The sequence below is a fragment of the Trachypithecus francoisi genome, unplaced genomic scaffold, assembly GCF_009764315.1.
Source record: "Trachypithecus francoisi isolate TF-2019V2 unplaced genomic scaffold, Tfra_2.0 Lachesis_group1, whole genome shotgun sequence".
Taxonomy (NCBI): Eukaryota; Metazoa; Chordata; class Mammalia; order Primates; family Cercopithecidae; genus Trachypithecus; species Trachypithecus francoisi.
In genome coordinates, this window is record NW_022681454.1 from 62,411,004 (window position 1) to 62,555,182 (window position 144,179).

At 41.4% G+C, this 144,179-nt stretch overlaps 1 protein-coding gene across 3 annotated transcripts; it reads right to left on the bottom strand.

Annotated features, from left to right (window-relative positions):
- Window positions 1–4,643: 4,643 nt before the first annotated feature.
- On the bottom strand, window positions 4,644–95,197 carry MOB1B (MOB kinase activator 1B). Of its 3 annotated transcripts, XM_033214489.1 has the most exons (7): window positions 94,931–95,191; window positions 46,166–46,277; window positions 38,739–38,905; window positions 22,926–23,019; window positions 17,975–18,108; window positions 13,450–13,613; window positions 4,644–10,771 (listed from the first exon to the last, which is right to left on the bottom strand). In XM_033214489.1, exons 2-7 carry the CDS (start codon window positions 46,192–46,194, stop codon window positions 10,694–10,696), a joined length of 666 nt encoding a protein of 221 aa, XP_033070380.1. In that variant the 5' UTR covers window positions 46,195–46,277; window positions 94,931–95,191; the 3' UTR covers window positions 4,644–10,693. The 3 variants fall into 3 exon arrangements, with proteins under 3 accessions (XP_033070380.1, XP_033070381.1, XP_033070382.1); XM_033214490.1 differs by lacking the exon at window positions 46,166–46,277 and having other exon boundaries at window positions 94,931–95,187; XM_033214491.1 differs by lacking the exon at window positions 13,450–13,613 and having other exon boundaries at window positions 10,611–10,771; window positions 94,931–95,197.
- Window positions 95,198–144,179: the final 48,982 nt, after the last annotated feature.

Sequence of the window (144,179 nt, forward strand, 5' to 3'; positions counted from 1 at the left end):
AGGCGGGTGGATCACGAGGTCAGGAGATCGACACCACCCTGGCTAACATCGGTGAAACCCCATCTCTACCGAAAATATAAAAAAATTAGCCAGGCGTGGTGGCGGGCGCCTGTAGTCCCAGCTACTCGGGAGCCTGAGGCAGGAGAATGGCGTGAACCCGGGAGGCGGAGCTTGCAGTGAGCCGAGATTGCGCCACTGCACTTCAGCCTGCGCGACTGAGCGAGACTCTGTCTCAAAAAAAAAAAAAAGACCAGTTTCCGCATCAGCCTGATTTTCTCAGCCATCTCCATTTCAGCCTCTGACTGATCGCAGGCCAATCTTTCATAGGGGGTAACCAATTGCCTAGGGGTCTATCAAATTCTTTTAGCCTAGTAAACCTTAAGAACACTGCAGTTGGGACTCTTGAAGCACTTCCTAAGCTTCAATAAATTTTGTGCTTTTGTTACTCCGTTCTTTTGTTGCTTTGTCTTTCGTTGCTTCCTTCTTTTGTTGCTTTGTTTCTACGTTTTGTTCAATTCTTCAACACGCCAAGAACCCAGACAACTCAGTCAAGACTTCCCATCCAGTAACACTAATAAACTGGATATTACCCAGTCTAGAAGTTATCTGGTCCAAATTGCCCACAGAAACCAAAGGCCTTGCTATTCTTTTTTTTACATTGCAACTACCATGAGACCTGAAAAGGATCTAAATGTGTAGCCAGAAGGGGAAAATGGTGACTCCATCCTCAGAAATAAAGAGCAGAAATTAAATTTGAATCCTTGGCGATCACATTTTCCAGGATTAAACAGCAAGAATCATTCTATGTAACTGCCCTATATTACTGTTATGCAATTATTTTGTATGTATTACTTTTACTTATCCCCATAGTGATTAATAGCAAGATTCTAGGAATCGAAAGGCCTGAATAGTTGTCATCAGGTATAGCATGGAAGTTGGGAGAAAGGTACTGGGGAAGCTACTAGGTATCACATTCCACCGCCAAGCTTGGGGGAAAACTCATAAAATGGGAAGAGTACTGGCAGCTACCGAGAGAAGGAAGGCAAGTCTCTGAGACCTTCAACAGGAAAGCAGAGCTGGTCCTGGATGCATGTCATAAACAGGCTTGGGGTTCCAAGGAGTAGAAATCTCCAAGTGTGGTTTCCACAAAAAAGACCCACACAGGAAGTATCTTACAATGATGAAGAGTTTAAGCACTGGAAAATGAAAGATGTCAAACACCAGTTCTACCAGTTTCTGGCTGTGAAAACTTGAATTCATCTAAGTTTAAGAGTATACTTCGAAAAATACAAATGTGGGAGGCCAAGGCGGGTGAATCGCTTGAGCCCAGGAGTTTGAGACTAGCCTGGGCAACATGGCAAAACTGTCTCTACAAAAACTATAAAAATTAGCTGGGCGCCTGTAGTCCCGACTATCTGGGAGGCTGAGGTGGGAGAATTACCGCAGCCAGGGAGTCAAGGCTGCAGTAAGCCAAGATCATGCCACTGTACTCCAGTGAGACCCTGTCTCAAGTAACAACAAAGCAAACGGGGGAAGCAAAGAATCTAGCTTTTTTTGGCATTAAGTCCAGCATAATTTCCCATTTTCCTACATGACCTAGGGGTACACAAGGAGAGACAGGGAAAAGCACTTTTCAAAACACCTTCTTGATTTTTGGTCCACAATCTCTTATCTAAAACCCTGGCAGCCAGATGTTTCAGAATTTAAAACTTCTAGAAAAGATTTTTAGAAAAGAAATTCAGAACTTTGGAACTGGCTGGGTGCAGTGGCTCATCCCTGTAATCCCAGCACTTTGGGAGGCTGCGGCAGGTGTATTGCTTGAGCTCAGGAATTCGAGACCAACCAGGGAAACATGGCGAAACTAACAGAAAAAATACAAAAATCAGCTGGTTGTGGTGGCACGCACCTGTGGTCCCAGCTACTCGGAAGGCTGAGGTGGGAGGATGGCTTGGGCCTGCAAAGTTTTAGCTTTAGTGAGCTATGATCACACCACTGCATGCCAGCCTGAGTGACACAGCAGCAAGACCCCATCTCAAAAATAAAATTTGGAATCCAAAATTAAGAAATACAGTGCATATACTGTATATATTAAGTAAGCACCCCCACTCCCCCTGCAGAGGTGTTAAATCAAATGCACGAATATTTTGCAGTGAAACATAGAGTGTTAACATTAAGTGGGATAAAGACTATTAACATCTGGTCAGATTATGATTACACTGAATTCAAAAAAAAAAAAAAACTTTTGGGGCCAAGCACAGTGGCTCATGCCTGTAATCCCAACACTGTGGGAGGCCAAGATAGACAGATTACCTGAGGTGAGGAGTTCAAGACCAGCCTGGCCAACATGGCACAACCCTGTCTCTACTAAAGATACAAAAACTAGCCGGGCGTGGGGGCGTGTGCCTGTAGTCCCAGCTACTCAGGAGGCTGAGGCTGGAGAATGGCTTGAACCCAGGAGGCGGAAGTTGCAGTAAGCCAAGATCACGCCACTGCACTCCAGCCTGGGTGAGAGAGTGAGACCCCGTCTCAAAACAAAAACAAACAAAAAAAACTTTGGTTTTCTGAGCTTTTCAGGTTTTGAAACTGCAGATAAGAGACAGGACACAGAGCACCCAGCCAGTCATGAGTGTGCTGCCACCTTAATCCTTTCTTGCCAGAAATTTTACTACTCCTTCAATTTGGCAATTCTTTTTCTCCTATGGGAATTCTAGTCTAAAGAATGAGACAGGGTCCTGACTGACAACATACAGGTTTATTAGGAAAACTAAATCAAATCAGAAAATAATAAAAAGAAAAAATAAGAGACCCTGAACATTGATAGTAAGTAGCGGTTACACAGCCCATGAGTTTGTCTACACAAATGCAACTACTTCTGTAAAATGATTTTTATCAACTTAATAAGTTGGTTATAAATTTCCCCTTGTAATCTTCATTAGTGCCTAGAAAACAGGGGGTACAGAAGCAATCATAAATGCAAGAGTGGGAGTCAGGGTGCTTCCTGCAAATCTGAAATCTGAAAGCAAAATAACATACTAGAAGAGCACAAAAGTCATCAGATGTATATAGCTTAGCAAAGAAAACTGTTTTGCTACATGCTTGTAAAGTGGATTGAGGTGAACAAGAAAATGTGACACTGTATTCACCATGCTATAACAGGAGCATGTACAAGTTCTTAGTAAAACTTCTACTAAACATGGTTGTTTAAACCTTAGAGGAATAATTAGAATCTTTGTGTTGCAAAATGCTCATTGCAGATGTTTTGAGGGATTAACAACATATTATACATTTAGTACAATAGAGGTAAATGAACCTAATTATCAAAATGTAGATAATTTTACAATACATATTTCTTTACACACAATAAATGAATAACAGGGTATTTTTATTTTTTGAGACGGAGTCTCACGCTGTCACCCAGGCTGGAGTACACTGGTGCAATCTCAGCTCACTGCAACCTCCGCCTCCTGGGTTCAAGATTCTCCTGACTCAGCCTCCTGAGTAACTGGGACAACAGGCACACACCACTGTGCCTGGCTAATTTTTTAATATATTTTTTAGTAGAGACGGGGTTTCCCTACATTGGCCAGGCTGGTCTCAAACTCCTGACCTCATGATCCACCCGCCTCGGCCTCCCAAAGTGCTGGGATTACAGGTGTGAGCCACCATGCCCGGCCCACAGGGTGTTTTTATAGCATGCAGACACAGTCCACAACAGCATTGGCTAGCATTTCAACTAGTCTTTCTCCCAAATATCATTAGTGACTTTGAGCAACTGTGGCTACTACCACTAAATATTCTTAACCTAAAGATTCAAACACAAATGCCTCTAACATAAATACTTCTGATACTCTGAGAAGACTTCTAAAATACACATTTTGGCCGGGCATGATGGCTCATGTCTGTAACCCCAGCACTTTGGGAGGCCTAAATAAGACCAGCCTGGCCAACATGGTGAAACCCTGTCTCTACTAAAAATACAAAAAAATAGCCAGACATGGTGGCATATGCCTGTAATCCCAGCAACTTGGGAGGCTGAGGCATGAGAATCACTTGAACCCAGGAGGTGGAGGTTGCAGTGAGCTGAGATCGTGCCATTGCACTCCAGCCTGGGCAACAGAGCAAGATTCCATCTCTAAAATAAAAAATAAAGTAAAATAAAATACACATTTCCTTTTTGGAACTTTGTAAATGATTCACCAATATTGTTTATTAATATTCCTTAATGAACTATAATGAAGACAAAATATTAAATAATAGCTTGATGAAAAGGTCAACAAATGATTATTACTGTGCTAACTGTTCTCACCGTAATAATAGTATATATTACAGAAAACATACACCTGCACACTGCAGAATAAAGAAAAAAGTGAAAAAAGGAAAACAAAAACACTGGTTTCAAGTTCAGGCATAGTACGGTTTTAAAACCCTAATCCAAATCAGTGATTTGTACAATTTCTGAGCTTTAGTTTTCTAAGGTGTTAAGACACTGAGATACTAATTTCCAAGGTTGTTGTGAACATTACAGAAAGAATGCCTAACATTTTAAATGTTCAACATATTCCATATACCCTCAATATTTCCCTTGGAATGTGTTTGGTGTGGGAAAGCCTATAGCAAAAATAAACAGTAATGCAAAGTTAGGATTCATGGCCAAACATAACTATTTATTCATTTTTTTCTTATAAACATTGAGTTACTTCTTTAAAAAAAAAACAAACATCTAGAATTTAAATATTTCCCATCCCATCACATACAAGTCTGTATACATTATTTACATCTTTTGAATAAAACATATTACAGATTTTCTGACATTCAGTATCCCTTTTTAAACAAAAATGAAGCGATTAAACTTTGATCAGTGACAATCACAATTTGCATAATCTGGCACAGTTTGTAATATAGCGCCTATGTTGAATTTCATAACTTAGATGATTTTTCCCCTTCTACTTCATTATGAGAAAAACTGTCTCCATAAGAGCAGTTCCGTGTCTTTATGTACTCTCCTCAATACTTGTACAGTGTAAATGCTGCCCTTATTCTTACATTACTTGGTACTGACATATTCCTGTTTTTGTCTTCAGAAATGATTTCTATTTGAACTTTAAGTGTTCTCATATATACTGTTTTCTCTTTCAACCTAGATTTCATGATATTGTTCCTAGTGGTAATTCTAAGTAGTAACTTAAACTTATAGGAAAAGTTCAAATAAAACATCAAGTAAGTGTTTCCTACAAGATTAGTGCCCTCACCACCCTGGTTATGCATGTACAATAATAACAAATACAGAGTTAGTGGCTGCAAAAAAAACTGTTTTCCCTAAAAACAGTCATTTCTGTCAAACAATTTAAGGAGCAAAGCATCCTTAAAATGAAAATGCACTAATCTTTTTTATAACCTGCACAATTAAGTATTTCAGAAAAATAAAAACTTGTGCAAAATGGTAAGAAACACCCACCTATATAAATTTAATATTAAATCAGATAAGAACATGAATTTACAAATAAAAACAATATTAATATATGGAGAAATTAAATATTGAAATTTTGACTTTATATCACTAATAATCTCAGCTTCAGTGAAATAATTTAAAGAAAGCTGTCAAACACTAATTTCCTAAACAAACTGAAACCTATGAATTGACAGTAAATACTTCAGAATCTCTAACAATGAAGACCTGCAAAATCAGCCTCATTATTTTCCAGTGTGTGTGTTACACTCACAGTGGAAAAACATACTGCTGGAAAAAGCCAGTGATTTTACTATCTACCTTTGAGAACTGTAGCCCAAAATTTTCAATTATTTAGTTCTATATGCAGAAAAAGTTGTATTACATTTGCAAAACTGATTTTTGTATTTTCTCTCTTTTGTCTAAATGTCAATCAGTTCAGCTACAAGTGACAGACATATACAGCAGTTTTATACCTTCAAACTGAATTATTCTCTGTGATTAGCCTATTAGGAAAGCCTTAAAAATTCAAAATCATCTCTGGTCAGAATTTTTGTTACATTTTCAAATTAAACTTTTCCATTAAATCTTAAGATAGCTTTACTGCTAAACATTTGTATCATACACAATTAAGCTGATAGCTGAACAACAGTGATTTCCATGGTAAATTTTAGTATTACAACAAAACTCTGATATTTAAATTATTTAAGAGTAGTCCTTAAAGTGTTTCTAAGAATTGGTATATATTCTTTAATTTAAAAATAAGCTTAAAGTATAAATCTGTGTTTTTAAGAATTGGTAGATTCTTTAATATCCCAGATAAATTTCAAAATAAAGTAAGTTTTCTTATTGGTATGCAGTCACATTTCCAAATTATAAATATACTTTTGGTCCCACATCTTTTAAAAAGACATAAAAAATTATAAATGTATGAAAAGGTTACACAATTCTAAATATTTTGTGATATGTAGGCTTAAAACTCAGTATAATTAGTATATGAAACTTATTCCAATTTCTTTGTACAATAATCACCAGTCTTTCATTAAAGTCAAATTGTTCATCTGAGTAAAAACATTTTTTTAAAAAATGGCAGTAAAGGCTGTTGTTTCCTTAAACTACTTCTATCTTAAACATTGGATCCATTTTTCCATAGTATCCATTCAATCAATACTATCCTACAGTAGTCAAAATTAAATTGAAAAGTTTTCACAAAAAGGAATAAAAATAGAAAACAAGTTCTAGAGAAAGGACTTGTTTTTTTCCATTATTAACATATCTAAGGTAATTAAGGTAAGGTAATTAAGCTGAATTTTTTTAAAAAGTAAAACCTCCACATCCAAGTGATATTTTCCACTTCACAATAGTGGTATCAGGAAACTATTCTTTCATTCAATGATGCTACCAATGCTTAAAACATTCTCTTGTGCAAATTCGGAAATTATGGCACTTTCCTTTGAACTTCCCTAATGGTTTTGCTCTCAGAGAAGAGCCAAGTTTAAATTACAGTTGAGCTGATGATTAAGATAGGTCATACTGGCTGGCTGTAGTGGCTCACACCTGTAATCCCAGCACTTTGGGAGGCTGGGAAGGGCGGATCACTTGAGGTCAGGAGTTTGAGACCAGCCTGGCCAATATGTTGAAACCCCATCTCTACTAAAAATACAAAAATTAGCCAGGTGTGGTGCTGCCTGTAATCCTAGCTACCTGGGAGGCTGAGGCAGGAAAATTGCTTGAACCCAGGAGGTGGAGGTTGCAGTGAGCTGAGATCAGGCCATTGTACTCCAGCCTGGGCAACAGAGCAAGACTCCATGTCAAAAAAAATAATAGGTCATATAAGCTGCCAAAAGTGTTTGGTGCAACTAAAATGATGAAATTGATTTTCCTGCATAATAACAAACTGCTTTTCACGTCATGATCTAGAAGAGTTCCAAAAACATTACACTTTTGCAGTATAGCTGGAATAAACAGTGTTCCCAAAAGAACCACTCTGAAGATCAACTCTCATTTGGATGTTAAAGCATGACTTATTCACCTTAGAAAGAAAGTTCTACAACTCAATATTTGTATCTCACATATTCTACCATTTCAGTGGTTATCAAAACCTCTCTCAGAGAGGGGTAAACAAAAGTATAAATGAAATGTTGTTTTGCTATTTTTCCTTAAGCAAGGAAAATGCTAATACATAAAATGGAGTCTGGTGGTTATATATGTAATATATAAATATCCACATCATCTCTATTTCCTGATAAGAGATTGTAGTGTTTTATCCATACTGATAAGCCAGGCAGTAACTCAGTCTAAGATATATTATACACAAAACATACCATCTCCTACCTAATACATTTTATGGTGACCATTTAGAATTTACAAATGACTAACAGAGGAAAGGTAGAAAGAGACTGCAATTAAAAATCTTCCAATTTAATCTAAATTAACCTCCAAAACCTCTACCAGCAACTAACATGCTGGTTATTTTAATGCAGTCTAATGCCATGGTTTTTAAGGGAAAGGGAATAATCAAGTCAGCAAATGAAAGCCAGTAGCACCATCTACTGCTAATTAAAGTATTTTCACTCTTTTTGTTATTAATTTCTCTCTAGCACCACTACTCCATCAATTGAAGTAATTCTAAAACATTGCTTCATATCAACATTTAACCAAAAAAAGCATTGTGTGTGACAATAATACTATGTTAACTTACTACTTTATATTTTATGGGATACTTTTATCAAAGGATAAGAAAACCAACTGTTGCTTTATAGCTATGTATTAATATAGAGAGCAAGGGGGAAAATAATTATCTTGGTTACTTACAAATTAATTGAAGAAATCCAAAATGAATCCAATAGACATTTATCAGCAAACTCTGCTGCAGAACAAAGTATTGATCCTTATATTTAAAAGGGCATCTTATTAACTTTCATGGGAACCAACCAATCAACCTTTTATTACATCAGTTCTTTCACTTTCTGATTTTTTCCTTACTTGTAGCCATGTAACACCATGTGCAATGCCAGGCCTCTCCCCTAGAGAACTGCTATGCTTTGTTAACATATATACACATATACACATATCCTTACTTCCCAGTGACTGTGATTAAAGAAATATTCTAAGCAGGCACCTGAGATTCTGGCACAGTGAAAACAAACTATGTACATATAGTGGGAAAGTAGGTCTTACTACTAAAAATAAGTACAGTGTACTACTGTATAAGGCTTGAGAGGGCAAGATTAATTTTTCACTATTCTCTCTACACTTGGCTACTGCAACTCCTTTGTTACTAGATGGATATGAAGTCAAATACAATATGGAAGACTCAGTAATTCTGTGCTTCATTTTCCTATTAGACAAGACTCAAAATCACCTCACAAATTTTATTTCTGAATCAACCCATAATGATTCATATTATCTATCTGAAAACAAAAAGATTTAAGGAAATTAACTAGCTCTGACTGCAGTTTATAAATAAGCTTTACCAATAAATGTCCAATATATTTAACTCTGCCAGGCTTTCCTGTTACTTCTACTGTTGGTACTCGGTGAATAATTCCTAGAAATGAAGTGGAGAAAAAGGCAGTTTCTAGTCAACATAATTGTAATGGCATTAAATTGTATCACTGCTCTACTTGTTAATGGCAAAACAAATTGATTTAATTTTAGTTTCTTTTCTACTGTTTTTAATCTATACTATTTAAGGGCAAGCATTTCTTCCTAGATGTGAAAAAGGTGTATATTTCAACTGAAGGAAGGGTATATATTTCTAACTGAAGAAAGAAGAGCTATCGGAAATGACAAAACTAAAACTGGATTTCTAAAATGGGTATTTCTCTAGAATAAAACTGAAAGAAAAAATTAATATTTATTCTAAAAACTAAGTTTCTGAACTTGTTATTTATGGTAATAATTCACTAGAAAGTCATGGCAAATAAAATTTAAAAGTTAGTAACTACTGAATTAGCATTTTTCATTATCTGGCATCACTGCAAAGAAAAACATTTCCTTTCACAGTGGAAAAACCAGAAGTCAGAATGCTTCAAGTGGGGCCTATAATAACCAAAGAAGGTATGGTATCATCTTAAAATGACAGGCAAACATCAGCTCCATTCACTGAATGGAAATGCTAAGAAGTGATCAATTTCCCCCAACAGTCCTTAAATTCCACGTTTAATGTCTGTACCTAAAATTAATAATTTATTTTTAACTTCTCTTGGAAGTTGGTTCCTAAATGGAAGTCTCTAAGACTTTGTTTATAAGTAATTGATTAAAATCTTCACGCCATTCTATTCAAAGGTTTTCAGACAAAACTTTCTAGAACTTGACTCCCCATCCCTAACTCCCCATATAAACATCTCCATGCCCCCAGCCAAATACACATTCCTATGCCCTCCTCTTCAAAGTAGAAGGGAATTCTGCAGACTTATGGCTCATTTGGCAATTGCTAGGAAACCTCACAGTTCAGCATCACCTCTGAAGATGGCAATCCTATAGATAACCTGAATGTTTACATCTACAGTGCAGTTAACATGTAGAAAGAAGCCAAAATGTAATACATTTCAACATCCTCAAGTTTCAATATCACAGATATCAAGAGGTGGGAAAAGACCAAGCATTGTTGAACATAATATATTACCATCAATATAAAAAATAATTAAGAAATATTTTTTATGTTCTACACGCATACCTTTACAAATTCTGTTTCTTCAAAGCAGTAAAGGCTGGAGATCACCATTTTAGGTAAACTATGGCTTTTATCATAGATATTTTACAACATGCACCAGTAAGTGCCCTGGGTAGTAATCCTAATATTGTTTTAAGCCCTGTTCAGTTCTGTATCTATGCTTTGCACCTCAGAAGTGAGCCTGCCAAGGCACTTAAAAACATAAGTCGTTTGGGGACTTCAAAAATGGGCAATTTATACCACACAGAAACCAATCCATCAGCAGTTCAATCAATAAGCACTTTCTTGCAGCACACAATATTATTAAAAAACTCCTCAAGCAACCAAAACCAAGTTTAAAAACACTAAGATAAATTTATCCTTATCAAATGTATAGAGAATGGTTCTTGGCTTCCCCTAGCAATCGAATATGGTTTCATATAATCAGAATAAAGAAAAAGGAACCCAAACAAGCCCCCGCCCCCAAACCTAGGACAAAAACAATCCAGATAAAAACAAAATATAACAAAAACCCCAATACACTCCACACTGCTTCATTTGAGGAACAATGTGCACAGTTCTGCATCCTTTTATCTGTCCTTTGAGGTGAGTTTTTCAATCAGTTCTTGGAGTGGTGCAAGTTCTCTTCTATCAATAAGGTTGAATTCCTACACATGATAAAGAAAGGCAGAATAAATAGCAAAAACATTATTTGCATCTTATTCCAAAGCAAATTACCACGAACATTTGATGGAAATTAGCTTTTGAAGTAAATAAAAGTAGATTATTTTTTTCCTTGTTCACTAGGTCTGTGTCTTGGGTAAATCACTTAACCACTCCTGATGTTATGTTTTTACATCTGTGACATTAGGATAAATCCCCCTACCTCATAAAATTATTGTGGGGGACTAAATGTGATACTGGATGTTAACTACTTCATGTAATGCCTAACATAAAGTAACAATAAATGGGAATTGCTGCTTCCTGTTGAAAGGAATGATCTGGACACCATTTAAGTACAGTCAACTAAGTAGAGACACACACACAAAAAAAACACTAGCATCTCAGGCAAACTCAGCATTATATGAAAAGCCAAAATCTGGTTACAAATTAATGTATCTGCAAGCTATCATAAAATATGGTAGGAAAATAACATGACTATGGTCGGATCCACAAATGACAAATTAAAGTACTGTGAAGAACAAATGAGAAAACCTGAATTTAATTTGTGCTCCTTTAGAAATTCCACCCCTGTCATTCTGAAGTTCACTTCTGAATAGATTCCCCTGAACTATAAACTATAAGGCTAGTAAATAGAGGCTTGTCTACATTTCTGATCTTCTGCTGCCATGGTAAGGCACTCTCAGCTTCCAATTTAATTTGTTTATTAGCATCTATCATGTGCCAAGCACTACAGTTAAATACTGGAGAGAAGCATTAGGGGGTATTTTAATGGCAGGAGCACGCCTAAGATTTGTAGAGTCTGGGCCAAGAATACAAATGGATATATATCATATGACTAAATTACTAAATTTTATATTAAGGTAGGATGTTGTTAAGAAAACATGTTCTATCCTCCTACCTTAACAAACATACTTTCACAGCAACCAGGAGAACAAACTCAAACTTAGAATTCTCCAGACTCCTCAGGATTCTGCACTGGAAAGTAGTGACATGGGGAAAGCCAGCCCCGGGTGCCTGGCCCTTAGAAAACCTCCCTGCTTTTCCAACCGCATCCACCCTGCACCTCAGGAGGTCTCACATATGATTGTGGACACTTTGGGTAATGTTCACATTGCCTCTGAAACAGCTGCCATCAGCTACCCCTCAGGCCTAGAGGTATACATATCAGAGACGGGACCTGCCCTCAAAAGAATGGAGCCCAGGAAAAGATGCATGGAGACCGTGGAAATACATTTTGGACCATGTGGATAAAGAATTCTGAGTTTCAGGTACCCAAGCAAGCAACAGAAGGGATCTAGGTAGTTATATTCTTAGCCCTATGGATTCGTTGCTCTGTGGGGAGGGGTGCAGGCTTCAGAAGGACCACAGCACTCTCTAAATTGTGAGGTCCAAGGCCAGTGCCCCCTTTATTTAATCAAACAATGATACTGTATAACTAATAGACCTACCTTTAAGAAGTTCACAGTGTCCTGATATACAAACAGGATCAGATGTGTAAACGCTATGTATCGATCCCTTGCTACTTGCTAGGAGTTGGGAAACACAGTGTTAAGATCACTGAGTCAAGTAAAATTAACCCTTCTGGAGGGAGAATATACTCTCTTAAACCACCACACCTGAACTTTAGCAATCATGTTCTGCCTAAACCAAACACAGATGCGAACTTTAGGACAACATTTTCTTTGTTCCTTAGTTCTGGACATGGGATACCACAGTAAAGTAACTGTTAAGAGCAACAGTTTTGGCAAGTTACAATCTCCTAAAGTACGTTTATATAGGTTAAATGTATGCCTTCAGTGTGAGGAGTGCGTACAGGGGGAAGATGGATACGTATTTCTTAAGAGAACAGGGGAAGTGGCAATGGCATTTATAAATATATGCCTATAGATATACAAAAACAACACGAATTCAAGATGTTGAATTGTTTATTCTCCTGACGACCATCTCCCCTTCTCAACCTCCAACAACAACAACGACAACAAAACTGGTCAGCTCTTTTATTTCCACCTCTTTTTCATTTTTGCCTGTTATTTCTCTTATTATTACAGCAAGGTGAGAATACTGTCACTGCTTAGTCTACATTTGTAAGGACAGTTCTTTGAAGACTAAAAAAAGAGGAAGTCAACTAGGAAGTCAGACCAAAGACTAATGACCCTCTGGCACAGAAACATTCCTTGTGACATATTTTTCCCTCAGACATGATGGATAGTCCTTAACTTAAAACTTATTTAGAATGTGGTTTTTTAAAAAAAGACAAAAAACGGATGTGATATTCAAAACCCATTCCTGGGCCACAGTCCGCTAATAAAGATCCAGGGCAGACTAGAGTAGAAGTACTAAAATGTCCAGGAGAACCAGTTCATTCACAGATCTGCCAAACTAGTCAGATTCATTATCCAGCCCCTCCATATGGCCAGTTAACTGAAGCAAATCCAAAGCACAACTTTTCAAATCCATTTTAGACTGGCATACCATCAACTTGTAAACTAAAAAAATTTAAAAACCAAAAGCCAGTCCTTATCATCATGGAAAAGTGTAGAAGAGGATGCAGACCAGAGAGATACGGCAAATTCCATCCTGACAGTGTGGATGCAGTATTCACCTTAGAATTATGAAGATAAATGCTTACGTTGAGCACCAAAGGCCTCCTAATCCAACTTACCTGGACAAAAAAAATAAAGTGCTTGAAAGATGTATTTAGATGTGCTTCCTCCTGAAGTTGGATCACAGGGTCAAAATGTTGATGATAAATGTGAGCATAAACCCTAAAGAGGCGTTTGAGTATAGTTTTTGCCACAGACATGAAATTCTTTGGGAATGGGACACCTAGAAAAGAGATAAACAACTCCCTCTAGTAACAAGAGATGACAACAAGACAATATGAGTTTGTCAGCAAAGAGCAAAATAAATCACCAAGACAAGGCTGAAAAGAAGTAGTATTTATGAATGTATACATATACCCATTATACCTTTTCAGAAGTTCTCAACATGTCATGAATGAAAATAAACTTCAAAGTTTTTATGATAAAAGAATTAGTCTTCATTACAGCCTGTTATTTCTCTAACATACTACCACCGCATTTCTAAAACGAAACACACACACACCCAAGATGGTAGTAGAGCTAAAACTCACACTCAGATCATCAGATTTCTTTTTTTTTCTTTTTCTTTTTTTTTTTTTTTTTTTTGAGATGGAGTCTCGCTCTGTTGCCTAGGCTGGAGTGCAGTGGCGCGATCTCCGCTCACTGCAAGCTCCACCACCTCCCAGGTTCACGCCATTCTCCTGCCTCAGCCTCCTGAGTAGCTGGGACTACAGGCACCCACCATGCCTGGCTAATTTTTTTGTATTTTTAGTAGAGATGAGGTTTCACCATGTTAGCTAGGATGGTCTCGATCTCCTGACCTCGTGATCCGCCCGCCTCAGCCTCCCAAAGTGCTGGGATTACAGGCGTGAGCCACCGCGCTCGGCCAGATCATCAGATTTCTTAAGTCTCAATACAAATATGTGCTGAACAGAAATAATGCATTAACCATGTTCAGTTTTGTTTAAAATGCTTGCAGTTTATATTGTACTTTTTTCTGTGGGAATTATTTCATTACTACTCCAGGTCTACATTTGTCCTGAAATTAGCTGCATTCTCTATTTCACTGATTTGTAAATTACAGCACTTTTACAGCACTGAAATAACAAAAGTAGAAAAATACAAAATCCCTGTGGAGAAGAGGGAACTCATATACCGTTGATGGGAACACAGATTGGTATGTTCTACGGAACTAAAAACAGCATGGAGGTTCCTAAAGAATTAAAAATAGAATACCATATGACCCAGCAATTCGTCTTCTAGGTATGTAGGAAATGAAATAACCCAGTCGTAAAGGTATCTCCACTCCTATGTTCACAGCAGCATTGCCCACAATAGCCAAGATATGGAAACAACCCAGGTGTCCATCAACAGATGAATGGATTTTTAAAACTGTGCGCTATATATACAATGAAATACTATTCAGCTACAAAAAGAGGAGATCTTGCAATTTACCACAACATGGATAGACCTGGAGGGCATTACGCTAAGTGAAACAAGTCAGACACAAAAACAAAAATCTTGTATAACCTCACATATGTGGAATTTTTTTTAAGTCAAATATACAGAGATAAACAGTGGCTACCAGGGAGAGTGGTGGAGCTAAGTGAAAGGATAGAAAAGTAGCAGATATGTAAAATGAACAAGACTAAAGATCTAATGTATAACATGAGGACCACAGTTACCAATAGTGTACTTAGTGTACTGAGGCTGGGCGGTGACTCACACCTGTAATCCCAACACTTGGGAGGATAAGGTGGGAGGATCACTTGAGCCAGGAGTTCAAGACCAGCCTGGGCAACATAGTGGCCCCTTGCCTCTACAGAAAATTAGAAATTAGCTGGGTATGGTGGTGTATACCTGTGGCCCCAATTACTTAGGAGGCTGAAGCAGTAGGATTGCTTAAGTCCATGAGATTGAGGCTGCAGTAAGATGTGACTGTGCTACTGAACTCCAGCTTTGGCAACAGAGTGAGATCTTGTCTCAAAAAAAAAATTTTAAAGAAGAATAGTATATTGTATTCAGGATTTTTGCTAAATGAGTAGATTACAGCCGCTCTTACCACAGGGGGGAAAAAGGGTAACTATGTAAGATGATGGATATCTTAATCTGTTTCACTATAATAACCATTTTATTATGTACAGTCTCATAACATCGTGTTGTATATCTTAAATATACACAATAAAATTTATTTTTAAAAATGTATAAAATCCCATATTCTTTGTTAAACTTACTAAATGACGCAGCCTGGCAAAACAGCCAAAATTGGTACTACTGGGTTCAATGTCATCATATTGCCATCACATTGCTACTGCTCATTTAAAATTACTAGAGTTCACAAAGACACATAAGACAAACCAAAGTGAAAGGACATCTATAAAATAATATGTACTCTTCAACAATATCGATGTCATGAAAAACCAAAAATGACTAAAGTGCACATTTCCAGACCAAAGGAGGCTAAAGAGACAACAAATAAATGAAAACAAATATAAAAGATTTCCTTTGCTATGAAGTACATTAAGAAAACCTGAAAAGCTCAAATAAGATCTATATAGTATAGCATCAATATAAATTTCCTAATTTTGATATCTGTACTGTGATTTTTTTAAGGAAATACATATTAAAGTTTTTAAAGGCATCATATATGCAACTTACTCTCAAACAGTTTAAGAAAAGGAATGAATGAATATATGTGTATGTGTGACAGAGGTTGGGAAAGGGAGAGGGAAGGAGGAAGATGTTAACAACAAAGAATCTAGATATAGGATTTGTATGATTGTTTTTACATTTCCTTGCATAAGTCTTGCAAATTTTCTAAAAGTTTGAAATTGGATCAAAATAAAAATTTTAAAACTGTATTATGAGAAAGGAGAGATAAGGTGGGGACACTCATCCAACCCTTATGATACATATATACATATAAGTAATTGTCTTTAAAAATTGCTCTTTTATTAAAGAAGTTCCAAGTGGTTAATGCATTCAATAAATATGTTTAAAATACTCCATAATAACAACTATTTATATTGTTGTCTTCAACACATTTTTTTTCAAAAAAAATCATAAAATGTCAAAAAGTTCTAACATTACAAGAGCAGATTCTTAGCTTTTTGAGACAATCAGTTGTAAGTTGTAAGAAGTTTGAGAAGGCAAAAACATGACTGTCTAAATGTAAACAATTTCTAGTCTAAATGTAAACAATTTCTACTTACTCGGTAGAAACTGTAAGTAGAAATTATTTACATTTCGACAGTCATGTTTTTAAATATAAAATATTTATCTTTTTCACACCAAATTTATCATGAACGTTAAGGTAAACCCTTTATTTTATTTTATTTATTTTAATCTAATTTTTTTAGACAGAGTCTCTATCACCCAGACTGGAGTTCAGAGGCCCTTAAAAGTAAATACAAAAAACAAAAGTAACTCAGCTGATGATACGGCAACCCCTCAAATCTTGTTTTCTTCTCGCACAGCTTAATATTTGAATTTGTAAGATTCATATTGTGGGTCATAAATTCAAACTCCCTTTTGATCGCAAATATATTACTAAATAACACTGGATAGAAGCCATATGAACTTCCCTAAATAAGCAGATAAGACTGTGGCAGATGTTATTAGCTATCTACTCAATATCCATTCTCTTTGTTCTAAAACATGGGCCAGATTTTGTTACTATCCTAGATAGACTGATCTCATCATTTAAAATTATAGAGAGAGTTCCCAGCACTTTGGGAGGTCGAGGTGGGCATATCACTTGAGGTCAGGAGTTCGAGACCAGCCTGGTCAACATGGTGAAACCCTGTCTCTACTAAAAATACAAAAAAATTAGTTGGGTGTGGTGGTGGACGTCTGTAGTCCCAGTTACTTGGGAGGCTGAGGCAGGAGAATCACTTGAACCTGGGAGGTGGGGGTTGCAGTGAGCCGAGATCATGCCACTGAACTCCAGTCTGGGTGATAGAGACTCTGTCTAAATACATTAGATTAAAATAAATAAAATAAAATAAAATAAAATAGAAGGTTTACCTTAATGTTCATGATAAATTTGGTTCGAAAAAGATAAACACCTTTAAGTGCATAAGATTAGAAATGTATGTTACGTATGGTACTTTACCATTGTTCCTGGAATAGGAATAACCCTCCAGCTAGAACTTTCTACTAAAAGGGCTTTTTAAGCCTTTCCTTTACTTCAGGGAAGTAAGTTTATTCTCAACGATGATCATAATTGTTTTTTAAAGTATTTAAAAAAACTATCATTGTCTGAAAATAAACTCAGTGATACTTTAATCTAGAATATCATCAAAAAATAATTACCTTAAGAGAGGGAGATCATTTATTTTCTAATATACCTATCCTTTCAGCTAATTATGCATTTAAAAGCGCTAAGTTAAAGGGGGAAAGCTCAATTCACATAGGATCACTTGCTTATTTTACCACTGTGTTAACAAACTTTTGTGCCTCTTCTTGGGAGGTGCATAACATATACATACATCAAAACAGCCATAAAGAACTCTCCAACTAGATATAGTGGAAAAAGGGAGGAAAATTCTATAAACATATAAAAGATAAATCATGATGGATCCCAATTACAAAAAATAATTATACCAATTTTTGATGGAAATAACGTCTCATCATCCAACTGGTCCTGAACCCAAGTCATCAAGTAATCAATATACTTTGGTGCAGAGCACTTTATAGGTTTCTTTATGTTCGTTCCATCTGCCCAATGATACTCATACCTGCATTGGAGAGATAAAAAGCACACAGAAGATTAGTATATACCTATACACAGTGTATATATTTTATGTATCTATATTACTAATGTACACACAGACATGTTTTCAACACTCTGCTCCTCCAAATAAAGATATATTTTTAAATATCCAGTGGACTACTTTGCATTTATCACAATTCAAACTAAGTAGATCCCAACAAACTCATGTTTTGTGTTTCTATGCTCTCCTCACATGTCTGAATTTTTCTGCATAGCTGTCATAAACAGCATTTATATTTTAGAACCACACATTATTGTAGTAGAAAAACTAGCTTACTTCCTAGTTCTATGATGACTACTTTTGTACTTTATGGTTGTTTTTCTTCCTTAAAAACCACTTCTCCTTACGCAGTACAATACTTTTTAACTTGGGGCTTTAAATTTTTGGTTAAGGATAGAGAATGACACAGAAGCACCAAAATACGATTAATGAAGATGAGAATGATTTCATATTTGAGTACATTTGGCTGAAGAGCTAAACATGTCTTTAAAGAAGGTCCAAAGAAAATCTGCAACCCAAATAAAGGCTTTTTGTATTAGCAGAACACCACCATCCTTTGATTCAATAAATATCTAATATGCACCTTCCATGTAAAAGATACTAAGAACAAGAAACACTAAAATGAAAGACACTTTCCCTACTTTCAAGGAAAACAGGCTAGTAGAAAGGACAGCCTCAAAAGTGAAGATGTAAAAACAGTATGATAAGTACCCTAAAAGAGGCCAGGCGTGGTGGATCACACCTGTAATCCTAGCACTTCAGAAGGCTGAGGCGGGCGATCACTTGAGGTCAGGAGTTCAAGACCAGCCTGGCCAATATGGTGAAACCCCATCTCTATTAAAAATACAAAAATTAGCCAGAAATCGCTTGAATCAGGGAGGCAGAGGTTGCAGTGAGCCAAGATGGTGCCCATCCCAGCCTGAGCAACAGAGCGAGACTCCGTCTCAAAAAAAAAAAAACAAAAAAACACAAACCCTAAAAGAGTTACACACAAACACACACACACACACCCTGAATTCTGAGATAAGGAAGATGCATACAGGTGAAATTCCAAAGTGAAAAAATCTCTAAATTCAACTAGCATTTAGTATTTTAGTTTCCAAAAGATTACTTCTGCTGCTTAACTTCTCTCCCTTTGATTCAATTCTACCCTTGTCCCCAGAGTTTGGGCTAAATGATAGGTCAGTTAGCCTGGGAAAGGAGATGACAACATGTAATAGAAAAATACTACAGGATATTTTAAACAATAACAATTATCTTTGAATAGGATAAATGAGGATGCTTTCTATTTAATCAGAACTACTTATACCTGAACAATAATATTAAACAAGATATACCTGAATTAAACATTCTGTAGACAACCTTACTGCCAAAAGTGGGGCAATAGGGATGACTATCAAGTCCATTTTGAAGGTCTCCAAGGAGATACTTTCCAACACCTCTTGATACTCTTGATACTCTCTTTTTACTGTTTAATCACTTTCACAGTCAAAAGATTCTTTCTAATATAATACTAAAGTTCTCAGTGCAATTTAAGCCTATTGTATCTCCTTGTTTGCTCCTCTTAGGAGACAGAGACCATGAATGGTAAGATTTTAGCCATCATTACGCTTTTTTTTTTTTGAGACAGGGTCTTGCTCTGCAGCTTAGGCTGAAGTACAGTGGCACGAGCATAGCTCACTGCACCCTTGAACTCCTGGGCTCAAGCAATCCTCCCACCTTGGCCTCCAAAAGTGCTGAGATTACAGGTGTGAGCCACCATCCCCAGACTGTAATTATTCTTAAGAGACGGGGCACAACCCATGTTTACTACCTTATGTGAAGAAACTTTAACATTTTTAACTTTCCCTCACAATCATGTTTTTCATCTTGTCAATCATTTTCAGATGTTTCACATTCATATTTAAATGTAAAAATCAGAAACAGACAAGGTAAACTAAAGAATCATTTTCAATATTCTGAAGTGTTTTTAAAAAATATTAACTTTCTATATCCTAAGGCTTTTTGAAAAATAAAATAATTGCATATTGCTTAGACCTTTAGAGTTTACAACTATGACTCCCTAATCTCTTCTTTCTCTTTCGTTGTGTTTATACTTAGGATGATTTCCTTCATTTTGTAGCTCTATTTTGCCGCGGTGTCTTTCTCATTCTACCTTTGACAGACTATTCTCTTTGAAATGTATTTCTGTCATCACAGCATGAACTTGTAAACTGCAAACTCCAATGCACAATTTCTTTTTTAATAATAATAAAAATCAGTAACTGAGGGCCAGGCGCAGTGGCTCACCCCTGTAATCCCAGCACTTTGGGAGGCCGAGGAGGGCAGATCACTTGAGGTCAGGAGTTTGAGACCAGCTGGGCCAACATGATGAAATCCTGTCTAGATGAAAAATACAAAAACAGCCGGGTATGGTGACATGCACCTCTAATCCCAGCTACTCAAAGAGGTTGAGGCAGGAAGATCTCTTGAACCAAGGATGCAGAGGTTGCAGTAAACCAAGATCGCACCACTGCACTCTAGCCTGGGCAACAGAGCAAGATTCTGTCTCAAAAAAAAATAAAATTAAAATTAAAAAACTGTATCTGAGAACAAAGTTCTATGAGCCATCATTCAATACTAATTTGCAAGGGGCTTAGCATTTATTAAGTATTAACAAATGCCTCTCCTAGGCACAACCCTGCATCTGCTGGTAAAAATGAAAAACTATGACAACAACTACATCTTCTTAGCACTAATGACTAGGAAATGTCAAGATTCTCCCCCCCCCAAAAAAAAAGGAGAAAGGAAGGGAGGGAGGAAGGGAGAAAAGAAAAGAAGAAAAGGAAGAAGAAAAGGGATGTAGAGAAAGAAGAAACAGGAAGAGGGAGAAAGGAAGGAAAAGAAGGAAGAAAGAAGAGAAAGAGAGGGAAGCAGGCAGGCAGGAGACCACACAGCTTTAACGTTATGTACGCATGCATGCATGCATACAGGAACAGAGACAAACAGCTCTTAAGCCAGAAGTACTGGCTTTCTTAGAAGGCAGTGCTATTTAATTTTTCAAGGTAAAACTGACCATAGAAAAGAAAAACTAAAAACATCTATTTTCACAAGTGAAGCTTAACCAAAGTGAACATCAGTAATATTGACAAGAATTAATACTAATACTAGTTTTCCAAAAGTATTTCATTTCTAAATGCCCCTGTTCCTCTAAGAAATCTTCCCAAAATAACAAGTAACAGAAACTCACACTCTACCTTTGACGATAAAACTAGGAGACACCTATGTCTTTAAATCACTTTTTTGTTGAGACAGAGTCTCACTCTATCAGTCAAGCTGGAGCGCAGTGGCACGATCTCAGCTCACTGCAACCTCACCTCCACCTCCCAGGTTTAAGTGATTCTCGTGCCTCAACCTCCTTAGTAGCTGGGATTACAGATGCGCACCACCATGCCCAGCTAATTTTTATATTTTTAGTAGAGACGAGATTCACCATGTTGCCCAGGTTGCTCTCAACCTCCCGACCTCAGGTGATGATCTGCCAGTCTCAGCCTCCCACAGTGCTGGGATTGTAGGCGTAAGCCACCGTGTCCAGCCTAAACGACATTATTTTTTAAAGGGGCTATCTTGACTAGACTTTTCAAACAGGCGAGGTGGGGAGTACGACAGTTCATACAAGTTCAAATAGGGTGAGGAGAGAACAAAAGACGCACCTGCAACTACAAACCCCATATAAAGTCCACAGAAGACGTTGCTCCAAAGTAAACAGTCCTGTGACGGGTAAAAACCACAAACATACTTCTGCAGGAAGAGGTCTAAATGGAGGAAGGGAATTGACAGACACTAGATTTTGAATAGCTCTGCAGCTATACTCATCTCCACGGGCTAGAAAGAAGTGAAGGTTCAAACACAGCTTTGTGTCTTTGCTAGTGTGATCTTCCTTTCTCTTTACTGAGAACTGCCAACTTATTTTATGTCTTCACATGGTATCTCCATATCTTTCCTGAGCTACAATATTATACTTCTGTTATGGGCTCTTTGATCATTTGACTAAATTCTTTGAGTCTATGGCAATGCATAGAGCAATATTTTTTAAATGAATGTTGACATATGAGGTAAAAAATATGTATGAAAGGCCTTACATTTAGGTACCACTAAATAAATGGTAACTGCCATTGTTATTATTAGTAGAAGTAATAATAAAAGCCAGTTTCCAAAATATACTGATTCAACCCACACTTTTTGGATGTTAAAACAAGGTGGCAAGCTCTGTTCTTGCACCAAAAGGGAATTAAAAAAAGAACAAATCCAACAGGTTAAATAAAACATGTATGAATAGTGTAAGAAATATAACAAACAAATATCATTACAAAGGTAAAAAAGTTAAATAGTCTGATGAAATCAGAAGGCTTTGACAGAGAAGTATTTGAAAAAAGACTTGAAGATCAGTAAGATTTTTTGAAATATTGACAGAAAATGACAGGAGTGAAATGGGAGAGAAGAAAAATGTCCAAGAGAAGAAGAGAATAAGCAAGCTTCCAGAGAATGTAAGTAATGGAGATGGAATAGCAAGGTATTTCCGGTAATCCAGTTAGGATAGACCAGAGAAGACACATAAGCAAACAGAGAAAAGGCAGGATGGAGAGTCACAAAGCCCAAGCTAAGGAATCTAGATTAATAGTCACTGCAAACCTCAGAAAGAGATGCTAAGTAGAAAAAATTACATGGTCAGAAACCCCGTTCTTCTCTAAGAACCGTAAAATAATGTAAAAATAAGAAACTGATCATTAACTATGTCTTACTTTGGGCCAGCTGACATCACTGGACAACTCTCTTCTGTACAGAAGTCTGTGATGGTTCCATAAAGCATGTTGATCTGATTGAAGAAATCCACAGCTGTAAAGCAAATATCAGTTGTAAGTAAAACAAAATGGCTAAATTTAAAATGAAATTTTATTGTACTTGAACAGAATAGGCTTATCAGTGTTCTGTCCCCTACAAAGAACAGGTGAAAACCATACACAGAAGTCTCAACACACTGAAATGAGGAGCTTGTGTTTATCAAACAACTCCCTTGAGAGCAAAAAGGCAAGCACAGAGAGGAAGAAATTATTTGCAACATATACAAACAACAGAAACCTTTTATCCAGAATATATAAAGAACTCATATAGATCAGTAAGAAAAAGACAACACAGCTGAAAAATGTGAGTTTTAAACTGTCACTTCACAAAAGAAATGTCCAGGTGGTCAAATGTCCTATGAAGAGATGTTGGTAATCACGGAACTACAAATTGAAATGAAATGCCATTCCATAGGCCCCCAAAAGGCTAAAATTTATTTGAAAATGCAACAAGGCAAGAATATCCAACACATTCTTAAAGAAGAACCAGGCTGGGCATGATGCATCGCACCTGTAATCCCAACACATTCACAGGCCAAGGCTGGAGAATCGCTTGAGCCCAAGAATTTAAGACCAGCCTGGGAAACACACTGAGACCTCGTCTCTGCCAATAAAAATAAAAATAAAATTAGTTGGGCATGGTGGTGAATGCCTGTGGTTCCAGCTACACAGGAGGCTGAGGTGGGAGGACTCCTTGAGCCCAGGAAGTCAGGCTGCAGTGAGCCATGATCACATTACTGCACTCCAGCCTGCGTGACAGAATATGTCTCAAAACAAAAACTAAGGTATTAAGATTTATAAAGCACAATGAATAAAACAGTATGATTTTAGTAGACCAATGCAACAGAAGAGAGACCTAGGCAATTACAGAAACAGATGCGAACATAGATGAAACATTTGATTTATGGCATAGCCATCACTGCGGAATGAGCAAAGGACAATCTTTTCATAAATATTTCTGAGTCAACTGGTTATTGCTATCGGGAAAAAATAAAACCTGGCCAGGCACAGTTGGCTCACACCTGTAATCCCAGCACTTTGGGAGGCTGGGGCAAGAGAATGGCTAGAGGCCAGGAGTTCAAGACCAGCCTGGGGAACATAGCAAGACCCCACCTCTGCAAAAAAATATTTTAAAAATTAGCCAAGTATGGTGGTGTTCTCCTGCAGTCCAAGCCACACCACTCAGAAGGCTAAGACAGGAGGATTGCCTGAGCCCAGGAGTTCGAGGCTATAGTGAGCTACGATCTCGCCACTGCATTCCAGTCTGAGCCAAAGAATGAGAACTTGTCTCAAAAAAATAAAGTAAAATGAGGCCGGGAGCAGTGGCTCATGCCTGTAATTCCAACACTTTGGGAGGCTGAGGCAGGTGGATCACCTGAGGCTGGGAGTTCAAGACCAGCCATGATCAACATGGAGAAACTTTGTCTCTACTAAAAATACAAAATTAGCTGGGTATGGTGGCACATGCCTGTAATCCCAGCTACTTGGGAGGCTGGGGCAGGAGAATCACTTGAATCTGGGAGGCGGAGGTTGCAGTGAGCTGAGATCGCGTCATCGCACTCCAGCCTGGGCAACAAGAGCGAAACTCCATCTCAAAAAAATAAATAGAAGATGGCCGAATAGGAGCAGCTCCAGTCTCCAACTCCCAGCGCGAGCCACACAGAAGACCGGTGATTTCTGCGTTTTCAACCGAGGTACTGGGGTCATCTCGCTAGGGAGTGCCGGACAATCGGTGCTGGTCAGCTGCTGCAGCCTGACCAGCGTGAGCTGAAGCAGGGCGAGGCATCGCCTCACCTGGAAGCGCAAGGGGGAAAGGAATCCCTTTTTCCTAGCCAGGGGAACTGAGACACACAACACCTGGAAAATCGGGTAACTCCCACCCCAATACTGCGCTTTAAGGAAACAGGCACACCAGGAGAATATATCCCACACCTGGCCGGGAGGGTCCCACGCCCACGGAGCCTCCCTCACTGCTAACACAGCCGTCTGCGGCGATCTATCCGCAAGGCAGCAGCGAGGCTGGGGGAGGGGCGCCCGCCATTGCTGAGGCTTAAGTAGGTAAACAAAGCCGCTGGGAAGCTCGATCTGGGTGGAGCTCACAGCAGCTCAAGGAAGCCTGCCTGTCTCTGTAGACTCTACCTCTGCGGACAGCGCACAGCTGCAGTCCATTAGGGGAAAGAGCGGGGGCGGTGCAGACGCGAACGACTCTGTCTGACAGCTTTGGGGAGAGCCGTGGATCTCCTAACGCGGAGGTTGAGATCCGAAACGGACAGACTGCCTGCTCAGGTGGGTCCCTGACCCCTGAGTAGCCTAGCTGGGAGACATCCCCCACTAGGGGCAGTCTGACACCCCACACCTCACAGGGTGGCGTCACCCCTGAGAGGAAACTTCCAAAGAAAGAATCAGACAGGTACACTCACTGTTCAGCAATATTCTATCTTCGGCAACCTCTGCTGCTGATACCCAGGCAAACAGGGTCTGGAGTGGACCTCAAGCAATCTCCAACAGACCACAGACAGTCCTTCTGACTGTCAGACGGAAAACTATCAAACAGGAAGGACACCTATACCAAAACCCCATCCGTACGTCACCATCATCAAAGACCAGAGACAGATAAAACCACAAAGATGGGGAAGAAGCAGGGCAGAAAAGCTGGAAATTCAAAAAATAAGAGCGCATCTCCCCCTGCAAAGGAGCGCAGCCCATCGCCAGCAACGGATCAAAGCTGGTCAGAGAATGACTTTGACGAGATGAGAGAAGAAGGCTTCAGTCCATCAAACCTCTCAGAGCTAAAGGAGGAATTACGTACCCAGCGCAAAGAAACTAAAAATCTTGAAAAAAAAGTGGAAGAATTGACAGCTAGATTAATTAATGCAGAGAAGATCATAAACGAAATGACAGAGATGAAAACCATGACACGAGAAATACGTGACAAATGCACAAGCTTCAGTAACCGACTCGATCAACTGGAAGAAAGAGTATCAGTGATTGAGGATCAAATGAATGAAATGAAGCGAGAAGAGAAACCAAAAGAAAAAAGAAGAAAAAGAAATGAACAAAGTCTGCAAGAAGTATGGGATTATGTAAAAAGACCAAATCTACGTCTGATTGGGGTGCCTGAAAGTGAGGGGGAAAATGGAACCAAGTTGGAAAACACTCTTCAGGATATCATCCAGGAGAACTTCCCCAACCTAGTAGGGCAGGCCAACATTCAAATTCAGGAAATACAGAGAACGCCACAAAGATACTCCTCCAGAAGAGCAACTCCAAGACACATAATTGCCAGATTCACCAAAGTTGAAATGAAGGAAAAAATCTTAAGGGCAGCCAGAGAGAAAGGTCGGGTTACCCACAAAGGGAAGCCCATCAGAATAACAGCAGACCTCTCGGCAGAAACTCTACAAGCCAGAAGAGAGTGGGGGCCAATATTCAACGTTCTTAAAGAAAAGAATTTTCAACCCAGAATTTCATATCCAGCCAAACTAAGCTTCATCAGTGAAGGAGAAATAAAATCCTTTACAGATAAGCAAATGCTTAGAGATTTTGTCACCACCAGGCCTGCCTTACAAGAGACCCTGAAGGAAGCCCTAAACATGGAAAGGAACAAGCGGTACCAGCCATTGCAAAAACATGCCAAAATGTAAAGACCATCGAGGCTAGGAAGAAACTGCATCAACTAACGAGCAAAATAACCAGTTAATATCATAATGACAGGATCAAGTTCACACATAACATTAACCTTAAATGTCAATGGACTAAATGCTCCAATTAAAAGACACAGACTGGCAAACTGGATCAAGAGTCAAGACCCATCAGTCTGCTGTATTCAGGAGACCCATCTCACATGCAGAGACATACATAGGCTCAAAATAAAGGGATGGAGGAAGATCTACCAAGCAAATGGAGAACAAAAAAAAGCAGGGGTTGCAATCCTAGTCTCTGATAAAACAGACTTTAAACCATCAAAGATCAAAAGAGACAAAGAAGGCCATTACATCATGGTAAAGGGATCAATTCAACAGGAAGAGCTAACTCTCCTAAATATATATGCACCCAATAAAGGAGCACCCAGATTCATAAAGCAAGTCCTTAGAGACCTACAAAGAGACTTAGACTCCCATACAATAATAATGGGAGACTTCAACACTCCACTGTCAACATTAGACAGATCAACGAGACAGAAAGTTAACAAGGATATCCAGGAATTGAACTCATCTCTGCACCAAGCGGACCTAATAGACATCTATAGAACTCTCCACCCCAAATCAACAGAATATACATTCTTCTCAGCACCACATCGCACTTATTCCAAAATTGACCACATAATTGGAAGTAAAGCACTGCTCAGCAAATGTACAAGAACGGAAATTATAACAAACTGTCTCTCAGACCACAGTGCAATCAAACTAGAACTCAGGACTAAGAAACTCAATCCAAACCGCTCAACTACATGGAAACTGAACAACCTGCTCCTGAATGACTACTGGGTACATAACGAAATGAAAGCAGAAATAAAGATGTTCTTTGAAACCAATGAGAACAAAGATACAACATACCAGAATCTCTGGACACACATTGAAAGCAGTGTGTAGAGGGAAATTTATAGCACTAAATGCCCACAAGAGAAAGCAGGAGAGATCTAAAATTGACACTCTAACATCACAATTAAAAGAACTAGAGAGGCAAGAGCAAACACATTCAAAAGCTAGCAGAAGGCAAGAAATAACTAAGATCAGAGCAGAACTGAAGGAGATAGAGACACAAAAAACCCTCCAAAAAATCAATGAATCCAGGAGTTGGTTTTTTGAAAAGATCAACAAAATTGACAGACCGCTAGCTAGACTAATAAAGAAGAAAAGAGAGAGGAATCAAATAGACGCAATAAAAAATGATAAAGGGGATATCACCACTGACCCCACAGAAATACAAACAACCATCAGAGAATACTATAAACGCCTCTACGCAAATCAACTAGAAAATCTAGAAGAAATGGATAATTTCCTGGACACTTACACTCTCCCAAGACTAAACCAGGAAGAAGTTGAATCCCTGAATAGACCAATAGCAGGCTCTGAAATTGAGGCAACAATTAATAGCCTACCCACCAAAAAAAGTCCAGGACCAGATGGATTCACAGCTGAATTCTACCAGAGGTACAAGGAGGAGCTGGTACCATTCCTTCTGAAACTATTTCAATCAATAGAAAAAGAGGGAATCCTCCCTAACTCTTTTTATGAGGCCAACATCATCCTGATACCAAAGCCTGGCAGAGACACAACAAAAACAGACAATTTTAGACCAATATCCCTGATGAACATCGATGCAAAAATCCTCAATAAAATACTGGCAAACCGGATTCAGCAGCACATCAAAAAGCTTATCCACCATGATCAAGTGGGCTTCATCCCTGGGATGCAAGGCTGGTTCAACATTCGCAAATCAATAAATGTAATCCAGCATATAAACAGAACCAAAGACAAGAACCACATGATTATCTCAATAGATGCAGAAAAGGCTTTTGACAAAATTCAACAGCCCTTTATGCTAAAAACGCTCAATAAATTTGGTATTGATGGAACGTACCTCAAAATAATAAGAGCTATTTATGACAAACCCACAGCTAATATCATACTGAATGGGCAAAAACTGGAAAAATTCCCTTTGAAAACTGGCACAAGACAGGGATGCCCTCTCTCACCACTCCTATTCAACATAGTGTTGGAAGTTCTGGCTAGGGCAATCAGGCAAGAGAAAGAAATCAAGGGTATCCAGTTAGGAAAAGAAGAAGTCAAATTGTCCCTGTTTGCAGATGACATGATTGTATATTTAGAAAACCCCATCGTCTCAGCCCAAAATCTCCTTAAGCTGATAAGCAACTTCAGCAAAGTCTCAGGATACAAAATTAATGTGCAAAAATCACAAGCATTCTTATACACCAGTAACAGACAAGCAGAGAGCCAAATCAGGAATGAACTTCCATTCACAATTGCTTCAAAGAGAATAAAATACCTAGGAATCCAGCTTACAAGGGATGTAAAGGACCTCTTCAAGGAGAACTACAAACCACTGCTCAGTGAAATCAAAGAGGACACAAACAAATGGAAGAACATACCATGCTCATGGATAGGAAGAATCAATATCGTGAAAATGGCCATACTGCCCAAGGTGATTTATAGATTCAATGCCATCCCCATCAAGCTACCAATGACTTTCTTCACAGAATTGGAAAAAACGGCTTTAAAGTTCATATGGAACCAAAAAGAGCCCGCATTGCCAAGACAATCCTAAGTCAAAAGGACAAAGCTGGAGGCGTCACGCTACCTGACTTCAAACTATACTACAAGGCTACAGTAACCAAAACAGCATGGTATTGGTACCACAACAGAGATATAGACCAATGGAACAGAACAGAGTCCTCAGAAATAATACCACACATCTACAGCCATCTGATCTTTGACAAACCTGAGAGAAACAAGAAATGGGGAAAGGATTCCCTATTTAATAAATGGTGCTGGGAAAATTGGCTAGCCATAAGTAGAAAGCTGAAACTGGATCCTTTCCTTACCCCTTATACGAAAATTAATTCAAGATGGATTAGAGACTTAAATGTTAGACCTAATACCATAAAAACCCTAGAAGAAAATCTAGGTAGTACCATTCAGGACATAGGCATGGGCAAGGACTTCATGTCTAAAACACCAAAAGCAAGGGCAGCAAAAGCAAAAATTGACACATGGGATCTAATTAAACTAAAGAGCTTTTGCACAGCAAAAGAAACTACCATCAGAGTGAACAGGCAACCTACAGAATGGGAAAAAATTTTTGCAACCTACTCATCTGACAAAGGGCTAATATCCAGAATCTACCAAGAACTCAAACAAATATACAAGAAAAAACAAACAACCCCATCAAAAAGTGGGGAAAGGATATGAACAGACATTTCTCAAAAGAAGACATCCATACAGCCAACAGACACATGAAAAAATGCTCATCATCACTGGCCATCAGAGAAATGCAAATCAAAACCACAATGAGATACCATCTCACACCAGTTAGAATGGCAATCATTAAGAAGTCAGGAAACAACAGGTGTTGGAGAGGATGTGGAGAAATAGGAACACTTTTACACTGTTGGTGGGATTGTAAACTAGTTCAACCATTATGGAAAACAGTATGGCGATTCCTCAAGGATCTAGAACTAGATGTACCATATGACCCAGCCATCCCACTACTGGGTATATACCCAAAGGATTATAAATTACTCTACTACAAAGACACATGCACACGTATGTTTATTGCGGCACTATTCACAATAGCAAAGACTTGGAATCAACCCAAATGTCCATCTGTGACAGACTGGATTAAGAAAATGTGGCACATATACACCATGGAATACTATGCAGCCATCAAAAAGGATGAGTTTGCGTCCTTTGTAGGGACATGGATGCAGCTGGAAACCATCATTCTTAGCAAACTATCACAAGAAGAGAAAACCAAACACCGCATGTTCTCACTCATAGGTGGGAACTGAACAATGAGATCACTTGGACTCGGGAAGGGGAACATCACACACTGGGGCCTATCATGGGGAGGGGGGAGGAGGGAGGGATTGCATTGGGGAGTTATACATGATATAAACGTCATGCACATGTACCCTAGAACTTAAAGTATAATAAAAAAAAAATAATAAATAATAAATAATAAATAAATAAAATAAAATAAATTAGACTCTTCACTCATGTCATACCCAAAAAGCAATTCCAAGTAGACTGTACCTCTAAATGTGAAAGGCAAGACAATTAAGTTTAAAAAGAGCATAGTCCAGGCTCACACCTGTAACCCCAGCACTCGGGGAGACCAAGGCCTGGGGAGGATCACTTGAGCCCCAGAGTTTGGGACCACCCTGGGCAACACAGTAAAATCCCATCACTACAAAAAATTAAATAATAAATAAATTAGCTGGGCACGGTGGTCATGCCTGTAATCCCAGCACTCTGGAATACTCTAGTAGGCTGAGGTGGGAGGGTCACTTGAGCCAGGGAATTTCAAAGCTGCAGTGAGCCATGATCGTGCCACTGCACTCCAACCTGGATGACAGGGCAAAACCCCCTCAAAAACATAAAAATTTAATTTTAAAAAAAGAGAACAAAATGCACTAATCATAAAGGAATAGTTTTCAGGTTTCATTAGATTTGTTCCTAGGTTGATATTTTTGGTGCTACTTTTTTTCCTTTTTGTTCGTTTTTCTTTCTTTTGGCCTCTATTTCCTGGTGATGAGATATTCATAATTTTATATTGACCCAAGAGCTGACCACCTCATTAAATACATCTATTAGTAATAATAATCATGGTCTTTTAGATTTTCAACATATTTTATTTTCCAAAAAGGGATTTTCAGACCAATCAACATATTTACTTTCATTGGCTATAAATGAAAAGAATAATTCTTTCTTCCTTTCCAGTCAGTATATTTTTTATTATTTTTCTTGCCTTACTGAATTGGTTAAGACTCCAGTAACTGGCCAGGCGCGATGGCTCACGCCTGTAATCCCAACACTTTGGGAGGCCAAGGCGGGTGGACCATCTGAGGTCAGGAGTTCGAGACCAGCCTGAACAATATGGTGAAACCACATTGTTCTACTGAAATACCAAAAATTAACCAGACATGGCAGTGTGAAACCACATTGTTCTACCGAAATACCAAAAATTAGCCAGACATAGCAGTGTGAAACCACATTGTTCTACCGAAATACCAAAAATTAGCCAGACATGGCAGTGTGCACCTGTAGTCCCGGCTACTCAGGAGGCTGAGACAGGGGAACTGCTTGAACCCAGAAGGCAGAGGCTGCAGTGAGCCGAGATCACACCACTGTACTCCAGCCTGGGTGACAGAGCAAGACTCCGTCCCAAAAAAAAAAAAAAAAAAAAAAGGACTCTAGTAACATATTGGTGGCGGATATCCTTGACTCTTTCCTAAATTAAGAAAAAATTTCAAAAAAAAGAAAAAATTTCAACATTTACTATTATACTGTTATAGCTATTCTGCAAATAGATATGCTTTATCAGAGGAAAGTTCTCATCTATTACTTGATAACCCTTTTATTACAAATTGATTTTGAATTTTAACAAATGGTTTTTCTGCATGTATTGCTGTGATATGATTTTTTTCCTCCTTGATTTTGGTTAATGCAGTGAATTACAGTGACCAATTTACATTTTTTTTTCTAATTTGTTTTTTTTTTTTTTTTTTTGAGGTAGGATCTCACTCTATTGCCCACGCCTGGGGTGCAGTCAGAGCTCACTGGAGCCTCAAACTCCTGGGTTCAAATAATCCTCCCGCCTCAACCTCTTTGAGTAATTAGGACTACAGGCATGCAACACCACAGCTGGTTAACTTTTAAAATTTTTTATAAATAGTGGGATTTAGCCCGGCGCAGTGGCTCACGCCTGTAATCCCAGTGCTTTGGGAGGCTGATACAGGTGGATCACCTGAGGTCAGGAGTTCAAGACCAGCCTGACCAACATGGAGAAACCCCATCTCTACTAAAATTACAAAATTAGCCGGGCACAGTGGCACATGCCTGTAATCCCAGCTACTCGGGAGGCTAAGGCAGGAGAATCGCTTGAACCTGGGAGGCAGAGGTTGCAGTGAGCCGAGATCATGCCATTGCACTCCAGCCTGGGCAACAAGAGCAAAACTCCACCTCAAAAAAAAAAAAATAGTGGGACTCACTATATTGCCTAGGCTGATCTGAACCCCCTGGCCTCAAGTAATCCTTCCACCTTGGCCTCCCAAAGTATTGGGATTACAGGCGTAAGCCACAACCTGATGCCCCTCAGATGTTAAACTAATCTTTGTATTTCTGGAATAAACTCAATTTAGTCATAATGAATTATATACACTTTTAAAATGTTATTAGATTCAATTCACTAATATTTTTATTAGAATTTTTACATCTACATTCATTTCAAAAGTTAGATGACCTAGTTCCCTTTCTTCTAATGTTCATGTAGAACTCATAAAACTAGTATTTTTTCCATTCTTTATAAGCGTCAAAGACTGGTGTTATTTCTTCCTTAAATGTTTCATGGAAATACTATTGTGGCAAGGTTTTTAAATAGATTACAATTTTTTTAAGTTATAAGATTATTCAGATTTTTTATTCTAGTGTTAACTTTGATAAGTTGAATTTTTATAAGAATTCGGTTATTTCAGTTAAACTTTCAAATTTATTGGGATAAATTTGTAACTTGTTCACAATATTCTCTTACAACTTTTAATGCTATGTAAGATTTGGTGTGTATTTCCTTTTTTATCCCTGATATTGGTTATTTGTCCTTTCAGATATTATTAAATAATATTTTAAATTAATATTTTAAAAATATTAATATTTTTTTCTTGATCAATCTTACCAGGAGTTATAAATTTTTAGACTTTTCAAAGAATTATTACTATTTTTTTTTTCAGATGAAGTCTTGCTCTGCTGCCCAGGCTGGAGTTCAGTGCTGCAATCTTGGCCCACTGCAACCTCTGCCTCCCAGGTTTAAGCAATTCTCTTGCTTCAGCCTTCCAAGCAGGTGGGATTACAGGCATCCGCCACCACACTGGCTAATTTTTGTATTTTTAGTAGAGACGGGGTTTCACCATGTTGGCCAGGCTAGTCTTGAACTTCTGACCTCAAGCGATCCACCCACCTCCGCCTCCCAAAGTGCTGGGATTATAGGCATGAGCCACCACGTCCAGCCTGATTCCATTTTATGTTTATTTTCTATTTTATTAACTTCTGTTCTTTACTGATAACCTCTTTTAACTTTTTTTTTTTTTGAGATGGAGTTTCACTGTTGTTGCCTAAGCTGGAGAGAAATGGCACAATCTCAGCTCACTGCAACCTCCGCCTCCCGGGTTCAAGCAATTCTCCTGCCTCAGCCTCCCAAGCAGCTGGGACTAGAGGCACACCCACCATGCCCAGCTAATTTTTGTATTTTTAGTAGAGATGGGGTTTTGCCATGTTGGCCAGGCTTGTCTCGAACTTCTGATCTCAGGTGATCCACCCACCTCGGCCTCCCAAAGTGCTGGGATTACAGGTATGAACCACTGCACCCGGCCTCATCTCTTTCAACTTTCTTTGCATTTAATTTGCTGTTGTTTTTCCAACCTCTGGAGAATGATGCTTAGTTCATTAACTTTTAATATTTTTTCTATTTTTTTTCTTTTTTTTTTTAGAGACAGAGTCTCACTCTGTCGCCCAGGCTGGAGTGCAGTGGGGAGATCTCCGCTCACTGCAAGCTCCGCCTCTCCGGTTCACACCATTCTCCTGCCTCAGCCTCCCGAGCAGCTGGGACTACAGGTGCCTGCCACCACACCCAGCTAATTTTTTGTATTTTTAGTGCAGACGGGGTTTCACCGTGTTAGCCAGGATGGTCTCCATCTCCTGCCCGCCTGGGCCTCCCAAAGGGCTGAGATTACAGGTGTGAGCCACCGCGCCCAGCCTTTTCTTTTCTAATATATGTATTTATGTAAGGCTCTAAATTTCCTCTAACACAGCTTTAGCTATAATATATCCCACAAGTTTCCATATATAGTATTTTCATCACCAAATTTCAGTTCAAAATATTTTCTAATTTTCATTGAGATTTACTTTTTCCAAACATATAGAGATTTCTGTTTACTACTGCTTTCTAGCAAATTCCACCATGATCAGAGAATGTATTGGTTTCCATTTTTGAAATTGTACATATATATACTCTTAGATGCTTAGGTCATGTGCTCCTAGGTCAAGTCTGTTAATCATGCTGCTCAAATTTTTCTAATTCCTTACTGATTTTTTCTTCTGCATTTTCTATCTGTTACTGAAAGAGGATTGTTAAAATCTCCCATTATGACCATGGATTTTTTTCATGTAGCTGAACTACAGGGATGCACAACCATGCCTGGCTAACATTTTTTTTGTATTTTTAGTAGAGATGGGGTTTCATCATGTTGGCCAGGATGGTCTTGAACTTCTGAGCTCAAGTGATCCGCCCACCGGGGCCTCCCAAAATGCTGGGATTACAGACATGAGCCACTGTTCCTGGCCTCTTAAATTTTCACGAGGTCTAATTTATTTTTTCTTTTAAAAGCACACTTTTGGTTTTGTATGTAGAAACTCATCACCAAATCCAAGGTCATATAGATTTTTCTCTTTTTTTTTTTTTTTCCTAGAAGTTTTATAGTATTGTGTTTTTTTTTAGGTCTATCATTCAATTCATGTTAATTTTTCTGAAAGGTGTAAATCTGTGTCTAGATTTATGTTTCTGCATCTGGATGTCCCAGTGTTCACCACCATTTGTTGAAAAAATAATCCTTTCTCCGCTGAATTGCCTGTTCTTCTTTGTCAGTATCAGCTGATTCTATTTACATGGACCACTGGTCACTTTCATAATTTCAATTATATTTTTCTGTGTTCCTTTTTGAACATGTTCTCTTTGAAATCACATTTAGACATCAAAATAGTGTTATCAGGTACAGTTCTGACTAACTCATGAAGCCTGGGGAGAGATCTCAACTATAGTTATGAATGCAAGAGTCCTTGATGGGTAAATTTTTATTTTATTTGTTTAGAGAAGAGGTCTCCCCATGCTGCCCAGGCTAACCTCGAACTCCTGGGCTCGAGCCATCCTCCCACCTCAGCCTCTGGAGTAGCTAGCACTACAGGTGTGAACCACCACTCGCAGCTAATTTATTTTATTTTATATTTTTGTAAAGACAGGTCTTGCCCAGGCTAGTCTCAAACTCCTGGCCTCAAGTAATCTTCCCACCTCGGCCTCCCAAAATGCTGGAATTATAGCGTGAGCCAATGCACCCAGTCTCTCCTTATATTCTTTAGGATTATTTTTTATTATTCTGTTTTTCTCCTGTATTAGCTAAGTAATTATACTTTCACCTATCATTTGGATATAAATCTTTTCAATAATTCCCTTTACTCCTTTATGAAGCTGAAATGTTTACTGAATCACTGCCAGTGAGTGGAAGTATCTGTCCTGACTCCAATCCTATTCACCTACTTCATCAAGTGTCATTTGGGAAGATTACTATAAATAAGGAAAATTTTACAGTCCAACACTTCAGTTAAATGTTGTATTTTCAAAACAGAGTATATCCTAAGCAGATGTTCTAATGCCTCAGTCCAGAGCAATCTGTGTCCAGCTGTAGTAAAATCATAGAATTACTGTGAAATTTTAAAAGTTCTCAAAGTTCTAGGTGTTTCAGTAGTACAGTAGTCTCCCTTTATCTGTGGCTTCACTATCCATGGTTTCAGTTATCTGTGATCAACCACAGGCTGAAAATATTAAATGGAACATTTTGGAAATAAACAATATGTAAGTTTTAAATTGTGTGCCATTCTGAGTAACGTGAAGAAATTTCACACCATCTCACTCCGTCCACTTGGGATGTGAAACATCCCTTTGTCTAGCTGTATACCTGCCCATTAATCACTTATAGCAGCCACTTTGGTTATCAGAGTGAAGGATTACAAGAAGGGTTAAGTAAAGCACAATAAGATTATTTTGAAAGAGAGAGATCATATTCATATAACTTTTACTACAGTATAATTGTAACTGTTCTATTTTATTATAGTTGTTAATCTCTTGCTGTGCTTAATTTTAAATTAATCTTTAATAAATTTTAAATTAATCTTTATGAATTAAGCTTTATCATAGGTATGTGGTGTATAGGAAAAAACACAGTGTATATAAGGTTCAGTCCTATCACCGGTTTCAGGAATCCACTGGTCATCTTGGAATGTATCCCTAGCAGATAAGGGAGGTACAGACACTTAGTTGTGGCAATTGAGAAAGAGACAGAATACAGACAGAAAATGATTGCTTTTATATTTAAAAGTCAGAATCTACTGTGATACAGAAGCTCTATACAGCCATCCTTACATTTTAAACATGAGTAAATGAACTCTCAAATTTTACAAAAAGGCACAAATTCTTACAAAAAGAACATACACATATATTGGAGATTTGTTCTGAATATTGTCTTGGAGATGACACAGAACCATCTTGGAAATACGACAGGCCTCACCAATAAAGCAAATAAATCACTTTATTTCAAATAACTAGACTCTCTTGGTCCAGGAGGATAATCACATAATAATAACACGGCTCTTGTGTAAATGCTGTCACAGTAAGTTTTAAGACATCATAATAAAATATCCTGGTTCCTAAAAGGTATTAGAGGGGGGCCGCTCAATTTATAAATTCCATGACATAGTTCAAATTATAATAAGAAGCCATCAAATATAAGAAAAATACTGTTTTGCATTTTCTTAAAGCCTAGACATTTTGCATATGCTTTCAATTAAATTTCATTTTATTTTTACTGAATTCAAATCAATTTCCTTCAATTATAAAATTCTAATTTTTTTTTTCCCACTAATGTTGAAAAACCCTGAACCTTTTATTCCTCAACTTCCTCTGGCTTAATTCCCAAGAATATAATTACTATTCATACGTTATTCTCTGTAGGAGTTAAGAACATCTCATAAACATATTTTACTAATTTCATAAGATCACTACTTGATGTCTTTTTTAAAAAATAAGCACAATTGGCCGGGTGTGGTGGCTCACACCTGTAATCCCAGCACTTTGGGAGGTCGAAGCAGGTGGATCACAAGGTCAGGAGTTTGAGATCAGCCTGACCAACATGGTGAAACCCCATCTCTACTAGAAATACAAAAATTAGCCGGACATGGTGGTGCATGCCTATAATCCCAGCTACACAGGAGGCTGAGGCAGAAGAATCGCTTGAACCCAGAAGGCAGAGGTTGCAGTGAGCTGAGATCATGTCACTGCACTCCAGCCTGGGCAACAGAGCAAGACTCCATCTCAAAATAAAAATTAAAAAAAGCACAATTAGACAAATAACTGAGTGTGCCACTGAAAAAGGCAATTTACCATAGTGGTTGACTCCATAGACTCTGAAATTCTATAGCTGTACATTTGAGCCCAGGCTCTGCCATTTAATAGCTATATGACCTAGGCAAGTTACTAATTATCTCAACTTAATCTTTTAAACCGAAATAATAATCATACCTACATCATAAGGTTATAAAGATAAAATAAAATCATCCATGTAGAAAGGAGAGTGACGTGTCTATACAGTGTTTGATAAATGAAAAATTATTATTGTAATGAAGATAGTAAATCTATGCTTTGTATTAAAACAGGAAACAAGATTTCATAAAATTCCATATTCAGAAATAAAATAACAAGGACTGGATGTGGTGACTAGTGCCTGTAATTCTAGCACCATGAAAGGCTGAGACAGAAGGATCACTTGAGGTCAGTTCAAGACCATCCTAGACAACACAGTGAGAGCCCTATCTCTACTAAAACATGTTTGTAAATGAGCCAGGCATGGTGGTATGTGCCTACAGTCCTAGCTATGCTAGAGGCTGAGGGTGGGAGGACTGCTTGAGCCCGGGTGGTCAAGGCTGCAGTGAGCCGTAACTGTGCCACTGTACTCCTGTCTTCCAGCCAGGGTGACTGAGTGAGACCCTGTCTCAAAAAATAATAATAAAGTAACATGAAGGTTAAAGTTAGATTATCACTCTTTTATGGTATTAGCTTGCTAACTAAATCCTAGAATGGATAGCACCAACACTCACCAACAATGAGGCTATTATCCTAATTCATAGTCTACTGAGAAATAGAAAGGCTACTTACTGTTAACTGCAACCCATTCATTTAGATCTTCCCCCTCAGGAAGCATGACAGCCATCCGAAGGTTGCCACTGCCAAGTGTGGCTTCTGCATGTTTTAAGAGCTCATACTGGTGAGAACCCTCTGGAATGTTCTTCTTTGGTTTAAAAGTTTTAGAAGAGCGACTACCACTATGAATAGAAAAGAAAAAAAAAGGAGTTTAATATTTAAGGCATGACATTCAACAGGGTCATTCACCAAGCATTAGACCTAAACTGTATTGGCTTAAATCCCAGCAATATAATTGCTGTCACTACTGTGCTCTCCATCCAAAACTCCTACAAGCTTTCTCTGCTGTCTCCAGTTAACTCACAAAAGAAAAAGTTTTTAAGCTGTAACTAACACCTCTTCTCAATAAATTAATGACTCAGGATTATAAATTGCAATCTAAAAAACAAAAAAAAAACTTCCATGATAAGTTTTAGTTATTTTATTCCTTTCACTCCTATTCTAAGTCTCTCATTCTAATAAAATAAATTTGTTTCCTTCTTAAAATAAATATAAAGATACAGTTTGATATCAATAAAACATAAAAATTCTGGAACAAGAAAAAAAAGCTACATGTTCAGCCAGACACAGTGGCTCATGCCTGTAATCCCAGCACTTTGGGAGGCAGAGGCAGGCGGATCACCTGAGGTCAGGAGTTGGAGACCAGCCTGGCCAACACGGCGAAACCCCATCTCTACTAAAAATGCAAAAAACTTAGCCACGCTTGGTGGCGGGTCCCTGTAATCCCAGCTACTCAGGAGGCTGAGGCAGGAGAATCGCTTGAACTCGGGAGGCAGAGGGTGCAGTGAGCCAAGATTGTGCCACCGCACTCCAGCCTGGGCGGCAGAGTGAGACTCCGTTTCAAAAAAAAAAAGAAAAGAAAAGCTACATGTTTTTCTACCCAATTATAGGAAGTATCAGTAATCAAGTTTAGTCCAGAATTCTGGGTAAGCAGTTAAGTAGCTAGACATTCGTATGGCTGGTTTGCTCAAACTTCTGAATGCTTACACACATACAGAGACACAGACACAAGCACACACAGCAAATGTGTATGTGTATACATACACATAAATTTTTTTAATGGATCAACTGAAACTAGGCTTCAATGTGGTTTTAATAGTTTTTAAGAGAGCTGGGCACCTCTAGTTCCAGCTACTCAAGAGGATGAGGTGGGAGGATCCCTTGAGGTTGTAGTGCACTATGATCACACCTGTGAACAGACATACCACTACCACTTGGGCAACAGAGCAAGACCTCCATCTCTGAGAAAAAAAATAAAAAGGAGGCGCGAAGCTGAGTGTGGTGGCTCACACTGGTAATCCCAGCTACTCGGGAGGCCAGAGGCAGGAGGATTGCATCAGGCCAGGAGTTCGAGACCAGCCTGGGTAACATAGTGAGATCCCCCCCATCTCTAAAAAAATGTTTAAAAATTAAGCCAGGTGTGATGGTGCAGCCTGTAGTCCCAGCTAGGGACTAGGGAGGCTGAAGCCAAAGGATACCTTAAGACCAAGGAGTTCAAGACTGCAGTGAGCAATGATCATGCCACTCTACTCCAGCCTGGGCAACAGAATGAAGCCCGTCTCCTTAAGAAAAAAAAAAAAAGAAAAGAAAAGAAAAGAATCCCAGCACTTTGGGAGGCCGAGACGGGCGGATCACGAGGTCAGGAGATCGAGACCATCCTGGCTAACACGGTGAAACCCCGTCTCTACTAAAAAATACAAAAAACTAGCCGGGCGAGGTGGCGGGCGCCTGTAGTCCCAGCTACTCGGGAGGCTGAGACAGGAGAATGGCGTGAACCCGGGAGGCGGAGCTTGCAGTGAGCTGAGATCCGGCCATTGCACTCCAGCCCGGGCGACAGAGTGAGACTCCGTCTCAAAAAAAAAAAAAAAGAAAAGAAAAGAAAAAAAGAGAGGGGGGATTTTTAAATCTTCTGTTAATGCTAGCAAATTTTTATCAAATTAGGAGTCACCCCCGTCCATTATTCTCCTTCACTTCTTACGAAAAGAAACAGACTGGAAAAAAAGAGGCTAGATAAGTGGGAACTTTAACGTTATTAAATTCACATCATCAAAAACACCTAGGCATTTGAACATATGAATATGAAACAGGAATTCAAAAAAAAAAAAAACCACATAAACGATGATTACACTTCCTAAACTCTGCAAAGCTTTTCACTCTACCTCCTCTCAAGTTTTCACCCCTCACCCCAATCCCTCCCTCTTTCCCTAACATAAACCAGTAGTTCTCAACCCCTGTCTGCATTATTATAATCATCTGAGGAGCTGTCAAAAAGTATTGAGGATCTTGAAATAAAATAAGAATCTACTAGTCAACCCGAATATCCAATTCAAATAACAGGTATTTTTCATTGTAAAGTACTTGCATTCTCATTTAAATGTAGGTCTCTCCACAGATGTTTAATTAGAATTAAACTGATGTTCCTCAACTCTAACACATACCCTCTCCTTAAGGATCACTTTAAAAACACTCATCACAGAGCTGGGCACAGTGGCCCACACCTATAATCCCAGCACTTTGGGAGGCCGAGGTGGACGGATTGCTTGAGCCCAGGCCAATCTGGGCAACACGGCGAAACTGTCTCTACAAAAAATACAGAAATTAACCAAGTCTGGTGGTGCATGCTTGTAACCCCAGCTACTCAGGAGGCTGAGGTGGGAAGATCACTTGAGCCCAGGAAGTCGAAGATACAGTGAACCGAGATCACACCACTGCTTCCCAGCTTGGGTGATACAGCAAAACCCTGTCTAGAAAAACAAAAGTAAAAAATCGACCCAGCACAGTGGCTCTTGCCTGTAATCCCAGCACTTTGGGAGGCCGAGGTGGGAGGATTGCCTGAACCTAGGAGTTCAAGACCAACGTGGGCAACACAGTAGGACTCCCTCTCTAAAAAAATATATTTAATTTTTTTTTCAACCAGAGAATCAGAAGCTAAAAGAAAAAATACTAAAAATAAAAACACTCATTACATTATGATACATCTCTGCTGAGAACCACTCAGTGACTTTCCAGTGCAAAATTGTAAATCCAAAGGTCAAATATTAGGTATATTCAAGCTCTAGACCCATACTAGAGTGCGGAAATTCTTCAGTTTAATGAGACAATGTATTAAACACCAAATTTGCCCCAAGCATCTCTAAAATATAATTATAAAAATACAAATGTTAGGTGTGGCAGTACATGCCTGTAGTCCCAACTACTGGGAAAGCTGAGGCAGGAGCATTGCTAGAGAGCAGGAGTTTGAGACCAGCCTAGGTAATATAGTGAGGCTCTGCCTCCAAAAAATAAAATAAAATGAAATTTAAAAATTTATTTATATAAATATAAATGGTAATAACATAAATAGATGCATGCCCACCAAGCTTGAAACTTACTTCATTTTCCTCTTTCTAACCCTTTAACAAAATTTTGCATAAGACACATACTTCACTGGGTGTAGTGGCTCCTGCCTGTAATCCCAGAACTTTGGGAGGCTGAGGCGGATGGATCACCTGAGGTCGAGAGTTCAACAGTCTGGTCAACATGGCAAAACCCTGTCTCTACTAAAAATACAAAAATTAGCCGGGCGTGGAGGTGAGCAACTATAATCCCAGCTACTCCGGAAGTTGAGGTAGGAGAATCACTTGAACCTGGGAGGTGGAGGTTGCAGTGAACAGAGATCGCACCACTGCACTCCAGCCTGGATGACAGAGCGAGACTCTGTCTCCAAAAAAAGAAAATCTGCCGGGCACAATGGCTCACACCTATAACCCTAGCACTTTGGGAGGCTGAGGTGGGTGGATCACGAGGTCAGGAGATTGAGACCAGCCTGGCCAACATGGTGAAACCCTGTCTACTAAAAACACAATAATTAGCTGGGCATGGTGGCACACACTGTAATCCCAGCTATTTAGGAGGCTGAGGCAGGAGAATTCCTTGAACTCAGGAGGCGGAGGTTGCAGTTAGCCGAGATCACGTCACTGCACTCCAGACGGGGTGACACAGCAAGACTCCGTCTCAACAAAACAAAAAAAAGAAAGGAAAAGAAAAGAAAAAATAAAATCTGAGTTCAGTTTTGTGAAGGCCAACTTTGACACACAATTAGTTATTATCTCGCGCAAATTACCTAACTTTCCAGAGCCTATTTTTTCTTTAGCAGTGAAAGCCTAAAAAAATAACAAAACATGAACACTACCTGTATCATAAGACAGTTGCAAAATGAGAGGATATATGCAACATTTAGTATTTTCATTATCCTTTCTTTTCTTGAACCACAATGACTCACAGAAAGAAATGGTAGTGCAATGCTAAAACCCCAAATCCTACTCTATCCTTCAAGACTGAATGGGGGAAAATATAATTAGTTCAGAAAGAAATAACTGTCATACATCAAGTTTAAAAGAAAAATTTTTTAATTTCTGGGTTTTCTTTTTTGGGGGGCGGGGGGAGGTGCTATGCCCTATGCTGACCACAAGGTTCAAGCGATCTTGGAATAATCTTAGGGTTAGATTGGAAATCAGGAAAACAAGGTTCTACTCCCCATTTTGCAATTTTCTTTTGTTTTCTTATTTAAGTCAGAGTCTTGCTCTATCAACGAGGCCGGAGTGCAGCGGCGTAATCTTGGCTCATTGAAACTTCCGCCTCCCAAGTTCAAGCGATTCTCCTGCCTCAGCCTCCCAAGTAGCTGGGATTATAGACATGTGCCATCATGTCCAGATAATTTTTGTATTTTCAGTAGAGACAGGGTTTCACCATGTTGTTCAGGCTAGTCTCGATCTCCTGAACTCAAGTGATCGGCCCACCTTAGTCTCCCAAAGTGCTGGGATGACAGGCATGAGCCATCATGCCCAGCCTGCAATTTTCTTCTTATGTTACTTAAGAAACCACAAATTATCATCTGGGCTTCCACTTTTTTTTATTTTGTTTTTTAAGAGTCCGGAAAATGACTTTTTACAAAAGTGTATCATTTAGGGATTAGATGTTTGTAAATGTTTTTAGTTCCCTGCAGCCTCTTGACTCTCTTCTCTGTTCCTCATTTCCACATACATTTATACTTTCAAATGCTTTCAAGTCCTGCATCTAATTTTCCTTCTGTCTAACCCGTCTGCTTTATTACTGCAGGATACACTAACCACTTAATACTTTTTAAAAATACTCTTTTAAAAATCTTTGTCAGGTTTTTTCAGCTGCTATCTGAATCTTCTCTTACCCGAGTCCACCCAACCGGGAAATGGTGGTGGTCAATAATGCTCCTCATTCCCAGGTCAAAAGACCTCTGACAGGCCAGGCAAGGTAGCTCATGCCTGTAATCTCAGAACTTTGGGAGGCTGAGGCAGGCAGATCACTTAAGGTCGGGAGTTCAAGACCAGCCTGGCCAACATAGTGAAACCCCATCTCTGCTAAAAACACAAAAATTAGCCGGGCATGGTGGCAGACGCCTGTAATCCCAGCTACTCAGGAGGCTGAGACAGGAGAATCGCTTGATCCCAGGAGGCGGAGGTTACAGTGAGCCGAAATCGCACCACTTCACTCCAGGCTGGGCGACAAGGCAAGACTCCATCTCAAAAAAAAAAAAAAGACCAACTGACAGAGTTTTCAAATTCAAAAGCACAGATACCCAAGCATATACACAGAAGTCCTCATCAGTGAGTACAAGCTCTTGTAGCAACACTGCATGCCCAAATACATATATCTCACATATTTTAAGACATATGAATGCAAATCTTCACAAAAATTTTCAAAAACATAAAGTATGTTGCCCTCTCACCCCACCTACCTCAGAAGAAATTACAGTTTCTAGTATCTGGTTAAAGCATCAGGAAGTTTTGTGCCTGTTTTTGTTTGTTTTTACACAACAGCACCATAATGTAGTGTACTTAATCATGTTTTTCACTTAACATATCCAGAAGACTGTTATATTTAAGATACAGGTAGATCTACTTTATTCTTTCTAAAGACTGAAATAGCATTTTCTTATATAGATTATATCATAATATAGTTTGATCAGTCCTTTATTAAAAACATTTAGGTTGTTTCCTCCAGTCATCTGCTACCACAAACAATACTGCAGTAAGCATCCTTGTGTGTGTGCATATATGAAGGATAAATCCTAGAACTGCTGTTCTAAAGAGCAGTTACATTTTTAAATTTTATATAGTGCCTGTTTTTTCACCAAATAAATTGTACCCTTTTACAATCCCACTAACAATGTATGGGAGCAGCTGTAACATATGAGAGTCTTGAAGGACAGGTATTAGACTACTAATTTCCCTTGTACAGCTTCCAACACAGCATCCTAACTATGGAGAATGTTGTGTTTTGTTTTTTTGTTTGTTTATTTGTTTGTCTGAGATAGGGTCTTGCCCTATTGCCCAGGCAGGAACGCAGGGGCATGATCAATGGTTCAAGTGATCCTCCCACCTCAGCCTCCTGAGTAGCTGTGACTACAGGTATATGCCACCATGCCCAGCTAATTTTTTGTATTTTTATTAGAGATGAGGTCTCACTTCATTGTCCAAGCTGGTCTCGAACTGCTAGGCTCAAGCAATCCTCCCATCTCGGCCTCCCAAAGTGCTGGGAATATAGGCATGAGCCACCATACTCAACCACTATGGAATGCTTTCTAACTAGAATGTGAATGATGTATTACATATTAGAGGTATTATATTAATAATTCATAGCATTACTCCACTGCTTTCCAAATAAACATCCATGATATTCACATTTGTTTTCTCACTCTTACTCGTATTTGAAGGCAAATCAATTTTTAGAGCAGGACAGGGTGATTTGTCTAGTAAACAACTTAGTCCTAGAGATAGCTCTGAATCCGTATCTCTCAGTCTTCCAATTTACCTTTTGCAAATTTCAACATCATTTATTTTCTCTTTGAGACTCTAAAACAGTGGCTCCCAACCTTTTTGGCACCAGCGACCAGTTTCACAGAAGACAATTTTTCCACAGGGGTTAGGGGCGTGCAGAGCTCAGGTGGTAATGCTTGTTTGCTGGCTGCTCACCTCCTGCTGTGAGGCTCAGTTCCCAACAGTTTTTGTTTTTGTTGTATTATCCCTATTTTCTGTACCAGATACCTACATATTGACACTGAAGAATATGTAAATTTATTCAAAATTAAAGGCAAATTATTTGTGACATAAATGATTGTAAAATAAATGATTTGTGTTACAAATCATGTATTTGTGTCAACAGCTCCATCTCTTCAAGGTTAAGTGAGTTATTAATCTAATCACAGCTAGCTAAATGGCAGAACCAGGGTCTGGAAGAAGTTACTGTTACTGAGTCTCAGCTTCCTCATCTATAAAATGGAGATAATAATACCTACCTTACTACTGAAATTTATGGTAAGAACTTCACTACTATTAGTTCTCTTTGCTCCGCCCCTAGGTACTAACCTGTCATTCACATCAGTAGCTCCTTCCATAGGTCTAAGTCCAACACTACAGATCAGGTATTCGATAAATACTTGTTAATTGATAGTTCCAGTCAACTTCAGGCTGAGAACTCCTACATCAGGGTAATAATGATGATTAATATTAACTAACATTTACTGCAAGCTTTGTACTGAGAATATATATGTGCAATACATCTCATTTAATCCCCATAACTCTGATATACATGCTATTATTTTTCTTTATTTTATGGATGACAAATTTCAGGCTTTAAAGTACTTACATACTCTGCTCAAGATTATAAAAGTGGTAAATTAAGAAGCCAAAATTTAAATCCAGGATTTAAATCTCTAAAGTCCATTCCTTTTTTTTTTTTTTTTTTTTTTGAGACAGAGTCTTTCTCTGTCAACCAGGCTGGTAGGCTGTGACTCAACCTTGGCTCATCCGCCTCCTGGGTTTAAGCGATTCTCCTGCCTCAGTCTCCTGAGTAGCTGGGCCTACAGGCACCCGCCACCATGCCCAGCTAATTTTTGTATTTTTAGTAGAGACGGGGTTTCGCCATGTTGGCCAGGCTGGTCTCGAACTCCTGACCTCAGGATATCTGCCCGCCTCAGCCTCCCAAAGTGCTGGGATTATAGGCATGAGCCACAGCGCCTGGCCTAAAACCCATTCTTTTACCCACTACCCAACATTACTCAATGCTTTACCTTTAGCTTCTACTCAATTATTTCTAACAATTTTCTCCCTTTTTCACCGTATTTTACTCAAGTCATTCATGAACAACACAAGGCTAATTTATATCAAGAGTTATTAATAGGCACCTTTTTTTTCTTATTTTTAAAACATTCTTTTTTTTCTTACCCTTGTCTCCACCCCTTTGTAATTTTATTTGTGTATTTTTTTGAAGACAGGGTCTCACTCTGTCACCTAGGCTGGAGTGCAGTGGCACAAACACAGCTCACTGCAGCCTCGACTTCCTGAGCTCAAACGATCTTTCTACCTTACCTTCCACCTCAGCCTCCCAAGTAGTTGGGACCACAGGTTCATGCCACCATGTCCAGCTAATTTTCTTGTTGTTGTATTTTTCTGTAGGGACGAAGTCTCACTTTGTTGCCCTGGCTGGTCTCCAACTCCTGGGCTCAAGTGATCCTCCCACCTTCACCTCCCAAAGTGCTGGGAATAGATACATCTTAATCTTCAAACCACCTAATTCCCCTCCTCATACCTTCTCTAATTTATATGAATACTCAGCACACACTCTTTTTTTTTTTTTTTGATGCGGAGTCTCGCTCTGTCGCCCGGACTGGAGTGCAGTGGCCAGATCCCAGCTCACTGCAAGCTCCGCCTCCCGGGTTTACGCCATTCTCCTGCCTCAGCCTCCTGAGTAGCTGGGACTACAGGCGCCCGCCACCTCGCCCGGCTAGTTTTTGTATTTTTAGTAGAGATGGGGTTTCACCGTGTTAGCCAGGATGGTCTCGATCTCCTGACCTAGTGATCCGCCCGTCTCGGCCTCCCAAAGTGCTGGGATTACAGGCTTGAGCCACCGCGCCCGGCCCACACACTCTGACAGTAAGGAAAATTAAAATTCCACCCTACATCAATTTCCCCCAAATGTTGCCAAACACATCCACGCTTTCAGAAAGGCAGATATCCATCTGCAAAAAAATATTAGAAGTTGTCAAAATAGAATGTGTTCTAGAAATAATAAGACTAAAAGCTAAAGGCTAAAAGCTATGAGTATTGAAAAGATAACCTTGTTTGAAGACAGACAGCCGTGTGAACAGACATCTACTTACATTTCTGCCTATAATCCCTTTTAAATCACTATTATTAGTGGCAGGTGGTATTCCTACTATTGTTACTGTTAGGAGAGTAAGAAATCCTTAACACGGCTAGAAAAAAAGAAAGAATGCTATCTGCTATCCGCAGTTCAGAAATTGAGGGATTCTTACCAGATTAAAAAGTTGATGAGACACAGTGACTGAGAAGTCAGAAAACCTAGCTTAGAATATGCCCAGTAGAGGTCTCTATGAAGGTAACAGTGATTCTACTGTGCTCCAAACTCAGAATCCAGACTACGGGAGAGGACCCTGAGGGGATCTCCAGAAGATTATAGGGGAACTTGACCCAGGGTCTTTGCACAAGTGAATCCCAATACCCTTCTGACTGGCCTTTTTCTGAGAAGTAGGCAAGCACAGCCTAATCTGAAGCTCAGAGCATGGTGGAGGGAGGGATTTTAACCACCTCCCCAGCAGGCAGGGGAGCTTGGCAGTCAAAAGAGAAAACCTACTGGCATACCTCTATACAGTAGGCAGCAGTTCCTACTCCTTCGTGTCACTAGAGGCAAGCTCCCATAATCAGACTATTCACCAAGAAGCAAACCAATATCCTCAAACACTCAAGTTGAGCAGACAATCCCAAATCACTAAATATTCCAGGAAAATCACCACCATGAAAGAACTACTCAACAATATATCTAATGCTAACGAAAACCAAGAATATATTAAATATAATCAGTATCTTTAGAAATAACAGAGACATTTATACTCAAAAACAGGCAATTATGAAAAGAAACAATCAGGGAAGGATGGAGAAGTTGAAGTTCTCCTTAAGCAGGTGGTGTTAAGTCAAGAGATATTAACCGCAGTGAGGGGAAATGAAAAATTAAAGAATTCTGGTAAGATTAAAAAGTTGACTTTTTAATATAATTGCGGAGATGGTTACTTAAAAACTGTGTTAAACAGTGCACTCTAAATGGGCGATTTGTAAGGTATGTGACTATGTCTAATTAAGCATTTTTTAAGGCACAAAGAAAAATATAACTGACGTTATAAAAGTGAACAGTGGACCATACAAATAGAGTCAACTGATACTGACAAAAGAGGAAAGGCAATTCAATGGGGAAAGGATGATCTTTTCAACAAGTGGTAGTTCTCTACTGCTTGGGACACTGGGACATCCAGAGGCAAAAACATAAATCTAGACACAGATCTTATACCTTTCACAAAAATTAACATGAATTAGATGATAGACGTAAAACTACAACACAATACTATAAAACTTCTAGAAGAAAACATAGAAGAAAATCTATGTAACCTTGTATTTGATGATGAGTGTCTAGATACAAAAAAGCATCTTATGAAAGAAAGTATTTATAAATTAGACTTTATTAAAGTTTAAAATTCTCCTCTGTGGCTGGGTACAGTGGTGCACGGCAGTAATCCCAGCACTCTGGGAGGCCAAGGTGGGCAGATCACTTCATCTCAGAAGGTCAAGACCAGCCTGGGCAATATGTCAAAATCCTATCTCTACAGAAAATTAGCTGGGTGTGGTGGCACACACCTGTTGCCCCAGCTACTCAGGAGGCTGAGGTGGGAGTCTGGGGGTGTTGAGGCTGCAGTGAGCCAAGACTGTGCCACTGCACCTGCAGCCTGAGCGACAGAGTGAGACCCTGCCTCAAAATAAACAAACAAACAAACAAACAAACAAAATTCTGCTCTATGAAAGACACTGTAAAGAAGGTCAAATATCAAGCTACCAACTAGCAGAAAATCTTTGCAGATCACATACATAGTTAAGGACTTATATCCAAAATATACAAAGAGCTATTAAAATTCAACAATAAGAGCCTGAGCAACATAGCGAGACTCCATCTCTGGGGTGGGGTGGGGGGGGTGGGGGGCCTGAATCTAGCCAACTAGCCAGGGATGTGATGTCTGTAGTCCTAGCTACTCAGGAGGCTGAGGTGGGAGAATCACCCAGGAGTTCAAGGCTGTATGTAGTAGGCTGTGATCACGCAACTGCTCTCCAACCTGAGTGACAGAGTGAGACCCTGATTCTAAAAACAAAAACAAAAATCAACAATAAGAAGACCCAGTGTCTTGATCCTGCCTTTTCAGAGTCTATGACTCACTTGTCATAACACTCCTGCAAAACTGGTGATATCATCCCCAATTTTTTAGTTGTAAGCTTAGGGAAATTGTGTAATTTGTCTGATATTTCATGGCCAGTTTCAGATCCTGTCTTTCTAACTTACTGGCTAAGAACTTCCTTAAGTTTAAAATGAAAAAACTGAGAATGACATCACCAATTTTGCAGGACTGTTATGATAAATGAGTAAACACATTTGAAGCACCCTAGTTTTGAGGTAGCAGTCACAGAGCAAACGCTCAGTATAATGTGAAAGAAAAATATAATCTTGGAACCCCAAACTAACTAGGCTTAAGAGAAAAGTGGCTGACTAACCAGAGCCTCCCAAGAATGTAACCACTTGCCTCACTGCCTACCCTCCTTCCTTTTTTTTCCTTCCCCTTCTGTTCGCTCTTCCCCCTTTAAATACTGAAGTTCCCAAAACCCTCTTTGGAAAAAGCACAGGTCAAAGATCCTACTGTGACTTGTGTTTCTTTTTCCCAGGCACATCCTCAACCTTGGCAAAATAAACCACTAATTGATTGAGATCTGCCTCAGTCAGTTTTTGGTTTACAATAGGAACTAGCATTTTTTAAATGTACAATAATAAATGACTCTATATATATGCACATTTACATGCACTTATATGTGTATACATAAAATACCCTTTCTGACTTTATCCTCTTGCTATACTTCCACTAATCTATGAACGGTCAGCTTAAAATATGACCTCCTCCTGCTCATTTGTTTATATTTCTTTTTCCCTCTCCCTCTCTTTCACTAGATTGTGGGTTACTCAAGGATATGAGTCTTGTCTTAGATATCTTTGCATTCCCAATTCCTAACACAGAAGCTGAAACGTAACAGAATGCATAATAAATGCTTATTATCTCAAATAATGATGTTGAAGAGGCTGAAAAATCTTCTTCTTATTGAGAGGAGCCATTGTTATCAATATTAAAGAAAAGGATCAATCTGTCATCTTTATTTTATTCACTATGACAAATCTAAAGGATTCCAATTGTGCAAGAAAAGTAACAGATTGAGGAATATTTCCTAGTCCTGACACCAAAATTTCATTTTCAGTATTATGCCCCTTTACAGTACTGCCATACTTAAACTTTGGTCAAAAAAAAAAAAAGAACAAAGAAAAACCAGCTTAGCCAAAGCATTTGCCTGCAAAAGGCGTTCAATGCAATCAGTGACACAGAAGTTGTATGGTCTAAATGCTTTGAAACCAAACTCTTACAATACAGAAGCCAGCCTGATAGGAAAAAAAACACACACACACACACAAAAAGTTAAAATCAGGTAGTGTCTACTTCTCCTTATCTCATACAATTTTAACTGCACTTTCTTTTTTCACCAAATAATGTCTAGTCATCCCTAGATAATCAGTGCAGGGGTAATCTTCCTCAGGAAGCTTCCCTGATATCCTAAGACAGGTTAAGGATGCCTTCTCTGTGTTCAGACAGGATACTATCATTGTCTGTTTTACATAGCACCATGAGATTCTCAAAGATAAGAAATGTTTCTAAGTCATCACTGCATCTCCAGAACCTATCACAAGGCCTAGGTCAGAAAAGAGCTTCAATGTTGAGCTAACTAACGAAGAATTCCAGGACAAAAATTTGAAAATACAGCAAATACCTTAGACATTTGTCAAAATTTATATCTTCAGCTTATACAAATAGGCCTAATCATGATAGGTTCAAGTAGCATAGTACATAGTATGCATGCAGAATAATATATGTCTTGTATTGTAACATTTCAGTAGCACAATGGAACAAACAGAATCCAAGCACAAAATTACAGTACAAGGCTATAGAATTTACTTTACCATGAGAGTTTAACATGCAGGGCCTTGGAAAGGGCCCTAACAAAAATCGCGAAAGCAATCCAACTACAATTGGTTAAAGAATTCTGTTCTGACTTCTGTTTCTGACTCCCTCTCCATCATACTTCCTCCTTGGGTAATCTGATATTCTGGGCATTGAACTAAGGGGAAGTTGAGTTGGGTATATATTTAGGTTTCACAGGATATATGTAGTGTGCAATCACATCCATGTATGACTAAATAATTGCTAGTCTGGGTACAGGAATGACATCCAGGAATATTCCTACCACCCATTGCACTGCCTTATCTGGTATCATTAACACTAAGGCAGAGGGCCAGGGACATCTAGACATGAGCTCCACATGGTATTGGCACAGAAGTATGTAAAAACACTGCACTTCATATAAAACTTACCAACGGTGAGACAGTTTGGATATTTGTCCCCACCTAAATCTCATGTTGAATTGTAATCCCCAATGCTGGAGGTGGGGCCTGGTAGGTGTTTGGATCATGGGGGTGGGTCCATCATGGCTTGGTGCTGTCTATGTGATAGTGACTGAGTTCTCGTGAGATCTGGTCATTTAAAAGTCTGTTGCATGTCATCCCCTACTCTCCCCCTTTCTCTCCTCTCCACTTCCTCTCTCTCACACTGTCTTGCTCCCACTTTTGCCATGTGACGTGCCTGCTCTCCCTTTTGCCTTCTGCCATGATTGTAAGCTTCCTGAGACCTCCCCAGAAGCTGATGGCATGATGCTTCCTGTACAGCCTGCAGAACCTGAGCCAATTAAACCTCTTTTCTTATAAATTACCCAGTCTTAGGTATTTCCTTATAGCAATGCCAGAACAGCCTAACCCTAGGAGCTGCCCCAAATTTGAAAACAATCTTAAAATATTACAGACACTACCAATAAAACAAGTTGTGAATCTCAAACTTTTCTAAGCTATCAATAATAAACACAATTTGATCAGTCATGCTAGAGAAAAAAGTACACTGTTGACATATGAAGAAGTGGTCAAAAAATCTAAATAAAAAAGTATAAGAGGCTGGGCGCAGTGGCTCACGCCTGTAATCCCAGCACTTTGGGAGGCCAAGGCGGGAGGATCACCTGAGGTCAGGAGTTTGAGACCAGCCTGGCCAACATGGTGAAATGAAATTCAGTCTTCACTAAAAATACAAAACTTAGCCAGGCGTGGTGGCATGTGCCTATAATCCCAGCTACTCAGGAGGCTGGGGCAGGAGAATTGCTTGAATCTGGAAGGCGGAAGTTGAAATGAGCCAAGATCACACCTAGGTGACAGAGAAAGACTCCATCTCAAAAAAAAAAAAAACAGTATTAGAGATATCTAGCAGTTGACATAAAAATGTTATTTTTCTATATTTTGTGATGTTAACCTTGTGTTATTAAAATTGTGATGTGATGTTTTCATTCTAAATATTCATTTTGACACCAAATTTTGTATTTATATATTTTTTCATTTTCTCAAAAAGGGAAATGTTTTGATTTTTTTTATTTTGATTGAAAAAGATTTTCGGCCGGGCGCGGTGGCTCAAGCCTGTAATCCCAGCACTTTGGGAGGCCGAGACGGGCGGATCACGAGGTCAGGAGATCGAGATCATCCTGGCTAACACGGTGAAACCCCGTCTCTACTAAAAATACAAAAACTAGCCGGGCGAGGTGGTGGGCGCCTGTAGTCCCAGCTATTCAGGAGGCTGAGGCAGGAGAATGGCGTCAACCCGGGAGGCGGAGCTTGCAGTGAGCTGAGATCTGGCCACTGCACTCCAGTCCGGGCGACAGAGCGAGACTCCGCCTCAAAAAAAAAAAAAAGAAAAAGAAAAAGATTTTCCAAAAATCTAGATCTCTATCCACTTGAAGGCTTATTCATGCTACTCACAGAGGGAAAAACAGAAGTTATAGCTTGATATAACTGATTCCCTCAATTATCAATATATAAACCCATTTATGTACATGTATAGTCTTCTATTACCATATTTACCAAACTATGAGAAGTGTGTGTTAACTCCTGTCTCTTCTATTACCATGTACAATTTAGAAGCAGGTCCCATGTCTTATTCATTTGGGTATTTGTTCAGAAGCTACTTTCTAATGCAGATCAGTAATTGTTGATTTTTAAGTTACTCTACCTTCAACTACTATCTTTAGAAAAGTTTATCAAAGCTCTTTCACTATTTTATGTTAGATGATTATTCATCATTGTGGGGTAAGAGGAAAACATGGCTAACTATAAGAAATGATGTGAGCTAATCTCTCTAAGGATTCAGGTGTTGAGATACTGAATGCCATCCCAGTTCTTTGCTCACCTCAAAGATCATCACAGTTGAAACAGTTGTGCTGTTCAATGGGCAAAACTAGCACCAAGTGCAAAAAGCAGGAACTAGCAAACTACTAGTTCCTCTTCCATAAAATCTGAACCACCCCATTTAGCTAATGGAATCTCTAGAACTATGTGAAATGGGAGTGTATGCTTATATAATATTATGTCAAAAAAAAACATCAGAAATGACCCTATGGTTTTATTTTTAAAAGGTAAAGTACTTTCTAGGGTGACAGAAATGTTTCAAGTTTAAAAGCAGTGTGGTTTACAAAGAGCATACGCTTGTTTAACTACACGCTTAAGATCTGAGCACTTCATGTTTTGTAAATCATATCTCGATAAAATAAAATAACTTAGCGGCCGGGCGCGGTGGCTCACGCCTGTAATCCCAGCACTTTGGGAGGCCGAGGCGGGTGGATCACGAGGTCAGGAGATCGAGACCCTCCTGGCTAACACGGTGAAACCCCGTCTCTACTAAAAATACAAAAAACTAGCCGGGCGAGGTGGCGGGCGCCTGTAGTCCCAGCTACTCGGAGGCTGAGGCGGGAGAATGGCGGGAACCCGGGAGGCGGAGCTTGCGGTGAGCCGAGATCGCGCCACTGCACTCCAGCCTGGGCGACACAGCGAAACTCCGTCTCAAAAAAAATAAATAAATAAATAAATAACTTAGCAATGAACTCCCCGAACCTACTGAGATATATTTCTGAGCTACATAAAATGGAAATACCGCCACAATGCTCTTAAACATTTATCTAATAATTTTTTCTTTGCTGACTTGTTTGCCTCCAGTTCTTTATTTTGAGCCTTTCATAATATGACAATATGAACCTTCTCTCTAGAGACAAAAAACGCAATATTAGGCCAGGCACAGTAGCTCACGCCTGTAATCCCAACACTCTGGGAGGCCGAGACGGGTGGATCACAACGTCAGGAGATCGAGACCATCCTGGCTAACACGGTGAAACCCCGTCTCTACCAAAAAAATACAAAAAAGCTAGCCGGGCGAGGTGGCAGGCGCCTGTAGTCCCAGCTACTCAGGAGGCTGAGGCAGGAGAATGGCCTAATCCTGGGGGGCGGAGCTTGCAGTGAGCTGAGATCCAGCCACTGCACCCTAGCCCGGGCAACAGAGTGAGACTCTGTCTCAAAAAAAAAAAAAAAAACAATATTTTGCATACAGGAATTCAGGGAGGGGGTAAAATCTGTTCATAAATCCAGATACAGAAATCCTATCCTAGTCTGTATCTTTTCTCTGAGGCTATCATAAAAACATCAGTTTCTCTTTAAATTTCTAATTTCTAATTAAATTTCTAATTCACATTTAATTTCTAATTCTACAGACATATCTTTTAGATAAAATACACATACATTCAGGATAGGTACAAGTTTTCTTTCAATTAAAAACTACAGTTTAGGTTTATGCTTTTTCTATTAAACAATGACTCTAGCAGAAAGTTTTAATCATATTTATAAAATAATTTATGTTAAAGTTCAAAATCAATCATGGCATGTATGAGAAATTCAATGCATTAAATTCATTCTTAAAAAAATAAAGAAATCCATGCTAATGCCTATAAAAAACTGATAAAATGTCCTATGAAATAACTTATTAAATGGCAATTCCACTTTAATTACATAGAAGATATTGGTAATACGTACACAAAAGTTATAAACTATTTTCTCCTATAAATCTAACTTCAAATGCAGCTGACTTGAGTGTTTGCTTCTTAGGATTTTTGGTTTTTAATAACATAAGAATCATTACTGATTTGGAGATCAATTTTAACTAATGTGTAATTAAGGTCAAAGACATTGAGGATTTAAATAGGACCTGCCAAAGCATGCTTCTGATGTATAACCTGAATAATCTGAAATACTAGCTAAGACTGATAATAATAATTAAATTATAAAACTTACTAAAGCCTTTTACAACTATTAAAACATTCTTATCAAGAGGTTTAAGAAATTTAGAGACAGACTAGATTAAGAAAATGTGGCACATATACACCATGGAATACTATGCAGCCATAAAAAAGGATGAGTTCGTGTCCTTTGTAGGGACATGGATGCAGCTGGAAACCATCATTCTCAGCAAACTATCGCAAGAACAGAAACCAAACACCGCACGTTCTCACTCATAGGTGGGAATTGAACAATGAGTTCACTTGGACTCTGGAAGGGGAACATCACATACCGGGGCCTATTATGGCGGGGGAGGGGAGACGGATGGCATTGGGAGTTATACCTGATGTAAATGACGAGTTGATGGGTGCTGACGAGTTGATGGGTGCAGCACACCAACATGGCACAAGTATACATATGTAACAAACCTGCACATTGTGTACATGTACTCTAGAACTTAAAGTATAATTAAAAAAAAAAAAACCCAAAGGCAAAAACACACACACACACAAAAAAAAAAAATTAAAATACCAAGTTTGTGATCTCAGTAATTAGCTTTACATTAAAAGATTACATTAGCATTTGAATGTTCAAATGTTCATTTTCTCTGAAAAGAAAGATACCAAAGTCTCTCTGAAAAGAAAGACACCAAAGAGAAATGTCACATGGAAGGATAGAAGAGAAGAAGGGAAAGAAGGAAGAAACTTATTGGCTGTGTGCAGTGGCTCACACCTGTAATCCCAGCACTTTGGGAGGCTGAGGTGGGCAGATCATGAGGTCAGGAGATCAAGACCATCCTGGATAACAGAGTGAAACCCCGTCTCTACTAAAAATACAAAAAATTAGCTGGGCACGGTGGCGGGCGCCTGTAGTCCCAGCTACTCGGGAGGCTGAGGCGGAGAATGGCGTGAACCTGGGAGGCAGAGCTTGCAGTGAGCCGAGATAACGCCACTGCACTCCACCCTAGGCAACAGAGTGAGACTCTGTCTCAAGGAAAATAAAAAAGAAATTTATTAAGTTGCAGCAGATAAAAGTGACAAAGAGGTGAGCAGAAATTAAAGTATAGTACTGAGAACACATTTTATGTCTAAAAGGGCATCTGGAAATTCAAATTAACCTGTTAAGAAACAGCCACTACTACTGTGTCTGTATGGCATAGAAAAGAAAAAAAAAAAAAAGAAATAGTCAAAGTAGTCAAGAGAGATATGATAGCCAGACACAAATAAAGAGAAAATCAGACAATGTACATGTGGCAAGAGATGTCTACTTCTGCAGTTATAGTAAGACAAAATACTATAGTTAAATTTGGTTAATCAAATCCTAAATTCAAAGCTGAGATACATTAAAAGACCAATTAATACGTAATGCCCTAATATTATTTTTATTATTAAACTGAAAACAAAAACAAAAGGAAACTTGTTCACCCATTTAGAATCAGATTTTAAAGACATTTAACTGATAACAATGTTGATACACGGACAGAGATTCATCTTTAATCGTCTAGGACACCTAATACTGGCAAGACATCACCATGTTAAGCACTGTGGGAAGCTAGCAAAACACATAACAAATATTCCTTGCAGTTCAAATCTGGTGGTTTGTTTTGTTTTCTGACATGGGATCTCACTCTGTCCTCACCCAGGCTAGAGTGCAGTGGCATGATTTCAGCTCATTGCAACCGCCATCTCCCAGTGGTATGGAAAGGAGGCAGAAAAGTGCTGGCTAGATAGAGGAAGGTGGGTCCCTGGAGAGGGTTCCATCCCTGGGCCTGTGCCCATGGACCTAGGTGAGGGCAGACACTCCTGCCTTCATGCCCAAATGCTGCATTTCTCAAGACCAGCTTGGCCCACCATGGCCCCATCCTGTGCCTATAAAAATCCCCGAGACCCTAACAGTGAGACACAAGTGGCTAGACGTGGGGGGGGGGGGGGGGGGGGGGGTGGAGGGGGAGGGGGAGGAGAAGAAAGAGAAGAAGAAGAAGAAGAAGAAGGAAGAAGGAAGAAGGAAGAAGGAAGAAGAAGAAGAAGAAGAAGAAGACGAAGACGACGACGACGACGACAACGACGACGACACAAGCGGCTGGGTGTCAAGAGGCCATCGAGTGGAGCACGCCAGCAGAAGAGCAAACCAACAGACGCCGGCACTGGGCAGGCCATAAACCAGCAGAAAGATGCAGAGTCTGGCCAGGGGAGTCAGAGGAAAGACTGGGCCACAGTGTGGCCGGACTCCAGGGGAAAACCATCTCCCCCTGGCTCCTCGATCTTCTGATAGCTACTTCCACTCAATAAAACCTTCCATTCATTCTCCAAGCCCACCTGTGATCCAATTCTTCTGTATACCAAGGCAAGAACTCCAAGATAGAGAAAACTCTCTGTCCTTGTTAGGCAGGGGGTCTCAATGAGCTGATGGCTAAACTAAAAGAGCACCCTGTAACACACGCCCACTGGGGCTTCAGCACTGTATGCTCCACGTAGAGGTTTGAGTAGCAGGGCACCAAAGAAGCGAGCCACACCCCCACCGCGCACCCTTCAAGGGGGACAAGGGAACCTTTCCCATTTTACCAGGTTCAAGAGATCCTCCCGATCCTCCTGCCTCAGCTGGGATTATAGGTGCGTGCCACCATGCCTGGATAATTTTGTATTTTTAGTAGAGATGGGGTTTTGCCATGTTGGCCAGGCTGGTCTCGAACTTCTGACTTCTAGTGATCCACCCACCTCGGCCTCCCAAAGTGCTGGGATAACAGGCATGAGCCACCACGCCTGGCCCCTTGCAGTTCAAATTTGGATAATCTGTTTTCTTGCAAAAATGAGAGTTGCTGAAGAGTCAAATTTGGAAAAAGGAAATATCAAATTCGTTGAAAAAAGGAATTTAAGAATATCTACTAATACACTGCAGTGATTCAACACAATAACACAATTCCCTTTCACTAAAACACAACACAATTGCGAATGCTTAACAGAACATAACAATAAAATGGATCAGTACTTAGAAGAAAACTATTGAAGATGTTGGGCTGAAAACATACACTAGCCTCCACTTCCTACTCAAAGTCATAATAAAGTGAAGTTTTTTAAAATCATAATCTCATACAAATAAAAAGAATGAAAGAGAAGACAACAAAATTTTGGAAATTAAAAAGTAGATGAATAACTGATTTAATGTCCCTAAGAAAACCCAATCCTAGGCTGGGCACGGTGGTTCACACCTGTAATCACAGGCCAAGATAGGCAGATCACCTGAGGTCAGGAGTTCGAGACTACCCTGGCCAACATGGTGAAACCCCATCTCTACTAAAAACACCAAAATTAGCCAGGCGTGCTGGCAGGCACCTGTAATCCCAGCTACTTGGGAGGCTGAAGCAGGAGGATCGCATGCACCTGGGAGGTGGAGGCTGTGGTGAGCCAAGACCGTGACACTGCACTCCAGCCTGGGCAACAAGAGCAAAAACTCCATCTCAAAAAAAAAAAGAAAACACCCAATCCTAAAATTAAAACCAACCCAATTTACATCATAGATCCCACAAAAAATTCAGGAATTAGTGACACCTCTAGATGTAGAATACTTTGGAAAAGCAAGTAAAAATAGAACAGGATTTTTACCACTCTGTTTAAAAAGCAGTTGCAACTCCAGATACCCTAAACAATCTACACAGTGGGCTTCTGTACCACCCCAGCCCCAAGGAAAAACTGAAAGCTGAAGGTTTATTCTATGGAGAGGGCAAAACAGAAGGTCTCTGACTTGAGAGACCCCAGTACAGTTGCAGGCAAGTTTACCATACTTAACACAAGGAGATAAAGTGAATTTGAATAATCAATATTGAGACCCCTAGCCTATTCCGCTAACCAGAAACTTTGCAACCAGGGATAATAGCCTCCAAACAAAGACCAGAAAAGCTTTTTTTTGGAGGAGGAGCAAATCGTACCATACCATGTATAAGACCTGAAAAGATAATCATACCAGGAGTTCTTCAAGGAAATAACCTAGCTATATCATCCTTCAGCAAAGCCCACAGTTGATAAACCCTCCACACTCATGCATACAGAAATCCAATTAGCTTTGTAATTGCCCTACTTATAAATAAAAGCAGAAAGCAAAAGAGTTACCAGGCACTGGAAGGAAGCTTCTAACATGAGACGGGCACGGTGGCTCACACCTGTAATCTCAGCCCTTTGGGAGGCCAAGCCAGGCAGATAACCTGAGGTTAGGAGTTCAAGACCAGCCTGGTCAACATGGGGAGACCCCTTACTAAAAACTTCCCCTTACTAAAAATACAAAAAATTAGCCGGGTGTGGTGGCTCATGCCTGTAGTCCCAGTTACTTGGGAGACTGAGACATGAGAATCACTTGGACTTGGGAGGCAGAGATTTGCAGTGAGCCGAGATCACACCACTGCACTTCACCTTGGATGACAAAGTGAGACTCCATCTCAAAAAACAAAAGAGATGGGAAAGGAGAAAAAAAAAAGTTAAGGACCAGTCAAGAAGCCTAACATCCAAGATACAGAAAATTTGGAAAGATAAAGTGTTTTATCAATAAATCAGGATATTTTCCTAGAACTGAAAATGCTCTTTTAGACTAAAAGAGAACCCACAACAGTGCATGAAACTAGACCCACACCAGAGGATGCCATTATGAATTTAGAAAAAGTTACAAAGGTAAGACCTTAAAATAATCCAGAAAAAAAAAAAAAAAGAAGTCCCATACAAAAGATCAGAAATAAAAAAAAAAACAATAAAAAACTATCAGAGGCTAGGCAAGGTGGCTCACGCATGTAATCCCAGCACTTTGGGAAGTTGAGGCAGGAGGATCACCTGAAGACAGGAGTTTGAGATCAGCCTGGCCAATATGGTAAAACCCTGTCTCTACTAAAAATACACAAATTAGTGAGGTGTAGTGGCAGGAGCCTGTAATCCCCAGCGACTTGTGAGGCTGAGGCAGGAGAACAGCTTGACCCTGGGAGGCAGAGGTTGCAGTGAGCTGAGATCGCACCACTACCCTCCAGCCCGGGTCACAGAGCAAGACTCCATCTCAAAAAAAATTTTTTTTTAAACTTAAAAAAAAAAAAAGAAACTCATTTAGACTTCTGAACAGCAAATGGAACTTCGATCCCAAATTAAAACTAAATTCTGTAGGAAAATTATTTCTACCCTAGAACTCTATACTCCTCTGACATAATGCCAATCAAGTATGAAGGTATGTTGAGATACATAAGGTCTTAAAATATTTACATTCCTTATTGTTTCTACAGTTTTAGAAGATCTGCCTCACCAAAATAAAAAAGTAAACCAAGACATGAGATCAAAGAAATAGGAAATCCAACCCAAGAACTATGTAAGGGGAATCCCCTGGATGAAGGCTAAAAGAGATTCCAAATATGACAGCTATGGTGCAGGACTATATAATACCAACAATACAGACTGGAGCAGGTCAAAAAGTTCCAACACAGGCTTGTTCAAAAAGATCAAATGAGCCAGGCACGGTGCCTCATACCTGTGATGCCAGTGCTTTCAGAGACCAAGGAAGGACAGCTTGAGGCCAGGAGTTCAAGACCAGGCCTACTGTTTTGCTGAAAGTTTTACTTCCTGTTTGGGTTTGAGGATTTGCAAGCAAAAGAAACCACAATATTACACTTAAATGCAGTTCAAAGAAAAGTTTGATTAACATAGCAAGAGAGTATATTGGTGACTCACGCCTGTAATTCCAGCAATCCCAGCACTTTGGGAGGCTGAGGCGGGCGGATTGCTTGAGCTCAGAAATTCAAGACCAGCCTCGACAACATGGCGAAATCCTGTCAGTACTAAAAATACAAAAATTAGCCAGACATGGTGGTGCACGTCTATAGTCCCAGCTACTCCAGAGGCTGAGGTGGGAGAATCGCCTACACTCAGGAGGCAGAAGTTGCAGTGAGCAGTGAATGTGCCACTGCACTCCAGCCTGGGCGACAGAGTAAGACCCTGTCTCAAATTAAATTAAAAAAGTATAATGGTTAACCTAGCAAAGACTAAAGTGAGAGAAAAGGAAAATACACACACACACACAAACACACACATTCACCAAGTTGGGGAAAATACATTCAGATTAAGCAGTGCTGGGAAGTCCGACAACAGCCATCTGGAGTTCCAACTGAAATGAGTCCGGGCAATGTGTGTTTACACCACTGGCGAGACTTCAGAGTGCAACTGGAGTGTCCCAGCTTATATTGCCAAGCCGCTAGCTGAAATTATCAGCTACGTGCAAATATGCAGCTCTAAAGGTTTAATTCATAATGCTTAATTTTTCACTTTGTGTGTCTTTGGAGGGTCTGAAACCTAGAGAATTGGCCAGATTCCCTAGGTTTGAGAAGTTCCACAGTACACTCCCTTTCTTTTCTGAAGTTCTTCAGGACTGGTGGGTGTTTAATCTCCACGTAGCCCACATGGGGTCATTTGTTGGTCAGAGGCCTAGCATTGCTTCTGAAGGCTGAACAAGAGTAATACAATTTTAAATTCCTTACACCTGGGCAACATAGCAAGCACTCATCTCTACAAAAAATTTTAAAACATTAGTCGGGCACGCTGGCATGCACTACACCTGTACTCCCAGCTAGGCAGGAGGATCACTTGAGACCAGGAGTAGGAGGCTGCAGTGAGCTATGATCTGCCATACTCTAGCCTGGGCAACAGAGAGAGACCCAGTCTCTAAAAAGACACATACAAAAATAACAATCTTAAAAATTAAAAATAATTTTTTAATTATAAAAAAATTTAAATATGTTTGATGGTTAACTGGGGGCGTATTTGAGGATAAAAGACTTAATGAATACATATGAGATTAAACAAAACAATTACAGAGACAGCATAAAGTTATGCAGAAGAGGAAAAATTAAATTATATTCCAGGCCGGGTAGGGTGGCTCACACCTGTAATCCCAGCACTTTGGCATGCCAAGACAGGAGTTTGAGACAAGTCTGGCCAACATGGTGAAACCCTGCCTCTACTAAAAATACACAAAAATTAGCCAAGCATGCTGGCAGGCACCTGTAATCCCAGCTACTCAGGAGGCTGAGGCAGAAGAATCACTTGAATCTGGAAGGTGGAGGTTGCAGTGAACCAAGATTGCACCACTGCACTCCAGCCTGGGTGACAGAGCAAGACTCGGTCTCAAAAGAAAAAAAAAGAAAAATTATATTCCAGTACATGGCTCAACTGTCCACAGTGTTTACATAATATATATTGAAAAGTTGGCAGAATGGGGCCGGGTGCGGTGGCTCATGCCTGTAATTCCAGCACTTCGGGTGGCTGAGGCAGGTGAATCACTTGAGGCCAGGAGTTCGAGACCAACCTGGCCAACATGGTGAAACTCCATCTCTACTAAAAACACAAAAATTAGCCAGGCGTATGTGGTACATGCCTGTGATGCCAGCTACTCGGTAGGCTGAGGCAGGAGAATCACCTGAACCCAGGACACAGAGGTTGCAGTGAGCCAAAATCATGCCACAGCACTCCAGCCTGGGCAACAGAGCGAGACTTCGCCTTAAAAAAAATACAAATAAATAAATAAATAAGTTGGCAGAATGAAAAGTATGTATGTGGTATTTGCAAAATAATTCTTTTCTTCTTTGTAGACACAAGATCTTTGCCATGTTGGCCAGGCTGGTCTTGAACTCCTGGCCTCAAGTGATCCACCTGCCTCAGCCTCTGAAAGTGTTGGGATTACAGGTGTGAGCCAATGCACCCAGCCGTTTGTGGTGACAGAGGAGTGAAACCTTTTTCCTCCACAATGAGAATTCAATAATTGGCCAGGCACGGTGGCTCATGCCTGTAATCCCAGCACTTCGGGAGGCTGAGATGGGCAGATCATGAGGTCAGGAGTTTGAGACCAGCCTGGCCAACATGGTGAAACCCCATCTCTACTAAAAACACAAAAATTAGCCAGGCATGGTAGTGGGCACCTGTAATCCCGGCTACTTGGGAGGCTGAGGCAGGAGAATCGCTTGAACCCGGGAGATGGAGGTTGCAGTGAGCCGAGATCATGCCATTGCACTCTAGCCTGGGTGACGGGGCAAGCCTCTGTCTCAAAAAAAAAAAAAAAAATCAATAACTAATGACTAAAAACATAGAAATCCAGAAGTAATAATATAAACATGTTAGAGATGTGAAATTAAAAATCAAAACAATCAGGTAAAAGACTTCAAAGTAGTTGTATCTCAGAAGCAGAAAAAGAGTTATGGCCTGGTGCAGTGGCTCACGCCTGTAATTCCAGCACTTTGGGAGGCCAAGGCAGGTGGATAATGAGGTCAGGAGATCAAGACCATCCTGGCTAACATGGTGAAACCCCGTCTCTACTAAAAATACAAAAAATTAGCTGGGCATGGTGGCAAGCACCTGTAGTCCCAGCTAATCGGGAGGCTGAGGCAAAGAATGGTGGGAACCCAGGAGGCAGAGCTTGCAGTGAGCCGAGATCATGCCACTGCACTCCAGCCTGGGCGACAAGAGTGAAACGAGTTATTTTTATTACAAGCCCTACAGAACTGTTTGACTCTAAATTAAACTATGTACATGAAGAGCACTGACAAAAATAAAAAGTTTTTTAAGTTTGAAAGCCTAAAACTAGTTTGAATGCTTAATCAAAACATGGTAATAAAATGGATTATAGGCCGGGCCTGGTGGCTCAAGCCTGTAATCCCAGCACTTTGGGAGGCTGAGACAGGCGGATCACGAAGTCAGAAGATCGAGACCATCCTGGCTAACACGGTGAAACTCCGTCTCTACTAAAAAATACAAAAAACTAGCCGGGCGAGGTGGCGGGCGCCTGTAGTCCCAGCTACTCGGGAGGCTGAGGCAGGAGAATGGCGTAAACCCGGGAGGCGGAGCTTGCAGTGAGCTGAGATCGCGCCACTGCACTCCAGCCTGAGCAACAGAGCGAGACTCCGTCTCAAAAAAAAAAAATTAAATTAAATTAAAAAATAAAAAATAAAATGGATTATATATAGAAATGTTAGTAAACTGCTCTGTCTTTAAAACCTAAATATACTATATAATTGATATGGTTTGGTTTTGTGTCCCTACCCAAATCTCAAGTCTTAGTGTTGGAGGAGGGGCCTGGTGGGAGGTAATTGGATCATGGGGATGGACTTTCCGCTTGCTGTTCTTGTGATAGTGATTGTGTTCTCATGAGATCTGGTGGTTTCAAACCGTGTAACACTTGCCCCTTTGTTCTCTCTCCTGTCACCATGTGAAGACCTACTTGCTTCCTCTTCCCCTTCTACCATGATTATTAAGTTTCCTGAGGCCTCCCCAGCCATACCTCCTGTACAGCCTGTGGAATTTGAGTCAATTAAATCTCTTCTCTTTATAAATTACCCAGTCTCAGGTATTTCTTCACAGCAGTATGAGAACAGACTAATATAGTAATATAGATATATGATCCAGCGTTCTTACAGTATACCATAGATAATAAGTAAGTCAAAACCATCTATACAAATGGAGACTTCTCATTCTAATGGCATCCTAATTAGCTAGTAGCTGGTAGCTGCTACTGCTATCATCCTTAGCGCTATTATCAAAATTGTTTCGAAAACATCCACATTAGAAATACTGCCACATTCAACCAATGTGATATACCAATGGCCCCTAAGGAAAACAAAAGACAAAAACATGTATCAGGTTGTTATTTATAAAAGCAACAAGCAGCATAGGGCAGTGGAAAAACACAGACTGATGACTGGAGTCCTATAGCCCTGGAATCACACTGCAACTCCACAATTTAGTGAGAGACTTGATTTACTTCTCAGCCTCTCTAGAACCTTATTTGCCTCATTTACAAAATGGAGAGACCAACATGCTACAAGAGTTTTCTCAAGGATTAGAAATCAGAAAATAAAATACTAGTATGATGCCTGGCACAATGATCAATAAAAGCCACTTATTGTTATTATTTAACTCAGGCATTATCTACTTCATGTGATTAAAAAAAAGAAAAAGAATAAAAAACCTTGATTTTTCCGTTGGATCACCTAGACTGGAAATGCTGATCTGTCTAGTACTAGTCACGTGATTCCAGGTAAGCTATTTAATTGATTGATTGCAATCATTTTGATTGCAAATCATATAATCTGCATGGTGGATGATATGATTTCTCTTATCTGAAAATCAAATTATATATATAGAAATTCAGAGCGCCACTTGGCATACAATCGATATTCAATAATCAATACCAGTTAAATAGATCTGTACCATCTCGTTATCCTTGGTAGCTAGAGGCCTGCTCCACAGACATAGGCTGAGTTATATCTATAAATTGTACATTTTTAACAATAAACTACAAAAAGAGCAGAAAACCAGCCAGGTGCAGTGGCTCACGCCTATAATCCCAGTAGTTTGGAAGGCTAGAGTAGGAGGATCGCTTGAGCCCAGGACTTCGAGACCAACCTGGGCAACACAGTGAGACCACATCTCAACAACAACAAAACTTAGCCAGGCATGGTGCACGTGCCTGTAGTCCCAGCTACTTAGGAGACTGAGATGGGAGGATTGCTTGAGTCAAGTTCGAGGCTGCAGTGAACTACGATTGCCCCACTGAACTCCAGCCTGACAGTGATATCCTGTCTCTAAAAGAGTGGAAAATTGTCTTAACGTCATAAAATTCAAACAAAATAAGACACTTGGAATTCTTGGTAATCAAAATCAGTCTCACCAGAATATATTGTTGACAAAGTGTGGCCTTAGAAAATCATAAAACCCAAAGCAAATATTTCATCCAAAAACAAAGAGGCCAGACTAGAAATATTTCCAACCCTAGAAAATCACTAAAGGTAAACTATTTATTCAGAGGTCTGATCTCATTCTGACCAGTTCCACAAGTCAATCATAAATCTTCTCTAACATCTTTAGGAAGAAAGCCTACATGTTGTCAAATAAAAACTGTTATTTTATGAATAAGAAAAAGAGACACAAAAGTACGATGATTTTGCCAAAATTATAAAAGTTTTGTAACCACCACTACCTTAAGTCCTACCTCTTTTGAGCCTGATTTACAGGGACCTACACAGTTCTAGACATATTCTTTCAGAATGTAATTGCGAATCATAAGAACACTTGAATTCTTCTTCACAACTGAGCCAAAACATTTATTTCATTAAAGCTCATTTCATTCTCCCCTTTCTGTCTGGGAAGCTAAGAGATCTTCAGATCACCAATGCTTTAAGCATGAGTTTATGGTACTCAAGCACAGGACAACCATGATTTCTCTAAACAAAGTCTAACAAGAGCAGTTAGTGGTTATCAGTATGATGTCAGGAAATGCCCACTGTGAAAGTAATATACAGATGCAATCAAACCTGGGACACAAGGCAGAGAAAGGGCTGTGGTTTAAAAAAAAAAAAAAAGGTACAATAAAAACGTTTAAAGAAGTCCCTTCAGTGCTAATACAGTCAACTGCAAAAGTGACATTTCACATTTTTGAGACTTTGCAATGCTCCCCAGTACCTAGAATGGGTTTCAACTTTGACCATTTAAACTAAGAGAGGATAACAGAAATAAGTGAAGACCATCAGAGAGAAAAGAAGAAAAAAAACGCATAAAACTAAAAGCAAAAATCCTCCCTCTTCCTCTTTTTGAAATAAGTGAAATGCAAGCACAGTTGTCAGACCTGCCATTTAAAAAAAGAACAAATTCATTAAGCTACCAGGGTTTCATACATACAATCATGCAAAGTGTTTACTGATTTTACTAACAAAAAAAGGTAAAGAGTGTTCTGAGTTGTCATAACATATAAATTACTCTTACTAGTTCAACCTATAAATACTCAAAAACAACAGGCATGCCATAAAAGCATATCCTTCACATGCACTAGCCACTGGACACTACTGTTTACTCATACTTTAGGGAAAGAGTTACTAAAAGAAAAAAACTCTTCATCCTGAAATAACTCAGAAACTAAAAACCCTGGCATGGCTTTCTATCAGACTTCATGATAAAAGCAATAAATGAATTAAGAGAAGTGAGTGAAAAGTAACTTTAAATCTACCCTCAGAATCTAGTCATTTTTATAGCTCCATCTATGCCACCTACCTCCCAAACATGTTTATGTATACTAAATTATCAGTTTATTGTCTGTAGTAAAATATCAAAAAAAAAAAAAAACTAAGAAACAAGATACACACTTTGAGTTAAATATCTCACTTTGTGAAATCCACCCTTATAGACTATACTATATGCTAATCTTGGGGGAAAAAAAGCATTATTTTTCTAGTGAATTGTTAAAATTTCATTTTAAAAATTTAAATTTTAAATTTTAAAACTTCATTCTAGCCAGGCACGGTGGCTCACGCCTATAATTCCAACACTTTGGGAGGCTGAGGCAGGTGAATTGCTTAAGCCCAGGACTTCAAGACCACCCTGGGCAACATAGGGAGACCCCATCTCTACAAAAAATTTTAAAAATTAGCTTGGGGTGGTGATGTGTACCTGTGGTCCTAGCTACTCAAGAGGCTGAGGTAAGAGAATCACCTGAGCCCAGGAGGTAGAGGCCACAATGAGCAGTTTTTGGGCCACTGCACTGCAGACTCAGCCACAGAGCAAGGCCTTATCTCCAAAAATAAAATAATAAAATTAAATTGGCCAGGTGCGGTGACTCACACCTGTAATCCCTTGGGAGGACAAGGTGGGCAGACCACTTGAGGTCCTGAGTTCAAGACCAGCCTGGCCAACATGGGAAAATCCCTTCTCTACTAAAAACACAAAAATTAGCCAGGCTTGGTGGTGCACACTTGTAATCCCAGCTACTTGGGAGGCTGAGGCAGGAGAATCACTTGAACCTAGGAGTTCAAGACAAGCCTAGGTGGCATAGCGAGACTTCACGTCTATTAAAAAAAATTGTTTTTAATTTAAAAAATCCAATAAATAGTATTCTAAACTCTTCTGTGCACAGTAGTCACCTTTTAATACTTTCCCTAAAATCTTTACAAGGGAAAAATGTGGGACAGACTAAGGGGAATCACTCATACCCCACCACCCATGATGAAATTCTTGAAAATGTCAGGCCACGTGCAGTGGCTCATGCCTGTAATCCCAGCACTTTGGGAGGCTGAGGCAGGTGGATCACAAGGTCAAGAGTTCGAGACCAGCCTGAATAACATGGTGAAACCCTATCTCTACTAAAAATTAGCCGGGCACCATGGTACACACCTGTAATCCCAGCTACTCCGGAGGCTGAAGAAGAATCGCTTGAACCCAGGAGGCAGAGGTTGCAGTGAGCCGAGATCACACCACTGCACTCCAGCCTGGGCAACGTAGCAAGATTCCATCTCAAAAAAAAAAAAAAAAAAATTCTTGAAAATGTCATTGATTAGTCAGGAAAAAAACTGTTACTAAGAGGCACTAGGCTAGGTGGTAGAGATTTAAAACAAACAGTTTTTGAAAATGCCCCATTTTCAAAGAGATCATACACATGACAGCAGGGGTAATACAACGTCTTTTTGGAAAGGGCTATTATAAGGACTATAAAGGGCACTGAAATGGTATCTAACAAATTGGGAAGTGGGCTCAGGCCAGAGAAAATGTTGGCTTCTGAGCTAAAGAAATGGGGGTGGGGAGGAGAAGAGCAGTCCAGCCAGAATAACAGGAACAGCATTTACAAAGGCAGAAAGACGTGGGAGCAGAGCAGGTTGAGAGAAATGCAAATAAAATCACTGAACACTGTGGGGGAGGGAAACTGGAGCAGGAAGGCACAGATGAGGCTGGAGTAGTAAGCAAACATCTCAGGGAGGCCTTCAATACCTTGGAGTTTTGCAGACCACTTCCAGCCCATTCCAATATCTACCTGAAATGTCCAAGTGAACTGCAGGAAGTGGGTGCACCGAAGGATTCCTGCCACTTCCTTTCCGTATTAAAAACCAAGATGCTCAAGTGGAACAGCAGTGGCAGCAATGCCAAGAACAAGCAGGGCAGGCTCCCACATCTACACAATAAAAACAGCCTCTGATTAAAATCCGGAAGCACAATTCGGCAAAATTCTTGTTTTGAACAGGTAAATGTACTACACATATTATAACTGTGGTATTGACAGCAATTTTTTTTTTTTTTTTTTTTTTTTTGAGACAGATTCTCACTCTGTTGCCCAGGCTGGGATCCAGTGGTATGATCTCAGCTCACTGCAACATCTGCCTCCTCGGTTCAAGCGATTCTCCTGCCTCAGTCTCCTGAGTAGCTAGGATTACAGGCGAGTGCCACCACGCCTGGCTAATTGTTGTATTTTTAGTAGAGACAGGGGTTTCATCATGTTGGCCAGGCTGGTCTCAAACTCCTGATCTCAGATGATCTGCCCACCTCAGTCTCCCAAAGTGCTGGGATTACAGGCATGAGCCACTGCGCCTGGCTGACGGCAATTTTTTTTTCTTTATATTCCTAATTGTAGATGAACACAGACTGCAATTATACCACACATATACCCAAAAAAGTTTGCATACTCAATGCAGTATCTTGCAATGCAAGGGTCTTTAACCATCATCAGCCAGAGGACTTAGAGCTAAGAGTTACAATCATTAAGGAGCACATCTATGTAACACGCTGGTTTCCAGTGCTAAGATTCTTGAGGACAGAGACCGCATCTTGTTTATTTCTAAACCCCTTCCTTTCTCCTCCTACCATGCCTAACACTTTGCTTTCATACACAGGAGGTATTCAATAAATGCTTATTTTATTATGCAATAATGCCATACATTTGTAAGACAGCTAAAAAAAATTGGAATGCACAGTTTATACACTGGGCTTGGGAATTTCATGAGCAGAGATAATGACAGTGTTTATACAGGACTCTGGTTTATGAAAAGCTTTCATATACATTCTGTCATTCAAGTCTCACGTTAACCCAATGGAAGAAGCATTCGTTACCCTCCAGTAAGCAGAGGAAACAGAAACTAAGAAATTAAGTCATCTGCCCAAGGTCACATAGCTAGTGACAGACCAAAGACTGTGAGTCTCAGGTTTCCTCACTCACAGGCCACTGTTCTCTCCCATGACAATTTTCAGTTAATCTAAAAAAAAAAAAAAGAAGGCTGTAATCCCAGCACTTGGGAGGCCAAGGTGGACGGACTGCTTGAGCACAGGAGTTCAAGACCAGCCTGGGTAACATGGCAAAACCGTCTCTACAAAAAATACAAAAATTATCCAGGCATGGTGGCACACACCTAAAATCCCAGCTACTCAGGAAGCTGAGGTGGAAGGATCACTTGAGCCCAGGAGGTTGAGACTGCAGTGAGCTGAGATGGTACTACTGCATTCCAGCTTGGATGACAGAGTAAGACGCTGTCACACACACAAAAAAGAAAATTACTGAAAACATACTTGCTAAGCAATGTCCTAATGTGCTGGGAAATAAAACGGTGAACAAACCCTCAGTCCAGGAGGAGAAAACTTAGAATCCAGAAGGAGAAAAAAAGACCTTAAACAAGAAAATAATTTCAAGTATAAAAGGACAGTAAGGGGATCGACATTGAGGCTCCCTTACTGGGAATCCCTCAAAGACAGAACTGGCGTTGTACTGAATCCAAGGATTTTTCTTATTTACCTTATTTTAAACCATTTAAATTAAGATACAGGCATCCACTTTGGAAGGTGCTTTCAAATCACCTAGGGATCTTATTAAAATGCATTATAATCCAATGATTAGAACCTGAAATCCTGCATTTCGAACATACTCCTAAGTGGTGCCAAAGATCCACACTTTAAGAATCTACAGCAGACTTCTCAAGGATTATGGTTATGTAGAGACACTGATCCCCTCAGTCCTAAGAGTACCTTCTGCCACCAGAGGGCCAAGAACAGTGTTTCTTCTGCTACATAAAATGACAGTGGTATTTTTCTTCCTTAATGTTAAGTGATATTTTAAAAAAGGCAAAGACATCACTAACAAGTATAGTTATCCCTAGACGACACCTTACAAATACATCCCCACTTGAAAGAAAGCTAAAATCAATAGAGCTCACCAGGCGTGGTGGCTCATGCCTGTAATCCCAGCACTGTGGGAGCCTGAGGAGGGCAGACCACCCGAGGTCAGGCGTTCAAGACCAGCCTGGTCAACATGGTGAAACCCTGTCTCTACTAAAAATACAAAAATTAGCCGGGCACACACCTGTAAATCTCTGCTGCTTGGGAGGCTGAAGCAGGAGAATCACTTGAACCCAGGAGGTGGAGGCTGCAGTGAGCCCAGATTGCGCCATTGCACTCCAGACTGAGTGACAGAGCAAGATTCCGTCTCAAAAAAATAAAAATAAAAATAAAATAAAATCAATACAGCTCAACTAAAGCAAATTTTGGTTCCCAAATGTCTAACTGTTTAAAACTGTAGGTTTTTGGTATAGTTTGGTTCTAACTATAATTAGAAATATAATTTTCAAAAAATGTTGGTTCTTCAACCCAAATGTCCATCAATGATAGACTGGATTAAGAAAATGTGGCACATATACACCATGGAATACTATGCAGCCATAAAAAAAGGATGAGTTCATGTCCTTTGCAGGGACGTGGATGAAGCTGGAAACCATCATTCTCAGCAAACTATCACAAGGACAGAAAACCAAACACTGTATGTTCTCACTCATAGGTGGGAAGTGAACAATGAGAACACTTGGACACAGGGCCGGGAATATCACACACTGGGGCCTGTTGAGGGCTGGGAGAGGGACAGCATTAGGAGAAATACCTAATGTAAATGATGAGTTATGGGTGCAGCAAACCAACAAAGCACACGTATTCCTATGTATCAAATCTGCACATTGTGCACATGCACCCTAGAACTTGTATAATTTAAAAAAAAAAAAAGTTGGTTCTTGATGGCTTGCTATTTTCCAAATGAAACACTGACGAGGATTAAAGGGCTGAAGAGTCTAAGCCACTGCAGTAGACCTCAAAATATTGCTCTCAATTGGTCTGCTGTCCACTGACTCAAAAGTACAAATTCCTAAGAGTTGAAAATAAGACAACTGAGTATTTGGCAGGTACGGAGAAGGGTTAATGACAATGGAACCAGGCATATGTGAGCAAAAACTATAACCACAGGGAGTTTTTAAACAAAGAGCTATTTCAGTAGTTAAATCTAACACTACAGAGCTCTAGCCAACAAATGGATTCCCTGAACAGCAGGAGGGTTATGCTGTTGCTCATCTGTTTGAAACATGATCCCAAACATCACAAAGTTGCCTTAAAATACCTTTCCCCCTATTGTTTCTATTGAATTACTCTTTATTTACAGAGGTTTACATTTCCACTAAGTTATACTGTTACCTATTTATACAAAAGAAGATTTACATAAAAAATATTCCTCCTAATGTCCAATACTATAATACTATAACTACTAAACTATTATCATCAAATTTCAATTTGGGAACAACAAAAAGACTCAGGCAGACAGATACAAGGGTAGCAATAAAAGAAAATTTGACCAGTCAAGGTAGCTCACGCCTATAATCCCAGCACTTTGGGAGTCTGAGGTGGGCAGATCGCTTGAGCCCAGGAGTTGGAGACCAGCCAGGGAAACATGGCAAAACTTTGTCTCTACCAAAAATACAAAAAAATTAGTCAGGCGTGGTGGTGCGTGCCTGCAGTCCCAGTTACTCAGGGGGCTGAGGTGGGAAGATGGCTTTAGGCCAGGAAGTCAAGGCTGCAGTGAACTGAGGCTGTGCCACTGCACTCCAGCCCTCCAGCCTGGGCAACAGAACAAGACTCTGTCCCAAAAAGGAAAATTCAACCTTTCCATTACAAATAGTAACAATAATGCTACTTGGCTATCAGACACTTAAGACTATGATAGGGTCTGGAGGCAGGGAACATAAAGCCGATTCACACTTCAGCTATGACAGGAAAATCCTCTCCATGGGACATAGCCAAGTAAATAACTTTGTAACTTTACTTCATCTCGACATTTACACAGGGTATACCCGAAGTAACTAATGGAATCCTCTAGAGGATATTTAAACGCCCATGAATTCTGTAACAGGGCCTGTGAGCCCCTATGCTCAGGCCCGCTCCCACACTGTGGAGTGTACTTTCATTTTCAATAAATCCCGTCATGAGTTCCTTGCTTTGTCTGTGCATTTTGCCCAATTCTCTGTTCGAGACGTCAAGAACCTGGATACCCTCCACCCCGACATATTTTGGCAAGCCAGCCAGAAGGAGAGAGGTCAGCCCAAAGGGATTTATTATTCTCCTTTCTCCTTTTCCTTTCTGCTCCATACAGGGGAATCTCTCTCTCTTTTCCTTTCTGACTTGGGACCCTTGGTGGGCAGCACCTAAACACAGAGACAACTACATGCTTCTGGCCATGGCCAGTGAAACTAAGAGGTTTCCATGCGGAGAAGCCTAACTGCCACCTTCCGGTTCGCTTAAGGAACCTGAGTCTTTTTCATTTTTCCTTTCTTTCTTTTTCAGTCTTTCAGCAGCTGTTTATAATTGCCATGCCCCGAAGGGGGAAGGACCTGTTTTGTCTTTTTTTTTAATCTTTTCCTCGCGTGGTCCCTGATTCCTACATTGGCACAGCTCAGAGAAAACTCCCATGTTTCAGACAACTTAAACCTTCTTTCTTATGCTAACTACTTCCCTTAACAAACTCAACTGGCTAAGGACAAAAAGGTCCACCTGACGTCCAGTTCTTCTCATTACACTTCATGGCTATTCTTAGCTCACATTAGGCTCTGGAGGTGAAAACCTGCATGTGGCACCGGTGCCCACCTAAGGTCAGAGACATCTGACACACTAAGATCGGACCCCATAGGAGGACGCTCTGGGGTATCCTGTGGACCTCAGCCTCCCCATAGAGGATGCTCTTGCAGAGGTTCTGAGGTCTAGAGGTTCTGAGCCCTCCTTAGAATTCTCTCACAGTTGTAATGCTGCTTGGCCCCAAAACTGTTTGGAATCTGGAGCTTACTGTTTAATGGGAAAGGGGGATGGTGTTGCATGTATCCAGACTTTTGTGCTGCGGTTCTAAGCAGGGGGCCTAACGTGACGTTCTCCTTTGGTACTGTTTGGCCCCAGTGCTCTTCGGAGTCTGGGGAAGTTTCACCTTTAACAATCAAACTGCCATGGAAACTGCTTTACCTGAAATTATGGTTCACAGCCTTCACTGGATTATCTATCGGAGCAAAGTAGAACTGGCAAGCTTGTATTGCTACCTCATGGCTAAGCTTCCAAGCAACTGGATCTTTGTTTGTGTGTATGCATACATGTCTAGATGTATTTATTCATATGTACACTTATTGTTATATGTTGTGTCTACCAAAATTGGCTTATAAGAGTGCTCATAAATTAAGTCTAAGCAATTTTCAAGTTCACGTGACTTAAAAGTAAAACTTCACTAAACAAACTAGCTTTAAAATTGTTGATGGAATAAAAATAGAAATGCCTTCAGAATTGTCAGCACACATTTTGTCTGAATTTTACGTTTGTCTTTGCTAGATATTTTTAAATGTCAGTGTTAATTTGAGCTTGCCTCTCATTCTATTCAAAGTCTCACTGAGATAAATGCACATCTGACTGCTTCCTTTGGAAGGACTAATCAGAAACTCAAAAGAATGCAGCCGTTTGTCTTCCACCTACCTATGATCTGAAAGCCCCCAAGCCCCCTCCCCACCTCGAGTTGTCCTGCCTTTCCAGAACGAACCAATGTTCATTTTACATGTGTTGGTTGATGTCTTGTGTCTCCCTTGTTAAAAGTAAAAATTAAATACAGCGAATGGTATAAATGTTTTAGGTAAACTTTTTGTGTAAATTAAAATTTTTAAAGTTATTTTTGATGCTCATTTAATATCTGGGTCACCTTCAACTAAGAAATGGTTGTGATATGGGGAAATACGTTTCTAAAATTGTGGAATTGTTCTTATCTATAAATGCCCATATCTGATAGTTCAGGATTTTTTGCTTTTCAGGGTTTCACTAAAGTTTAGATAACTAAGGATAAGAATTTTAGTTAACACATAATTCTGTATACAAAATGTGCCAGAAAGGATTATTAGTGGAAGAAATAATAATTTTGTATGATTCAGAAGTTATCTAAAAGTTAGTTCAAATTATAGATTTAAAAGGTTATTTATGAAACAATGTAGTAAGGAGTCATTAAGTAGGGGAGAAAGATGTGGGAAAAGTTTAAATAAAAAAAATTCTTTAAAACCTGATATAGAATTGAAGACATTAGGCTAATTAACATTTTCATAGTTAAAGCTCTTAGTCTTGATTAAAGTAAAATAAGAAGTACTGTAAAGAAATGTGGGCCAGGCACAGTGGCTCACACCTGTAATCCCAGCACTCTGGAGGCCAAGGTGGGTGACTCACCAGGTCAGGAGTTTGAGATCAACCTGGCCAATATGGTGAAACCCTGTCTCTTCTAAAAATACAAAAATTAGCCGGGCACAGTGGCACGTGCCTGTAATCCCAGCTACTTGGGAGGTTGAGGCAGGAGAATTGCTTGAACCCAGGAGGAGAGGTTGCAGTGAGCTGAGATTGCACCACTGCACTCCAGCCTGGGTGACAGAGCAATACTCCATCTCAGGAAAAAAAAAAAAAGAATGCGTCAGCAGTTTGGCAATTCTTTTTTTAATATAGTTAAGCCTGAAGCTGGATTTACTGTGGAGCCAAATTTCACACACATGCTTGCATTGCTTCACACTGTTTACTGTTTTGCATGGATAGTGCTGGCACTGGAGTACTTACTGGTCATGTGCCTGATGTGGATTTCTTGATTGCATAGAATGTGTAAGAGTATTGGTAAACTAACGGATATTAAATTGTGTATCAGGAATAAAATATTCATTATGTGAGTTTTCTGGGGCCCTAGGTAACACTGTAGGAAAATTTAGGGTTGGTTTCCTGTTTATTTGTTTTTGCTTCTAGTTTTCATTCATTTGCTGTTTATTCTCCTCTGGCTTTGCTTGTGTATGCATATATTTTAAAAACCATGATTTTTTTAGTTCCTAGTGGAAGGCTTTTATTTGGTTCTGTGAATAGTTATTTTCTTTCTTTTTTTTTTTTTTTTGAGACGGAGTCTGGCTCTATCACCCAGGCAGGAGTGCAGTGGTACAATTTCGGCTCACTGCAAGCCATTCTCCTGCCTCAGCCTCCCGAGTAGCTGGGACTACAGGCATCCGCCACCACACCCAGCTATTTTTTGTGTGTTTTTAGTAGAAACAGAGTTTCACCGTGTTCGCCAGGATGGTCTCAGTCTCCTGACCTTGTGATCAGCCTGTCTTGGACTCCCAAAGTGCTGGGATTACAGACATGAGCCACCGCGCGTGCCCAGTTATTTTGTTTCTGATGCATTTCTAGCAAGTCATCATTCGTTCCATTTATCTGGAATTCCTAAACTACCTTTATCAGGCAGTAGGAATTAATGGAGCACACCAGCTTTTTATCGTTAAACTAACTTTTTGGATTTTAGGCTTCCTGATACTTTAACTGTGTTGAGTATATTCTTGTAAATAGAATTTGAGTCATATTTATCTTTCTCTGCCTAACTTGCCCCCAAATTTGTAAACTATTTGTGAGTATTCTTAATTCATGGCAATGTGTTTGTCTGCATACAGTCAAGCAGGGTCGCTAGGACCACTCAGAGAACCCACAAAACTGGCATGCTGGCAAAAGGGTAAGAATTTCTTACCAGTCAATCTCTGGCTTCTTTCTCTGTGCAAACTAGTTAAATATAAAGTAAAAGTCACTGTTTATCTCCTCTGTAAAGTTTTAAATTAATTGCTTTAATAATAATAAGCTGGGTGCAGTGGCTCATTCCTGTAATCCCAGCTCTTTGGGAGGCCGAGGCAGGCGGATCACCTGAGGTCAGGAGTATGAGACCAGCCTGGACAAGATGGTAAAACCCCATCTCTACTAAAAATACAAAAATCAGCCAGGCATGATGGGGCACGCCTGTAATCCCAGCTACTCAGGAGGCTGAGGCAGGAAATCGCATGAACCCAGGAGGCAGAGGTGCAGTGAGCAGAGTGTGAGACTATGTCGAAGGAGAAGGAGAGGAGGAAGAAGCAGAAGAGGAAGAGGAGCTTAAATCAAATATTTTGTCAGAAAAGTGAAAAGCGTAATGTCTTTTATTTAGTTCATGTGACTTGAGTAATTTTTGGGAAATAAGGATGGTTTTAAAGATTGTTGGTAAAATATGTCTTCAAAATGTAAATATGTGGTCTAAATTATGTTCAAATATTAGGTTTGTTAGATGCTTTAGGGTCATAAGCTGCTTCATTGGTTTTTGAAAATTGTTTAACTTGCCTGTTTTCCAGCTAGGTAAGCCTGGGGACATGTGGAATTGGCCATACCGCTAGCTATGACTATATATCAAACCTTACTGAACATAACTCACTTGGTTCTACATTAAAATTAAAATTGCTAAGAGTTGCCATTATAACATGCAATTAAGACTAGTAGAAACAGTTTTATAGCTGGGTGCAGTGGCTCACGCCTGCAATCCCAATACTGTGGGAGGCCGAGGCAGGCAGGTCGCCTGAGGTCAGGAGTTCCAGACCAGCCTGGCCAACATGTGGAAACCCCATCTCCACTAAAACTACAAAAATTAGCCTGGCGCGGTGGTGCGCACCTGTAGTCCTGGCTACTTGGGAGGCTGAGGGAGGAGAATCACTTGAACCCGGAAGGCAGAGGTTTCAGTGAGCCGAGATAGCGCCACTGCACTCCAGCCTGGGCAACAGAGCGAGACTCCATCTCAAAACAACAACAACAAAAGAAACAGTCTTACATACAATGTATGTAAGAACAGTAGAATGTGGGGTTTTTTTTGGTAAAAGGTTATAAAAGGTTTTCACTTCTTTAAAATTTCTGAGTCATCATTTTGGCAAAATAAATAATTTACAGGAATCTGGAATTCCAAAAGCAAACTTCAGTTTCAAAATTGTCTTTCTTAATGCTGGCTTTGTGGATGGATCAGAGGGCCCCCAAAAACATCCCAAAAAAAGGTAAACAGGATTATCTGACATGTTTAGGTACGTGGGATTGCCAAAATTACGTTCAATCTTCTTTAGGATATATTTTTGTGAATAATATATGTTCCAAAATTGTATGGAATTTCTAAAATCCCAAAGTCTAAGTTTGGTTATTAAGTTATTGTAAACCACAGAAATAACCAAATTTCCTTGTACAAAGCTACTAACCCAAGTAAAACCAAAAAAAATTAAATATCAAGAAAATACTTTGTCCAATTTTCATTTTAAACCAACTGATACTGAAATTGTTTAAGATAAACGTTTATCAATGCTTGACCCCACATTCCTGGGAAAATCATTAAAGCTTCAGATAAATTTGGTTACCTGGTAGGCCATTTAAACATTTTATAAATGGATTTCATTAAATTGTTATTTTCAATGCATGTTTTCTGGTTGTATGAAAGTTTTCCCATGCAAGAGAACTGATGTTAAAACAGTAGATTATTATACTATGGTGTATTTTTACCAGGTAAAGAAAGCTTTTTATGGTTTGGATCTCCTGAGAACATCAGAGAAAGACTGTCCTTCCCATCCACACTACAACAAAACTTCGGGACCCTGAACTTTGGGTTCATAATCTCACAACTGAGAGGGCTCCCTCCATACTTTTGGAACTGTGCACCCATTTGAACCCTTGAGGTAAAGCTAACCAAGGAAATTTCTCCCAAGAAAAAGATGACATCCTTGATGTGAACAGTTTTTCCCCAAGTTCAGAGATTAGACTTCTACTAACATGAAACTCTTATCTTTGAATGTTTTTCTTGCTTATGCATCTATGAACAATAGAAGAGGAAAAGGGGACTGTTATGTGCACTAATGGGATGTACTTTTATTTTTGAAGGAGTTTGCAGTCAGCCTTATACTTTGATAGATAAAAGATGAAGACCCAATGTAGGTAAGAAACTTTAATGGTACATACATTGCCTCATAATCAGTCAAAAACAAAACACTGGTTCCCTACTCTTAAACCATATCATGGGTTAAAGAGAACACTGTCAGGAGGCCTTCATTGTTCTAAAAGGGTACCATTTGTTAGGTTCTTTTCCCATGGTTTAAACTAAAAGAAGTAGTGATTAGAAATGTATCCCTCATAATAGACTCTATAGCAAATTCTACTGTAAAGGCTACAGTTACACAACAGACTTTAAATTCTCTTGTGAAAGTTATAATAGAATTGGCTGAACAGAGAAGTATGTGAATAGCTGCTGGCACTTGTGGCCTATGGAGAAACACATCAAATGAAGATTATAGAAATTCAGTGGTAGACCAGGTGCAGTGGCTCATGCCTGTAATCCCAGCAGTTTGAGAGATCGAGGCAGGTGGATTACCTGAGGTCAGGAGTTCGAGACCAGGCTGGCCAACATGGTGAAACCCCATCTCTACTAAAAATACAAAAACTTAACTGGGTGTGGTGGCACATGCCTGTAATCCCAGTCACTTAGGAGGCAGGAGAACTGCTTGAAATCTGGAAGGCAGAGGTTGCAGTGAGCCGAGATCATGCCATTGCACTCCAGCCTGGGCAACACAGCAAGACTCTGTCTCAAAAAAAAAAAAGAAAGAAATTCAGTGGCAGAGGATTAACAAAGAAATTGCTTAGTCAAGTGAGTAAACATTTAGTTCATTTTTTGATCTATTTGATTTTAGGAGGTTTGTTTTATGGGAATCTTGGGTAAGGAACTCGTGGTATTACCCTCCCAGTAGTCATAATAATAGTCTCTCTGGCACACTGCATTCTCTTAAAGGTTTTAAATGCTTGCATGCAGCCATCTCTAGAATGTCATATGGTCTCTCTTCAACCAAAATAAAAGCTGAAAGAAATGTGTTACTACCATGAGGACATCATAACCTATGAATGACGTGCTGAGACCAGAAACCCAAAATAATGGTAACTGAGAGTAATGCTAAGGCCCTAAATTTTGGTCACACTCTCACCTAAGTGAGAACCTGACCAAAAAGGGAGAATTTTTTAAACAAAATTCTGGGAGGCCATTGTTTTGGACTAAGCTCATGCACGAGGCCCCAACAGACCAAACAAACTAAAATAGAGTTGTTCATGCTAAGACTTTAACGAAACACATAGATTCTAGAATAGACCAAGTTTTGTTTTCTCTCCATTAAACTCTGTAACAAACATTCCTGACAGCATTGGTACCCACCCTCTGAAAGCCCCATTAAATCTTTTAACCAAATTCATTTCCTCTCGCCCATAGAACATCAAACTTCAGACGATCATGCAACAAAAGTTCCAGCCAGTTCCAGGTGAAGACACCACCCCTGGCCATCAAGGAGCTACCCTGCCTCCACTAGACAGAGCAGGGAGAGAGTTCCATAATCCCCAATAGGTAGGGACTACGCCTCAAGCCAGCATGAAACAACTTATAGAAAAAAAAAAAAAGACCAACAGTCCCTCTGCCTCCCATCAAGATTTCTCAGGATCACATCTCTCAGAGGCAGATGAGGTAGGAAAATAGGGTCTGGAGGCATGGAACATAAGGCCAATTCACACTTCAGCTATGACAGGAAATATCCTCTCCATGAGGTATAGACCAAGTAAATGACTTTGTAACTTTACTTCATTCTCTCCATTTACATAGGGTGTACCTGAACTAATGGAATCCTCTAAAAAGTATTTAACCTCCCTTACATAGGGCATACTCGAAGTAACTAATGGAATCCTCTAGAAGATATTTAAACTCCCCAAAATTCTGTAACGGGGCGGGCCCTTGAGCCCCTATGCTCAGGCCTGCTCCCACTGTGGTGTGTACTTTCATTTTCTATAAATCCCGTCATGCTTTCTTTGTTTTGTCTGTGGGTTTTGTCCAATTCTTTGTTCAAGATGCCAAGAACCTGGACACCCTCCACCAGTGACACTATTACCCAAATAATGCTTGTTTACCTTCAAACTCTTGCTTTTAAGTTCTAACCTCAGAATATCAAAATGCACTAACACACACCATAACAAATCTATAGAAACTGGCTATGATTTAAATAATCATAAGTGGTTTATAAAAAAAACAGCTGCTAGCAATCATCACTGTTAAGATAATGATAACCACCTAAGTATCACTGTCGCACATAAGTCCAGTTGATTGAGCTAGGCCTTCTACATTCAGTATCCTCCCAACATTTCCGAAGCATTAATCCTAAACATAGGATTCATAGGAAAAAAACACATTACTGTCACACATGTACCACACACAACTGAATCTCAGACTGCTTTCATCTTTTATATTGCTACAGGAGGGGCCCACACAGCCCCAAGGAGAGGAGGCAGGTCAGTAATGGTGACTATACAACAGCTTGGGCCCAGGCCAGAGAGGGTGGCCAGACAGGGTCAAGAGAACAGCTATAGTACAGGGACAGAGCAAACAACTATCTGAGAATGATCAAAGTCAGGTTTCTTACTGACAACAAAGAAAAACATAGGAAAGGAGAAGGCTAGAATGAACCCTGTGCCATTGGCTTGCAACTGAAGTAGTGATGTGAACTCATTTAATATACACAGATAGATATAGATAAAAATAGATGGATATAAATGAATACATTTTTTAGTACAGTCCAATAAGAGTGCCTGGGAGCAGCAACACATCTGTAATCAGCATACCTACACCTAGATTTTGGTTTCTAAATACCGTTCTCCACCAAGCAGAACCAATGTCCTCAGATAAATGTCTATTTCCTGGACTGGGGAAGAAAAAGTATAAGATAAAAAAATATTTTGTTGTGCCAGGAAGTAAGGAAGTGCTCAAAAGAGGATGGAAACAAGCCAAAGAAACACAGAAGCCAACTCACTGAAGAACATGGGAATCCTTATATCCACACTGCCTTAGTCACTTTAGGCTGTTATAACAAAGTACCTCAGACTGTGTAACTTACAAGCAACAGAAATTTATTGCTCACAGTTAAAAAGACGGTATAGTTCAAGATCAAGTCATCAGCAGATTTGATGTGTGGTGAAGTCCTCATAAATGGCTCCTTCCATGTGTCCTCACATGGTAGAAGGGCAAAGAGGCTAACATGTTTCCTCAGATCTCTTTATCAGGGCACTAATACCATTATTGAGGACTCTAGCCCCCCACCTAATCACCACCCAAAGCCTCTCTCTTCTAATACCATCACCTTGGTGATCACTTTCAACATACAAATTTTAGAAGGATACAAACATTCAGATCACAGCACACATTGGCATTAAAAAAAAAAGAAGAGCAAATTCCTCCTTACAGTAAAACTGCCAACTAATAAATTTAGAAGCAATGACAGAATTAGCACTTTGGCAATCATCTTAGTAACAATTTAGACAAGAAACATCAATGAACACTAAAACTAGTGTGTGAAAACAGAATGAGGAATGGGAGAGCTACATACTACCAAAATATCTCCCCATTAAATATTAATAACAAAAAATAAGAAGAAGAACCTTATAGTGGAGAATCCTGGTAAACACATTAATTAAAGGATCAGAGTTAACACCACCAATAACGGACAAATAGACACTATATGCATCTGATAAGATGCAGTAAGAAAAATGCACATCACCTGGGCACAGTGGCTCACACCTATAATCCCAGCACTTTGGGAGGCCAAGGAGGGAGGATTGCTTGAGTCCAGGAGTTTGAGACCAGCCCTGGCAACATGGGCTGTCTCTATAAAAAATTTAAAAATTAGCAGGGTGTGGCAACACGCACCTGTGGTCCCTGCTACTTGGGAGGCTGAGGTGGGAGGATTGCTTGAGCGTGGGACATAGAAGCTACAGTGAGCCATGGTCTCACCACAGCATTCCAGCCTGGGCAACAGAGTGAGACTATCCCAAAAAATACATAGATACATACATACATTCATATACACACACACACACACACACACACACACAAACATACATAAGAAAAACTTACATGGCTTCTGTGATATTGCTAAAATGCGTAACTCAAATGCACAAGGAAACATCAGAGAAACTCAAAGGGAGGAATGTTCTACAAAATGGTCTGTAATCCTCAAAAATGTAAAGGTCATGAAAGTCAAGGAAAGACTGACAAACTATTTCAGTTTGAAAAACACAGGCTGGGCCCGGTGGCTCACGCCTGTAATCCCAGCACTTTGGGAGGCCAAGGCCGGGCAAATTGCTAGAGCCCAGAAGTTCAAGACCTGCCTGGGCAATATGGTGAAACCCCATCTCCACAAAAAAAAAAAGATTAGCCGGGCGTGGTGGAACGGTGCCTGTAGTCCCAGCTACTCAGGAGACTGAGATGGGAGGATCCCTTGAGCCCAGGAAGTCGAGGCTTCGAGGCTGCAGTGAGCTGAGATTGGGCCACTGCACTCCAGCTCAGCAACAGAGCAAGACTCTGTAAGAAGAAAAGAAAAAAGAAAAACACTACAGACATATGTGGATGCAATACATGAATCACGACTGGATCCTTTTGCTGAAGATGACATTGTTAAAGCAACAGATGAAACTCAATGAGGTTTCTGGATAAAGAATACATGGAGGTTCTTTACACTGTTCTTTGCAACTTTTCTGAAAGTTGAAAAATGTTTCAAAATTAAATTTAAGGCCAGGCATGGTGACTCACACCTGTAATCCCAGCACCTAAGGAGGCTGAGGCCAGTGGATCACTTGAGGACAAAGTTGAGACCATCCTGGTCAACATGGTGAAACCCCATCTCTACTAAGAATACAAAAATTAGCCAGCCATGGTGGCGGGAGCCTGTAATCCCAGCTACTTGGGAGGCTGAAGCAGGTGAATTAATTGAACCCAGGAGGCAGAGAATGCAGTAAGCCAAGACCGTAGCACTGCACTCCAGCCTGGGAGACAGAGTGAGACTCCATCTCAAAAAACAAAACAAAACAAAACAAAATTTAATTTAAAAATCACTTCTGTGGCCGGGCGCGGTGGCTCAAGCCTGTAATCCCAGCACTTTGGGAGGCCGAGACGGGCGGATCACGAGGTCAGGAGATCGAGACCATCCTGGCTAACACGGTGAAACCCCGTCTCTACTAAAAAATACAAAAAGCTAGCCGGGCGAGGTGGCGGGCGCCTGTAGTCCCAGCTACTCGGGAGGCTGAGGCAGGAAAATGGCGTAAACCTGGGAGGCGGAGCTTGCAGTGAGCTGAGATCCGGCCACTGCACTCCAGCCCAGGCGACACAGCGAGACTCAGTCTCAAAAAAAAAAAAAAAAAACACTTCTGTAAATGAATGTATTTCACAGCTATACTTACACTAAAATGTGTTGTAAAAGATGGCCCTAAGGCTGGGCACAGTGACTCATGCCTGTAATCCCAGCACTTTGGGAGGCTGAGGCAGGTAGATCACTTGAGGCCAGGAGTTCAAGACCAGCCTGGCCAACATGGTGAAACTCTGTCTCTACTAAAAATACAAAAATGAGCTCGGCATGGTGGCAGGCGCCTGTAGTCCCAGCTACTCAGGAGGTTGAGGCGGGAGAATCACTTGAACCCAGGAGGTGGAAGTTGCAGTGAGTCGAGATCGTGCCATTGTCTCCAGCCTGGGAGAGAGAACGAGGCCCTGTCTCAAAAAAAAAAAAAAAAAAAAAGACGGCCTTAGGTTGGTTAATATTAAACAAAAATGAAACATAGGAAGAAAAGGAGAGGTAAAGTTCTCTACAGGACTCAGTTTGACATTCCCAACAGGTAGAACTGTTTCATATTTTTCAAGTAACATGTAGCCATTTTGCTTCAATATCTCCTAATCAAATATACAGTTTAGAGAAGTGCTACATGTATTAGACATGTGCTTTCATATATCAGAAACTCCAAAAGTACGAAAACTGCAACTACACTTAGAGAAAGAAATCAATAATGGTAAAAGTAACTAAATGGCAATTATTTTGCACTCTGGTATGTGAAGAAAAAAAAAGCTACCTTGTATCAGATGATAAAAGTAAACTAAAGCCAGTCAGTACTGCAACTCCCAAAACTACAGTTCTTTCTGAAAAGATGACCATGTTCACTTCCACTCCCCATGTTCCCCTCAAAAATACAACATATTAAAAAGGATAACACATATTATATACAAAGATATAATATATATATACATATAACATATCTTTTTATATGTTGTATTACATTATATATTCAATAATAAAGAAAAAAGCAAAATAACCTTACAGAGGAGAATATATTAAAGGATATAATATATGATATCCTTTTTTATTGGGTTGTCAGATAAAAAACTGTAAGATAATACTTGGTCATCAGCCATTCAAAATGATGTTACAGAAGTCTATTCTCTAGCATAAAAAAAATTTACAAGTAAAAAACCTGATCTATGTACAGTGGAAATCCATTTGTATATTTTTAAATACATACAAACAAAAAAGCAATAAAAAAGATTCAGAAGAAGTTAGCCAGGTATGGTGGCTCACGCCTGTAATCCCAGCACTTTAGGAGGCCGAGGCAGGCGAATCACAAGGTCAAGAGTTCGAGACCAGCCTGGCCAATATGGTGAAACCCCATGCCTACTAAAAGTACAAAAATTAATTAGCCGGGTGTGGTGGCAGGCGCCTGTAGTCCCAGCTGCTCTAGAGGCTGAGGCAGGAGAACTGCTTAAACCCGGGAGGTGGAGGTTGCAGTGAGCTGAGATCATTCCACTGCACTCCAACCTGGGTGACAGAGAGAGGCTCTGTTTCAAAACAAAAAAAAAAAAAGATTCAGAAATAGTTATATCCCTAAATACAAACCACAGTTGTCTCCGAAGGTGTGATTATGAATGATTTTTATTTTCTTCCTTTTCCTACCATTATTTAGTGATTTCTCCAACATGTATATTATTTTTACACTAAAGATAAAGGTTAAAAATACTTGAATATTATATTAATTTAAAAGTTACTATTGTATCTTCTACTAGTGTATTATTGGTGAATCTTAGAAAAGAGTCCCAGCAGCATGAGACAATAATACCTGGTAACTGAAGACTTCTCTTAATAACAAGGCCTACTTGAATATCAGCTTGGAGAAAAAACAGATAGATAGATATACACACATATATACATAGATGTACGTGTGTATATATGTATATACACGCATGTGTATGTGTGTATATACATCTACATATAGATATATATGGTTTTGTTAATTATAGATAAGATAGTATAAGGCGGGATCAGCTGGACGTAATGGCTCCCACCTATAATCCCAGTGCTTTGGGAGGCCGAGGCAGGCAGATTGCTTGAGGCCAGGAGTTCTAGACCAGCCTGGTCAACATGGCAAAACCCCATCTCTACTAAAAATACAAAAATTAGCTGGGCGTGGTGGTGCATGCCTGTAGTCCCAGATACTCAGTAGGCTGAGGCAGGAGAGTCACCTGAACCCGGGAGTTTGCAGTGGGTCGAGATCACACCACTACACTGCAGACTGGGTGACAGAGCGAAACCCTGTCTCCAAAAAAAAAAAAAAAAAAAAAAAGGCCAGGCGTGGCGGCTCATACCTGTAATCCCAGCACTTTGGGAGGCCGAGGTAGGTGGATCACCTGAGGTCAGGGGTTTGAGACCAGCCTGGCCAATATGGTGAAAACCCCGTCTCTACTAACAAAAATTAGCCAGGCATGGTGGAGGGCACCTGTAATGGTGGAGGGAGCCTGTAATCCCAGCTACTTGGGAGGACGAGGCAGGGAGAATTGCTTGAACCCGCGAGGCAGATGATGCAGTGAGCCAAGACTGTGCCACTGCACTCCAGCCTGGGTGACAGAGCGAGACTCTCTCTCAAAAAAAAAAAAAAAAAGAATTATTAAGACAGGATCTCTGGACCTAGACTTCCAGGACTCAAAATTCCAGCTACACTATTTACTGGCTACATGATTTTGATAAAATATGTAATCTCTCTGTGCTAGTTTCCTTATCTATAAAACAGGATTCCTGCTAGTTACTGAACTATAGGTAACTATTTTAAAACACTTTGTCCCTGGCACATAGTAAACACTCAATGAACTATTATTGTTTTTTTTTTTTTAATGTTTTCTTTTTAGAGTCAGGGTCTTGCTCAGTTACCCAGGCTAGAGTGTACTGGTGCAAGTATAGCTCACTATAACTCAAATTGGCTCAAGCCATCCTTCCGCCTCAGCCTCCCAACGTGCTGGGATTACAAGCATGAGCTACCACGCCTGGCCTATTTGATTATTATTTTAAATTATTAATTTTTTTTTAAAGGTGAGGCTGCTGAAGCATTAAAATCAGTTAAATAATTTGCCTGAAAACAAGATGCTGGCTTTTGGGGTTTGGGGGGAAGTGAGAAACAGACAGAGAGACAGGGAGGCAGAGACAGACACATACAAACATAGCACTATCATGAGTCTCTTTTCCCAAACTGCTTTTTTTTTTTTTGACACGGAGTCTCGCTCTGTCGCTCAGGCTGGAGTGCAATGGTACAATCTCGACTCACTGCAACCTCCACCTCCCAGGTTCAAACGATTCTCCTGCCTCAGCCTCCCAGGTAACTGAGATTACAGGTGCTCGCCACTATGTCTAGCTATTTTTCGTATTTTTAGTAGAGACAGGGTTTCACCATGTTGGCCAGGTTGGTCTTGAACTCCTGACTTCATGATCCACCCACCTCTGCCTCCCAAAGTGCTGCTAAATTGCTAATCTTTTTTTTTTTTTTTTTAAAGATGAAGTCCCACTCTGCTGCCCAAGCTAGAGTGCAGTGGCATGATCTCGGCTCACTGCAACCTCCACCACACGGGTTCAAGCAATTCTACTGCCTCAGCCTCCTGAGTAGCTGGGACTACAGGCACGTGCCACCATGTCTAGCTAATTTTTTGTACTTTTAGTAAAGAAAGGGTTTCACCATGTTGGCCAGGCTGGTCTCAAACTCCTGACCTCATGATCCAGCCGCCTCAGCCTCCGAAACTGCTGGGATTACAGACATGAGCCATCACGCCCGGACTAAATTGCTAATCTTAAGAATGACAAATGGAAGGTATGTAGCACAGTGCTCAGTATTTCCTTCCTTTCTTCCTTCCTTTCCCAATCCATGTTTCTTCCTGTACAGAAATAGACATAGTTCAGCTTTCATTGTTGACATAAAAAAAAAAAAAAGAAAGAAGAAATTGATCTGGTTCAGTCATTCACATTCCCAAATCACCTTTCCTACAGACTTTCATTTATAAGTTAACTGTAGCCAGGTGTGGTAGCATGCACCTATAATCTCAGCTACTCTGGAGGTTGAGGTGGGAGGACTGCTTGAGCCTATGAGTTTGAGGCCAGTGCGGGCAACACAGGAAGACCCAGTCTCTTTTTAAATTATTTTTTAAGACTGAGTCTCACTCTGTCACCCAGGCTGGAGTGCAATGGTGCAATCCTGGCTCACTGCAGCTTCTGCCTCCTGTGTTCAAGCAATCCACCCATTTCAGCCTCACAAGCAGCTGAGCACCACCACCACCTGGCTAACGTTTTTGGTAGCGATGGGGGTTTTGCCATGTTATCCAGGCTGTTCTCAAAGTCTGGGGCTCAAGGTTCCAACCCCTCAGTCTCCCAAAGTGCTGGGGTTATAGGCGTGAGCCACCGCCCTTGGCTGACACTGTCTTTTATCAAGAAAAAGTTAAATGTACTTGTTTTAACTCCGTTCCAAATAAGTAGCCTCACATTAGGAAATTACACTTTGGTCTTTTCCAAGTCAAATTTTTTTTTCAGAATTCCATTAGTCAAAAGACCCATAACTTAAAAATGCTAGAAACTTACAGAACACGCAATATACTTTTTGAATGATTACTTAGAACTCACTGTTATCCTCAATTTCCCTGCCTTGCATATGCATAAAATGTCAGGAAAGAAAAACCCCCATGTCAAAAGACCAATTGTCCCAGGCCAATAATTAGCCACCAACCCGAAGCTGGTGATTTTTGCCTCTTTAGCTAAAAGAAGTAAGCAGGCCATGTTACTAATAGACCCCTGTTAGCTCCAAAATTCTATGGCCTCTTGCACAAACAAGAAAGTGAACAATTCACAGGTAAATTCTTGACTCAAAGATGTTTCCTCTGACTGTAATCTCCTACTTCCCCTTGTCTTCTTAGAGAGCTCCTGTTCACCTTCCATTAATTATCACCCACTTCTTTCATGAAATTTTCCTAAAGCCTAAGTAGAACAAATTGCTACACATACTTTGGGCCCCCATGATTGTACTGCATCTGTCATAGATGACTATATACCATCCACCATCTCTGGAATCTCATATCTTCCTCAATGCCTGGCACACAGCAGGTGCTAAGGATGTGTTTAAAAGATTTGAGTCCACAAAATTAAATGAGGTCCCTGTGAAGTTTCCGTATCTACCATGAGAGTTTACCTTAATCTGAAGATACACAGAGGCCAACCTGCAGCACAATCAAAGCTCTGTCCCAGCCAGACCCACATATGCAGTGGAAATTTATCCTGAGCGTTTATACAAAAGCTACACAAAGGTATTATTCCTGCAGATGATCTGGGAACCCACTCTGGGGATTACCCTAATCTGTCTCAACTCCCTATCCAAAAATCTCTATACCCTGCTCTCCTTTGTTTCATGGCACTTACAACCTTCTGCCATACTACATGATTTACTGATGTTTAGTATTTACAGACACTTACCAGAACGTAAGTCCCACCAATGCAGCAATTTTTTCTCTTTTGTCACAAATGGTGCCCAACATCTACATCAGTGCCTGGCACAGCAATTTTGTTTTCTCTCTTTTTTTGAGATAGTCTCACTCTGTCGTACAGGCTGGAGTGCAGTGGCACAATCTTGGCCCACTGCAACCTCCGCCTCCCGGATTCAAGTGATTCTCCTACTCAGTCTCCCATGTAGCTGGGATTACAGGCATCCGCCACCACGCCTGGCTAATTTTTTTATTTTTAGTAGACATGGGGTTTCATTTCTTGGTCAGCCTGGTCTCGAACTCCTGACCTCAAGTGATCCACCCACCTCGGCCTCTCAAAGTGCTGGGATTACAGGCCTGAGCCACGACGCCCCGCGACTGGCCGTTTTTTAAAGACAATGTCTCACTCTCTATGGGCCAGGCTGGAGTGCAGTGGTGTGATTATGTCTCACTACAGCCTTGATGTCTTCAATCTCCTCAGGCCCAGATGACCCTTCCACCTCAGCCCCCAGAGTAGCTGGGACTACAGGCTCACACTGCCACACACCTGGCTAATTTTTGTATTTCTGGGGTAGAAACAGAGTTTTGCCATGTTGTCCAGGCTGGTGTGGAACTCTGGGCTCAAGTGATCCGCCCATCTCAGCCTCCCAAAGTGTTGGAATTACAAGCAGGAGTCACCGCGCCCGGCCCACAGTGCACCTTTTAAAAATCAGTAGTAATTCTTTCCTTCTATCTTAGAGCCCTCAAGAGTCATGAGTCACCACCTTTGCAGCCCTATCTTGCATTGCCCTTATTTCCTCTGCTCCATCCACTGATAGTAGGCTTCCCAATAAGCTTTCAAGAATGGGAGGAAAATATTTGTATTTAACTCCTAAGCTGTAACTCTTTCCTTCTCTGCTCATCTGTTGGTAAAGAAATAGTATTCAGACGGCCAGGTGCGATGGCTCACACCTGTAATCTCAGCCCTTTGGAAGGCCAAGATGAGTGGATTGTTTGAGCCCAGGAGACCAGCCTGGGTGACATGGCAAAACCCTGACTCTATTGAAAAAAAAAAAATCAGCCAGGCATAGTGGCACATACCTGTGGTACCAGCTACCTGTGGTGGGGAGGGGGTTTCAGATAAAAGGATCACCTGAGCCTGGGAAGTCAAAGCTATATTTAGCTGTGACCATGCCACTGCACTCCATCCTGGGCGACAGAGTGAGGTCCTGTCTCAAAAAATAAAAAAACAAAAACAAACAAAAAAAAAAAACAGTATTCAGACAGTTATATCAAATAACAAATAGATGAAATAACCAAAGCTTTGTTCTTTCACTTCCAATAATAATCATTTCTATGTGGTGTTCACTTTGTATTCTTAATTGATGGTGGGCAAAGACCAAAACCAAAAATGTTGAATTAACTTTTCTGATTGTCAAGCACATAGGCTAAATATGTTGAGAATGTATCAAATGCTAGATAGATGTAACCTAACTGAAAAATTGTGCTCCAAACAGTGCAAATGCTCTAAGGTGCTATATACATTAGTTACAGCAAGATTTCTTTTGTAGTTACTAACCTTCAGGAGAAATGAACTAATCCACCACACTTCTGAATCTATTAAATACTGAGCCATGTAAAAATAGGACACTACTGTATTTGTATTCAAAAAATAGCATGAGAACCTTCTCCATCCCCTAGTTTCAGCCAAATATGGCTCTTCCCTGCTTCAACCAATTTTTTTTTTTTTTTTTTTTTTTTTTTGAGATGGAGTCTCGCTCTGTCACCCAGGCTGGAGTGCAGTGGCACGATCTCATCTCACTTCAAACTCTACCTCCCGGGTTCAAGTGATCCTCCTGTCTCAGCCTCCCGAGTAGCTGGGACTACCTGCACACCACCTCGCCCAGCTAATTTTTGTATTTTTAGTAGAGACGGGATTTCAACATATTGGCCAGGCTGATCTCGAACTCCTGACCTGGTGAACTGCCCACCTTGGCCTCCCAAAGTGCTGGGATTACAGGCGTGAGCCACCGTGCCCGGCCTTGCTTCAACCAATTTAGCTTACTAGACACAAGCCCATCAGCAGTAATCATGGACATCATCTACAGCGCTATTTTGAATACAGCTTCTAAATTCTTGAAAAAAATTAAACATTAGCAACGTAAAATTAAGCTCAAAATGAGAAGCTTCAAGCTGAGATGCTTGAATATGGTGATTAGAACTAAAACAAGAAACTGCCCAGGCGTGGTGGCTCACATCTGTAATCCCAGCACTTTGGGAGATCGAGGCGGACAGATCATTTGAAGTCAGGAGTTCAAGACCAGCCTGGCCAACATGGTGAAACCCCCATCTCTACTAAATATACAAAAATTACCCAGGCGTGGTGGCGCTGGCCTGTAGTCCCAGCTACTCAGGCGGCTAAGGCAGGAGAATCGCTTGAACCCTGCAGGCGGAGGTTGCAGTGAGCCAAGATGACGCCACCACACACTCCAGTCTAGGTAACAGAGCAGAGACTCCATTCCAAAAAAAAAAGAAGAATTAAAATAGGAAACAAGGACTTTTTTATAAAGTCACCCAGTCCTGTGATCTAGCCCTATGCCAATCTGACAAACTCAGAATCAACTTCTAGGAGGAGCCTAAGAAACCCCTTTCACAGTTTAAATGTTTTAGGCAAGTTGACACACGCTGGGTCCCCTGTGTATATTGGAAATAGCAAGTCTGCCCCTAGGTCAGCCTTCTGTGATTGTTCAGTTTTGCTTAAACACCCTAAAAAAAAATATTCTAGATGTGAGCATGTGAAAATAAGGGTGAACTGGCAGGGCGTGGTGGCTCCCACCTGTAATCCCAACACTTTGGGAGGCCGAGGCAGGTGGATCACGAGGTCAGGAAACCGAGACCATCCCGGCCAACACGGTGAAACCCCGTCTCTACTAAAAATACAAAAAAATTAGCCGGGCGTGGTGGCGGGTGCCTGTAGTCCCAGCTACTCGGGAGGCTGAGGCGTGAACTCGGGAGGCGGAGCTTGCAGTGAGCCGAGACTGCGCTACTGCACTCCAGCCTGGGTGACAGAGCGAGATTCCATCTCAAAAAAAAAAAGAAAAGAAAAGAAAAGAAGGGTGAATTAAATTCTCAGTATTCAGACGTCAATGTAATAACTAAAAATAATTAGTCAAGGAAAGAAGGGAAATCATAAGAAAATAATCTTTAAATGCTAATTTCTCCACAACAGTAAAAGAGTATATGGGATGTTTCAACCTCTGAGTTTTTATTAGTTTTCTAAACACAGACTAAACATGGAATGAGTGCATCACAACGAAGCCTTCAAAGGAGATATTCCTCAGGGTGTAACCCCTGTTTTCAGAGGACCTGAGGCTTATCTACTGCCTCCATATCCACATCTGGCCATCCCATCCTTCTGCCCTTCCCTCTCCACATTCCCCCAACTCGTCTGGAACAAACGATAAGTAAGTGAAATAATGACCAGCACTAAATATGACGCCAAAGTTGGCATTTACAAATGATTTTCCAAACAACTCCTCAGAGAACCTAATCAACCTAGGCAGGGCACACTATCCAAAACCTATTTGCTGATTGTCTAAAAAGATAAAACTCGTCTTCTTAAGGAAAGTACTCTGGCAGGAAGGGCGCCTCGAGGAAGCAAGGGGGCGGCTCCAGACCCCTTTCCTGGGGACCCCAGTCTGTGTCCAAGGGATCCTGACCCGCAAGCAGCCTTGTTTCAGTGTTACAAGTACAGAACTTGTCATCCCAACTTCCCAGCCCTAAGACGAAAGAGGAAGTTAAAAGGGTCCTGGGATGACGGGGGGAAAGTACGACAGTTTATCTTCTGTGCTTGGGACCCAGAAAAGAGCAATGGGCAGCCGCGACGGAGCCATTCGACCGGGCACTGGTTGGACACGGGTTGTGCAGGACAATGGGAGATACCCACGAGAAGCGCACAAACAAGCTCGGGAATGCGAGCGAAGGCAGAGACGGGGGTGATGAAGGAATCCAGGCGCTGGCCCCGGGCTGTGCTTTGGGGGAAGAACCTCCTCAAGCTGGAGGAGCCCAAGCGTACTCGCAGCCCGATGGGGAGGCGGCGGTTAGACTAGTTGGAGCGCTCCGCGCAGTCCCGGGGCCCCGCTTGGTGGTGACTACGGGCCCGGGCAGCGCGGGGCCAGGAGGGTCGGGACGAGGGTGGGCGGCAGGCAGCGGGCGGGGGCCCAGGTCCACCCGAACAAAGCCGGCGCGTGCGGGGCCTGGCTACTCACAACAAGAAGCTCATGTTGGCCGCGGTGCAGGCTGCAGGGCCGGCGGTTGCGAGGCCTCGGAGCGGCGTCGGCCAGGAAAGAAGAGAAAACGCAAATGGAACAGGAGACAGGGAGGCGGAGGAGGAGGTGCGGAGACCTGGTTGCTCGGTGGCCGCAACTAGTTCGGCTCAGCTAGTTCCAATGGCAGGCGGAGGGGGCGGAAGTGGGTAGCGCTCGTCTTGAATCACTCCAGGGGAGGGGAAGGAAAGGGAGGCGGGGCAGGGCTGCAAGCTCTCCGCGCGCCCCTTCCCAGCTCCCGACCGCCCCCACCTCACGAGCTCTCGCGATAGCGGTGCAAGCCCACCCCTCTCCTCTGACTGCGGCCTGGGTTCCCTCACCTTCTGGTCTTCTCTGTTGCCAGGGTCTACGCCCAGCGTGTGCGCAGGGGCCGCCCGGCCCCTCTGTCCACCCGGTTAGGGGTCGTGGCAGAGCGCTCGGAGACGCTCAGCTGGGCCCCGGAGGTCAGGGGGGAAGTGGGCTTCCGCTCTGAGATGTCAGGGTCCCGCAGTGAGGGATGGAATTACCATCGGAGTTAGGCCCACAGTGAGTGCCCGGCCAAGGGCAGTGAAAGGTGATGGCATCTTGCTCTGCTAGCACTTAAAAACAGGAGGGAGTTTCATCAGGTTGGAATGACTTGGAGGAAAAGGATCAAATGGGTTTTCAAGGTCTCTTTTTATGGTAATATTTTTAAACCCTGAACTAGGGGAAGGTCAGGGTCCCTGACTACCTGAACAGGCAAGCCAGGCTATCAGCAGCAGCTGGGAAAAGTAAGCGAGCCAAGGAGGAGAGCTGAGCTCAGTTAACCGCAGAACCCAGCATGGTAGGGTGTTCATAGGTGTAACCACTTAGGGGGCCAAAGCTTGTAAGCATTCTAACGCACAGAACATCCTAGAAGCTAGAAGCTATTCAGACCCACTTGCAAAGGGACTTTTATTCTCACAGGGTTATGGGGCCCAGGGCAAGCCTTTATATTCTGTTTAAGAATCCTTCACATACCTTGAATATGCCACCACAGCATTACCAATTTAGGGGGGAAATATGGGTACCCAAAAGATGTCCATCTTCTTACAACACCCATGAAATCCACACGTTTTCAAAGAATCTGAGCAAAACAAATCATGTGCAGATATTAGCTCACCTTTGGCTTATTCCAAGGGGCAGAATACACTTGGCCAAAGTTCAAGACCAGTTCAAGACGATGGCCAAGCCCAGTCTCCACTAAAAATACGAAAAATAGCCAGGTATGGTGGCACACACCTGTAATCCCAGCTACTTGGGACACTGAGGCAGGAGAAGTGCTCCAACCCAGGAAGCAGAGGTTGCAGTGAGCAAAGACCGTGCCACTGCACTCCCCCCTGGGTGACACAGTGAGACTCCGTCTCAAAAAAAAAAAAAAAAATTAATAGAAGAAAATACTAGAATCTTGCACTATCTCAGGAAGAGCAGAGGTTACTGGAATGAGAAAACTTACAGGCTCAAAAGATTACCAGATCAGGATAAATAGCTGATGCATGCACAGCTTAATACCTAGGTGATAGGTTCATAGGTGCAGCAAACCACCATGGCACACATATTTACCTATGTAACAAACCTGCATGTCCTGCACATGTATCCTGGAACTTTAAATTTAAAACTTTTTTAAAGATTCCCCAAAAAGAAGAAAGAGGAGGATTCATCTTAATGAAAAGAATAGATTTATGATATAAAACCCTGTGCTCCAAATATTGATATGGTACTGACTTAACTGTATAATTCTTTTTTTTTTTCCGAGATGGAGTCTCACTCTGTCGCCCAGGCTGGAGTCCAGTGGCGTGATCTCGGCTCACTGCAACCTCTGCCTCCTGGGTTCAAGCAGTTCTCCTGCCTCAGCCTCCAAAGTAGCAGGGATTACAGGCGTGTGCCACCACACCCGGCTAATTTTTGAATTTTTAGTAGATACGGGGTTCCACTGTGTTGGCCAGGCTGCTCTCAAACTCCTGACCTCGTGATCTGCCTGCCTCGGCCTCCCGGTGTGTTGGGATTACAGGTGTGAGCCACCACACCCAGCCCTGTATAATTACTTTTAAGGGTCTTCTGAAAGTAAGACTTGCATTACCAGGTTACTGATTATCTTTGGAAAGAGTAAGTGAGTTGACCTGTTATAGCCTCAGTTTTAGCCCAATTAAAGTGAGAGCCTTGTATCATTACATGATCTCTAAGGTATCTTTCAGTTCTAAAGTTCTCTCCTGCCAGGGGCATCCTTCAAATTACTGGCACACATTTCCAAACTGCTCCCTGATTTGGCTTAGGTAGCCTTAGTTTTGGTCTGACATAATTTAGATGTATCCTGTGACACTGAATAGAGGAAAACATTGGCAGAGGAAAAAATCTGCAAAAATACTTTCTGAGTATTTCTTTATGATACCACTAGGAGAGTTGCCTGGAATTAACACCTGATAAAACGTAAATATATTGGCCTAAATGTGAGGGAGGTGTCAGGTTAATAATACACAATCTGATTCCAGCTTAGACTTTAAATCAAATGATGACTGTCACATAAAATTATTCAGTATGCCAAAAACATTGGGAATTTCAGAATTAAAGAGAGGTTATATTCAAATAGATATTTATAATTATCATTTCTCCCTCACCAGTCTACATTTCCTACTACATTCCTCCAAAAATTTCAATTTCAAGAAGCTACTCTCCTGACCAAAATCTAATAACCTTTTGTTTATGGAGCAAGATTATTAAAATTTCTGTTCTATTCAACTTTTCAAAGAATTGAAATTATACTATAACATGTACAGAATAGAACAGAACATGAGTGGGCATATGGTCTTTAAATATTCATTTGAATAAAGACACATGCACACGTATGTTTATTGCAGCAGTATTTACAATAGCAAAGACTTGGAACCAACCCAAATGCCCAAATGTGGCACATATACACCATGGAATACTATGCAACCATAAAAAAGAATTAGTTCATGTCCTTTGCAGAAACATGGATGAAGCTGGAAACCGTAATTCTCAGCAAACTAACACAAGAACAGAAAGCAAACACTGAATGTTCTCACTCATAAGTGGGAGTTGAACAATGAGAACACATGGACACAGGGAGGGGAACATCACACACCAGGGCCTGTCAGTGGGGTGGAGGGCAAAGGGAGGAAAAGCATTAGGACAAATATCTAATGCATGTGGGGCTTAAAACCTAGATGACAGGTTGATAGGTGCATCTAACCACCATGGGGGTTGATAGGTACAGCAAACCGCCATGGCACATGTATACCTGTGTAACAAACCTGCACTTTCTGCACATATATCCCAGAACTTAAAGTAAAATTTGAAAAAAAAAAAGGGAAAAGCAAATACATATATATATATGTATATATATATTTATATATATTCATTTGAGGCTGGATGCCATGGCTCACACCTGTAATCCCAGTACTTTGGGAGGCCAAGATCAGAGGATTACTTGAAGTCAGGAGTTTGAGACCAGCCTAGTAAACATAGCGAGACCCCATCTCTATAAAAAAGAAAAAAAAAAAAAAGAATAAATATATCCTAAGTGTATTTCGGCATGCTACACAATCTCACTTAACAAAGCTAGCAATTCAACCTGACCCTTATCAGTGCTCCTTAGATTTTAATTCTATATCTTGCTTCATTAAAGACTAACCAATATACAATTTTAAGTGCTTCTCAAGGACAGATTAATTTGACATAATAGAAAAGAATGGGCCAGGTGTGGTGGCACACACTTGCAATCCCAGCACTTTGGGAGGCAGAGGCGGGCGGATCTCTTGAGGTCAGGAGTTGGAGACAACTGGCCAACATGGTAAAACCCCGTTTCTACTAAAAGTACAAAAGTAGTCGGGCATGGTGGCACGCCCTGTGATCCCAGCTATTCAGGAGGTTGAGACACAAGAATCACTTGAACTTGGGAGGCAGAGGTTGCAGTGAGCCGAGGTCACGCCACTGCACTCCAGCCTGGGTGACAGAGTGAGACCCTGTCAAAAAAAAAAGAAAGAAAGAAAAAGAAGTGGCTTTTTCTTTCATCACAGTGGCTCATGACCGTAATCCCAGCACTTTGGGAGGCTGAGGCGGGCAGATCACCTGAGATCACGAGTTTGAGACCAGCCTAGCCGACATGGCAAAACCCCATATCTACTGAAAATACAAAAATTAGCCCAGCGTGGTGGCGGGTTCCTGCAATCCCAGCTACTCGGGAGGCTGATTCGGGAGAATCGCTTGATCCTGGGAGGCAGAGGAAGAAGTGAGCCAAGATCATACCACTGCACTCCAGCCTGGGCGACAGAGCAAGACTCCATCTCAAAAAAAGAAAAAGAAAGGAATGGAGACATGAAAGACTGATGAAGCTTGGTGTCTTTCAGTGCATTCATTTATTGCTAAAACCCACAAAGCATCAAAACACAGAGCCTGCCGGGTGTGGTAGCTCACGCTTGTAATCCCAGCACTTTGGGAGGCCAAGGCAGGTGGATCACCTGAGGTCGGGAGTTCGAGACTAGCCTGACCAACATGGAGAAACCCCGTTTCTACTAAAAATACAAAAAAAAAAAAAAATCAGCCGGGTGTGGTGGTGCATGCCTGTAATCCCAGCTCCTTGGGAGGCTGAGGCAGGAAAATCGTTTGAACCCAGGAGGCGGAGGGTGTGGTGAGCTGAGATCGTGTCATTGCACTCCAGCCTGGGCAACAAGAGTGAAACTCCATCTCAAACAAAAAAAACAAACGAACAAAAAAACACAGAGCTTATTATTTAATGTTTAAAATGGAAGAAGGAGGCCGGGCGCTGTGGCTCACGCCTGTAATCCCAGCACTTTGGGAGGCCGAGACGAGTGGATAACGAGGTCAGGAGATTGAGACCATCGTGGCTAACGTGGTGAAACCCTGTCTCTACTAAAAATACAAAAAAATTAGCCGGGCGTGGTGACGGGCGCTGTAGTCCCAGCTACTGGGGAGGCTGAGGAAGGAGAAAGGCATGAACCCGGGAGGCGGAGCTTGCAGTGAGCCGAGATGGCACCACTGCACTCCAGCCTGGGCGACAGAGCAAGACTCCGTCTCAAAAAAAAGAAAAAAAAAAAAAATGGAAGAAGGAATGTTCTATTGACCACAAACCTAACCCAGTACCGTCCCCTTCAAGCTCATTATTCTTTTGAATATGAGGTTTGTGCAGTAGGATAGCTAGATTTGGGATAATAATCATTTATCTACTCAAGAATTCATTGAGTGTCTACTATGGGCCTCTGAAAATTAAACAAAAAAAGGACTTAGTCTTTGCCATCTGAATCCTATAGGTCACTGGGAAATACAAGTAATCAAATAAATAAAACCAAAATTAGAAACTGTATAAGTGGCATGAAAGAAAGGACCATGTTGTATATGAAGTCTTTTTTCTTTTTTCAGTCTCTCTCACTCTGTCACCCAGGCTGGAGTACAGTGGCACGATCTCAGCTCACTGCAACCTCCACCTCCAGGTTCAAGTGATTCTCCTGCCTCAGCCTCCTGAGTAGCTAGGATTACAGGTGTGCATCACCACACCTGGTTAATTTTTGTATTTTTTAGTAGAGACAGACTTTCACCATGTTGCGCAGGCTGGTCTTGAACTCCTGACCTCAGGTGATCTGCCCACTTCTGCCTCCCAAAGTGCTGGGATTACAGGCATGAGCCACTGTGCCTGGCCTGTATATGAGTATATATTAAAGGGATCTTACCTATTTTGGTGGTCAGAGAATTGGATTTTGTGTATTCAGAAGTGAATAGCATGTATATACTGCTTGTGTTATATTTAAATTCTGGTTACATTCATAAACAGCGTAATTTGATAAAATGACTTTCCTAATCATCATGCCAACTCCCTTTTGGTGTTTTGAAGCACCACAACATAAAAATTGATTTTTGTTTTCAAAAAGCCAGTCTTTCAGAACTTTTTTAAAAGTACTACTTTCTGTATAATTTTGTCCATAGGACAAAAATTATGAAAGATTCATTGGCCAGGTACAGTGGCTCACGCATCCCAGCATTTTCGGAGGCCAAGGCAGGAGGATCTTATGAGCAGCCTGGGCAACATAGGGCAACCCTATCTCCACAAGAAAACAAAAATAAATGCTGGGTATGCACCTGTAGTCCTAACTACTTGAGAAGGCAAGGCAGAAGGAGTGCCTGAGTTCAGGAGTTCCAGGCTGCAGTGAGCCACGATCCAGTCACTGCCCTCCAGTCTGGGTGACAGGGCAAGAACCTGTCTCAGAATAAAATAAAGTAAAATAAAAAGTGTCTTGCATGGGCCTTGTACTTGCTCAATAAATATTGAATTGAATTTCTTGGTACATCAAGTTTACCATTGCCCACAATTAATTGTTTTTCCCACTAAACTCAAACAACATAGCAGTAAGCTGCCATGGGGAGAAGGAGGGACTGTCCTTTTCGAGCCTCTTCAAAACAGCTTTTCCCAAATTGATAGACATTACCAAGGTTGGAAAGTCTAAAATTAACTCCACCAGCTGTGTTTTGGTTTACTTCAGATAGCACATGGGCTCAGGGGGCTCAATTTGTTAGGCTTGTTTGTTGCTCCAATCTGCTGTGCTCTGAAAAAGTTTGTTTGCCTGGAGTGCACATTGTGCACAAGACATGGTAACTAGGCAGCTTGAAAGTATATTGGAACTAAACAAATAAGTCTCTCCTTGAATCTCAGAAAAGCCTAGCAACAATGTAGGGGGATGGAGGAGTTACTGCTGAGTAGATCAGATGAATGGTTTAACATTTAACCTTGCTGAAGTTTCCCAGAGAGCAGGCTGCTGAGGTGCTGACAGAGATGAAAAGATGACGATGTAGTTTCAAAGAGTCTGTGTTTTTAGCCCACCCATCTCCATGAGGTCCTTTAGCATGAAGGACCATATATAGACACAGAGAGTATCCCAACTGGGTGCAACTTAAAAATATCCTAAGTATCAGCAGCTGTTACTTTCACCCACACAAATTCACAGTTGGCTTAATTAAATAGTGCCTGTTCTCAAGAGCTGCAGCTCTTTGGGTTATAGGCTAGGTACTTATCCTGCTTCTCTCTACTTCATTTCCTTCCTCAAAATAACAAAAAGCAGAATGGATGAATGAAAGATCAATTATTAGCAGCTGAGGGTTTGCTTCTATGCAAATAATAGAATGTGGAAGTCAGATCTTCGAATAGGGTTTTGACTCCCTGCCACTGGAATCCAAGGACAACCACTGGAATCCAAGGACCCTATGCAGTCCTTACTCTTGGACATTTGTTCTCTTGTGCCCATCACCATTACCACGCCCTCTTCTTGGCATCTCTCTCATGTTTTCCAGAGTTGTCATAGTCACAACCATAGCAACCTGAGCAGGCCACAATCCTCTTATAGCTGGAGACATGAGATACTACGTTATACAACATAATTCCCCTGTCCGACACCAACAGGAGTCAAACCAATAGTGAAACCATTTGTTTTTCCTCAGGGTGAGTCTTCAAACCCTCCCTAAATGTCACTATGTTTGAGGTTTCTATGGCATCAAAGTAACCAGAAAGCATCCAAAGAGTGGAAAACCAAGTTAATCAATCCCACCTTGAAATCTGACCAAGTATTTCTAAATCCCTTATTTATGGGCTATACTCTGTTTCCACACAAATCATTCCATTTGAATACAGAATAAAGAGATTTAGCAAAAGAAAACATTAGTAGGGAGGAAGATTTCCTATCCAAAATAGTGCTTTTAAAGAAAATGATTCTGTAATGCACTCCTTAACAGGGAATTGTCTGAGACCTTTCTGGAACCCTGCAGGGTGAAGGACCACTTGCAAGATTCAGTCAGTTGTCAGTGATGTTTATTAAACATCTGCCATAAACCAGTCACTACACTAAGAGTGAGGATACAAAAGAAATACACAATATCAGCAGGGCGCGGTGGCTCACGCCTGTAATCCCAGCACTTTGGGAGGCCGAGGCTGCGGATCACAAGGTCAGGAGATCAAGACCATCCTGGCTAACATGGTGAAACCCCGTCTCTACTAAAAATATAAAAAATTAGCCGGGCCTGGTGGCCGGGTGCCTGTAGTCCCAGCTACTTGGGAAGCTGAGGCAGGAGAATGGCATGAACCCGGGAGGCGGAACTTGCAGAGATTGCGCCACTGCACTCCAGCCTGGGCGAACAATATCAGAACCTCAAAGAACTCATTTCTTGTTTATTTTTGTTTTTTTGAGACAGAGTTTCACCCTGTTGCCCAGGCTGGAGGGCAATGGCACAATCTCAGCTCACTGCAACCTCCACCTCCTGGGTTCAAGCAGTTCTCCTGCCTCAGTCTCCCAAGTAGCTGGGATTACAGGCATGCACCACCACGGCTAATTTCTTATATTTTTAGTAGAGACGGGGTTTTCCCATGTTGGCCAGGCTGGTCTCAAACGCCTGACCTCAGGTGATCCACCTGCCTCAGCCTCCCGAAGTGTCAGGATTACAGGTGTGAGCCACCGCGCCCAGCCCAAAGAACTCATTTCTTTTATTTTTTTGTCTTTTTTTGAGACAGAGTCTTGCTCTGTCGCCCAGGCTGGAGTGCAGTGGCATGATCTCGGCTCACTGCAACCTCCACCTCCCGGGTTCAAGCAATTGTCTGCCTCAGCCTCCCGAGTAGCTGAGATTACAGGTGTCTGCCACCACACCTGGCTAATTTTTTTTGTATTTTTAGTACAGACGGGTTTCACCATCTTGGCGAGGCTGGTCTTGAACTCCTGGCCTCATAATCTACCCACCTTGGCCTCCCAAACTACTGGGATTACAGGCATGAGCCACTGTGCCCAGCCAACAAAGAACTCATTTCTAATGGCAGAGGCTGACATGTAAACAAATCATTACAGGACAAAATGATTCCTTTTATAACAGGATTATACACAAAGGGCTACAGGGGGCCGGGCGCGGTGGCTCACACCTGTAATCCCAACACTTTGGGAGACTGAGGCAGGTGGATCACCTGAGGTCAGGAGTTCAAGACCAGCCTGGTCAACATGGTGAAACCCTGTCTCTACTAAAAATACAAAAATTAGCAGGGTGTGGTGGTGCATGCCTATAATCCCAGCTACTTGGGAGGCTGAGGCAGTAGAGTCACTTCAATCCAGGAGGCGGAGGTTGCAGTGAGCTGAGAGGGCACCATTGCACTCCAGCCTGGGCAACAAGAGCAAAACTCCGTCTCAAAAAGATAAAAAAGGCTACAGGAGCCCAGCTGATTTTTTTTTTTTAAGGATTGATTTGAGGAGGAAGATAGGAATCAAGGAGCGTTTTACCAAAACAAGGGGAGTTGTAAAGGATTATTATACCTTCTGCAGGTTCAGAAGAGGCAATGGAGGAGTAAAAGGCAGAGAAAAGGCATTGCAGAAAGAGGATGCAGCATGTATAAAACCTAAAATGTGTAAAGGCATAAAAAAAAAAAGGGTAGACAAAGGACATGCTGACTGCTACAATAATTGACACATTAATATAGACTCTCATTTGCTCATTCATTCAGCAAACATTTATTAAGCACGAACTATATGCCACTTGTGTAAGTATACACTGGGGACATAGTAGGGTACAAAATAAAGTTCCTGCCTCTAAGAAGTTCACATTCTAGTGAGGAAGAGATACTCCAAATATGTCAGTGTATAAACTCCCTAGCTGTATTTGCATTTTAATTATCCCTAATTATGACATGAAAATCTCAGTCTTCTTAAGGAGTATTTTTTAAAAATCGAGGTATCAGGAATCAAGTAGGGGAGAAATTCTGGAATCACAGCATAAAGACAAAAGCTCTCTGATTACTAAGCAAACAATAGTTCCAATGCTCATTTGAACTGTGATAACACAGAATTACAAATTCAGTCCTGTAGGAAGTACTATGAATAATTAAAGTACAGCCTTTAGCTGTAAACTCAATGACTACATAGCCATATGACCCATCTAAAGTTAGAGCAGATGTGTATGTGTAAAGAAATCAAGATCGACCCATAATGGCATTTCTTTTTTTTTTTTTTTTTTTGAGATGGAGTATCACTGTGCTGCCCAGGCTGGAGTCAGTGGCGCTCTCTCTGCTCACTGCCACCTCCTTCTCCTGGGTTCAAGCCATTCTCCTGCCTCAGCCTCCCAAGAAGCTGGGACTACAGGCACACACCACCATGCCTAGCTGTTTTTGGTTTTTTTTGGGACGGAGTCTCGCTCTGTCGCCCAGGCTGGAGGGCAGTGGTGCGATCTCTGCTCACGACTACAAGCTCTGCCTCCCAGGTTCAAGTGATTCTCCTGCCTCAGCCTCCCGAGTAGCTGGGACTACAGGAGCCTGCCACCACGCCCAGCTAATTTTTTGTATTTTTAGTAGAGACGGGGGTTTCACCATATTGGCCAAGCTGGTCTCGAACTCCTGACCTTGTGATCCACCCGCCTTGGCCTCCCAAAGTGTTGGGATTACAAGCATGAGCCACTGCGCCCGGCCCCCAACGCTGTTTCTAAGAACAAATCCTCCCACTTCTACCCCGTGTCCTTCCACCTTCCGGAAACCTCCAGGGACTTGCATCATCTATCAGAGTCACTGTCACAGGACCATTATGCTACTAATTTACATAAGTCATCTCTGGGTAATCAACAACCCTTACCAGGCCACACAACATGGCTCAAAAGGCCAGTTCCTCACAGGAGATCCATGTGGTTACTCTGGATAGGACTGAAAGCAGCACTTTGTTCCCTGTGATACCCTAGGGCCAACCTTGGCTGCCTTTCCTGCCAGGGTTCATAAAGAGCTTGCATAATCATGGACGCATATGAGCATCTAAGCCAATGCCTGAAGGAGGCCACAGAATCTTCAGGAAACGAGAGGAACCAATATTTATTTTCTGTCCTGTATGAAATTTTCTGCCAGTTTTCTTGCAAGACTGTACATCTCATTCATTTCTCACGACAGTATGGGCAGATGTTATTGGCCTAATTCTATGGATGAGGAAATTAAATCACATCTTGCACAAGACCAGTAGCAAGTAGTGAATCTATAATGTGAACCCAGTTATATCTGATTCATGTAGGATCAAATCATCCAGCTGGGCACATTTGCTCAAGCCTATAATTCCAGCACTTTGGGAGGCTGAGGCAGGAGGATCACTTGAGACCAGGAGTTCAAAACCAGCCTGGGCAAGATAGCAAGACCTCATCTTTATAAATATAAATGTAAAATATTTAAAAAGAAAAATGCAAGAATAATAGATTATTCAGTAAATGATGTTGGGACAACTGGAGAGCTATCTGAAAAGTCTAGGTTTCCTACCTGAATTTCTTAAACCAAATTAAATTCCAAATGGTTCAAAGACAGACCGGATGTGGTAGCTCACACCTGTAATCCCATCACTTTGGGAGTCCGACACGGGCAGATCACCTGAGGTCAGGAGTTCAAGACCAGCCTGGCCAATATGGCAAAACCCCATATCTACTAAAATTACAAAAATTAGCCAGGTGTGGCAGCACATGCCTGTAATGCTAGCTACTCCGGAGGCTGAGGCAGGAGAATTGCTTGAACCTGGGAAACTGAGGGTGCAGTAAGCCGAGATTGCCCCACTGCACTCCAGCCTAGGAGACAGAGTGAGACTAGGTCTCAAACAAAACAACAACAAGAAAAAAACCCAGTCATTCAAAGATTTATGAATAACCATTTGGAATTTAATTTGGTGTAGAGAAATTCAGGTAGGGAACCAAGACTTTCGCATTTATGAATTGTATTCAAAAATCTTTGGACCATTTGGATTTTAATTTGGCATAAGAAATTCAGGTAGGGAAACAAATCAATTCTTATGAATAAAAATCAAACTCACAGCCGGGCGCGGTGGCTCATGCCTGTAATCCTAGTGAGAGGTAACAACATGCTAGCAGTCTTTGTTCTCCGCGCCTCCCTCCGCTCAGCGGTGCCCGGTCTCATCAACTGCCCAAGGGTTGAGGAGTGCAGGTGCATGGCACAGGACCAGTGGGCAGCTCCGCCTGGTGCCCTGGTGCGGGATCCACTAGGTGAAGCCAGCTGGGCTCCTGGGTTTAGTGGAGACTTGGAGAGCCTTTATGTCTAGCTAAGGGATTGTAAATGCACCAATCAGCACGCTGTCAAAATGGACCAATCAGCTCTCTGTAAATTGGACCAATCAGCAGGAAGTGGGTGGGACCAGATAAGGGAATAAAAGAAGGCTGCCTGAGCTAGCCACCGGGGAAACTGGCAGGTTGGTCTCTGCACTGTGGAAGCTTAGTTATTTCAGTCTTTACAAAGACTTTGTTGCTGGTCACTCTGTGGGTCCACAACAGCTTAATGAGCTGTAAAACTCACCACGAAGGTCTGCAGCTTCCCTCCTGAAGCCAGCAAAACCACGAACCCAGCAGAAGGAAGAAACTCTGAACACATCTGAACATCAGAAGGAACAAACTCCAGACCCACCATCTTTAAGAACTGTAACACTCACCACGAGGGTCCCCAGCTTCATTCTTGAAGTCAGTGAGACCAAGAACCCACCAATTCCGGGGACACTAGCACTTTGGGAGACCAAGGCAGGTGGATCACCTGAGTTCAGGAGTTTGAAACCAGCCTGGCCAGCATGGTGAAAGGCCGTCTCTACTAAAAAATACCCAAAAAATCAGCCGGGCATGGTGGCATGCACCTGTAATCCCAGCTACTGGGAAGCCTGAGGTGGGAGAATCGCTTGAACACAAGAGGCGGAGATTGCAGCCAGCCGAGATTGTGCCATTGCACTCCAGCATGGGCAACAGAGTGACGCTCCATCTCAAAAAAATAAACCACTCGTGACAATACTAGGAAAAAGGAGAAGAATTTTTAAATCTCAGGAAAAAAGCCTTTCTAGGCTAGCCATAACTCTAGAATCCATAGAGATGTACACGTAAGATATTGATACATTTAATAAATGAAAAAAGTCAATAATAAAGTGATAACAGAATGTTAAGATCTACAGATTGGTTATATTCGCAATAACTACAGTTACGATGCTTATTTCTTTGCTGTACAAACAACTCATAATTCAAGAAAAAAGCACAATTTTTTTTTTATTCTTTGCTATCATTCAAAGTACACAATACGGGCTGGGTGTGGTGGCTCACGCCTGTAATCCCAGCACTTTGGGAGGCCAAGGTGGGCAGATCACCTGAGGTCAAGAGTTCGAGACCAACCTGGCCAGCATGGTGTGACCCCATCTCTACCCAAAATACAAAAATTAGCCAGGTGTGGTGGTGCATCCTTTTAATGGCACATTGTGCATTACAATGTGCCATGTGTAATGGCACATAGTGCAACAGCACAATCTGGGGAAGCTGAAGCAGGAGGATCACTTGAACCTGGGAGGCAGAAGGTTGCAGTGAGCTGAGATCACACCACTGTACTCCAGTCTGGGCGAAGAGAGAGACTCCATCTCAAAAAAAAGGAACAAAACGAAGAACACAATACAATTTTTAAACGTAGGGAAAAATACATAAACAATACTCTGAAGCTGCAAATAAAGGAGGCAAATCTATGTGAATTGATTTTATATTATCTTTTTCTATTTTATTTTTCTTTATTTGAGATGAAGTCTCACTCTGTCACCCAGAATGGATTGCAGTGTCATGATCTCGGCTGGCTGCAACCTCTGCCTCCCGAATTCAAGCGATTCTTCCACGTCACCCTCCCCCTCACCCTCCTGAGTAGCTGGGATTACAGGCATGCACCACCACACCCAGCTGATTTTTGTATTTTTAGTAGAGACGGGGTTTCACCATGTTGGCCAGACTGGTCTCAAACTCCTGACCTCAGGTGATCTGCCCGCCTTGGCCTCCCAAAGTGCTGGGATTACAAGCGTGAGTCACCACACCCAGCCATCTGTTTCATATATTAGGAAAAAAAGGCCAGGCATGGTGGTTCATGCCAGTAATCCTAGCACTTTGGGAGGCTAAGTCCAGAGGATCACTTGGCCTTAGGAATTTGATACCAGACTGGGCAATATAGTAAAGCCCTGCTCTATGAAAAACCAGAGAGAGAGAAGAAGTGAAGAGAGGAGAGGGGAGAGGAGGGGAAGGGAGTGGAGGGGAGGGGAGGGGAGGGGAGGGAAAAGTAATATAGGAATCTATTGCTAATTGAAAAAAATAAGGTAAAGGAGGTATTTGAAAGACCACATATTAGTTTCCTATGGCTGCTATAACAAATTACACAAATTTAGTGGATTACGACAATACGCATTTGTTACCCTATAATTCTCGTGGTCACAAATCTGAAGTGTCACTGGGCTAGGATCAAGGTGTTGTCAGGGCTGCATTTTGTAGGCTCTAAAGGAGAATCTATTTCCTAGCCTTTTCCAGTTTAGAGAAGCCGCCTAAGCTTCTTGGCTGATGGCACCACATCACTCTAATCTTTGCTTCCATCATTGCCGCTTCTCTGGCTCTTCTGCCTCTCTTTTCCATCTCTTAAGAACTCTTGTGATTACATTGGGCTTACCCTAGCAAAACTGCACAATCTCCCTATTTCAAGATTTGTAATTTAGTAACAGCTGAAAAAAAATCCCTTTTGCCATATAAAGTAACGATATAATCACGCGTTCCAGAGATAAAGATATGGACACCTATAGGAAACGATTATTCTGCCTACCACACCAAGCAGATTGACAAACTGAAGAGAAGCAACTAAACAACTATTATAAGCAACAATATAATTCATGAGAGTTGCTGGAGATAACATTAATATAAAATAGTCAATATCCCATTTATCTAACAACCAAAATGGTAAAATACATAGAAATATATATGCTCTCAATTATGCAAGAAAACTTAGAGATTGGCCAGGCATGGTGGCTCACGCCTGTAATCCTAGCACTTTGGGAGGCCAAGGTGTTTGGATCACCTGAAGTCAGGAGTTCGAGACCAGTCTGACCAGCATGACAAAACCTTGTCTCTACTAAAAATACAAAAAATTAGCCAGGCGTGGTGGCACATGCCTGTAATTCGAGCTACTTGGAAGGCTGAGGCAGGAAAATCGCTTGAACCCAGGAGGCAGAGGTTGCAGTGAGTTGAAATTGTGCCATTGCATCCCAGCCTGGGCAAAAAAAGTGAAACTCTGTCTCAAAAAAAAAAAAAAAAAGAAAACTCAGGGATTAAACATAGGAGTATTTTTCAGCCCAGCATGGTGGCTCATGCTTGTAATCCCAGCACGTTATTTTTCTTTCTTTCTTTCTTTTTTGAGATGGAGTCTTGCTCTGTCACCCAGGCTGGAGTGCAGTGGCATGATCTCTGCTCACTGTAACCTCCGCCTTCCAGGTTGGAGCAATTCTCCTGCCTCAGCCTCCTGAGAAGCTGGGATTACAGGCAGGTGCCACCATACTCAGCTAATTTTTGTATTTTTAGTAGAGATTGGGTTTCACCATGTGGGCCAGGCTGGTCTCCAACTCCTAGCCTCAGGTGATCCGCCAGCCTCGGCCTTCCAAAGTTCTGGGATTATAGATGTGAACCAGAGCGCCCAGCCTAGTCCCAGCACTTTGGGAGCAGGCAGATCACTTGAGGTCAGGAGTTCAATATCAGTCTGGCCAACATGGTGAAACCCCATCTCTACCAAAACACAAAAATTATCTGGGTGTGGTGGCATGCAACTGAAACCCAGCTAAGGCAGGAGAACTGCTTAAACATGGGAGGCAGAGGTTGCATTGAGCCACGATCGCACCACTGCACTCCAGCCTGGGTGACAGAGTGAGACCCTGTCTCCAAAAAAAAAAAAAGGGGAATATTTTTCAGTGTATGCTCTTTTGTATCATTTAAGCTATTTCATAGCCATCTTCTGTTGAACATGTGTATTAGTTCATTCTCATGCTGCTAATAAAGACGTACCCGAGTGGGGAGAACATCAGGAAAAATAGCTAATGCATCACGTACTTAATACCTAGGTGATGGGTTGGTAGGTGCCGCAGACTACCATGTCATACGTTTACCTATGTAAAAAACCTGCACATCCTGCACATGTACCCCAGAACTTAAAATAAAATAAAATAAATTTTAAAAGAGCAGGCTTAAAATATTCCCAACACATACAAGTAATAAATAGTGGAGGTGATGGATACCCTAAATATTCTGTCTTGGTGATTACATATTCTGTGCATGTAACAAAATAATACATGATGTGCCCTAAAAATATGTACAAATATTATGTATCAAATAAAAAATTTAAAATCTCCAAAAAAGAAAAGCATACCTGTGACCGGGTAATTTATAAAGGAAAGAGCTTTAATTGACTCCCAGTTCAGCATGGCTGGGGAGGGCGGGGGGCAGGGGGCACGCAGTGGGGGAAGCCCCTTGTAAAACCGTGAGATCACGTGAGAACTCACTCACTATCACAAGAACAGCATGGAGGTAACCGCCCCCATTATTCAATAACCTCCCACCGGACCCCTCCAACAACACGTGAGGATTATAGGAACTACACAGTTCAAGATGAGATTTCAGTGGGGACACGGCCAAATGATATTGATTTATAAATCTGATCTTGTCACTGCCTAAAATTCTGTATTTGTTGTCTTGTTTTGTTTTTGTGGCTATTAACCAACTCCCCTTTCCTATTTTGGGGAAATCTGCCATTGTGTATGGTTTTGGTAGGATTCAGTGACCCACCTTTTACTATGAAACCTGAAGAGGGAAGAAATTGGATCCTCCTGCCCTGGGCACTGACTCTGGAGGCAGCTCCACTGAAGCCAAGGGACTCTTAGATCTGTTCATGGGAACCTGCAGAAGCATCCCACAGTGGCCAGTCTGTTCTGACTGAAAAACAGCTGGTGTATTTTGTGTTTTTTGACCTGACAGTGTTCCTTGGCGTCTTTCTGCTTTCCAAGTCTTACCCTCAGCCTCCTGCTGATTTTGTGAGTCCCACAAAACCATCCAATAACGTGGATCGTTTTTTCCTATTTCCTGCAATAAAAAAATATGACTCCAGATATCAGTCAGACCCTTTTGCAAGTGTTACAAGGCCCCACCTTATTTTTTCTGGTTCTCCCTCGTGTCCAGCCCTTCCCCAATACATACCTGGATTTTTCATAATTTCTGAAACATGCTATGCCTTTTTTAACCCCTTCATATGCATCCAGAATGTTTTCTTCCCCATACAGAAAAGCAAATCCCTTCTGAACTTTTAATACCCATTTAATTCAACTATAATTTCTGCATATCATTCATTCATGTTACTTTCTTTCCTACTTTTATCGTCTATTACAATATTTATTATGCTATGTTTGAAGTATTTGAAGTATTTTGTATCAGACCAAGTGGTCCTTGAGGGGATCAGACCAACAGGGGCTGGTCTAGCACACAGCATATTGAGCCTCCTTAGTAAATATTCACTGACTGAATGAAGTTAATTAAATACATTTTTGATGATTCAGGATTATCATGAACACTCCTCCTTTCTTGGTCCATTTCACTGTAGCTCTTTAGGGCTACAGAGGAGTACAGGATGATTTGTTTCTTTAAAAATGTGTCTGAGGCCAGGGTGGTGGCTCATGCCTGTAATCCCAGCACTTTGGGAGGCCGAGGCAGCTGGGTCACCTGAGGTCAGGAGTTCAAGACCAGCCTGGTCAACATGGTGAAACTCCATCTCTACTAAAAATACAAAAAATTAGCTGGGCATGGTGACTGGCACCTGTAGTCTCAGCTACTCAGGAGGCTGAGGCAGGAGAATCACTTGAGCCGGGAGGCAGAGGTTGCAGTGAGCCGAGATCGCGCCATTGTACTCCAGCCTGGGCAACAAGAGCAAAACTTCATCTCAATAAATAAATAAATATGTGTCCAATATTTGGCAGCTTAAATAAAGTTTCATATGCATTTTCTTGTTGATTTTTGTTGCAATCATATGGGGCAAGCTAAGGTAATGAATTTCAGAGTGATTGAGTAACTCTCCTAAGGTTACATGACTTTAAGTGGTAATAATAATGATAATAAAATAATAAAAATAAAATAAACAAAAGAAAAACTAACATTCATTTAATAATTACTATGCCTAAGCACTGTTTTCTGGTTTTTGTTTTTTTGTTTACCTTGCTGTATCTAATTTGATCCTTTTCACTATGTGGTAAGTACTATTATTATCTGCATTTTGTACATGGGGAAATTAAGATCTCTGTTGGGGTGGTATCACTGTCCCAAGTCATTATGCTGTGCTGGTATTTACTATGACCTCCTGATGATTCCTAGTGCTTATATTTTATGGCATTTATTTTATTTTATTTTTTTTGAAACAGGGTATTCCTATATTGCCCAGGCTGGTCTTGAACTTCTGAGCTCAAGCGGTCCACCCACCTTGGCCTCCTAAAGTGCTGGGATTACAGGCATGAGCCACTGCTCCTGGCCTCTATGACTATAGCTTCTCTTTGTGTGTCATTCTCTTGTTAGCATGCAGTGCCATCTTGCTGCCACTTATTTGCTACTTCTTATCTATGCTGGAAACCAGTTGAGTAAACTTAATGGTATTGTGTCTAAAATTAGGAGGAAATAAATGAATATGCATGGGTTCTGAAACATTTTCTTTTTTTTTTTTTTTTTTTTGAGACAGTCTCGCTCAGTCACCCAGGCTGGAGTGCAGTGGCATGATCTTGGCTCACTGCAACCTCAGCCTCCCAGGTTCAAGCGATTCTCTTGTTTCAGTCTCCCAAGTAGCTGGGACTACAGGCACTTGCCACCATGCCCAGCTAATTTTTTTGTATTATTAGTAGAGAGAGGGTTTCACCCTGTTGGCCAGGCTGGTCTCGAACTCCTAACCTCAAGTGATCCACCCGCCTCGGCCTCCCAAAGTGTTTGGATTACAGACGTGAGCCACCATGCCTGGCTCAAGTCATAGACCAGCCAGGTAAGGTGTTTGAGACCAGCCTACTCAACATGGTGAAACCCTACTACTGCCTCTACTAAAAATACAAAAAATTAGCTGGGCATGGTGGTGCACGCCTGTAGTCCCAGTGACTTGGGAGGCTGAAGGAGTAGAATCGCTTTAACTGGGGAGCTGGAGGTTGCAATGAGTTGGTATCTTGCCACTGTAGTCCAGCTTAGGTGACAGAGCAAGACCTTGTCTCAAAAAAAAAAAAAAAGGCCAGTTGTGCAATGGCTCACGCCTGTAATCCCAGCACTTGAGGAGGCCGAGGCAGGCAGATCATGAGGTCAGGAGATCGAGACCATGGTGAAACCCCGTCTCTGCTAAAAATACGAAAAATTAGCCAGGCGTGGTGGCGGCCACCTGTAGTCCCAGCTGCTGGGGAGGCTGAGGCAGGAGAATGGCGTGAACCCGGGAGGCAGAGCTTGCAATGAGCTGAGATCGCGCCACTGCACTCCAGCCTGGGTGACAGAGTGAGACTCTGTCTCAAAAAAAAAAAAAAAAGAATTTGACTTGATGTATTCAGTTGATTCCATGCATATTTACTGAGTGTTTACCATGTGCCCAGCACTCTACGGATATTAGATAAATATTAGTGAACAAAACTGACATCTGTCTATGGTATGCATCCTCACTCTATATTCAGCTATTATTCTAAATTTATAACCCAAGGTCATCAAAAAACACTGAAATTTTTATAGCAATGTGAAACTTCCCAGATATAAGCCCTTAAAAAGTAAGGGATCAACCGGGCGTGATGGCTCATGCCTGTAGTCCCAGCACTTTGGGAGACTGAGGCAGGCGGATCACGAGGTCAGGAGATCCAGACCATCCTGCATAATATGGCGAAACCCCATCTCTACTAAAAATACAAAAAATTAGCCAGGTGCGGTGGCACGCGCCTGTAGTCCCAGCTACTTGGGAGGCTGAGGCAGGAGAATTGCTTGAACCTGGGAGAGGAGGTTGCAGTGAGCCAAGATTGCGCCACTGCATTCCAGCCTGGGTGAGAGCGAGACTCCATCTCAAAATAAAATAAAATAAAAAGTAAGGGACCAGGCCAGGCACTGTGGCTCAGACCTGTAATCCCAGCACTTTGGGAGGCCAAGGCAGAAGGACTGCTTGAGCACAGGAGTTCAAGACCAGCCTGGGCAACAAAGTGAAACCCTGTCTCCACGAAAAATTCGAAAATTAACCGAGCATGGTGGTGTGTGCCTGTGGTTCCAGCAACATGGGAGGCTGAGGCAGGAGAATCGCTTAAGCCCAGGAGGTCGAGGCTGCAGTGAACTGTGTTAACACCACTGCATTCCAGCCTGAGCCACAGAGTGAGACACTGCGTCAAAAAAAAAAAAAAAAAAAAGAAAGAAAGAAAGAAAAAGTAAGGGGCCAAAGATAACTATTGGATGTTAGTGATGAAATAAATTTTAAAATAGGCATAATATAATGCTTCTCTACTGTGCCTTAAATTTCATTTTGTTATTTATTATTATGTTTGAGATGGATTTTTGCTCTTGTTGCCCAGACTGGAGTACAATGGTACAATCTCAGCTCACTGCAACCTCCACCTCCCAGGTTCAAGCAATACTCCTGCTTCAGCCTCCTGGGTAGCTGGGATTATAGGCGCACACCACCACGCCTGGCTAATTTTTTGTATTTTCAGTAGAGATGGGGCTTCACCATATTGGTCAGGCTGGTCTCGAACTCCTGACCTCAAGTGATCCACCCGCCTTGGCTCCCAAAGTACTGAGATTATAGGCGGTGAGCCACCGCGCAGGGCTGCTGTGCCTTAAATTTCATAAAGTGTTACATTAGTTTCCAATTGCTGCTGTAACAAATTACTATAAACTTGGTGACTTAAGTTTACTACCTTACAATTCTGGAGGTCAGAAGTCCAAAACAGTTTAACTGAGCTAAAATCAAGGTGTCATCAGGCTATGTTTCTTCTGGTGCCTCCAAAAGATGACCTGAAAGTTTCCTTGTATTTTCTAACTTCTGGAGGCTACTTGCATTCCTTGGCTCATGGCTCCATTCCTCCTTCTTCAAGGTAAAACACCAGTTTGTTAACTGTGATGCTATTATGGAATGATTTTCATTTTCTTCTTTTCAGCATTTTCTGATGAGGCATGTACTCCTTTTATAGCATGAAAAAAGAAAATAACAAGAAGCTTCTCTTCAGAAAATAGTTTAGAGCTTGGTGCCAGTGGACAAAGTGCACATAGTACAGATCAGCAGGAATCAAGGCTATTGAGATCTGCTTGGAACTACATCATGACCAATTTTGTAGCCTGGGTAATAATCTTAGCTTGATCTGATAAGCAGTGAAGAACAATGGAGTTTTTTAAAGCATTAAGTTACCAGGTTTGTAATTTTAAAAGAAGCTGTAATGATAGATTGTATTAAAATAAGCTTTACTGCTGCTTCGTAATCACCCCATTTAGATTTGCAAAGTATAATTTAGTTGTCTCTATTCTTAGTTTAGCCCTTTTTTTTTTTTTTTTTTTTTTTTTTTTGAGACAGAGTCTCTGTCACCCAGGCTGGAGTGCAGTGGTGAGATCTCTGCTTACCGTTAGCTCAGTCTCCCGGTTTCACACCATTCTCCTGCCTCGGCCTCCTGAGTAGCTGGGACTACAGGTGCCCGCCACCACGCCTGGCTAATTTTTTTGTATTTTTAGTAGAGACGGGGTTTCATCATGTTAGCCAGGATGGTCTCGATCTCCTGACCTCGTGATCTGCCTGTCTCGGCCTCCCAAAGTGCTGAGATTACAGGCATGAGCCACCGTGCCCAGCCTAGCCCATTTCTTTATACCATCAGCACTGATATTCAACTTTTAATTCATTTTTCTTGGCAGCATTTTTATTTTATTTATTTATTTTTCGAGATGAGGTCTCACTGTGTTGCCACGGCTGGTCTCAAACTGCGGGGCTCAAGCAATCCTCCCATCTCAGCCTCTTGAATAGCTGAGACTACAGGCATGCCCAGCTAATTCTCTTTTCTATGCTATGAAGATAAAACATTTATTTTAGACTCACTTGATAAATGGCAGCATTGTTCATTTTTCGCTTAAGACATAAACACAGATGACAAAAGGTATCTGGTTGGTAATATAACACTGCTATTTCCAGTGAACCAGGTTTTTTTCAGTGGAAAATTGAGGTAGGAAAAAATTTCAGCAAACTTTCATTATTTGTTAGTCCTCAATACACCATCATATGATAGAGTATCTTCTTGACGTTTGGCCAGTGTAGAACAGTAGTACTTCAGTGAGTTTGATTTTGATGGGCAGAATCTAGGGAACAGATTTTCAGAAACACCGTCCTAGGGTCAGCCGAAGTTGCTGAGGAAGGAACTCATTGTGTGGGAATTCTGCCACCATCCCTACTTTGACACACGGAGTACCAAGGGAAATCTCCTTATCTATCTACTTTATAGTAAGTATTTATTAGGTCTTGTGTTAGATTAATTTGAAGGAAAAGACTTCGAGTTTAAAATTTTGGAACATACTATACTAGCCTTTTTTTTTCTCCCAGAGACAAGGGTCTTGCCATGTTAACTAGGTTGGTCTCAAATTTCTGAGCTCAGGCAAACCACCCGCCTTGGCCTCCCAAAGTGCTGGGATTACAAGTATGACACTGTGCCCAGCTCTTAACACTAGTCCATTTTTTTTTTAGGGTGGCATTAGAAGCTAAAGCTCTCTACTCAATTTATTATGAAATAATGGGTAGACTACTTGCCTAGCTTAGCTCTTTATTTATCCCCTTTGTGTTGTAATGGATCAAGTTGGCTGGGCAGATAGGAATTTAAAAGTTGGTTTCAAAAGCACATTAGGTATTTCAAATATTTAGGGACTAAAGGAAATTAATCAGTGTTCCTTAATAATTATCACCCTAACTGTCTGAAAAAAAATTGTATTTTAGAAATGACTTGCTTTGGTCGGGCGCGGTGGCTCACGCCTGTAATCCCAACACTTTGGGAGGCCGAGGTGGACAGATCATTTTAGGTCAGGAGTTCGAGACTAGCCTGGCCAACATGGTGAAACACCATCTCTACTAAAAATGCAAAAATTAGTTGGCATTGTGGCATGCACCCGTAATCCCAGCTACTCAGGAGGCTAAGCCAGGAGGATCGCTTGAACCTGGAAGGTGGAGTTTGCAGTGAGCCGAGGTTGCGTCATTGCACTCCAGTCTGGACAACAGAGTGAGACTCCGTCTCAAATCAATAAAAAATTAAAAAATGGCTTGATTCTGCTACTGAAAGCAATTTACCATCATGATGTAACCCAACAAACACAAATTATTATAATTGCTTTAAACAAAATATATGGTTATAATTTCTGGCTTTTAAAATTACCCAAAACACTTTCTTGTATGTAAATAACAAGGTACAAGCAAAACAACAACTGGATTTATTTCTCATTCCTGACAAAATTAATCAAGTCTTCTTATCAAACGGTACACTGAAAGGAGAAAAGCAGATTATTTACTTTTCACTATATTAGCATAATTCTATTCTCTTGCTCGAGAGTGTGTTTTGTAATGTGATCTTTTTTTTTTTTTTTTTTTTTTTTGAGACGGAGTCTTGCTCTGCCGCCCAGGCTGGAGTGCAGTGGCCGGATCTCAGCTCACTGCAAGTTCCGCCTCCCGGGTTCACGCCATTCTCCTGTCTCAGCCTCCCGAGTAGCTGGGACTACAGGCGCCCGCCTCGTCGCCCGGCTAGTTTTTGTATTTTTTTTTAGTAGAGACGGGGTTTCACCGTATTAGCCAGGATGGTCTCGATCTCCTGACCTCGTGATCCGCCCGTCTCAGCCTCCCAAAGTGCTGGGATTACAGGCTTGAGCCACCGCACCCGGCCTGTAATGTGATCTTTTTAATATAAGAATTTTGCTTTTTAAAAAACCAACTAGTGACTATCTAGCAATAGATGAGTTCTGTCTACTCAGCATTAACCTTCCAAAAAATTGATCTTCATTTTACTTTACTAAAACATTTTAATAAGTCAATGAAAAATCAGGCCCACATTTTGTATGAAATATGAGACTGCCTGTAAGTTTCTATTTAACTGCATGAAAGAAACGCCACTTTATTTTTTTTAAGTGGAATGGCATAACTAAAGTCAAGGTTGCTTTCACACAAAGCACACATTGTATTGATGGAGCATATCAACATTACTGCAACTCGAACTCTACCTTTTATGCAGGTCTAAGCTAATGAAACTAAATTTCAAATAGAAAAGATGATAGTTCTAAAAATATCTACTCACAGCAACCAGTTAACAAAGAAGGATCGGGCAAGGTCATGCATTGGAATTGAGCAAATATGCATCTTTTCAATTTTTTTGAGATGATAGTGATTTTTATTTTCTTTTCCAGAAACTACTTATCAGAGCGCCAGGCATGGTGGTTCATGCCTGTAATTCTAGCACTTTGGGAGGCTGAGGAAGGCAGATAACCTGAGATCAAGAGTTCGAGACCAGCCTGGCCAACATAGTGAAACCCCGTCTCCATTAAAAATTAAAGAATTAACCGGGTATGATGGCATGTGCCTGTAATCCCAGCTACTTAGGAGGCTGAGGCAGTAGAATCACTTGAACCCGGGAGGCGGAGGTTGCAGTGAGCTGAGATCATGCCACTGCACTCCTGCCTTGGCAACAGAGTAAGACTCCGTCTCAAAAAAGAAACAAACAACAACAACAAAAAACTACTTACCAGCTGGGTGTAGTGGCTCATGCCTGTAATCCCAGCACTTTGGGAGACAAAGGCAGGTGAATTGCCTGAGATCAGGAATTCAAGACTAGCCTGGCCAACATGGTGAAACCCTGTCTCTAATAAAAAGACAAAAATTAGCCAGGCATGATGGCGGGCACCTGTAGTCTCAGCTACTCGGGAGGCTGAGGCAGGAGAATGGCATGAACCCGGTTGGTGGAACTTGCAGTGAGCTGAGCCGAGATTGCACCACTGCACTCCAGCCTGGGTGACAGAGCGAGACTCGGTCTCAAAACAAAACAAAACAAAAAAAGTACAAAAATTAGCCAGGTGTGATGGCAGGTGCCTGTAAATCCCAGCTACTTAGGAGGCTGAGGCAGGAAAATCACTTGAACCCAGGAGGCAGAGGTTGCCGTGAGCCAAGATCCTGCCATTGCACTCCAGCCTTGGTGACAAGAGCGAAACTCTGTCTCAAACAACAACAAAAAACTTGCTAGGTGCAGTGGCTGATATCTGTAATCCCAGCACTTTGGGAGGCCAGAGGCGAATCACGAGGTCAGGAGTTCGACACCAGCTTGGCCAACATGGTGAAACTGCGTCTCTACTAAAGATACAAAATATTAGCTTGGCATGGTGTCACACACCTGTAATACCAGCTACTTCGGAGGCTGAGGCAAGAGAATCACTTGAACCTGGGAGGCGGAGGTTGCAGTGAGCCGAGATCTTGCCATTGCATTTCAGCCTGGGCGACAAGGTGAGACTCTGTCTAAAAAACAAAACAAAACAAAACGACTTATCAGAAGATTGGTAAAGGAAGAGCAGCAGAGCCTGAGCAGGCAAATGTTTCCTGGTTGAATTCTGACTTTGCCTCATTATTTTAGGGAAGCCAGTCCTCCCATCTCTGTCTACTAAAGTTTCTTAAATTTTTGAGGATATATTAATTATTGTAAGGGAGGAGACCACCCCTCATATTGTCTTTTTTTTTTTTTTTTTTTTTTGAGACGGAGTCTCGCTCTGTCGCCCAGGCTGGAGTGCGGTGGCCGGATCTCAGCTCACTGCAAGCTCCGCCTCCCGGGTTTACGCCATTCTCCTGCCTCAGCCTCCCGAGTAGCTGGGACTACAGGCGCCCGCCACCTCGCCCGGCTAGTTTTTTGTATTTTTAGTAGAGACGGGGTTTCACCGTGTTAGCCAGGATGGTCTTGATCTCCTGACCTCGTGATCCGCCCGTCTCGGCCTCCCAAAGTGCTGGGATTACAGGCTTGAGCCACCACGCCCGGCCCTGGCTAATTTTTGATATTTTTAGTAGAGATGGGGTTTCACTGTGGTCTCGATCTCCTGACCTTGTGATCCGCCCACCTCGGCCTCCCAAAGTGCTGGGATTACAGGTGTGAGCCACCACGCCCGGCCTCAATTTTTATTGAAACATGGTCTCACTCTGTAACCCAGGCTGGAGTGCAGTTCACCGCAGCCTCAACCTGCTGGACTCAGGTGATCCTCCCACTTCAGCCTCCTGAGTAGCTGAGACTGCAGGTGTATACCATCATGCAAAGCTAATTTTTTTTTCTTTTTTTTTTTTTGAGACAGAGTCTCTTTGTCACCTGGGCTGGAGTACAGTGATGCAATCTTGGCTCACTACAATCTCTGCCTCCCAGGTTCAAGTGATTCTCCTGCCTCAAGTAGCTGGGACTACAGTCATGCACCACCATGACCGGCTAATTTTTGTATTTTTAGTAGAGGCAGGGTTTCACCATATTGGCGAGGCTGGTCTCGAACTCCTGACCTCGTGATCTGCCTCAGCCTCCCAAAGTGCTGGGATTACAGGTGTGAACCACCGTGCCTGGCCATGCCCAGCTAATTTTTGGAATTTTTTTTTTCAAGAGACAGGGTCTGACTGTGTTGCCCAGGCTGGTTCTGGCTTCAAGTGATTCTTCTATCTTAGCCTCCCCAACTGCTGGCATTATGTGCACGAGGCACCATGCCCAGCCTCAAGGTAGATATTTATATCTCTTTCATCTAACAGTTGAAAGATAGGTCGTCCTGGGCTGGTAAAGAGACTGCCGTCTTCAACATGTGGCTTTTGTTTCAGGGTCCAAAGTGGCTTACTTTTGCGTCCCAGCCAAAAGGATGGAGGAAAGGACAAGTTGAAGGAATGCCAGTTTCTTTAAGGAAAAGACCTGCTAGCAACAGAAATACCTTCTGCTCACATTTGAACTTAGACAAATGGCCACAATTAACTGTAATAGTTTTGCTGGGTAGCCTAACAAAAATTCTAGAGTGTCGTTAAAGAATTGACTATCATCAGTCTCTGCTCTAATAATTTAGGTGTAGTCAAGATACTTGATCAGAGTTGTCTAGTTGTAGTGGCTCCAGGAAAGACATTGCCCTAGAACGAAACCTCCAGACTTTGGAAAAACACACTTCAGGAAAGGAGTATCAACACCTTGAGGCTGAAATCTGACCCCACTTCATATAATGTGTTGTCTGATTAATGATGTGCATCAGGACATTCTTGCTAATTTTTTAATTTGGGAAAAATATTCACTCCTAAGACTAATACAGTTATCTAAGGATTTGCTTGAAGATGATCTGGGAGTGGGTGGTGACAGAAGTAGTATGTAAAAATGAAGCAAGATCGGCCATGAGTTGTTAATTGTTGAAGATGATGATAAGCACATGCAGATTTATGATACTATTATCTCTTCTTCTGCATATGTTAATTTTAACTTTTCCATATGACAAAGTTTAAAACAGAAATAAATAATAATAGCTAAAATCTATATAAGGAACTACAAATTTGTAAACCTTTTTCATAGGTATTATCTTCATAAGAACTGAATAAATTTCATGGCAATTGTGATCATTCTCCTCAATTTATCTTAAAGAATGGAAAATGTGATTAAACAGTGTAAATGTATATATGAAATTCAAACAAATGTTAAAAGTGAAAGTTTAAAAGTGCTTAAAAATCATAGTTTTACTGTTTGTCATCTTTTTATTATCTATTTTTATTATCTTCCTAGTTAAATCCCTTTTAAGAATAAAATTCAGTCAGGTGCAGTGGCCCACGAGTATAATCCCAGCACTTTGGGAGACTGAGGCAGGAGGATTGTTTGAGCCCAGGAGTTCGAGATCAGCCTGGGCAACAGAGTAAGACCCTATATCTAAAATAAATGGCCGGGCGCCGTGGCTCAAGCCTGTAATCCCAGCACTTTGGGAGGCCGAGACGGGCGGATCACGAGGTCAGGAGATCAAGACCATCCTGGCTAACACTGTGAAACCCCGACTCTACTAAAAAATACAAAAAAACTAGCCGGGCGAGGTGGTGGGCGCCTGCAGTCCCAGCTACTCCGGAGGCTGAGGCAGGAGAATGGCATGAACCCGGGAGGCGGAGCTTGCAGTGAGCTGAGATCTGGCCACTGCACTCCAGCCTGGGCGACACAGTGAGACTCCGTCTCAAAAATAAATAAATAAATAATAAAAATAAAATAAAATAAATAAAAAATTAGCTGAATGTGGTGGCACGTGCCTGCATTCTCAGCTACTCGGGAGGCCGAGGCAGGAGGAGTGCTTGAGCCCCAGAGGTTGAGGCTGCAGTGACCTGTGATTATACCACTGCACTCAGCCTGGTGATAGAGCAAGACCCAATCTCAAAAAAAAAAAAAAAAAAAGAACAAATTTATACCATGTAATATCAGAGCAATTTATCTTCTGGGAAGAGAGGAAGAGAGTAAAGAACATAATCTTTTGTTACAATGTGGTGTAGTGTGAAGAGACTGAGGTGTGGAGTTAGAAATCTGACTTAAGTCTTTAAACTACTAGCTTTGGACTTTGGGCATGCCGCTTAATTTCACTGCCTCTTGGTTTTCTGATTTAACAAGTGGTGTTAGTACTTAATTTGTAGGATTGTATTGAGGATAGGTGCACAATAAATGGTAATTATCATTATAAACAAATAGATCTATTTCTTTTTCCCTTTTTGGTTGAGGTTCCCAAAGTAGTGTTTCAAGGAAAAATATTCTCCAATTTTCCTAGTCTCCTTCTACCTTTGATAGATTTCTGAAAGCGTTCAAGTCTAAAAAAGTGCTTTTGGGCGCGACGCGGTGGCTCAGGCTTGTAATCCAAGCACCTCGTGGGTGGATCACGAGGTCAGGAGATTGAGACCACCCTGGCTAACACGGTGAAACCCCGTCTCTACTAAAAAATACAAAAAAAAAAAAAAAAAAATTAGCCAGGCGTGGTGGCGGGCGCCTGTAGTCCCAGCTACTAGGGAGGCTTAGGCAGGAGAATGGCGTGAACCCGGGAGGCAGAGCTTGCAGTGAGCCGAGATCGCGCCACTGCACTCCAGCCTGAGCCACAGAGCAAGACTCCATGTCAAAATAAATAAATAAATAAAGCTTTCTTAGTCTGTCTTTTCGATAAAAAGAGGTTTATCACAGTTTCGCAGGCCATAGAGAAGCCTGGTGTCAGCATCTGCTTCTGCTGAGTGCGTCAGGCTGCTTCCACTTTTGCCTCGCTGAAGGCGAAGAGGAGCCTGCATGTGCAGAGATCACGTGGCAAGAGAGAAAGAAAGAGGTGGGGTGGGGGGTGTTTTTCTCACAGGCTCTTTTTAACAACCAGCTATTGGGGAAACTAATGGAGTGAGAACTTACCCTCAAGGTGGGGCATTAATCTATTCTTGAGGGATCTACCCCATGACTCAAACACCTCCCATTAGGCCCTATCTTCAACACGAAGGATCAAATTTCAACAAGAGGTTTGGAGAGGACAAATATCCAAATTATAGCAGATACAAAGCAATTTACCATCATGATATAATACGCCACCATGCCCAGCTAATTCTTGCATTTTCAGTAGATTTCACCATGTTGGCCAGGCTGGTCTCAAACTCCTGGACTTGGCCATCCACACACCTCAGACTCTCAAGGCTCTGGGATTACAGGTGTGAGCCACTGTACCCGGCCCCTCATTGATTTGTTATAAGTCTGGGCTTTAGTTTTTATATACATATGAATATATATGCATTATTTTGCATACATATGCATATGTTTTGCATATATATTTTTCTTTTCTTTCTTTCTTTTCTTTCTTTCTTTTTTTTTTTTTTGAGATGGAGTCTCGCTCTGTTGCCCAGGCTGGAGTACAGTGAGTACAGTGGTGCAATCTCAGTTCACTGCAACTTCCAGGTTCAAGCAATTCTCCTGCCTCAGCCTCCTGAGTAGCTGGGATTACAGGTGTCCACCACCACCCCTGGCTAATTTTTGTATTTTTAGTAGAGATAGGGTTTCACCATGTTGGACCAGGCTGGTCTGGAACTCCTGATCTCAGGTGATACACCCACCTCAGCTTCCCAAAGTGCTGGGATAACAGGCATGAGCCACCAAGCCCAGCCTACATTTTTCACATGCATGAAAATAATAAACCCTTCTTCATTTAAAAATTTCCTTTTTTTTTTTTTTTGGAGACAGAGTCTCGCTCTGTCTTCCAGGCTGGAGTGCAGTGGCTCGATCTTGGCTCACTGCAAGCTCTGCCCCTCAGGTTCCTGCCATTCTCCTGCCTCAGCCTCCCGAGTAGCTGGGACTACAGGAGCCCGCTACCACACCTGGCTAATTTTTTTTTTTTTGAGACAGAGTCTCGCTCTGTTGCCCAGGCTGGAGTGTAGTGGCGTGATCTCTCCTCACTGCAACCTCCATCTCCCACATTCAAGTGACTCTCCTGCCTCAGCCTCCCGAGTAGCTGGGATTACAGGCGCCTGCCACCACACCCAGCTAATTTTTGTATTTATAGTAGAGACGGGGTTTCACTGTGTTGGCCAGGCTGGTCTCGAACTCATGACCTCATAATCCACCCTCTTTGGCCTCCCAAAGTGCTAGGATTACAAGTGTAATCCACCGCGCCTGGCTAATTTTTTTTTTTTTTTTTTTTTTTTTTTTTTTTTTTTTTGAGACAGAGTCTCACTCCGTCGCCCAAGCTGGAGTGCAATGGCACGATCTCAGCTGACAGCAACCTCCACTTCCCGGGTTCAAGTGATTCTCCTGTCTCAGCCTCTTGAGTAGCTGGGATTACAGGCGCATGCCACCACACCCAGTTAATTTTAATATTTTTAGTAGAGATGGGGTTTCATCATGTTAGGCTGGTCTCAAACTCCTGACCTCATGATCCACCCGCCTTGGCCTCCCAAAGTGCTGAGATTACAGGCGTGAACCACCATGCCTGGCCTAATTTTTGTATTTTTTTTATAGAGATGAGGTCTCACTGTGTTGCCCAGGCTGATCTCAAACTCCTGGCCTCAAGTGATCCTCCTGCCTAGGCCTCCCAAAGTGCTGGGATTACCAGCATGAGCAACCATGTCCGTCCTCAATTTTTAAAATTCTAGGCATTATTCTAAGTGCTTTTCAGATAGTAATTCATTTTATCTTCATAACAACCCTATGATGTTGAGATAGTTACTGTTACTTTTCCTTTTTTTATGAATGCCGAACTTGGAGCAAAGGTTGTTCTCTGTACTTGGAATGCTCTTCTCCCAGATATCCGCAAGGCTATTTCCTCATTTCCTTGAAAGTTCTGTTCAAAACTACCTTCTTATTGATGCCCACCCTCCTGTTACAAATTGAAATTCACCCCTTCTCCCAGTTCTTATCTGCCTTTCCTCGCTCTATTATTTTTTTCACCATAGCACATATCACCTACTATAGTGGCTTTGTAATGTGCCTACTTGGCTAGACTGAACTACCTTTACCAGAATTATCTTCCCTGTACATTTTTAGAGTGGGCCACAGAGACATTTTGCATGAGATTTGGAAAGCAGAAAGGGAGCAGCAACATACTTTTTTCACTCTCAGAAGGTCAGCACAGGCTGGGCACAGTGGCTCATATCTGTAATCCCAGCACTTTGGGAGGCCAAGGCGGGCAGATCACTTGAGGTCAGGAGTTTGAGACCAATCTGACCAACATGGTGAAACCCTGTCTCTACTAAAATACAAAAATTAGCCAGGCGTGGTGGTAGATGCCTAGTAATCACAGCTACTCGGGAGGCAGAGGCCCTGAATAGCTTAAACCTGGGAGGTAGAGGTTGCAGTGAGCCAAGATGGCGCCACTGCACTCCAGTCTGAGCGACAGAGTGACTGATACAAAAAACAAACAAAAAAAGAGGTCAGTGCAGAGGCACCAAGTGTCTTTGCACATTACACATGTGTTATTTATCTGCTGGCTTATCTCCTTGATGTGGGACAGAAGCTGCTGTAGCTCCCCACTGCCCACTTCAGCTTCTCTGCCTCCTGGGCCAGGTGCATGTTTAGCCTCATAATGAGGGGTGTCAGCTTCTGCAGAATACCCACATCGTCAAAGTTGGAGGTTAGGAGACTGAACAACAGGTTCGTCTCCTAGTGGATTCCAGCTTGTGTTTGTGAATTCCAACTGTTTGTTGCTAGAGCCAATCACAACTAAGTCCCTTATTTAGAATTATTCTCTAGGGGGCTGGTTTATTATGTTGGACCACCTCCATAATGGAAGGGGTAGCACTTTGTTCTCACTGGAATAGATACTCTATATAGGGATTTTCTCTACCTGCACATGGAGGTTATGCCAAAACCACCATCCACAAATTTACCGAGTGACTTATCCACAATCATGGTATTCCATATAGCATCACCTCTGATGTAGGAAGTCTTTTTGTTTGTTTGTTTTGTTTTTCGTTTTGAGACGGAGTCTCACTCTGTGACCCAGGCTGGAGTGCAGCGGCAGCATCTTGGCTCACTGCAACCTCCACCTCCCAGGTTCAAGTGATTCTCCTGCCTCAGCCTCCCAAGTAGCTGGGATTACAAGCACACACCACCATGCCAAGCTAATTTTTTGTATTTTTAGTAGAGACAGGGTTTCACCATGTTGGCCAGGCTAGTCTTGAACTCCTGATGTCAAGTGATCTGCCCACCTTGGCCTCCCAAAATGCTGGGATTACAGGTGTGAGCCACTGCACCCGGCCTAGGAAGTATTTGTATAGAAATGAAACACAGCAATGGAATTATGCTTATATTAATAAAATTCACCAGTCTTGCCCTGTCCCCCTCATCCTAAAGCCGCTGGCCTGATGGAATGGTGGAATGGCTTTTTGAAGACTCGTTTCTGGCACCAGCTAAATAGCATATGGCATACCTTGTGAGGCCTAGACAATGTCCCCTAGGATGTAGTATATGCTCTAAATCAGAAAAAACATAGGTCAGATGCAGTGGTTCATGCCTGTAATCCCAACACTTTGAGAGGCCAAGGTGGGAGGATCGGTTGTGGCTAGGAGTTTGAGAGAAGCCTGGGCAACATAGCAAGATCCTGTTTCTAAAAAAAAAAAAAAAAAAAGAAAAGAAAAGAAAAGAAAGTAACATAGATGGTGCTCTTTCTTCTATAGCCAAGATTCATGGGTCTGGGAATTAAGGTGGTGGTGAGATTGGACATGGCTCCTTTCATTATTATTCTTAGTGATCTGCTAGGAAACTTTTTTTTGCTTCCTATCCCTGAGACTTTGAGTTCTGCTAGCTTAGAGGACTTATTTCCCAAAGTAGGATGCTTCCACTAGAGGACATAGCACTGGTTCCATTAAAGTGAAAGTTGAGACTGCCACATGGTCACTTTGGGCTCATCATGCCAATGAATCAACAGACAAAATAGAGCGTAACTGTTCTGACTACCTGGAGTGATTGGTTCTGGCTACCAGGGGAAAATTGGGTTGCTTCTACACAATGGGGATAGGGAAAAGTATGTCTGGAATGTGGGTGATCCTTGGAGTGCTGTTAATACTCCCATGTTCTGTGATTAAAGTCAAGGGAGAAACTCTAACAACCCAGTTCAGAGGGGACTGCTAATGATCCAGACCCTTCAGAAATGAAGATCTGGGATACCCTACCAGTCAAGGAACCATGACCAGATGAGGTGCTTGCTAAGGGCAAAAGGTCTATGGAATGGATAGTAGTCATAAATATCTGCTGTGACTAGGTGACCATAAGTAAAAATGAGGACCATAATAGTTATCAGTATTGTTTGTTTGTTTGTTTTGTTTTGAGACAGGGTCTTGCTCTGTTGCCCAGGCTGGAGTGCAGTGTTGTAATCTCAGCTCACTGAAACTTCTGCCTCCCAGGCTCAAGTCATCCACCCACCTCAGCCTCCGGAGCAGCTGTGCCACCATGTTCAGCTAGTTTTTTATATTTTTGGTAGAGACAGCGTTTCCCCTTGTTGCCCAGGCTGGTCTCAAACTCCTGACCTCAAGCAGTCCACCTACCTCGGCCTCCCAAAATGCTAGGATTATAGGCGTGAGCCACTGTGCCTGGACTAATTATCAGATAAACTGAGAAAATTGCTCTAGCCACATTAGTAATTACACAAACCTCTGAATGCTTTATAGAGTTTACCTACTACTGAAATTATTCTGGAATTTCCATTTCCAAGCAAAATAAAAATATTTTTTATTTTATTGTGATGATTTCCAAACAAAAAGAAAAATATTTTTAAAGCTTCCTTTTTTATTAGTTTAAGCACATTACATAATATTAAAATGAACCAACTAAATGTTGCCCACTAGAGATTTTGATTTAATATTTCACACATTCAAAATTAGCCCATCAGTCAGGAACAGTGGCTCATGCCTGTAATCTCAACACTCTGGGAAGCCTAGGCAGGTGGATCGCTTGAGTCCAGGAGTTTGAGACCAGCCTGGGCTACTTGGTGAAATCCCATCTCTATGAAAAAAAAAAAGAAAAAAGTTAGCCAGGAGTGGTGTTGCGTGCCTGTAGCTACGCGGGAGACTGAGGCAGTAGAATCTCTTGAACCCGAAAGATAGAGGTTGCAGTGAGATAAGATCGTGCTGTTGCCCTCCAACCTGGGCAACAAGAGGGAAACTCAGCCACCAAAAAACAAAACAAAACAAAAAACAAAGCCGGGTGCGGTGGCTCATGCCTGTAATCCCAGCACTTTGGGAGACTGAGGCAGGCGGAGCACAAGGTCAGGAGTTCAAGACCAGCCTGACCAACATGGAGAAACCCCGTCTCCACTAAAAATACAGAAATTAGCCAGGTGTGTCGGCATGCACCTGTAATCTCAGCTACACAGGAGGCTGAGGCAGGAGAATTGCTTGAACTCTATAGGCGGAGGTTGCAATGAGCCGAGATTGCACCACTGCATTCCAGCCTGGGCAACAGAACAAGACTCCGTCTCAACAAAACAAAACAAAACAAAACAAACAAAAAAAACCTAGCACATCCAGGCACAGCTGAGGCACTGATTGTTATGTTAGTTTTGATAGCTCTTTGTAAATATCCCCAACACAATACTTATCACCTTATAGTCATTTGATCACTGATACAGTTCCCAGGCTAGACTACAAAGTCTATAAAGGAATTTTGTTGTTGTTTTGTTTTGAGACAGAATCTGGCTCTGCTGCCCAAGGTGGAGTGCAGTGGCACTATCTGGGCTCACTGCAACCTCTGTCTCCCAGGTTCAAGCGATTCTCCCAACTCAGCCTCCCAAGTAGCTGGGATTACAGGCACACACCACCGTGCCAGGTTAATTTTTATAGTTTTTTTATTTTAATAGAGGTGGGGTTTCACCATGTTGCCAGGCTGGTCTCGAACTCCTGATGTCAAGTGATCTGCCTGCCTCAGCCTCCCAAAGTGCTAGGATCACAGGTGTGAGCCACTGCACCTGGACCATAAAGACATTTTTTTGTTTTTATATCAAGAGTTCAGCTCATGTCCAGATCCTAGAAATACACTATCTGTGGAAAAAATAAGTTTTCATTATGTGTGGTTGTATAAATGAATGAACAGTGCACGTGTATAAATGAGTAATTCTAAAGTTACTAAAAACTGAGGACTGTAAGTAAGCATTCTTAGAGTCATTTAAGAAAGGTGTAGGGGCTGGGTGTGGTGGCTCACGCCTGTAATCCCAGCACTTTGGGAGGCTGAGGTGGGCGGATCACCTAAGGTCGGGAGTTCAGTACCAGCCTGACCAAGGGAGTTTCGGAGAAACCCCTGTCTCTACTAAAAATACAAAAAAAATTACCCAGGCATAGTGGCACATGCCTGTAATCCCAGCTACTTGGGAGGCTGAGGCAGGATAATTGCTTGAACCCAGGAGGGGGAGGTTGTGGTGAACCGAGATCACGCCACGCCACTGCACTCCAGCCTGGGCAACAAGAGTGAAACTCCTCCTTCAAAAAAAAAAAAAAAGAAAAGAAAAGAAAAAAGAAAAGAAAGGTGTAATGGCCGGGCACGGTGGCTCACGCCTGTAATCCCAGCACTTTGGGAGGCCAAATCTGGTGGATCACCTGAGGTCAGGAGTTCGAGACCAGCCTGGCCAACATGGTGAAACTCTGTCTCTACTAAAAACACACAAAAAAATTAGCCGGGTGTGGTAGTGGGTACCTATAATCACAGCTACTCAGGAGGCTGAGGTGGGAGAATCATTTGAACCTGGGAGGTGGAGGTTGCAGTGAGCCGAGATTATGCCATGACACCCCAGCCTGGGCGATGGAGTGATAATCCATCTAAAAAAAGAAAAAAGAGAAAAAAAAAGAAAGGTATAATGAAAAGAATTTTGGAATCAGAGAGATGGGGATTTGAAAGCTGCGTTTGCAACTTTTTTTTTTTTTTTTCCTGAGACAGAGTTTCACTCTGTCTCCCAGGCTGGAGTGCAGTGGCATGACCTCAGCTCACTGCAAGCTCCACCTCCCAAGTTCAAGCGATCCTCCTGCCTCAGCCTCCCAAAAATAGCTAGTCTTGAACTCCTGACCTTAGGTGATCTGACTGCCTCGGCCTTGCAACTTATTCTTAAGCATTAGGCACCTCACTTAAGATTCTGAGAGTCCGGACGTATTGATTCACACCTGTAATCACAGCACTGTGGGAAGCTAAGGTGGGCAGATCACCTGAGGTCAGGAGTTCGAGACCAGCCTGACCAACAGGGTGAAACCCCATCTCTACTAAAAATAGAAAAATTAGCCAGGCATGGTGGTGTGTGCCTGTAATCCCAGCTACTCAGGTGGCTGAGGCAGGAGAATTGCTTGAACCTGGGAGGCAGAGGTTGCAGTGAGCCAAGATTGCACCACTGCACTCCAGCCTGGGCAACAGAGTGAGAGTTCATCTCAAAAAACAAACAAACAAACAAACAAAAAGACTCTCAGATCTCAAGTTCCTCTTTTGCAAAACCAGATAATATCTTGCAGTGTGTGTGTGTGTGTGTGTGTGTGTGTGTGGTGTGTATATATATAGTGTGTATATACTGTGCGTGTATATATATATACTGTGTGTATATATACACACTGCAAGATATTATCTCATTTTGCTGTATATATATATATATATATATATTTTGAGACAGGGTCTTACTTTGTTGCCCAAGCTGGAGTACAGTGGCACAATGATGGCTCACTGCAGCCTTGATCTCCTAGGTTGGCATAATCCTCCCACCTCAGCCCCCTGAGAAGCTGGGAATACAGGCACAAGCCACCATGCCTGACTAATTTTAAATTTTTTGTAGAGAAAGGGGAGCGGGGGGGTCTCGTTTGTTGCCAAGGCTGGTCTTGAACTCCTGGACTCAAGCAATCCACCTGCCTTGGCCTCCCAAAGTGCTGGGATTACAGGAATGAGCCTCGATGCCCTGCCTTATCTTGCAGTATTGTTATGAGGACTAGAGATCATTTACACAGTCAACACAGTGCTGAGCTCAGAATAGGTGCTCAATGAAAGTTCTATTACTGTTTACTACATGTATCCAGGAATAATTCAACTAAACAAATCCTTATAATATGAATTATGACCATTTCTGTATGCATTGAGTTTATTATAATTATTTAGAAAACAGAAAGCAATGTATGACACTATGGTTTATAGCTGGATTTTTTAAGAACTTAGGCTGTTCTTATAAACCTTGGGCAAGTCTCTCAAACTTGGAGTCTTGAGAAGTCCTCAACTATAAAATTAATAGCTCAATACCTGTCCTGTCTATATCACAGGACTGTTAGAAGAATCAAATATGAAAATGGGTTTTGTAAATTGTGAAGTGCTAAACAAATCTTAATTGTTTTTATATCTTCAATCTGAGTGCTTCAACTATAATTATAAGAATATATATCTATTGTTTTGAGACGGAGTCTCGCTCTGTCACCCAGACGAGTGCAGTGGCGTGATCTCAGCTCACTGCAACCTCCTCCTGCTGGGTTCAATCGATTCTCCTGCCTCAGCCTCCAGAGTAGCTGGGACTATAGACAGTCGGCTAATGTTTTTGTATTTTTAGTAGAGACGGGGTTTTACCATGTTAGCCAGGATGGTCTTGATCTCCTGACCTCATGATCTGCCTGCCCCAGCCTCCCAAAGTGCTGGGATTACAGGTGTGAGCCACTGCACCCGGCCAAGAATATTTTTTTTAAATCACTGCCTTATACCTTAAGGCACTTTTGCTGCTCCCTTGTCCATTTTCTGTAGTTTAAAGTGAACTAAAACTTGCCACTTAATTCACAAAGCTATCATGAGGCCTGATGACCTAATGTTTATATAGATTTAAACATTTAGGGCATTGGGCATTTGCGTCAGAGTGACTTACCATCTGTCATTGTGGAACTCTGAAAGGTCAATTAATCAATTACAATAGTAGGTAAAATAATTTTGTGTAAATAGTCGCCATTTAACAAGGCTCCTTAATTTCTTTTATAAACTTTGAGAGGTCTGCTCTTACTGGTATGCCAGGAGTAAAGTCTTATCCTAAGAGACATAGACATTCCAATTGCCAAGAAGTTTTTTTGTTTGTTTGTTTTTGTTTTTGTTTTGAGACAGAGTCTCGCTCTGTTGCCCAGGCTGGAGAGCAGTGGCGCTATCTGGGCTCACTGCAACCTCCATCTCCTGGGTTCAAGCGATTCTCCTGCCTCAGGCTACCAAGTAGCTGGGATTACAGGCATGCGCCATCATGCCCGGCTAATCTTTTTGTATTTTTAGTAGAGATGGGGTTTCACCATTGCCAACAAGTTTTAAAGGCAAACTGTTATGTATCATTCTGCACTCATTATCATAGTTCTGCTCATTGAAAACTCACTGTTGTTTAAGTAGACTTAAAAACTTTCACAACGTCAGTGACACATTTCAACGGGTACCTAATATGTCACTGGCTTTTCCCATAACCTTTCCCTTAGAGACTTTAGGGCAAGAGCCGTTCATATGAACAAACTGTGATGGTCCTAGGCAGGATGGGAACATTGACTCTGTGTTTACGTGAGGTGGGGAAGTCATGTGGGGTTTTCTCGTTGTTGATGCTTGTTTCTTTATATGTGGCTTCATAGTTAACAGTTTCTGAACTTAGCTGCACATCAAAATCACCAAGGAATCCACCCCAGACCTACTGTGACAAATAATACAAGGAGGAATCCTAAAAACAGTATTTTGAACAAATTCCAGGTCCTTCTCCTATAATCAAGCAAGGCTCTTTGTCTGTGGACCGCTGGGAATCTCTGGTTCACCTTGCCTTAGTGTTGCCTCCCTTTTCTCTATTTTTTTTTTTTTTTTTTTGAGACAGAGTCTCGCTCTGTCGCTCAGGCTGGAGTGCAGTGGCCGGATCTCAGCTCACTGCAAGCTCCGCCTCCCGGGTTTACACCATTCTCCTGCCTCAGCCTCCCAAGTAGCTGGGACTACAGGCGCCCACCACCTCGCCCGGCTAGTTTTTTGTATTTTTTTAGTAGAGACGGGGTTTCACCGTGTTCGCCAGGATGGTCTCCATCTCCTGACCTTGTGATCCACCCGTCTCGGCCTCCCAAAGTGCTGGGATTACAGGCTTGAGCCACCGCGCCCGGCCCCTCTTCTCTATTTTTAGTGCTTTCTCCTTTGTTAGTGGTTCTGTATTTCCCAGGGTCCCCAGTGTCAGGACAAAATCTATCTGATATGTTGTTAACACCCTAGTGTGACTTCATTTAATGTGCTATTTCTTCAGAAATGCTAATGGTGGGATTTGAGACTCTATGACAGCTTGGGGTGGGGGTGGTTGAGGGAGGAAAGGCTTTGCTTCCTGGTCCCACAAATGACATTACTTAGGGAATAGCTTCCTTTCACCTATCCATAAAGTCAGTCCCACATATGCATCATTATACGGAAATGAATTTCAGGAAGACAGAGCAAATGAAGTCAATGGAAAATCTGGATGGCACCTGGAATCTTAATTTGCAAGTCCCTGTTGAACAAAACTTCCTGGTTTTCTTTTCTTCTTCTTCCTTTTTAAATTAGAGCATACATGAGAAAGATTTTTTTAAGAATAGAGGATTGCTCTCACTGGAATTATTCAACACAGTCTGGATCCTAATTTAGCACGGACATTTTAAAGAAGATTAAACATTGGATTTGAATCTTTAAATAATCCTTAATATTTTTTTCTGTCCCAAAGACTGTATGGTCCTCTGACATAGTAAAAGTTATTTTTTTGATTAGGCATTTCTCCAGTTGATGACAAGTAGGAATAAAGCCTTTATTTTGATGCATGTCTGTTAGCTGCTTCAGTTTGACCTGTACCTGGGAGCCCCTGCCCGAGGCTACCATAAGACTTAGAAAGGACCCTTTTCAGGACAGTAGGATTTCCACAGGAGTCCAAACAGTCCTTGAAATTGTTCTCTTGGCCCAGGTTCTGCTCTTTTCTCCTATGAATTATTGCATTAGTTCCCTAATCAATAGTGGTCTCTTGTCTTCCTACAATCCCTCCTTCAAATTATTGCCAGAGTTGAATTTATTTATTTATTTATTTTTCCTGAGATAGGTCTCACTCTGTCACTCAAGCTGGCGTGCAATGGTGTGATCACAGCTCACTGCACCCCTGACCTCCTGGGCTCAAGCAATCCTCCCACCTCAGCCTCCTTAGTAGCTGGGACTACAGGTATGTGCCACCACACCCAACTAATTATTTTATTTTTTGTAGAGATTGGTCTTGCTATGTTGCCCAGACTGGTCTCAAACTCCTGGGTTCAAACGATCCTCCTGCCTCAGCCTCCCAAAGTGGGATTGTAGGCAAGAGCCACCATGTTCAGCACAGAGTTGAATTTCTAAGTTTAAATGTGTTTATGTCACCTTCCTATTTCATTGGGCACCCTATCTTTTTCCAGATACAGTTCAAGTTCCTTAAGATACATTCACCCAGTGTACCCAAACCTTTTTAATGCTCTCATTTCCATCAGACTTTCCAAAATTCTCATTATGTTAGTATTCCTGCCATAAACCATCTGCAATTCCTTGAATTCTCTAAGTCTTCATGCTTCTGGGGGTTTTGCAAAAACTGTTTCCTCTGCCTGGGACAGGAGTCTCTCCTTCATTTTGTTTCTTTATTGATTTCTTCAAGACCCAGTTTTGAAGTCAACTAACTTCCTTCCTTCCTTCCTTCCTTCCTTCCTTCCTTCCTTCCTTCCTTCCTTCCTCCTTCCTTCTTTCTTTCTTTCTTTCTTTCTTTTTGAGACAGCCTTGCTCTGTCGCCCAGGCTGGAGTGCAGTGGTGTGACCTCAGCTCACTGCAAGCTCCGCCTCTCCAGCCCGCGCCATTCTCTTGCCTCAGCCTCCCGAGTAGCTGGGACTACAGGCACCCTCCACCGCGCCCGGCTAATTTTTTGTATTTTTAGTAGAGACGGGGTTTCACCGTGTTAGCCAGGATGGTCTCGATTTCCTGACCTTGTGATCTGCCCACCTCAGCCTCCCAAAGTGCTGGGATTACCGGCATGAGCCACCGCGCCCGGCCTTTTTTTTTTTTGAGATGGAGTCTCACTCTGTCACCCAGGCTAGAGTACAGTGGTGAAATCTTGGCTCACTGCAACCTCAACCTCCTTGGTTCAAGCAGTTCTCCTGCCTCAGTCTCCCGAGTAGCTGTGATTACAGGCATGTGCCACCACGCCTGGATAATTTTTGTATTTTTAGTAGAGATGGGGTTTCACCGTGTTGGCCAGGCTGGTCTCAAACTCCTGACCTCAGGTGATCCACCCACCTTGGCCTCCCAAAGTGCTGGGATTACAGGCATGAGCCACTGCCCCCGGCCTCAATCAACTGTCTTTAAATCAGGTTTGATTCCATAGGAATGTGAAAAGTATCTGTCTTTTGAAGTCTGAGGGCATTCTGATATACCTTCACTATAGCTGTAGTTGCAATGTGCTGCAGTTGATTTTCTTATTCACTTTCCTTACTCTGCTGTGAGGACCTTGAAAGCTGGAATTACTTTCATCTGCATATTTCTCAGAATCTAGCTTAAAAAGGCATATAACAAATAACTCTGGAATTAATGACCCTTAGAAGAGATGACTCCTAACTCCAGGACCTTATGAAGCATGAGGGCAGATTCATGGTCAGCTAACATGGTCACCAACAGAAATTGTAATGAATGGAAAAACAACCACCAGATGACGTGGGAATATCCCAAAGGACTAGACCACAATGGGATATGATATACTATTGAAATATGGTTCAGCCTACACATTCTGGATGGAGAGAGACCTAGAACCTCAAGAAGATGTCCATAAAGTTGTAAGAAGTAGCATGGAATGAGAGTGGAGTTGGTGGTGATGGTGCAGAATGCAAGTATTTTCTTGAATTTGTGTAGAGATAGTTCTTATGATAGCTTAAGTCCCCAACTATACCATGTTCCTACTCGAAGAAAAAATACCTAGAAGGCAGGTCCCACAGATTACAGTTGACCTTTTCCCCTGCAAAATCTTGAGTATTCACTTTTGATTATAATAGTAGGTAAAATAATTTTGTGTAAATAAAGTACAAGTGACCATAATGAATTATACACTGGGTGAATCATGATCTCCCATACTATCCAACAAATAATAATGATATTGTACTTGCTTATGACCTTAATAGAAATTAAATGCCATATGTGTACTTCTAGCAGCCTCTAGTAAGTGCTTGTTATAAACGGAGCCTACAAATGCAGTGAAATTAAAAAATACATTTGAAGATTATTTTAAAATATAGATTTCTATAGTCACTGGAAAAAGTCACCTAGCATAGTGGCTCACACCTGTAATCCCAACACTTTGGGAGCTTGAGGTGGCAGGGATTGCTTGAACCCAGAAGTTTGAGACCAGCTTGGGCAACACAGTGAGACCCCATCTCTACAAAAAATAAAAATTAACCAGGCATGGTGGTGGGTGCCTGTAGTCGCACCTACTTGGGAGGCAGAAGTGGGAGAATTGCTTGAGCCCGGGAGTCGAGGGCTGCAGTGAGCCATGGTTGCACCATTGCACACCAGCCTGGGTGATAGAGTGAGACCTTGTTTCAAAAAAAAGAAAAGACAAAAGTACTACCCAATGTGCACTTTGCCATTCACTTTTTTCATCTTGTATTACTTCTTATCCAAATAGGGAGGTATTGTTTATAAACCAGCTTTAGGACAACTTCCATGTCCCTTAGTCTGCACATGTAAAAACATATGTACATATAAAAGGTCTACTGATTTTAATTGAACAAACATTTATTTAATACTGATCATGGCTGCGTGTGGTGGCTCACACCTGTAATCCCAACATTTTGGGAGGCTGAGGTGGGCAGATCACTTGAGGCCAAGAGTTCAAAACCAGCCTAACCAATATGATGAAACCCCTGTCTCTACTAAAATTACAAAAAAAATTAGGCAGGCATGGTGGCAGGCACCTGTAATCTCAGCTATTTGGGAGACTGAGGCAGGAGAATTGCTTGAACCTGGGAGGCAGAGGTTACAGTGAGCCAAGAGATTTCACCATTGAACTCCAGCCTGGGTGACAGAGAGAGACTCCATCTCAAACAAACAAACAGAAAAATTGATCATGAAAAAAAGTTTGTAGGTGTATGGTATATACCTATATGTGTGTACATATAGACACACACACATATATATCTTCATATATGATATAAAGATTTCATTACAATACGGAGCCTGGTTTCAAATGTAGTGGGGAACTAATACTGTACATATTAAATGTGGTACATAAGAAATAAGCACCTCCAAGATCTTTTCACAGTGAAAATTCTCATTCCTCTGATGTCCTTCGGATCGGTAGGGTATATCCTGCTCTAGACCCTAGGATATGCTTCAATAGGCCTCTCAGAGCTTAACTTGCAGCCTAGTGTTTTCTTTTTCCACATACTTTTTTTTCTTTTTTTTTTTTTTGAGATGGAGTTTCGCTCTTGTCATCCAGGCTGTAATGCAATGGCGCAATCTTGGCTCACTGCAACTTTCGTCTACCGAGTTCAAGCGATTCTTGTGCCTCAGCCTCCCGAGTAGCTGGGATTACAGGCACCCACCACAACACCCAGCTAATTTTTGTATTTTTTAGTAGAGATGGAGTTTCACCATGTTGGTCAGGCTGGTCTCAAACTCCTGACCTCAGGTGAACTGCCCGCCTCGGCCTCCCAAAGCACTGGGATTACAGGTGTAAGCCACCATGCCTGACCTTTTCATACAATTTTTTTCCAAAGAAAATTTATTTTCCCAGGAGTCAGCTGCCTTAAATCCTTTCAGAACCAAGACAGGTTAAAACAAATAAATATTGAGGTAGAACTGGAGTGGGAAAACATACAAATATAACTACCATTTCCTTTAAACAATATCTAAGAAAATAATAGTCACCACTTACTAGATTCTTCTATTTGGTAGAGCTATGTGCTAAATTTACCCATATTTCCTTTACTGCCTTATCCCTTTCTGCATTTACAAAATCACCTTCCTATGTGTCTACCAATAGAGCTATTTGGTTCTTCCTATGTGTCAGCTATCTCACTAGCTCTACCAAATAGAAGCTGGTGAGATACCTAGCACATAGGAAGAGCCTAACATTATCTCCATTTTTATAAGTTAGGAAAACAAATCTCAGAGAGAGAAATAACTTGACCAATATCACCATATAGCTAGACAGTGACATAGCTAGGATTTTATCAAAGTGTCTGACTCCGAAGTCATGTTTTTCCTAAGTCATGGTGTTAAAGAAGGGGAGAAATTAATCCAAATATCATAGCCAATTTACCTTTCCCTTCACACCTTTCTATTTTTTTATTTTTATTTTTTGAGATGGAGTCTTGCTCTGTCACCCAGGCTGGAGTGCAGTGGTGCGATCTCAGCTCGCTGCAACCTCCACCTCCCAGGTTCAAGTGATTCTTCTGCCTCAGCCTCCGGAATAGCTGGGACTATAGGCGCCCGCCACCACGCCCAGCTAATTTTTGTATTTTTAGTAGACACGGGGTTTTATCATGTTAGCCAGGATGGTCTCCATTTCTTGACCTTGTGATCTGCCTGTCTTGGCCTCCCAAAGTGTTGGGATTACAGGCGTGAGCCACCGCGCCCGGCCGCTTCATGCCTTTTTTCCTAATGTCCTTGTTTCCTGTGACACAGGCTCTCTTTGTCCAGTGTGCTTCCTTCTCCTTTGGCTCTCAATTAGGAACACACTGGCTTCAGAATATCCTTTCACAGTAGAAAACTTGTCAAAATCCCAAATACAGCAGAATTACCAAGTTTAAAAATGATGAAACATGGCACAGACCATATCTGAAGGAATATGCAAGACACCGGTAACAGCATCTTTGAGAACTGGATAACTAGAGGACTGTTGTTAGAGGCAAGCCATATTCTATGTGCATGTGTGCATATATAATTTTGCAGTTTGACTTTTTTTTTTTTTGAGACGGAGTCTCGCTCTGTCGCCCAGGCTGGAGTGCAGTGGCCGGATCTCGGCTCACTGCAAGCTCCGCCTCCCGGGCTCACGCCATTCTCCTGCCTCAGCCTCCGGAGTAGCTGGGACTACAGGTGCCCGCCACCTCGCCCGGCTAGTTTTTTGTATTTTTTAGTAGAGACGGGGTTTCACCGTGTTAGCCAGGATAGTCTTGATCTCCTGACCTCGTGATCCGCCCGTCCCGGCCTCCCAAAGTGCTGGTTTCTAGGCCTTTTTCTCTTCTTATTCTAAACTCGGTCTTAGGCAATCTCATCTAAACCAACAACTTCATTTATACTGACAACTCTAAAATGAATAGTTCTAGGGCAGACTTCTCTGGTTTAACACAATTGAATTTAACACAAAATGGGGTTGGTTTGCTTCTAGTATATCTGTTTGTTCTAAACTTTCCTGGAAATGAAAAGTCATCCCCATCCACTCCACCCAACTCCAAACAAGAGTAAAATAACAGGAAACACTACCCCCTCAAACAAGCCCCAAGTCCTGTTGATTCTACCTCTGAAAAAAAATTTCACAAATCTTTCTTCTTCTCTTCATCTCCATTGCTACCATACTAGTCAAAAATTGTCTCTCAATGTAAGTCTTTTGTCCAAGAGAGGCTTTTCACTTCCATAATAAAGAATTAAATAACTAGCACTAAAGAGGGTTAATTATGGCTATCTGGGCTTAAAACAATAATAACACCGCCGGGCACGGTGGCTTAGGCCTGTAATCCCAGCACTTTGGGAGGCCGAGGCAGGCAGATCACTTGAGGTCAAAAGTTAGAGACCAGTCTGACCAACATGGTGAAACCCTGTCTGTACTAAAAATACAAAAATTAGCCAGACGTGGTGGCATGCACCTGTAATTCCAGCTATTAGGGAGTCCAAGGCACGAGAATCATTTGAACCCAGGAGGCGGAGGTTGCAGTGAGCCAAGATTGTGCCACTGCACTCCAGCCTAGATGAAAGAGTGAGACTCTGTCTCAAAAATAAATTAATAAAACAATAATAACACTTTTTTTTTGAGATGGAGTTTCGCTCTTGTCCAGGCTGGAGTACAATGGAGCGATCTCAGCTCACTGCAACCTCTGCCTCCCAGGTTCAAGCAATTCTCCTGCCTCAGTCTCCCAAGTAGCTGGGATTACAGGTGCCCACCACCATGCCCAGCTAATTTTGTATTTTTAGTAGAGATGGGGTTTCACCATGTTTGGCAAGCTGGTCTCAAACTCCTGACCTCAGGTGATCCATCCACCTCGGCCTCCCAAAGTGCTGGGATTACAGGTGTGAGCCACCGTGCCCGCCATTAACACAATTTTTAAAACCTGGTGTTTCATAAGTTAAATCTAGACATATGTATATAGGCATACCATGCAGATATTGCAGGTTTGGTTCTAGATCACTGCAATAAAGTGAATATTGCAATAAAGTGAATATCACAATAAAGTGAGCTACACACATTTTTTGGTTTCCAGTGCATATAAAAATTATGTTTTTTTTTTTTTTTTTTTTCTGAGATGGAGTCTTGCTCTGCCGCCCAGGCTGGAGTGCAGTGGCCGGTTCTCAGCTCACTGCAAGCTCCGCCTCCCGGGTTTACGGCATTCTCCTGCCTCAGCCTCCCGAGTAGCTGGGACTACAGGCGCCCGCCTCGTCGCCCAGCTAGTTTTTTTTGTATTTTTTAGTAGAGACGGGGTTTCACCGTATTAGCCAGGATGGTCTCGATCTCCTGACCTCGTGATCCGCCTGTCTCGGCCTCCCAAAGTGCTGGGATTACAGGCTTGAGCCACCACGCCCAGCCTAAATTATGTTTTTACTACACTATGGTTTATTAAGTGTACAATAGCATAAACATTATAAAAGTACCTTCATTAAAACATATTTTATTACTAAGGAATCCTAACAATTATCTGACCCTTCAGTGAGTCATAATCTTTTTGCTGGTAGAGGGTCTTATCTTGATGTTGATGGCTGCTGACTGATCAGAATGGTGGTTACTGAAGATTGGGGTGGCTGTGGCAATTTCTTAAGATAGGACAACAATGAAGTCTGCCACACTGATTCTCTGTCATTCATGAAAGATCTGTCCTTTATGCAACGCTGTTTGATAGCATTTTATACACAGTGGAATTTCTTTCAAAATTGGAGTAAATCCTCTCAAACTCTACCACTGCTTTATCAACTAAGTTTATGTAATATTCTGTTTTTTCCTATTTATTTATTTTATACGTAATATTCTAAATCCTTTATGGTCATTTCAACAATGTTCACAGCATCTTCACCAGAGGCTATGGTTTCTTGAGATAGAATCCTCAAAAAAACACTTTATTTGCTCATCTTTAAGAAACTACTCCTTATCCATTCAAGTTGGATCATGAGGTTGTAGCAATTCATTCACCTCTTCAGGCTCCACTTCTAATTCTAGCTCCGTTTCCACCAGCTTTCAGTTACTTTCTTCACTACAGACTTAAACGCCTCAAAATTGTCCATAAGTGTTTGGAATCAAGTTCTTCCAAATTCCTGTTAATGTTGATATTTTGACCTCCTCCCATGAATCACAAATGTTCCTAAAGGCATCTCGAATGGTGGATCCCTTCCAGAAGGTTTTCAATGTACTCTGCACAGATCCATCAGAGGAATCACTGTTTATGGCAGCTATAGCCTTACAAAATGTATTTCTTAACTACTAAGACTTGAAAATCTAAATTACTCCTTGATCCATGAGCTGTAGAATGAGTATTATGTTAGCACGTATGAAAACAACGTTGATCTCCTTGTACATCTCCATTCGAGCTGTTGGGTAACCAGGTGAATTGTCAAGGAGCAGTAACATTTTGAAAGGAAACTTTTTTCCTGAGCAACAGATCTCAACAGTGGGCTTAAAATATTCAGAAAACCATGCTGTAAACAGATGTGCTGTCATTCAAGCTTTGAGGCTTCATTCACAGAGCACAGGCAGAATATATTTAGCATAATTCTTCAGGGTCCAGGGATTTTCGGAATGGTAAATGAACATTGGCTTCAACTTAAAATCACCAGCTGCATTAGCCACTGACAAGAGTTAGCATGTCCCTTGAAGCTTTGAAGCCAGGCAATGACTTCTCATTTCTAGCAATGAAAGTCCTGGATGTCTTTTTTTTTTTTTTTTTTACCCCTGCGAAATATTGGAGTATCTGCTGATTACCAAGGAGATGAACATTATGAAAGGCAGTTTATTCTTTTTTTTTTATTGTTATACTTTAAGTTCTAGGTACATGTGCACAATGTGCAGGTTTGTTACATATGTATACGTGTGCCATGTTGGTGTGCTGTACCCATTAACTCGTCGTTTACATTAGGTATATCTCCTAATGCTAGCCCTCCCCCCTCCCCCCTCCCCACAACAGGCCCCGGTGTGTGATGTTCCCCACCCTGTGTCCAAGTGATCTCATTTTTCAATTCCCACCTATGAGTGAGAACATGCAGTGTTTGGTTTTCTGTTCTTGCGATAGTTTGCTGAGAATGATGGTTTCCAGCTGCATCCATGTCCCTACAAAGGACATGAACTCATCCTTTTTTATGGCTGCATAGTATTCCATGGTGTATATGTGCCACATTTTCTTAATCCAGTCTATCACTGATGAACATTTGGGTTGAATCCAAGTCTTTGCTATTGTGAATAGTGCTGCAATAAACATACGTGCACGTGTGTCTTTATAGCAGCATGATTTATACTCCTTTGGGTATATACCCAGTAATGGGATGACTGGGTCAAATGGTATTTCTAGTTCTAGATCCTTGAGGAATCGCCACACTGTTTTCCACAATAATTGAACTAGTTTAGAGTCCCACCAATAGTGTAAAAGTGTTCCTATTTCTCCACATCCTCTCCAGCACCTGTTGTTTCCTGACTTTTGAATGATTGCCATTCTATCTGGTGTGAGATGGTATCTCATTGTGGTTTTGATTTGCATTTCTCTGATGGTGAGTGA

Bases quoted from the DNA above. Each gene is read 5' to 3' on its own strand.
- MOB1B (XM_033214489.1), bottom strand. From the start codon at position 46,194: ATGGAAGGAGCTACTGATGTGAATGACAG. The intron at 23,020-38,738 runs GTAAGTAGCCTT...TTTGCTTTACAG, and splicing joins TGAATGGGTTGCAGTTAACA to CTGTGGATTTCTTCAATCAG. The intron at 10,772-13,449 runs GTAAGTTGGATT...TATCATGTGTAG, and splicing joins ACTTTATTTTTTTTGTCCAG to GAATTCAACCTTATTGATAG.